At 49.2% G+C, this 144,179-nt stretch overlaps 2 protein-coding genes across 4 annotated transcripts in view; both read right to left on the bottom strand.

Annotated features, from left to right (window-relative positions):
• Nucleotides 1–55,719: 55,719 nt before the first annotated feature.
• FGF18 (fibroblast growth factor 18) lies at nt 55,720–103,240 on the bottom strand. The gene is made up of 4 exons (XM_086621831.1): nt 103,229–103,240; nt 98,119–98,299; nt 73,401–73,507; nt 55,720–55,986 (listed from the first exon to the last, which is right to left on the bottom strand). Exons 1-4 carry the CDS (start codon nt 103,238–103,240, stop codon nt 55,720–55,722), a joined length of 567 nt encoding a protein of 188 aa, XP_086477957.1.
• Nucleotides 103,241–138,683: 35,443 nt separating this feature from the next.
• Nucleotides 138,684–144,179, bottom strand: part of NPM1 (nucleophosmin 1) — a 13,717-nt gene continuing 8,221 nt past the window's right edge. For 2 of the 3 annotated variants that reach the window (XM_086621392.1, XM_086621394.1), the window contains 3 exons: nt 143,235–143,336; nt 139,950–140,024; nt 138,684–138,997 (listed from right to left, as the gene is read on the bottom strand). In XM_086621392.1, coding sequence (XP_086477518.1) covers nt 138,959–138,997; nt 139,950–140,024; nt 143,235–143,336 — 216 coding nt within the window. In that variant the 3' untranslated portion in view covers nt 138,684–138,958. The remainder of the gene's footprint in view (nt 138,998–139,949; nt 140,025–143,234; nt 143,337–144,179) is intronic. The other variant, XM_086621393.1, reaches the window with a different exon arrangement.

The raw sequence follows: 144,179 nt of genomic DNA, 5'->3' as shown, positions 1-144,179 counted from the left end.
TGGAAAAAGCTTGGCTTTTAGCTCGTGGGCTCTGTATGTCTGAAGAGGAGCGGAGAGATTTGAGGAGTTTGATCAAACATATAGAAATGTCAGATAGGAGTTTTCTGTCTCAGTTTAAATGCTTTGAAAACTGCACATGGAAGGCTTCGCGGGGGGGAAGCACCGTCCGAGTCCAGGCAGGACAGATGCTCCGTCCAGCCCTGGCACCGCACCGGCTCTGCCGGCGGAGAGTCAGCAGGACCAACCTGTGGCATTTCAGGCCTTTTTATAACACGGGGGGAGATTGTAACAAAACCAACTCAATAAAAGAGAACCTCAAAGCACCATTCATTGTGCCTGTGGTTGCAAGAGCCTGATGCTGCTGCCCCGGGGCCGCGTTGCCGGGTGCGGTGTGAGCAGGGAAGCGGCTGTGCCGGGTTGAGCCCGGCACCGCTGCACCCGTGGGAGCTGCACTCGGGAGCTAGGCAGCCTCTGAGTGCTAAAGGCTCATTATTCCAATTAATTTTCTTTTTTTTTTTCTATAAAAAAGCTGGTTAACAACTTTGTGCTGACCACCGCTGGCCTCAGCATCGTGTCTTCACGGGGCAGCAGGAGGAGGAAGGACTGGGGCAGTGGAGCTGGTACCCAGTGACACGCAGCGTGCTCCTGGCTGGCCAGTATTTGGGTTCATCCTTTTCTTCCCAAGCACTGGCATTGTGTTTGTGGGACCCAGGCCTGGGGGGCTGCCAGCACCAGGGGGGTCCTGGGACCTTGGGGCTGCTCCATGCCCAACTCGGAAGATGCTGGTTGTGCTCCAGGTACCTGCTCTCCACTGGTGTTTGCTGGCACAGAGGGCTTTCTGGTCCCTGCAGACCAGGCGTGTGGCCACATGTGTGCGCACACATGTGTCTTTCTCTCTCCCAACCCCCCATTGTGCCACACCAAGCCCGTCTGGCTGGGCAGGAGGTGCCTGGGCACTCGGGCTTCTCTTCTGCATCCGCAGGGAGTTTGGCTCGCGGAGTCAGGCATCCGACTGTGGCTCACAGCAGAGGAAGGGAGGAGGAGGAGGCAGCGGTGTTTTGAAGCAGGCACACACCGAGGCTGTGCTCAGTGCCCGAGTCCCAGCGATCCAGGCTGGTGAAGCCGCCGGCGCAACCACCAACCAACGCGTCCGACCCGGTGAGCGGTCGCGTTAGCACAGAGCCTCCCAGGACGGCTCTTCTGAAGACAGTGGGTGCAGCAGCCCACACCGCTGAGCCGAGCCCATCGCAGACAGGCTGTATTGCCATCCCGCATGGCAGTGGTTTTAGCAGTCATATTTCTAGAAAGGCACTTGTATTATTTGAGAATAGATCGATTGTTTGACATTATCTGTGCACATACGCTATTGCGAATCATATTTATATGATTCCGAGTACAGCCAGAAGCTGCTGTTAATTTCGAGCACCTCTGACCTGCTAACAATTATTTTTTCCTTTGTCTAAAAGTGATGATGCCTCCGGGCGTGTTTTTCTTGCTCTGCAACCTGAAGAAGCCCTTCGCCCGCGGAGCGCACAAGCAACAGGGCCGCCCTGGTGTGGCTGTTCGGCAATACAGCGAACGGTGAAGTACGAAACTGTGTTTTAATAAGCTTTGTAGAAAATATCTGGCATCTAAATGTCATAGAATGATAATGACATTTCAATCTTGAATTAATGAGTTGCATCAGAAAGCCGGCTCTGAGGCAGGCGCAGATGTGAATATAAAACAGCGTGTGTGTGTGTGTGTCTGTGTCTTACAAAGAACCTGATATCCTGTAAAATGCTGCAGCAGAAAGACGTTAATAAAAAGCACGTCTCATTTCAGATCAAATTAATAGTGAGTCTCAGGAATGCATCCAGAATTTCTTCTCTCTGTCGATAACCAGAATCGTTAAACGATGGGTTCTGAGGGGAGAGACTTGACGAGTGGCACCTACTATTAAAAATAATGTCCGGAAAATTATTAAAATATTAAAAATATCTGGAATCACTGTCAAGATCAATGAAGGAGAAGGTCCCACTCTTGCAGTGAGCTGCACACGTCCAGACTCTGCTCGAGGTCTGCTGACGGTGGGGCAGCACTTGCACGACAGATGCAGGTAGAATTGGGTGAGCTCTGTATACGGGGCCTGTTGTTTGAGCCCACTGGTTTCCCTTCTCTGGAAAAGCCAGTAGAGACCATGGTAGACTGGAAACAACAGTGGTTTATTCAACGTTTCTGGCAATACTTTCAGCTGTATTTCAATGACTTGTTATTTTGGTAAACAGCATACATGCCAAGAGCTTTCAAGGTGAAGAAGCGCATGCTCAGCATTTCCCAGAAGCTGCAGCATCACATTTGGATGCAGAATTCATGTGACTTCATCTTCAGAAGCTGCTTGGTTGCATTATAATGTTGCTTTGTGCTGGTTGTGTTTTGAAAAGTTGGCTACTGTGGTGGACCCAACCCATGACAGGGTTGAGAAAGGGTCAGTTGAGATACAAAACGTCCAGAAAAACCAGCTGCGGGGCTCAGAGCTCACTGTGTTGGCTTTTTCTAGCACAGGCATTGCAGCAGTGATGACACAGCACAGTCTTAGCAGAGGGAAATAGTACTTTCACCAGCAGTATGGGGTAAGGCAGTGGTGGTACTTGTGCAACCATGACCAACCAACCTGACCCAAGGAAGTCGCTGGTGGAGACTATCCCTAAATCAGGGGCATTCGTGTCTCCATCCAGCACCAGCAAGCTGTGGCCTGGCAGTATGGTCAAGGATGTTGGGTGAGGACATCGCTTACTGGCAGATGGTTTAGTTTGGTTGTGGTGGGTTGTGTCTCCTCTTCACCATCTTCCAGTGATTGCTTCCAAATAGTCAAAAATTGTAAACCACCCTAATAAAAAACAAGCAAAAATGGGAAAGCCAGGAAATAAAAAACATATACATGGTACTCGAGAGATGTCTACTTGTTGAACATGCCACAGAGGGCATTAATTTAAATATCAGGAGGCACACGAGTCACCTAAAGCCATTGACCTTCATCACTGAGATGGTACCTGCTGTGACCTCAGCCAGTAGAGCACCGAAATGTGCGCTTAGCTTTGAGCACAGAAGGAATTGTCTCGACTAAAAGTGGAGACTCCTGATTCAGATACAGAAAACCACAAGGTTTTCTGGTCTGGAGCTGATCCAAATGCTAAGCTGGGCACAACTGTTGCCCACCGTCCTCCCGCGGGAGCCAAGCCAGTGAGAGTGATGCTCTTCTCCCCGTTTGCCCTGCTGTCACGCCGCCACCCAGGCTGCACGTGACCAAATGAGAGAGGAGCTTTGAAAGTATGATTTCAAGCAGGTTAATTTGAGATTTCAACAAAGAATTTAGCCCCAATGTTCTGGGTCAGATGATACTCATTTTTTGTGTTTAACTTTGGGAAGCAGAGGAATTAATCAGGCTGTAAGTACACTGAAGCAAAAAAAAAAAAAAAGCTGAAAAAATTTAATAAGAGCTGCGGCGTTAACAAATACTGAACTAATGACCTTTGATATATGAAGCAAATGCTTCATCCACTAACCTATACAACGTTTCATTACCAGTCATGGGAATTTACAGGTGTTAAATTAGCTGCAAGATAGCTCCCATATTGTTGCCGGACTGTAATAGAACATATTGAAAAAGTTAATAAGGATTTGAGCGTAGGGGCTGCAGAGTTCAAACGAAACCTGCTTGCCAGTTCAGTCTGAGGTCTTCATCAAGCTAAATTCCAGTAAAGCCACGGTTTTACGTGCAATTCTGTTTGTTCCCTTTCCTAAGCCTGAAGGACAGCATCACCGAGACGTACCTACTGCTGGAGGAACGAAGCTGCGTGAGAGGTGACGCAGAAGGATGTTGCGCTGCTGTAGTCAGATATTGATATTGACATACCTCTGCTGATACATTTTTTAACCTTTTTACAGCAGATACAAAAATCTTTTTAAATAGGAAACCTGTCGTCCTTTTTCTACAACTGTTGCCGTTAAATAGACAACTGCAGAGATTGAAAATTCACCTAGATTTTCCAGTGTAACAACTGAAGTCAAAAAAATAGCTAATTGTCTACATCTGTAAATTTTACAATTATGCTTTGAAATCACATACAAAATATATTCCTTATTATTCACAAACCCTAATAGAGACAGCACGCCGTTGCTCGAAGTCTTTCGGTACAGTTGGCACCTTCCATAAATGCTCTCACGATTTCCATTTCTGTTAAAGCCACTGGTACCTGAAGGTGCACAGGTTTTCTTTGCCTCATGTCCTGTGTACTGTGTAGGTTTTGCTGGTGGGAACAGGCTCTGACCCACTGTTAAGAGTAAATACTGTTATCTCTCTTGGAGATAAAATTATTTGTGAAAAATACAGTGTATTATAACAGAGGGCAGGAAGGAGAGGTGAAGGATTTTACATAACTAGGACTCTCAAACTTCACTATCTTTTTTTAAAAAAAAAAACAGAAGATTTTGTGTATTCAGAAATCCCTTGAGATCACCAAACCCCCAGATTAAACACTCAATTTCATCCAGTGAGGTGAATAATTTAGCAGCACCAAGTCTTTAACATACATCTTCTATACATTGAAAAACTTGGACTGCTGGTACTGTCAGTGGCAGTACAAATTGTAACAAAAAGTGGGGGGGAAAAAGCAAAGAAAGTAGAGGAGGAGTTTCAGAAAGCCTTGTCAGAGCCCCAGTGTGTGCCCAGGCCTTTCTGCTACCCAGACCGTAGCATCACAGCCCAGTTTTTGTGGTGGGAGCAAGAAATGGGGGTGGCTCATGCTTCTAGGTAGACACTTGGTCTGAGAAAGACGAGTCAAACCAAGAGGCTTTGACTGAGTTGAACAGAAGTGAAGAAAGAAGAAAAGCAAGGCAGGGAGGGCAGATCTGCCCGGTTATTCCTCCATCCAATCTTTTCTGGTGAAATCAGTTCTTCTATGGCTTAGTTTGCACACAGAGCTTGAAGGGCCTCACCACCAGCGAACGCGGTGCGCCTCTCCGGTGGGCACGGAGCCCCCTCAGCCGGGCAGTGGGAATGCAGAGTGGGTGCCTAAATTAATGAGCAGTTACGGCTCTTAACTTAGGTAGACGAGAGCCCAGATCAAAGCAAAGGAGCTGGGGTAGGAGGGGAGGGGGCAGCCATGTCCATCTGCTGGCAGTGGTGTTTGCTGACTCCGTACGTTCTCCTCGGTGCTACAGAGAAGTCACGTGTTGTTCTGCAAATACAGCGTCCGTTTTCCATAAACAGTCACACGATAATTTTAAAGCTAAATTAGCCTATGTGCATCGTGCAACGTCCCCCTGTAAAGAGGCAAAAACCCAACAGATGGGAAAATATAATAAAGTAATTTTATGACAGTTGTAACAAGCCAAGAAACTATAAAATGGCAGCAGATAGACAATAAAATTATAAAATCTGCGCGATGTTAGCTTTTTTCACTGGCCTGTCGGTGAAATCAGAAGACAATAACCAAAAGTCCCAAACTCAGCAGCGTTTGATTCCCCACCCCCCATACACCCCTTGCACCCCCGGAGAGGCAGCGGGATGCCCCAGATTTGGGAGGGGTGCAGCGAAAGTAGATAATAATGAGCATCCGAGCGCTGTCTGCCCTCGGAGAGCTTCCAAGCATGGAGGAACTGTTCTGCATTTGCTGTTTCCTGCTGCTCGGGGCTGCCTTGCTGACCCCTCTCCTGGTAAATGAAACACCTCTGGCAGCGCAGTGAGTTTGATTAAAAACCAGGAAATAGAGGAGGTAAGACGTTTTCAATAATGCCTTCGAAACTGCGGCTCGATACGATGGCCCGTAGCTCACCAAAGTCAAAGAAGTGATCACGTAGGTAAGATGTGCGCTCTCGGCCTTGGTTTGCAACAAAATCAGTTTTGGAATGAATCGCAATTGTTTTTCTTAATCTTTCTCCCTTTTTTTTTTTTTTTTAGTGTGTTTTAAACAAAAACTCTATATGATTTTCTCTTCCCGTGTCTCCTGGGGGGTTGCGTTTTCTCTGCTCTTTAGCACTGAATCACCGTATCTTACATTTATATGGTACCCAGAGGATCCCGAAGCATGCAGAAATTATAAGCCAAATTTTGCTCTTGGAAGCATGAGCTCAGCTCATACCAAAGTTAATGGGAGGTGAGCACAAACATCTAACGGGAAGAATTTGCCCTTTCAGACAAAGAGGAACCGTTTCACCCACCGCCGAAGTGCAGCTGCCTGTGAGGCAAAACATGGCAAACGGTTAAAGGTTCAGACCCAGGAGGTGCTGATCTCTATCAGCTCTTGAAGACAAGGAGACCTGAGGGTAGCCAACACCGGCAGCGGGATGCTGAGCTGTGTTTCATTTGTCCAGAGGCGCTGCCTCATCGATACGCGACTTTCTTGGCTTTTGCAGGGTAAAAATGAAAGGGCTCTTAAAATTAACTTTCTTTGTTTCTATTTTGCATCCTCTTGGACTTCTCGACTTGAAATATGTCATTTAGGGGCTTTTTAAGGCCAGCGTTTGCAGACTGGGAAGCCTGAATAAAGCCCTTCGGTGCTTGTGCAGAAGCCATCATGTCCGAGAGCTGTGCGGGTTCCACTTGCACATCTGGTGGGAGATTTATTTGCACATTTAGGACTTACATATCAGTTTTTGGTGGTGGTGGTTTTTTACTCTAAAGGCCATCAGGCAGCACAGGCAGGTGATTAGAGAGGGAGTTTTAAGTTTCCTCCGCTGGCACTAGACAGGGTACCAGAGGAGATGATGGTGGCTCATGGCACACCGAGGCAGCTGATGCGCTCCCTGCCCTTCCTCCTCTGCCTGATGGCTCAAACAAGTACAGGGACAGATCGCAGGTGTAAATCCAGAGTCCAGCACACCAAGTAGCAATGTAGAAACTCCCTTCCCGTGCTCTCATTTTCCTTTACTTTTGCTAGCAATGGCTGAATTTCCGACTGTTCTGAGTTCTCTTTTGGATAACCCACCCCCAAGATGCAATCCAGATGTGTAGCCAAGATGTAAACCTCTGAACTGACTAAACCAAATTATGTAAAAACTTCTGAGTTTGCAAAATTGAGTTGGGAATCTCAAGAAAACAGGCGTGCTTAGGGGATTTCCAGCGTTTCCTCCTCCTCCTCCTCCTCCTCCTCACATTGGCAGTATCTCAGAGCAGCCTCTTCCCATGGTGTTCTGGCACTCCAGGGCTCCGTCCCAGCCAGCACAGTCATTTGCAAAGGTGCCCAAAGTTAAAAAATTATGGGTGGGGAAATGTTGTTTGGCCTCTTCAGAGCACAGAAAGCTTCTTTTAAGCATGGGACAAAATGATGAGTTACTATCCAGACAGGTCCTCCTTTCCCCAAATCTTTGTGTGATGGTTGCATAAGGAGACTAGTGCTGGAAAGCCAAGCACTGCAGGAAGCAAGACCTGAAGGCTTTTTTTTCTTCCCATTTCCCTGCTGGATGGGCTTTAACCAAAAGCTCAGAGCCACACTGAAGGAAAATTGAAATAAGGAGCCGGGACCGACCCCCACAAAAGGCCTCTTGCTCCTCATCAGCTTAATTAAAACCCTGAGGGCAAACCAGAGCACTAGGAGCACCTGAAGGCAGCACTGGGGTCTTGGTCCGTAGGCTTGGCTACACGGTGACGTTTGCTGGAGCAGTTTGGCTCTTTGCTAAGTTCAAACATAGCTCCACCTGCGTTTCCAGAGGAGCTCTGACTCTCTCCGAGCTCATTGCTTTCTTCCACCGCTTAGAACAAGCCAGGGCCAGGTCATCTTGCACATATATGAGCTGCACTCACTCTCTGTTCCCCCGGCCGAAATTCCTGGGAGCACAGAATACCCTGTCCGCGTCGAGCGGGGACGTTCCGACTCAAGTGCTCTAAACTCCACTGGTTGTGACTTCCCCGGGATCTGGCTCAGGATCGCTGCCAAACCAGCGCAAATCCACAGGAACTACTTCCGCTTAGATCCGACGGCTGAGATGAACAGGAGCGTGCGTGCGTGCGCACACACACGCGGAGGTGCTGCGGCTTGGCAGATGAGCGGCAGCTCGTTAAGCTGCAATAACTCAATCACCCGCTATCGTCCCGATCTCCAACGCGGCGGTTTGATTTTTTTCAAAGGCTGGGGAGCGCTCGCAGGTCCCACGGGCAGCGATGGGGCTCGCAGGTGCTCCAACCTTCTGAAGATCAAGGGGCTTTGTACAGATGGCTAAATATAGCCCTGTGCCTAGGTCGGGGTACGGGGGGTTCAAAGCCCTGGCACTAACCTCTTGCATCAGCAGCAGCCACGGTGCCCGTGTTAGAAGAGCTGACGGGATGAACACTTGTGAAGCACAAAGAAACAGGCTCAGTTTTGAGTTGGGAAATGCAATACTGGCCCAAATCATGGGGGATGGGGCGGGGGGAGTGAGGGGGGGACGCCTGACCTCGGTGTGACTCCACAAACCCTAATGCCTATTTATCGTTGTCATTCTGAGCTCGCTCTTTAGGCTTACAAATGCAATGAACCAGTTTCTCTGAGATCATGTTTTAAATATACTGCCCCGGGGCTACCTCTTTAAAATTCAAAACATTGGAGGACACACAGAGAGGGCGTTTCGAATCATTTTTTGACAAGCAGAAATTCTCCTTGACAACCCGAAAGGTGAGCGCCGGGAAGCCCTGAACCCCACACACGGCGCAGCGCAGCGCCGGGACACGACCACAAAAATGTGGTTTTCCCGTAAGACACCGACTTTTCGGCTGCGCAATTTGCCCACAAATCTGAACCACGTTGCCGAGGGTTTAGATGCTGGATAACCCTCAGGAAGGAGGGGAGATGGCAGGGGAGCCTCAGCTTGAAGCAACCTGCTTCAGCAAGCTGAAGAAGCAATGGTGCTGAGGTCCGGAAAGACCCCAAGCAAGCTAGGGAAGAACTCAGACGATGGACACGCTTCCCATCTTACGCACCGGCTATTCGGTCTATCCAGATTCAGAGCGTGGGCAAGGAAAACCCAAGCAGATAGTGGTCCATGCCTTCCCATCGGAGCACTGCGCCTCCATCCCTCTCGGCGCAGGGCTCAGGCAAACTGGCACGGGGAAGGCAATGATTTCAGAGGTCAATCAAAGCTCTGCGTTTCTGCCAGCAGCCATCCCAGTGGACAGACCATATACCTTTAAGTGCTGCTCACTTGCCCCCTAAAAGGGAGAAAATAACTTAAAAAAAAAAAAAAAAAAAAAAAGCTGTTAGGAGTTATATTACCTGCAACAGCTGAATGTAATTAGTACCGCAATCACAACAAATATTTAAAAGGTCTAAAAAGCCGTGAAGGGAAATTTGCTTTCCTAGGAGAGAGACCCGTGCCTCGCGCGCTCCGTGCACGCCAGAGCGCTGCCGTGAATGACTCACGTTGGAGACACTTCACACGACTGCGGGTTGTTGTAATCGTGGCGTGAGCTGGAGTATGGAGGCAGGAGGTGGAGACTTTGGTGCAAATCAGAATTTCCTTGTCCTGCTGCTGTGCCCTTTCCAACTGCTGGCCCATTTCTAGACATGTGATCTGTCGGTGCTCCGTGTACGCCAGACACTGCAATCTCTCCCTTAGCTCTGCCTCCAGATGGGAGGAAAGTTTTTTCTCCAGTAAGACAAATCCTGAAAAAACAACAGCAACAAGCAGAGGGTAGAGGTTTTGCTGCTCAAGACCCTAGAGCCATTCCAGCGCTGGACTTTGGATGAGGCGAGAGGGAGGTACCAGCCCCTCTCCCCAACACCCACATCGGATCAGGTAGAAACCAAAGACGTTTGGCCAATTGGGTAACACCAACACGTTTATTCTTACCAGGTTTCCATTGTGTGTGTGTGTCTATGTGTATTTACTAGACCTTGAAAGAGTATGGATAATGGATTTCTCCTAGGGCCTTGTGGACTAAGGGGATGTGGGTTGTGGCACTGTCCCAGGACGTGAACTTGGAGCATCCAAAGACTTACATTAGTGATGGCAGAGCAGTTTTGTAGCCCTGACTCCAAGGAGCCCAAACCCTTCTTTGTCACCAGTCCCACCAGGCTACACCTCCTTGTGCAAGCTCGCTCTCCGACACCCACGGCCATTGCAAACAATGGCCATGATCAATGATCAGTATCATTACTGCCCTGTGCTGGGTGCCAAGCCCTGTCCTGGCATGGTTACTGCATCCAGGGGTACTTTCTCCTTCCCTGAAGAGCCACAGGATGCCTTCTGCTAAATCATACCTAGGATCACGAATTACAGGGGACTGGGGAGAGGTGTCCCTGTGTGGGGAGCATCAGACAACAAGCCTCATTCACTGCTCGCTTCCTGCATCCTCCCACCTGTCCCACCTCCATGGAAACCCTTCTAGGAGTGCCCGTCGTAGCAGAGGGACTACAGTAGGATGAGATGTAGGTGCAGGCAGCAAGGACATGGTTCTAGCAGCAGCTGCTCGCTGGGCTGCCTCTCTCAGGGGTGGAAGACGAGCTCTCAATACCCTGCCAGAGCAGACATGGAAGCGCTCAGCAAACAAGCGAAAGGCCAATCAGAAAGGCTGGCTGCCCCTGCAATGAACAGGGATATTCACCAGCCTGGGATGATAAAAAAGAAAATAGCTCCACGTCTGGAGAAATAAACAGTGCGAGTGATGAAGGCAGCACAGGCAGCATGGGAGTATCTGGTGTTGCTCGTTGCGGCCTTTTCCAGCCACCACTGCGTCTGTGGAAGGTGTCTCCTCCATGGCAGCAAGTTCTGCCAGGTCCCTGCATGGGACCGAGGGAAACCCATGTCTCTGGGAAGGAGCAGGTGGGCTCCTGCATCACGTATCGTGCCAGGGCAAATTCCTGCCCGCGGTTGGGCTCCCACGACCTCGCTGGGCTCGGCAGGCGAGGAGGGTACGTGGATTTCACACCCGCGTAAGCACGCCACGTGGCCACGCACAGGCTCACCGCCTATCCAGACCTTAGATCTAGGCAAGAAGCAACTGCATATTATATCCTGGTTGACTTCTGAAGTCAGGTGGGTGAGTGGGAGTGGGGAATTTGAGGAGGTTTTGGTTTATCTCCTGCTCCCGTTTCCTGCTGCATCTAAGCACATCAGGCTTTGCTGTTGATCTAACCCAGCTACTCTCACCTCGGGGCAAGGAGGAGGAAGGAGGACTCCAGGCTGGTGCTGGAGCAGCATCTCCAGGCGGTCTCCTGAGGCTCTGCCTTGCCATCCTCCTTCCTCGGGGCACTGTGCCGGAGCCTGCCCAGGCAGCTTGGTTGGTCCTAACCCTGGCCAGGGAAAAATGAATATTCATTCTCTGCTCAACCAGGGAGTCCCTGGGTGTCTTCTCACCCAGTAGTTTTAGAGCTAACTTTTTAAACGTGTTTAGGCACCTATGCCATGACTTACATTTCCCTGAAGGACTTCCTTTTGGCTGACTCTAATCTTTCAGAGAAACCTTAACCAACGGCATGCACAGGGGCTTAGGCGGACCTTCGCCGTGCAGCTCTGGGCTCTTGCGCACTGAAGTGAGAAGGACCTCAATTCCTGCTCACCTTCAAAAACCATCAAACTAACCCTTAGCTTCTTCGGATCTCAGGTTTGTGAGGTGAAGGTACAGTCCTTCGCTGAACAGGAAGAGCAGACGCACAGCATTACCTGCTGCGAGGCGTTCAGATACTACATGTCAGACCTTCAGAAGAAGGTCATATCTTCTTCCCTCTTCCCAAAGCACTGCTACCTAGCTCAGCAGGAGAAATTGGCTTTATCTCCTTGGGGCGGGATGAGACTTCAAGCAACTGAGGTCCTGAGGAGAAAGGAGTATGCCTGCAGGTATGTTGTCAAGCCCAAAATTTGCCATTTGCACATTCTCAGTGCCTTTCCCTTCATGAATTTGAGTTTTTTGGATGCAGAGAACAGACAATACAGACTTTGAGTTCATCCAGCTTGAGTCAATCACTTCAGAGAAAAAGCAAATGCTCTGACACCCCAAAGCGTCACTATTCGGGCAAGGTGACCGTGTGCCACATGGGACATGCAGGGCTCCGGCTGGTGCCACATCACACGTGTAGAAAAAGGGACGTTTCTCTGCCATGTGGTTGGTGAGATGCTGGGACTTGCCTAATGGACAACTGGGTCAAGGATTCAAGTGGTCCAAATCCTGGCCAAGATGAGAGTCAGGGAGTCACTTGCAGAAATGGAAGAGAAAGGAGCTTTTTTTCCTGCCCTCTTGTTCTTTTTTAAGGAAAATATATGACACAGTATGTGATTTAACATGCTTTACATACCAAAAATGAAGTGAGTATAAAAGAGTCATCTGTTTGGGGAGAGAGTCTGCTAAAAAAGCAACCAGTGTGGGGCAAAGAGTCGTGTAAATAGTTAACTTAAGCCACAGTTTGGTGCATCTTGGCTCTGTTCATAACCAACACATGGGAACTCTGGGCAAAACCATATTGCACTAGTTATAGACTCATCTCGTAGACTTAGAGGTGGAAAAGACTTATTAGCTCATTGAGTCCATCCCACCTGCCAGTGAAGGATTGTTCCCTGCAGAATTTTCTCTATTGCTTTGTACGGTCCCAATTTTAAATGATCCAAGCGATGTGGTCTCAGCCACTTCCTCGGGGAGACTCTTGCACAGATATATTTTGTTTAACTGGGGCCTTTAAATGGTTAACCCTTTTCTTTCCCAGTTTGCCTCACGTCTTCATTTTATGTTTCAACTCTGAAACATGAAAAGTTTTCGTTTTATGTTTCCCATCTACTGTATTTACACAGTTATGGCCACGCAACTATCACTGCTGCCAGCTCTGAAGCAGAGCATCATATCCCATCACTAAAAAGACAATGATGTATTGCAGAAAACAGAACAAATTTGCTTTAACCATGTATGCAAATGAGCTCCTCAAAAGTCACAAAACATTCTGGACATTCCAGTATGGTGTGTCTATCAGCATTGCGTGGACGCTCATGTATGCTCCTGTTTGGTGGAAAATTAACTGGTTTCTAGTTCAAGATATTTCATCTGCACAGGTAGGATGTAAAGCCAGTGTAGTTCAGAGCTCGATAGGTTTTGAACACTGGCAGACTCATCTGAGATCATTCCCGTTACTTAAGTTTCAAGGGGAAAAATTTAACACAGGGATAAGCCTGGCTTGTATGTTCCCATCTCAATGGAAGTGATTTTTTTAAGAACAATAAAATTCTAGTTAACCACAGGCTTGTGCTAGGTACGAGGAACAAAAAATCCTGACCTGGCTCCTCGTTTTCCTCTCCCTTTCTCTAATTCCTTTCTGTTGGCATTCCACTGTGAAGTGCACCGTAAATACTCATCGTTCACTATTGGCGCACGAAACTGCTTCAGTTGCTGACACGACTCAGCTCCTGCAGAAACGTGTGAAAACCAACCCCTGACGTGAAGATGAAGGAAGGGACCGACGTGGGATTCTGGATTGAAGGCTTTGGGTTTTTTTAGTTCATACTGCCAAACGCAAAGACATCCAAGACATGCGGCGCTGTGACCTCAGGAGCTGCAAAGAAGGAATACGTGTAAGGAGGACGATGTGTAGGTTACACAGCAGTGTTCATCCCTGGAACTCCAGGAACGTAGCAAAGGATGTTGCAATGCCTTGCGGGTTTCCCACACACAAAAGGTCAGGGATTGCTCCCTTAATCTCATAATCTATAGGAATTATGGAAAACATGCAGTGCACCTTTCTGGAGAGGAAGTTTTGCAGAGATAAAGGCAGTATATTTTATCAGACAAAGTGATGGAGATGAAAACAACCTGCCAAGCTTTAAGGCCTCCAGGACAGGTATGTAAGATGTTACTTCTGCCTGAAAAGTTTGGGGGTTTATTCTCCCGGTCCGTTGGGGTGGGAACACAACTGTTAATGCTTTAGGTCAGGGAGATTTCATACTCTTTTCCCTTTCACAAAAAGCAAACAGATCCTTCCAGTTCAAATGCTTTTTCCTGTAAGTGAGTATCAAGAGGAGCAGAGGACAACCTGCGAGGGAGGCAGCCCAAAGCACGTGTTCTCTCTAAGGAGCTGCAGTCTGGTTTGTGTTCGAAATCTTTGTAATCCATGTGCAAAACTTGCCACGTGAGCAATTCTGGGCTGGTATTTGGGTCTATTGATACCAAGAGGCATGCAGGTTGGGCAAGGGATCGATCAGCGTTGGAAATGGCACAGGAGCACCAGTCTGACTGTGCAAGCGCTGAGCATCGCACCAGGATGGTTATTTCTGTACATAGTACGCACTGTTCATACCAATCAAATTTTCCAGAGTACTCTGGGCTGCAGATTCCTAAAGGAAAGCATCTGAGCAGAGTGTTGAATGGCTCCCTGCTTCAGGCAGCAATGTCTGTAGGACTTTGATGGCCCAACCAAGGGGGCACTGGCACAGCCATTACGTAGCTGAATCCATCCCTGCCAGACACTGACCTGTAGCAAAGAGCTAAAGGAAGGAGGAAATTAAAGTGCTGTGGAACATGCAAAGAAAAGCAAGAGATGGCAGAAGCAACCCATTAACTGGGGCAGCCAGACAGTGAATCATGGTCAGACAGTAACTTCAAAGCGATATATTCAGCCAGTTTTTTCTTCACTCAGGGCTGGTGAGCAAGATTTGGTCTGTTCAGTGAGGCTGTCACCGCTTGCCTCTTGTGTGAAAGCCTCCAAACACCCAGCATAGCCAGGATGGCACCTTGCCATGCCAGTAGAGCTCTTGAGACTCCCATGTTTGCCCACCTCTGGAAGCAGAAAGCCAGAAAGCTGTGGGGAGAGTCCCTGCCAGGATCTAGAATATGAGATTTTAATATTAGACTAGTTATATTCCTTAGATATAATATGTATATATTTATATACATACTAATATGTTTAGATATTGTTGTTGTTGTTGCTTCTGAGGCCTGCTCCCCAGTTGCCCAGCTGTCGGTCAAACAGCGGAGGTGTCACACCTAAAGACAATTTTAGTTCTGGGATATTTCAATGAACATTTTATCTGCTTTCCAATAGCGAATGCAACCCAGAGTGCTCGATTCATCCCATGTTGCCTAAGTTGGTGGAGAACAACCAACATCCTCACGTGATGAACAAGCTGCTCTAATGACCACCTCTGAGTTTTGTTTTCTTTACCGATAACACAGAACTCGTGTGTCGCTGTAGCTCAGAAGGGTGGGGACGGGAGAGGCATCACAAGGACTGTGCTTCCTCTTCTGCTCGGACCATCGCTGATGACGCACACCCGTGGCTGTGCCAAAGTACCATGCTTGCTCTGCTCTTCGCTGGCTTAGCTCTGCGCCATGCATGGCCGATGTCTTTGTGCAACAGGTGGTTTCTCACTCTAGGTAAGCGAAAGAAAAGCAGCGGAAACCACAACCTTCCGCTGGTTTTTGTTTGTTTGTTTGGAAACTCCCAAACCATAGAGCCTATTTTTAGAGGGAGGATCAGGAAGCGGTGGAGAGGGAAAGCTGGAAGGTAGGCGTAAGGTGAGAGGCGGTTAGGGGAGGGGACTCCTGGGCGGAGACCAAAAACCATGCAGGAGCCAAACTTTGCAAGAGCGAGCTCGGCCGCTGGCGATCGCCCGGCCCCCAGCTGCGAGGAGCTGCCGGTGGGACGGGGCGAGGAGGCCAGCACCGCGGGAGCGAGTGCCGGGTGGAGAAGGGAGAGGGGAGATGAGGTCAGGGAGGTACTGGTGGGTGGAGCGGGTCCCAGGAGGGAGGTCACATCCAAGAGTGCAATTTTATATAAGCCAGAGAGAGCGATGAATTATTCTGTTTAGTGCAACACAGATAACAGCGAAGGAGGCTGAGGCTGTCTCTGACTCAGGTTTCCTTATTCTGAGCTTTCTAAAAGATCACCTTTTATTGCCTGTCTACAGCCAAACAAACGGATAAATAACCCTATGCCTCTCCCCTGAGCCTTCTTATCATAAGGGTGTGAGTCAGCCTTGGTGCCTGGATCCAAATTCACACTCCCAGCCTCCTGGGATGTCCATCACGCTAATCCCATTCAGATCTACATGCATCCTCAGGACTTGAATGTACCCCCACCACGGGCTGTTCCATAAACCCCACACCACTTTCCATGGGAGACCTTTTAGGTGTACTCCAGTGAGTCCTCCTACAGTCACTGGTAACCTGGTGGGCTCCTGTGAGCTACATAGTCAGAGGAGCCATCTATCAGATAAAAAGAGATTCTCGAGTGTCGCAGGATCCTTCCAAACTTCAGATCTAGTTAGTGATTGATTATTAGTTCTATCACTATCACCAAGGAGCGGAGGTGACTCAGTCGTTGTCAGCTGTTGACCAGTTTGTTGGGCATTGAACAGAACAAAACTGCTGCAAAGAGCCAAACACTGTTGCATGAACTCCTCGCCATTTCATCTGTGAAGACAACAGCTCTCCCCATCTACCCAGACCCTTCTCAGTTTTACTTAAAGCAGAATATACGTTAGAGCACGGTCTCTTTATTCCCATGCCAAGGTGGAGGTGCATAACAGTTGGTGGCAAGACCCCAATCTCAATGTGCTAGATAAAGCATTTTGAGGCTTGTGAAGGAGTTGATGTAAATGAATGATAACCATCAAGACTAGACAACCACAACTGTGTAAACACACTGCTGCTGGTAGCTCACAGCTCCGCGTAGGTGACCCACTGGGCCAATAGGTCCCACTAGCTCCAGGATGTGTAAGCGTCACCATCCAGTGCTAAGTCAGGGAATCCAGCCTACGAGGCTTCATTACCATCCTCCGAAGCCAACCCACCTCCTTCCAATACAATCAAGTTTCAAGCCTTTGAAGGTATGTAGTGCAATCAGTGGGAACCAGGTTGCTAAACATCCTTGAAGAACCTGGCCTAAGGCCCCGGTGTTTAGAGAAACGTTTAAACACATCCTTCACCATCAGTATATTGGTAAGTGCTTTCCTATGTAGAGGGACTTAAGCAGTTAAGTGCTTTATTGCACGGCTTCTGGCCACGCTGTTGGACCAAGCCCTTGAGGGCTCAGCCATGGTCCCCTTACCACAGCTAACAAGTTCACCAAGCAATGGTAACCACCTGTGTGTGCCCTCAAGGGCAAACCCAAACTCATCAGGTCTAATCTCCTTCCCCAAGGCCTGAGCTGACCTGTTGTAACCACAGTAGTTCCATATGTCTCTGCCCCAAGGGATGCTCGTGTACTTGCTGCCGGGGTGCACGCTCCTGATCCTTGCAAAGTGACCCAGGAGCTCCCTGCGGGGCAGCCATGGGGCATGACTCGTCTGGGGGACAAAGTGCTTGCAGGACCCGTGTACACGATTGAGCAATCATGGAGCTGCAACCACGCTTACCCTGCTCACCTGGCTGAAGGAAGGCACTCCCAAAAGACGTTGCTGCCTGACAATTTCTGCTTGGCGAAATGAAATCTGCTAGTCCCTTTCCCACAACGAGAGCTGCCCATGGGGTCTCGGCCACCCCAGCAGCCTCCAGGCTGAGTCTTTTCCACCAAACACAGCATCAAAGGCCTCTCCTCTTCAGGAAGCAACAGGGCTTCCCGTGGGGCAATGTTCTGGGCATTATATTTGAGATTTTGAGAAACTTTATTTGAGAGAGCAAGAAGGTCTGATTATAATGAGTGTGCTTCCTTGCTGCACCAAACTCCAGCGATTTTAACGCGGCTCCTCAGATTTTAAGTATACAGAAGCCAATCCATTTGTGTAACATGGCGCAACAAATGGTGGTAACAAAACAGTGGATGAAAAGCACGTTGCTCCTACACTGCAAGCGATGAAGTTATGAACACATATATAAAATTCACTGCCCTTCAGCTAGAAGGTACCAACCTTCAGCTGAGACACAGTCACAGCAATTTGGATCCTCCTAGCAGGTAGGAACACGAAGCAAAACGGGATACTGCCTAGGCTCGGGATGCACATCACCAGTTGCCAGATCTCAGCCGAGAAGCAAGAAGTCAGGAGCTCCTGACCTGATGCAAAAACATGCCAAACGCTCTCAATCCCTTCCAAAGGAAACGGTGGAGTCAGCGCAATCCTACCTACACCCAGGCCCCAGCCAGTCAGCTCCAGATTGGAAAATCCCATTACCACCCATTGAGACACCGTTAAACAATTTCCCAGATCGTATGGGCTGTGTGGGAGCCCAGGCTGCAGGAGAGCTTCCATGCTTACGGTGTGGGCCTGCCTGGGTCACACAGAAGCTTTCCAAACCTGTTAAATCCACCCAATTCAGTAACATACCTTTTTGGCCCAGCCGGGCTGGGAAGTGAGAGCACAGCATCACCTACGACTGGGATTGCTCCTAACCTGGGATTTTCTGGCCAGCTACAGACTGGGCCATGAAAATACCAAACATACCATGCAAAGTGCTGTGCATCTCGGCGCTCGCTTGGCTAGAGGTAGAACTCTTCCCAAAGCAAGTATTCCAGGCTTGCATATAAATTAAAGCTCATAAATCAGGGGAGAAAAAATCTTCTCTATGGAAGCGGCCAACTTGTTAGAAGGGAGTTAAAGGCTACAGACGGTTTTCAATGGAGCCTTGCTGGCTGTCAAGAATGCACGAGGCAGCGGAGTTGTTTGGGTTGGGAGCACGAGTCAGATTTTTCTCCCCTCTTTTGAGGACAATGAAATGTAACAGCTTTCCTTCCCCTCCGAGCCACGCCGAGCGACCCGAGCCGGGAGACAACAGCACAGATACGATCTCTGGAAATCATGAAGTGACTGAAGAATGGCTGAGGGGTTCTGAATAACTAAATAAAGTCCTCTGTGTTTTCTTTAGCAAGTAAAGAAAATACTTTTAGCATTTTAGTGTGACTTTTGGGGTCAAGGGGGAATCTTGAGTCCAAATACAACAAACCGGTGTGGAAATTACTGCCAAGAGTCTGATAGTCAGGCTGGGAGCTTGCCTTGAGGCTCAGATGTGCGAATACCGCTCGCGGAAAGCAGGATGAATTTGAGGTTTTGCTCAGATCATGGGAATCTCAGACTTGCTGTATGTCCTCGCTTTTAAAAAGCTGCCTGTGCTGAGCATCCCTCAGCAGCCCATGGGGACAGCAGGTGATGATGCTCCGTCGCACTCCGGAGATGGAGTAACATCCACCAGTCTAGTGTTGGGTCTTCACGTCTCGCAGGGCCACGCTTTAACTGCAGCACACGTAGATGCACCAAGGACACCGAGCACAGAGTTACTATTTTGCCACCTACAAACACTTCCCTGCCACAAAATAAATTTCCCCCTTGGGATTTTCAGGTCTGCTTCAGCACGCCTGAAAATGAAGTGCTCCCAACCTGTTAACCATGGGGCAGCGAGGAGCAGCTCGACCCGCTGCCCAGTGCAGAGGATTGTATCACTAGCTGATTCATCACAGCATCGTTGATTTTTTGAATTCTTCTAGGAAATAGGTAATCAGCACAGAGTGATGGGATCAGGGTCACAAAGCGTGTTAAAGGAAGAGTCAGGAGCCAAATTCACACGTAGTGGCTGCGAAGATGTAGGTCCGTAGAGGCTGAGACTGAATATTTTTTAATTGCAGTTTCTGACTCTCATCTTGCTGTTTCTGAAAACCAAAGGCCCTTCTGCTTTCACCAGTCTCTTCCCCAAACAGAGTGTTTCAGGTTTCCTTCTGTGTCTGCCATGATGACACCAGCAACAACCGTGTCACAGAAATAATAGTGACCGTGGGAACACATCAGCACCGACACGATACAGATGTGAGCTGAGAGGTACTAAAGGACTCAATAAAGAAACAGGAAAAGAAGAATTACTGTTTCTCAGCTCCCTAATTTTAATGCATTTTACTATTGGAATTGCCATCTCTACTCATCCCCCTTAATATCTTAACCTTTGTTTGGCTTGCCCTGTTAAAACAGAGCAAAGGTTCCAGTGCCATATTTTGAATAAAGTACAAATTGATAACTCTAGCTTCAAATTGAAGAGATTTGTCAAGAGTTTTTTTGTTGTTGTTTGCTTAGGTAGTAAATGAATACTTGTATTAGCACATCCACCAGAGACACACCAGGCGTGGTTCCAATTTCATTTATCCCACCTGTCTTCATCGGCATGGGCAGAACAACCCTGATGCCATAAAGGCAGAAGCATGCATTTATTTCTCATGCTAGCAGTAGTATTGCTGCAGCCACCATGGGCTTTTGTTAGACTGGTATAGCTGGGAAAAAGAGACAACTCTTCAAGTGTAGAAAGTCTTCTTCTGTTCTTCTGATATCATCACGGTCAGCCTAATAAAAGATATTACCTCTCTCTTCGAGATGGTCTTTCTCATTCATGACATTCAGTCAAATGAAATCCAGATTACAAGAAATAACGTCTGCGTTTTGTCTTATTTTCTTCTGTTACGTTGCTGGGTGTGGAAACAGGGAGCACGGAGGGTTCCCACAGCATTGCCCGCACCTCTTAGACCATTATACAGCACAGCTTCATCACGAGGCCATCTGCTCTTGCAGAGAAAGCCAACATCTGCCATGTACCATGAAACAGCCTCAAAAGGACAGTAGTGGGCAAATGATACCCTGCATCTGCTCAGCTCACATTCATTTGTACCCACCTAAGGTTTGGCTGAAACCACTCTTCTAAACCCAGATACATGTGTTGGCTTAGAGGCACCATAGTAAAGTAGCCTAACAAACCAAAGCAATTGGTTTTAATAAGAATCTTGGCTTGTTTTGACAATGCACTGAATCTTCATGTTGGCACCACAAATGTTTTTTTAGGAAAATGTATGCATCTCTGCCGCACTCAGCAACTAAATCCTCTCTGCGCTTCGTGGAAAGGGTTTCCTGGCTATCCACTTTCTAATGGATTCCAAGTCCCTCGCAGCTGACTGTTGTCTGGGCTGGAAGTACTTTTAGATTAAGCTCAACAATTTGCCCCCGTCGCATACCGCGTGGCGGGCCGGCGAGCGGGGCGCGCGGGTCACGAACCGTGTCCTCCGTGTTTCCTAAGGCGCTCGCGAAAGCGTGGGAGGCTGTGGAGGCTTTTAGATGCTCCCTGCATCACGTTGTGCAGATGTGTTTGTAATAGCTACGGAAGCGGCTGTCTCCTGCTACCCAGCCTTATTACAGGCAGTAGCAATACTCCCAGAGTTCAAAGGCATTTCATGCTCACTGAGCGTTTTTCAGCAAGAAATCTGAGATTAAATAAACTTGAATCCTCTCTGAGGAGAAAGCAGAAGATGGAGGGAGAGGAGCCGGCTCTCCGCTGCGCAGCGTGCATCTCGGCAAACCTTGGAAACACCCAGGCGAGGTGCACCTCAAGCCCACCTCTGGCCAGGACATTTCGCTGCTGGGGCCAGATCTGTGCCCACTGCAACGTGGTGGATTTTAACGGGTTCGTGCCAAGGCTGCCAACCTGCTCAAAATCTGAAAGGCACCCAAGATGTTTTCAAGCCTCTGTCCTAACATTTCTGGGCTGACTCCCGAGGGGCTTGCTGAGGATAGGATTTATATTGGATTTACAGCTTTTCTCCCATTTTCATCCATAAAAGCAGATGAGTGAGTTTGTCATCAACAGAAATATTTAGCTTTTAGCGAGTACAGGTGCAAGACCCTTTCTCTCTAGAGAGAGCAACTGCTGACCTGCTCATTAGCAGAAGACCCCATTCTGCTCTTGTGCTAAAGAAACAGTGCCCAGGGCACACCAGCGGCCACGGACAAAAAGGTGACTCTGAGTGTCGCTCATCCAGGATCCGGAGAGCACAAGGAATTGAACTGTTTGATGTTTTTCCTCTCCCTAACAACTCTGCCTCTGTGGGGAAAAGAAAATACTTGAGTCATCCAACTGACCGAAGTGTCGTTCCCACTGACGAGGGATGTTTACACAGTCTCAGCTGGTGGAGCACTGCTCTTAGAGGCTGGAAATGCTGTTCCTGGGCACCCTCCACACTTCGAGCTGGGGTAAGCAGGGCTTCCTGCACCGCTACCAAACACAGGCAAGCTGGGAGAGTTCCTTTCAATACATCTACAAGACTGAGGTCTGGAGGTGACACCATTCCCCAGGAGCTTGAGAAAGCCACATACTCAGCTGCCCGGTTGGGGTTCACCATCACCATGCTTGCAAAGGTGTTTGAGGTCCTAAAGATGCAAATAGCTGTGCAGATGTGTCAAAAAGAAGGGGGCATGGAGACCTACACCCTCAGCATGCTTTGGTGCTTAACTCCCACTGACCTCACAGAGACGAAGACATATAATACCAGCGAGGATCTGGGCCCAACGCAGTTTGGAAAAATTCCATTAGATGCCATTCTCCATCTTCAGGTGACTAAATACTTCTGAAATCTCATCCCAAATACCCTCAGAGACTTTGGACGGTCTGCACGTAAATCTTTCCTGGGCTGCCCAGTCGAAGGTCACTATTACGATGCTGGAAAAACTTTCCAGGTTAGACTTGACCTTGAAACAGCCATCAAGCTCATAAGATGAGAATGATGCAGTGGCAACTAGCACATCTTCTCTGCTGTAGACAATACGCTGCTAGTCCAGCACAGATGTAAAAGCCTGAGAGGCAGACATACAAGAGTGTTGTGTCCTCTGTCTGAGAGCTGAATCCCAGGGAGGGTGGAAATAGCAATGTAGGACAGCTGTGAGTATGCTTAGTATTAATATCAAATATAATAGTAATTCAAAACAGAGTCTTTTGGTACAGATCTGAACTGCACAAGCCAAGTTATGAAATGATATTAGCATCTGGATTTGAGAAGCAGCTGAGACTAAGCCGGCCAGCGTTTGCCATATGCCTCATCTGCAGAGAATATTTAAATAAGTAAACACAATGAGTTAATAAATACGTGAAATAACTTTGCAAGATAAGCACCTCTCTGTGCTAGTGGCATGGCAGATTGTCAGAACGATCACATCCAGTGGGAAGTCTGAAAGGGGAAAATTTAGACGGCACAATACTGGGGTGGGGTTTTTTTCAATTTTTTCAATTGACTGAATAGCATAGCCCAGAATGGTGAACATTTACGATGATCCTTATCTGCTGGCAGGTGAGAGAATCCTGTTGCTGTTGCCAAAGCCTTAACTCATCAGAAAATCAGTGATTCTTCTTGGAAACATAAGCTGAAACCTTTCAAAGACCTTCTAGCTACATCCCTGCGTAGGCAAAAGGGACTATCATTTTAACAGCATCAAAGGTATAGAAAGTCATGATGCTTTCCAGTAATTCCCTGATAACACCTAGAGGGTGAAACCAACCTGCTGGTGGTCTAATCTGAACAGGAGGAAAAAAAAAATGCTAAGTGCTGATTCTGGGAAAGAAATTATTCCTTTAAAACAAGCCAGACAGATCCAGTGTCCTCATTTCATTTTTATTTGTGCATGTATCTAAACGTCTCCAGCGAGGACTTAACCTAGAGAGGATTTCAGGATTTGGCCCAAGAGAAACTCTTGAGGGACCACCAGAGTTCAGGCTTTTTATGAAGAAATCTCTCCCCTTTGAACAGCAGATCGAGGGCTTGAGCACAATGGCATCCAGTCGCTTGGCCATATCCACAGGCTTCTGAACACATCCAACCCCCTGAGCAGTTCGCTCCGACTCTAAATCACATTCCTTTATTGACGGAGAAGGGAGAAAACTATTAATTGCATACCAAGGACATTTTTACCCAGAAATTTTTTGTAAGCTCAGCATCTCCCTAGAAGATGTCAACAGTTTGATTCTAATAGGCTCTGGCAATACATCGTGCTATCGGTTTATCAGCCTCAGCTTTTTTGCTTTGGGTGGCACAAAATGTTCCTGAAAATTGACGTTGCTATTAACAATAGATGCTCAAAGTGATCACTTGCAGTAAGTTTTAGGAAAGTTCAAAGACTGAGTTTATTTTGGCTCTCCGAACTAGAACACGTAACATTATTTTAATTTAGAACAGGACCTCGCTTCAGTTCCCGCGTGGATGGATACAAACAGGACTGAACATCTTGCAAGCTGCACAAGCTGAGTCCTCCTGACTTTGTTCTTGTTCATCCCCCTCTTACAGAGGATGTGATAAACGCGGTCATTCAGTAGAACGAAACCACATACATTCGAGTTTCACAGGTTTTATCTCAAACAGGTGTAAAATCCCTGTTTTACATGTAAAGCAGTAGTGCCTCTCTCTGTTAAGGCTTCCACCACTGAGAAGTGTTTACCCCATGGCAAACAAGGCAGGAAGGCAAACAGATGCCTAAAGATCAGATACACAAAAATCAGTCGTATCTGCACAAAGTATCGACACAACTTTTTCCTTGCCTCTTGCATGTAATTAACGTCAAAGTTAAATTTTATACAGGCTGGTGGTGATGCTTAGTGGATTAAACAGTTATGTTGCTTAGAGGATAAACGCTTTAGGATCCAGTCTGAGCAGTGGAAGCTGCACAAATAAATCCAGCTGCCGTTCCAGCCTTCTTTCCTCGTTTTGCTCCTTCGTAGGGAGCTGCACATCTGCAGAAGGGCTCTGCACGACGGGATTGCACTGTGGTTCACTGCACCTTCCCACTTCTCCCGGCTCTTAAGCAGTAGCATGAAGGCTCCATCCCCCCAGCCGCTCACCTCAAAGGTAATTTGCACAACCTGATTTGAAGACGCAAAGCACAGCGAGTGGGATTTTGTAAGTGATACAGAGAGGTATAAAACATATTCTAGTGCATGAAACAGAGGAGTGAAACGGCTTGAACCAACTAGATGGAGCAATCAACCCAAGAGCACAAACACGCAGAAATATGATGGGTATGAAATCATTCGGAGCCAATCAGTAAGCTCCCAACTTCTAAAGCAATTTCATAATTGAGTAATGGGACACAGCAGGGTCTGAACTATTGTGCATTATAATCTGAATGGAATGCTGTGAGAAGGCTAGAGCAATCTGATCGCACCGAGCCCTCGCTCACCAGAAATGCCTTTGACATATTTCCTTAAAGCGCAGCAACGAGAGCGGAGTAACTGCTCGTTAATGACACCCTGATGGGTTGTCTGCAGCGCTGAAACTGAGATAGCAGAGATTGGAAAGCATGTGCCTCTCCTTGGCTGGAGTTAACACACCAGCCCCCACAGACTGCCCACCCACTTCAACCTTCATCGCCGGCGTGCCTGTGCAATCACCAGTTTCACTTCGCTACATATTTCCTCTCCCAGAACTTTGCTTATTAAACAAGAAGCACTAATAACCCGAGATGATACTACGCCAGCCTCCTGTCATGGCTTAGTGCTCTCGCTCCATGCTGGCTAACCCATGGCTATCGGCATGCTATGGAGGCTGGGCTCTTTCCCTTCCTGATTTTTCAGTCCCTCCTTGGATACACATGCATTAACTCCACCAAAAAATCTCACCTCTTTCTGTTTTTGAGGACATCATCTCTTTTCTTTCCTCTGCTTGCAGACAAGCCTGGAAGGAGACGAAAGCTGGACTCTGATAGTGATACTGCACGGATGATTTTGGGTCTGGACTCCAAGATCTGCTGTGGGAGGGGGTCAAACCCTCAGTCTGCTGTGAGGCGGAGGCTGGAACGCAGGTCTGTTTTATAGATGTGGGCCGCTGTGGGAAAGGCTGTTACTGGGCAGCAGACCTTGTCCTGGCTCCTGTGCTCCAGGCCTGCTGGAACCACTGTGGGGAGAGGGTGCAGCTTTCTGGAGAGCAAGGGCCAGGCTCTGCTGGAGGAGGCTGCCGTGACAAGGGGGGGGTGCAGCAGCAGCTGTGGCAGAGTTTGCATCATGAGAGCAAAGCGAGACATTCCTGCAGGAAGCAGGAATCCTGCTTGTGGTGGGGACCAGACTCACAACCAAACCTCAGAGGTGGTGGAAAGATTAAGAACCAGAAGGGACTTGTGCAACCCATTCAGAAGCCACTGAGCCTTCTTGGGTTGCAAGAGACCCCCTTTCCTTCCTCAGAGCTCAGTTTGGTTTTTCAGTGCTTGCACTGTTTCAAGAAGCAGCTTTGAACACTCTTGCTCTCGTTCAGCATTTCCGTGCCCTAAGAAGACATCAGTTTGGAAATCAGGAAACTCCTGATGTCCTCATGTAACAAGGTCCTGGCTGACTCAGGCTGGATAAAAGCAGTCTTAAGGCTGGCACTGAGAAATGGGTGCTCTTGTTTGTCAGAGTGATCTACTGTTGGAAGGAGAATGATGCCCATGACCTCACCGGGACAGTCCCCACTCCGCAACACACCACACACGTGAGCGTACGGAGCGCTAACCTCGGAGTAACCATGGCCAGGCTAGCTGACGTCAGCTGTAGCCCATGTGTGGTTACAGCTCCTCTCAGGACCTGCTGTAAAGTGTTACCACAGTTGGGTTGTGGGCTGCAAGGGGTCTGACATGCTCCAGCAGCCAGAGCCCCATCAGACAAAGCACTAGAAATGGGAATGAGGAAGATTTTCAAAAGTGCCTAAGTGCTCCTGGGGACAGTTGAAGGGATTCACGCTTGCAGAGCCAGACTTTTTAAGGTCCCTAAAGTTAGAAGAAAGCTCCAACTGGGAGTCCGTAAATGAGTTTCTAGCCCTTGAAACCAGTGATAGCACACACTGGATGGGATGTGCCAGGAGCTCCACTCCCAGCAAGTGTAACTCCCCTCACTGTAACGGGTGCCCACCTTCATCTCATTGCTCCGGGAGAGAGATGAGCAGCATGGCACTTCCAAGGGTTAGGAGTCAAGAATAAAGCCAACAATAAGAGCTGGAATGGGCAGAATTGATGTCAGAGAACAGAAAGAAAGTGGGAATTGTTCTTTGAGACTGGAAAACACTTTTGAAAAATTTATCCCACATAATTTTAGTCCTCTGAATACCAGGCTGCCTTCTCTCCTCTGCCCAAGAAGTCAATTTTACAAAACCTGTCAAAAAATCTCTTGCTAAATGCTGAGCTTACAAGGATGCTGCCCGTAGCTCACTGTGCTTATTGCCAGAGGACTTAGTGAATAGATTTGTTTCCTGAACTGACAAATTTTAAGCCAATATTGAAGAGTCTCAGCAAGCATGATGGATACCTACAGCCAAGTACAGACATGGGAGAAACCTATTTCTGAGTACTGCCTGGATCCTTCAAATCAGGAGGTCCACTGCACGGGCCATCCCCAGGCCCAGCAATGCCAGTGGGAAGGCTCCCTCCAACTTTAGATGGACTTTAATGAGGCCCATGTGAGCTGTGTGCATGCATGCAGGGCAGGCTGGATTTAGACTATCGAACACTCACAACAAACAACTCACTAATAAACTGCAGACCAAGATTTTCTTCTTTTTTTCAGAGATTATTCAAAACAACATTTCTAATCTCTGGGAAAATCCAGCCTTTTCATACAGAGAACTCACATACTGGAAAAAAGGCAGCATTACTCACATAAATTATTAATGACAAATTACTCACCCTGTTCTTGCAGCCAGTGGTGCTTTTCCTATACCTGGAGCTGTGGAAAAGCCAAGCGAGCATCACTTCAGAGAGAGGGGAAGGGTTGTTACAACCAGCCTTGTGATATCCAGTGGGACAGAGTTGATTCCAGGACCTCTTGACATGGCACATGTCACCGGGACCCAGTTTGCCACCAGGATGCCATGTTGCCACCCCCTTCCCCTCACCCGCTCAAGCACAGAGAGATGATAGTATCTTTGGGACCCAGTGTGGGAGCTTCCTCTCTGCCCCTCATGTGGATCTCACTTGTAGAGCAGCTTCCACAGGGAGCAGCTCATCTGCTGCCTTCGGAGAGGTTTATGGGGAAGGCACAGAGTGCTACTGAACTCACAGCAGACACTGGAACATAGCTGGTGTGTGCTTGTGTGCATGTTTGTACGTAGACGCCTTATTTTGTAGGTCTACAACCCATTGCTGTACACCAAAAAAATCTCCTTTTTTTGCCCAGCAGTAGTTTGCCTGCCCACCTCTAACCTTCAATCCACATCGAGAGGCAATCAGAAGCCATCCAACATGTTCCCAGCACATCACTGTAAAAAGAAAAAAAGAAAGAGCAAGTGGTACCAAACCGGGTGATGAAACACGTGTATGGAGAGCTTCCCAAGAGTCAGTGGAAGCAAAGCAATAGGACCCCATTGCAAAACAGAGCAAAGCTTTGTAGGTTTCCCCCTTGAAACGCAGGTTATCTGCACGAAGTATCGTCCGTGTTTACTAGAGTACCATTGTTCACTGTCAATGCCGAAGTCATAACAGAAAACCAACACAGCCCACAGAAGGAACTCTACGAGGGCTCCTTTGTCTCACCACAGTGAAGGCAGCAGCCAGGCTGCACACTGGGGTATAACAACTTCCATCTCCCAGCCCCGATTTGCCGAGCTCCTGTGTACCATCAATGCCATGAGGCATGCCAAAGCTTCTGTGTCAGTAGGGTCACACGTTACGGCGCATTAGGATTTCACAAAACAACAAGGCTTGCATAATTTAGAATTGTATTCTTCCTTCTTTATGCATCCAACAAAGGTCTTATCTGCTACCATCAACCTATCACAGACATCTTCCAGCTGCGAGACTCCTAAGACAGATCCTGCTGTCAAGTAATGGTCTGAATGCACGACAGTTGAGGAAACCGTAGAGTCAGGCTTTATTCTGCATCTGTTGTCTCCCTACATCTTTCCAGTGCAGCCGTGGTCAGATCATGCAGCGTATCTGGGTGTATGTGGCAGCTGCACCTCCTCAGGTGGAGCTGAGCCTGGGCTGAGTTTTGTGCATAAGACGAAGCAGCACATCGTTGTGTACTCAAAAACAGAGCCCGCATTTTTCTGACCGACAGCTCTTCTTAAGTGTTAGATGATTATTTTCTTTTAGCACTTCGAGTATACACTTTAACTAGTTAAAAAGGAATTACTGGAAGTGAGGCAGTTGTGGACTTCAGCGGTTTTGTTTCATCTTGCCCTGAAGCTGACAACAGAACAATGTGGACTTTCAGACTTACCAGACAGTTAAGATGCATGTGCCATGGGTGTACATGAAATGCCTTTTGAGGAGACGAAATGTCAGTTTGAACCAGCAGTTCCTCAGAACTGATGTTCTGCTTTGGCAGAGGCCCCTCCAGCAGAAGACCGGAATACGTGTTCCAGTACGTCTGTTCCAGCCAACAACTCTTGTTGCCATCTTCCTCCTACTTTTGCATCTTGCATCTGCTTGAAATTTAGAGGCTGATTTAGCAGGCCTGACTTTGGCTCCTGATGAAGGCATTCTGACTTGTCAATCTCTGCAATGGCCGCTGCGAGGAGCCTTGATAACAACTTGGGTCGTATCCACTCTTAGAAGCCAGCGCCTAATGCTAGGCCATCTGGACACCCACAAAGTGCCAAGCACTGTCGTTCTTATTTAGTCCGGCTTCCTGCTCAAGTCAAATGGTATTTGGATGAGTGACTGCTAAAATGCTCAGGGTTTGACCCTCTCATGTTTGCCTTGCTGTCTCCAGGCCCTTTCCAGCAGTGATGATGGTCTGCTCATCAGCTGTTGACTCAGTTTGCAATAGAGCCAGCTGAAAATTTTTCAACAGAGCAATTTCTCATCCAGTAAAGTCTATTCAAAAATCAAAATATTTCTCTGCAGTTTGTCAATTTCGATGAAATTTTACAACAGGAGAATGTCAAAACATGGTGTTTCATCACCGCCACTGTGGTCCTTTTCAATGGCATCGACGTGCTTCGTTTCATTATGGTCTTTTTGCTTCCACTGCTGCACACAGTCAAATATTGACACAAACTTTATACAGATTTTATATTTTGCACTGCCTAATGCCTTAGTTTTTCCATTTTTGTATAATAGGAAAGTAGAAACCAAACCAACGACATTTAATAAGGCTTTCTTTTCTGAATGGTTTCTAAATTTACATTTCATGGGAAATTTCCAAATTTCACCTTTTGATCTCGTTTCATAACAAAAAGAACTGGGGACTGTCAGAGCTTCTCCTGGAGTGGAAATTCCACCTTCTGACCAGCTCTCATTACCACTCAGCCCTCATCCAACTGAAACCCTTGGCTCTGTGGGATGGTCCAAGGTAGATCTGATTCACAAGCCTAGCAACAGCCGGAGAACACAACTGGCAAACCAGCCCTTTGTGAAACTCAGTGAATCATCACGGCTTTGATTCCTCCTTGCAAGGAAAATGTACCTCGGCAACAGAAATAAGATCTTAAATCAATTCAGATGCAGCTTGAAATATTTATCTACTGTTCTTCTGGGAAGAGGAATCGTAGTGGAATAAATGCTCAGAGTTATTTTACTCCTAAGATGGGAGAAAAAAACCCAAACCATTTCTGAATCTAGTTTGAACAAAAATTAGATGGTACAGGAATGTGAAGAAATTCAGGCCACTGAAGTAATAATACCATGTGACATTGGACAGGCAGCCTCCCACAGGCTTTGGATGAGGAGAAAGAACCCATACCAGATCCCACCACAAGCAGAGGAAACTCTTCCCAGAATGAGTCACATCACGAGTGCTTGTGAAACACAAGGCTGCTCAGTGCAAAGCGGTGTGTCTGGGTGAGATTCAGCCCGTCTCTCCTCTTCCAAAGGAGCACTCCTTTGGACAGATGTTCCTTTCTTTCTGAAGGTTCCTTCTTGACTATTGGAATTCATCTGCCTTTGCCTCGAGTTTACTGGTTTCAGATGATGTAGCTCCTTCTTGTGCATTTGGTGATCACCTGATGGTGCAGTGAAGGAGACGGTGGGTGGCCATATAGGCTGGTGCAACACAAAGTGAAAGTCACCTGCAGAAAGATAGAGGAAGCATGAGTTGGCAGGACAAGATCTGACCCAAAACAATGGTGGCAAATCAACCACCGTTTTCCCCTTTGCTTTCCTTTGTTCCCCTTGCAGGTTCAACACTTCTCTAGAGGATCCGTCCCAGAAATCCAGTAGTATCCAGGGGAGTGTTTACCTGTTCCAAGTGTTAGGGCTGTTTCTAAGATCACCTGTAAAATGACTTCACCTCTACAAGGCAAACCAAGGGTGGTGGTGTAGTCCTAGAAGGTGAAGAACCTTGCCCACCATTGATAAGAGAATTTAGAAGCTTGAGTAATTCCAGGTTGATCTTGACCAAATTGTTCCAATTCCCTCTGCCTTTTATCCTTTGCTCCTACTCCCATTAATATCCGGTTGTACCTAAGCTACACCCTTTGGATCACACTCAAGAAGAATGTGTCTGGTCTATGACCTGCTCTTCTGTCCACTTTACCAAGGGCCCTACAGCCTTTTCCACTTGCCGTCCAACTGGAGATGAGTCCGGTTGTGAAATGACGACCACGCTCCCATCACGAGAGCAGAGGCACTGAGCTTTTCAGCCCACAGATGCCCACCCCCAGCCAAAGGGTTACGAACTGCAAGGTTAGATCATAAGTAAAACAGGGTGGGAACTTCCTAGCAGAGCTAGGAAGCCTCTTCAGGCAATTTCAGTGCAAATCAACAAATACTAACGTATTTCCAACGTGGCTGATGTGGAGCCCCAAATATTCAAGGCTGGATACCTCAAGCAGAGCCCTGGGGACCAGAGGTTCCCCCCGAAGTGCTGTGATTAGAGTGCACTGACCATGCACAAGTAGGGAGTGATGAGATGGAGCCAGGTTATGGTTTCACAGCTGCACGGTGCTGGCCTGGGCGATGAAATAAGGCACAGACAGGAAGCAATTTTCCTCAACAGTAAACTGCTATTTTTACCCATCTCACTTCTCTAATCAAAGAGACACTTGAAGTCAGTGGGCTTTGCTCTGCTGCAAGTCACACCACCATCAACCTCCGGAGGTGTGCCCTTGCCTGCAGTGGAGCACTCCCGGGTCCTCGCTCCACCAACACCCCTCTGACCATCAGCGTTGCCTCCACAGGACAGACCACTCCAGCCCAAAATCCCAGTGGACATATGTGCCCTGTATAAGAGAAGTAAGACGCGTCATGAATGACCTCCCCCGGGTCAAGCAGCCCACGGGGAGCACAAGAGCCTGCGCCGTTGCCTCCCCAGCTGCTGACCTGCACCACCCAATGCACAGTGTTAGCCTCGAGGAATTACAGAGGAGGAGCTGCAGGGCATGGACGTGTCCAGTGCTTTACTATCGCAGCTGCTATGAGAATATCTCATGTTGCTATTTATACACATAGGTGATGGTTTCCTACAGCTTCCTGCACGCCCCTGCCCCTCAGTCCCCACCCCAGGAGCAGCAGAGGCAAGCTCCATCTCCCACTTTGTGCAAGGTGACAGCCCTGTTTATTCCCCATTCCTCCTTCTCCCCACCCCCTGGCAGCGGTGTGGGCTGAGGGAGTGGCGGCACTTCCCAAATCCCAGAGCAATAGATCTGGAGTGAAGTCACGGATAGCTGCAGCTTCACGGGAATGAGCTGGAAAAACGAGCTACCAGGGGGGAACATGGTGTTTATGCCAGAACCGCTTGACATCTAGTAACACTGAAAGCAAGATGGGGGAATATTATCGTTCCTTCCTCGAATGGTTTATTTTCCCCTTATTTCAGTGCCTGGATGTGGGAAATCTGAGCTCAGCTGGAATAAGATGGAGCGAGACGGGCAGGGAGTTGCATCTCCGGCTCAGAATCCGGCAGAGGGCTGGTTGGTGGAGGCTCCCGTGCACAGCCGAAGATCTGTGCCATCCCCCTCCTCGCCATTTGACATCACGAGCATCATTCCAGCTCTCTGCAGCCTCGCTCGTGCTGCACCCGTACACGCGTGAGCAGGACGTGCCGTCACACGCCGTGACACAGACGGTCACTGTCCCTCGCAAAGCTGGAGACGTTCAACACAAGAAAACGCTCAGATCTCAAAGGCTTTTGCCAAAGCATCAGTCCCACTGTGGTCTCCCCTGTTCACCCAGGACCCTGCAACGCTGCCCAGACAAATCAAGAAGCTGAAGACTGGACTTAATGAAAACACATAAATTAACATATGCCTCCTAGGGGGGTTGTTAGGCTTAGCTCATTAGTGGTTTAAAGCTCATCCAATGCTCTAAGTTATTTGTTTGTTTGTATTTTTGCAGCTGTCCTTGGTTCTCTTAGGTCAAGTAGAGGTGTGAGGTCCAAAATAGCATCAGGATGGCTGAGCTTATGTTTCCAGCCCTGAAAAAACAACGAAGTGCTAATAAAAAAAAAAAAAAAAAAAGCCTTGTGAGAAAGATTTCACTCCAAAGCCCTTCTCAAACAACGCACACAACAGCGTGGAAATGCAGGAGCCTTTGCTCCCTGGGGAGGGGAGCTGCTGCCAGCTACTTTGGGAGGAGAAGAGGAATCTCGGTGGCTTGGGGAGGAAATTTTGGACACGGATACCAGAGTAAGAGAAGTCACTGGATCTCTGCTCCTTATCTGCAGTGTTGCAGCTCGGCTGAGCAGCTGATGTGGGGTCAGAGGATGTTGTCCACCCAATCCGGCTGGTCCATTCTGCTGAGGAGCAGTTGTGCCTGCACTGGTTCCCCACAGGTCCATGGAGCATCAGCAGGTCCTGCAGCGTGTGTGCCTCTCTTGAGTGAAGGCACTTCAGCCCAGGCTCGTTCTCAGCACATTACCCAGAGAGGGGGTGCATGCTCTCAAAATACGGGGACTACATTCGGGCTACGGGGAGCAGCTCTTTCCCAAAGGGCTACTCTTCCCCATCACTCTGTCCTTAAAAACAAAGAAGTTATTGAAGAAGTTTCTATCCCGTTTTAAAGTGTTACACCTTTTTTGAGCTGAGCACACCAGTACAGGTCTGGAAGTGCATGAAGATTAGAAGCCTCAAAATCGATGTAGAAGTGCTGTCATACAACTCTGGAGGGCATTCAGTGCTCAAAGCACCTCTGAAAGTGAAAAGCTCTGATTTCTTCTCTAGCTGGCAATGTCGGAGTGGACCTGCACGTCTCTGCATCCCGAGATGGACAAACATCAAACTGGAGGAGAAGATCCACGTTTCTGGAGGAGGCAGGGCCAGTCCTCCAAGGGGTTTGCTCTAGTTTGGATGAGCCACTGCCTGCCACTGGTTTGAGATCCACTGGATAAGCAGCAGCACTGTAGGGAAGCAATGACTCAGAGCGGGCCAGGGTGGCACTTACATGGTGTGCTAATTGCAGGGCAGCACACGGCTCAGCACAGCACATTTATATAACTGTTAGGTGATATGAAGTCAGTGAGTGTTAGGGCAGAGCCTGCAAACCAACAGAAAGGTTACGGGAGGACCTCTCCTCTTGTTTCAGTCAACTCCGTCCTAGATGTGCCATCATTTTTTAGCGAAGAAACTCCACTAAAAATAAAGGACCCCTCAGTTCATGATGGACTCTCTATTCCCAGGCATAAACCTTGCTGGCACATGATGGAAGAACAAACTGTCAAGTAGCGCCCCGATGGAAACTTTATCCCTGAACAATACCCTGGCACAGCAGGAGTACTGCTCAGTATCCCACCTTTGAGAAGAGGTCAGGGAGAGTCTTTCCACCAGATCCTGCTCTTTCTATAGCAGTCACGAAACGCAACCATCTTTGCTGTAAAGAAAAAAACCCTGAATCTTTAAAGCCTCGGAGGTAAAAGCCATCCTTTCCAAAAAGGGTTGATTGCAGTATCTAGTGCTGGGGTGACTTTTTGAGCAGCAGAGAGGTACCTGGGCTCTCCTTTCAATTTAACAACAGCCTTTCAACAAGCAATCCCCTTCCCTCCGCAGGCAACCCCGTCCCCAGTTCCACCTAATGGGTTTCATCTTAAAAGTCACTAACGGTGGACTCACAGCCCAGGTAAAGCCACTGGGACTTTCATTTTCTTTGGTGGAGCCGGAACCCCACCAGGCAAATTTGGGATGGGGCAAGATGTCCAGTTCCAAGCACAGGAGATGCCATGTGGATGCAGGAGTTAAACAAAAGCCCAGTGAAGGGAAAGTGCCTCCGCTTCTGGCTGCTGGGTCCCGTTCCAGTGTCCAGGACAGAAGTTGGAGGCAGGCTTATCTCACACCGGTCAAACTCAAGCCCATGGCAGGAGAGTTTTGTTGTTTTGCTCCTTCTTCGAGGGAATGAGCTCAGATGAAACTGAAGCAGGTGCTAATTAAAACCAGGACTATTCTTCAAACCGGGCTTTTAATTACTGTAAAAATATGTCAAGGAAAGTTGCAAAGGGGAAGAAAAATAGTGATTTCTTGTGCTACCTGCCATTTTCACTTGATTACCATCGCACTTTTCTGTAGAGCAAAAACATCAGTCCTTCATAACAAACTCCTCTCTTGGGGGCTGGTGTGAATTGAGAGCTGTGAGGCCCTGCCATGGGTTCCAAAACTAGCAGCATAATGTCTGTAACAGACATGCTACCTAATTAAATTGTTAGGGAACAGGCTTTTATATCTTTAACACCTAATTTACTATTGTTTCTTTGAAAGTGTTTGGCTTCCCTGTGGTTTTTTGGGCCTCCCTTCTCAGTTTTACGATGGCTTTTAAGTTTTTCGTGTGTGTTTCAACTAAATAACCATTTTGGAGGTTTTGTTAGGATCCCGGCTCAAGTCAGACCAAGGGAAACAGGGGCCTGTTTTACTGTTGTTCATGCTGGGTGAGTTACCACTACCGTGCTAATTATGTAATTACCCTATTTTAATAGCTATTGTATACTGCTTTATTGCTAACAAATCTTATTTCCTCTTTCTTTGCTCATGGATCGAACGGTAAAAGCATAAAGACACACACAAATATTATAGTGCACTATAAACCACAATACAAGCCCTGCAAGAGTTAGCAGGGCTCTACCTGTAAGCAAACATCTTCAAGGCGGCAGCAGGTTTATCCAAATCTACTTGACAGCAACAATGCCGTAATTTGTGCTTACTAGGAAGATGCAAAATGGGAGTAATTTCTCCAACGCTAAGTAAGTGCTGCACTGCAATGGCCGTTACAGTCTCTTAATGTGAGTTTATACAGCACTCACCACAAAAAAGCATGGATTATACCTAAGATGTTTAGACTGTGCTCTACCAGAAGTGAGTAATGAACATGCTAATTGGTTGCTTCCTCCCCAATATGTGAAGCAAAAGGCAATATTTGGCCTTGGAAAAGTGGGGGAACATGTGTTCCAAAATATTCCTCAATTCTGCATAGTCATTGGAGTCCATGGCTGACAGGACACGGGAAGATATCGTCCAACACACTGACAATATCAAAATGCAGGGGGGCAGGATGGAAAGGAGAAACGTTCCCAAATTCCTAGGAGGCATCTGAGTGCCACTGAAATCAGAAGATGTGAAGAATTATGGTTGAGGTAGAAAAAGAGGAAAAGCTTTAACCAAGAGTATGGAGATGAGAGAAGAACAGAATCCAGCATTTATTGTCCATAAGAACATCTGTGCTTAGCAGGTCACACCAAACCCACTTCCAGACTTGGACAACTGAGACAAGAGCTGCTGAAATTATATCAGAAGCCAGCACAGCCCAGGGAAGAGTTAAATATCCTCAAAGAAGTTGCAAATATTAAAGGGAAGGAGCTTCAGGATGGAGGAAGGGGACATGGAGAGCTCCAGGGGTCACTTTCCCTCAGGGAGAGGAGGCTTTCATGGCAGTATCCAGCTGAGGCAGCAAACCCACATCCTGAGCGCATTTCCTGGAGTACGAGCAGGGAAACACATCTGGGGGGAGATAAAGGGTCCGGAGAGCGGAAATCTCAGGTAAAGGATGCGGCCGTGTTCCTGAGATGAAGGGAAAAGTGGGAGGCACCTGGCACGCACAGCGATGAGGGAGGACCTCTCCGGGGTGCAGCACCCAGGGCCAGTCGAGGGTTTTGGTTGGCAGGGATGGAGGGGATTCGCTGCACGTGGGAGACCCTGGCACGTAGGACTGAGGAGTAGAACTGAGAGAAGAGCATTGTCCAGGGAGGGAATTCTGACTGCTAAACTCTGCTGTTGTGTTCTGTATTTATAACTGCATATATGCACTGATGTAGCCATCTCTTAAAATTAAAGTCTATCCCACATGGAATCCCATCCTTATAGCAAAAGCTTCCTATTTTTCCCTGTCCTTGCTTTTCCCCACAGCCAGCTCCAGATCTCATCCCCCAGTTTATCTGAAGGGGCTCCAGTTCCCAGGCAGGTAAAACAGACAGTGAACTCAGCTGGGCGCTCACCCGCATGATGCCGGTATGGAGCACTGGGAACCATCATGCCTGCTCATTTCCACCCACCCCGATGGGCCCCGCTGCCCTCCTCCAGCCCACCTCCACCCCGGGAGGATCTCTGCAAACCTCAGCAAGCTCTGCAGCTCCGCATTCCTCCTTAAATCCACCCTTTGCCCGTATATTTACTGAAAAATTGACAGCAAAAAAAAAAAAAAACAACACGGAATTAGGCTGCTGGTGCGCTAAGACCACTGTCTGTCATACTGAGCAATATTGGCTCATCGTCTCCCTGCGCTCACTCTCTGTCTGCACCCATCTGCTGCCTTTCCGCTCCTGCTTGGGTTCGGAGCGCGGATACCACGCGCTGCCTAAGTCAAGGACAAAAGCTTCAGGATGCTGTGGTGGGAGTGGTGGAGATAGAGGCACACACTCACATGTGTATGTGTGTGTACATATATGTATGAAGTGTACAGTGTATGTGTACATATATGTATATGGTGTAAGTGCATATGCATGTGTATGCATATGTATCTATTTCTATTTCTATTTCTATTTCTATTTCTATTTCTATTTCTATTTCTATTTCTATTTCTATTTCTATATTTATATTTATATTTCTTTCTATCTCTCTATTTAATCTCTATATCTCCGTATCTGTCTCTGTCTCTCTATCTCTATCTCTCTGTATTCAGTGGGGTCTAGCCTTCGGCAGTCAGTGCCATGTTTCTCCTGGCTGGGTGGGAAATAAATCCCATGAGAACTCAGGACTTCACTGCAATCAAAACGTCTGCAGAGCCAGATCTGCTCGAGCAGCTTCTTCCAGCAGGAAAATCAAAGCGTTTCGTTTCGTGCTGGACCAAGAGACACTTCCAGCCATCACAGTGACTCTGGAGACACACTGGGTAATGCCAGCGTGCCCTGAGGAGCTCATGCTCAGGAAAAACCTTGTTAACCTGTGTTTTACCCAAGCAGGGGCTGACAACCAGACCTGTGGCGCTGGACACGGCTCCATGTGGTTTGGCAGAGACGCTGGTATGGCACCAGCTTTTCTGCCCAGAGTGGCTTTTTACTCACTTGGTAACTGTGTGGGTTAAGGACTACCCCGACTTCCCCCTCTGACCGGCACCAGCGCACATCAGGAACAACCCACTGTCATTCAATGACACTGTGAGCCAACAACCACAGTGACAGCCTGCTAATAAGTGGTCATTAACGATCAGGTTTTATTCTTGCTGGTACAAATCAGGACCACATGAATTTTAGAAAGTGCCAGGCTAGCAGAGCAGAAAGCAGAAGCTGATCCCCTCCATTTCTATCTCTGATACCCAGCTTGTGTCTCAGCCGCTCTCAATGCTTCTAGGACACACAGGTGAGTTTTCAACAGATCTGGAGTCTTTTGCTCATGGACTGCCTCTTTCATTCAGCCCAAACCAGGTCAGGAATTATTTGGAAGACTCAAAAGGCAAGAGCTGGTGCATAAAGCCCAAGATCACAATGTTTAAAGTCTTTGGCCAGAAGTGTCACCTCTGCTGCTCTGCTTAGCACTTTACTGCTCAGGAATCTCGTGCAACAGCCTCATCATCCCGTTTTGGTCTGCAGGGTGTCATTGGCATCACCACACTGAGAGCCATGCCATGAATGGGCAAAGCCCCAGCCAACATTGCACAACCCATGTCGCAATTCTTTATCCACAAGCATCTGTTCTGAACTGATGATCACATATTAATAGTTTAACACCGTTTAGCAGCTGCTGGCCCATACCCTGGGTGCTCCATCCAGGTCTGACTCCGTGGACTAGTCCAGAAGAGCAGCTTTCCACCAGCCACTGCTGTGACCACATCGACTGAGACCTGCCTGCCACCTCTCAGACCCCCCCCTTCATTTCCCAGCCAGGCTTTCGGGATGCCCCTCAGAAGGGTCAAAACCTGACCAATTTGTCACAGCCCGTATTCCCAAGAGCCATACGGATGTCAGGTGTCTGAGTTGAGATACCACCTGCAAAGCATCATTCCCCTTTCCCTGTTTCATAAGTGATTTCCACCAGCTTCTGCCTTCCACCCGCACATACTGCCCTGAAAGAGTTAAGAAGAGTTTACAATTTTTTTAACTTATATTACTCACTTGTATTGAATTATTCTTGGATCAGGTATTAAATGGAGATTTTCCATATAATATCTGTTACAGATGGAAAAAAACCCATGGTCTATGGATGAGTGTAATCCATTCATCGGTTTACGGATCCAGCCCTCTCCAGGGATTGTCAGAAATAAACACGATGTCCCTGTTTGCCGGATTTTTGCATTTGGATTGCTGAGCTAGCTGAAAAAATGTGTGAAATCGCATGTGAGCCGACAGCTCCCTATTGACTCGGCATACGAACAAGCTCCCATGTGTTATTTATTCCAGCGAGCCCACGGACTGTGCCGTGCACATGAAATGCTAGCCCGCTCTGAAATTCGAGGGGATAATAATCAATAACGCTCTGTTGGTAACGCAGCTTTCATCTGCAAAGCCCAGAGCGGTGGCGGGGGGCACGGATGCCCGGGGCTTGCAGGGGAGGGGGTTGTTGCACAGACCCTCGTTTAAAAGGTAGACCTGGAACCAGTCCCTCTGACCCAGCTAATGCCAGGGACAAGCCGTTGGCTCACAAGGCACCTTCAGCATCTCTCGGACATGCTGAATACATGGATTTTTGTTTGTTTGTTTGTTTTTTTGTTTGTTTGTTAAGGAAACAGTCTGCCAGAGCATTTCCCAGTTACCTGCTATGATGTACTGCAGCGGTTAAAAACTCCTCGTTCTTTTGGGAATTCCCAGGAGGAATTAAGGATATTGGCGTGCTCAAAGCAAGGGTACGGTGAGATGGAGAAGCTTATTTCCACCCTAGACCCACCAGCGCCTTGTTTTTGTCCCTCTTGACAGCAGCATCCTCTTCCCAGGCTGGTCACCTGGGTCCCTGCAGGTCACCCTGGATCGGCTCAGCCCACTCTCGCCGAAGCGACGCCTCCACGCGCCACGCTGCTGTGGCACCGCTCCAGGACAGCACGGCCCTTGCCGCACAGCTACCGGCTTGGGGGATAATTAGTATCTCCCCCATCTGCTAGATTAGCTTGGGGAGGGGAGGCAGGGGAGTGCTGCCAGGCTGCGCTTAACTCTTCCATCCTCAAGTTTAACTCTTCGCTTCAGGAGAGTGCCAGGCTGAGGAGGTCTGGGGAAGGTGGTCAATACTTAGGGATTCAGCCTGCGCTGCTGGAGGGGTGCGGGAATGGGAAGGGTCTGTCCTGCTCCTATGGGGGAACCACCACCAAATCCCTGTGGCAAAATACCCGCCGTTGTGTCCACCACTGGTACCCCCCGGACCAACAGGTTTGGGTTGATAGAATTGTAGAATCATAGAATGGTTTGGGTTGGAAGGGACCTCAAAGATCATCCAGTTCCAACCCCCCTGCCACGGGCAGGGACACCTTCCACTACACCAGGTTGCTCAAAGCCTCATCCAACCTGGCCTTGAACACTTCCAGGGATGGGGCAGCCACAGCTTCTCTGGGCAACCTGTTCCAGTGCCTCACCACCCTCACTGTAAAAAATTTCTTCCTTAGATCTAATCAAAATCTCCCCTCTTTCCGTTTAAAACCATTGCCCCTTGTCCTATCACCATATACCCTTTCTCCCCACCCTGACCCCCTCCAGCCACCCCCAGCCAGGGTGGGGGCCACCGAGCCCAGGCAGCACCCTCCGGCCACCGCTTTAAACAGGGCACTTATGTCTGGGGGACGAGGGAGGACGCTGACAACTGCAGCCCAAATACAGACGCGGGATTAATGCCGCTCTCGGCAGCAGACTCCTTTCCTGCATTAAAGTCAACACATCACCCAACACTTACTTCACACCCTCCCTGGGGTGGCCGGAGAGTTCCCTTTATAAGGTTAATACCTTCTCCTCCACCAGCCCCCCCTAAAGAAACAGGATATTTCCTACCTAATTTGTATGTGTCTAATTTTCATATCAACAAAACCAAAGTCGTGATTCGGGGCTTTTTTGGGGTTTGCCTTATTTCTTGCCACAGTGCTGCTCTCACCGAGTCCATTTCCATTCCTCTGCTCCTGTCCCAGATTCCAGTATCCACAGGTTTCTGGGTTAACAACAAAATAACACAGGCTGGAACCTGTTCAGATGATTTTTAAATTTTTGTTATTTTTTTTTCTCGCTTGGAAAACCTTTTCCCCTCTCTTTCACCCTCCCCGCCGGGGAGTTCAAAGGGCCATGTTGGCACACACGGGCCGCTCTCCGCACCCACACTTGCCACCTTGAGGGAGGGAGCGGCACAAAAACTCGCTGGTGAACATTTGTGCAAATATTCATTTGGCATCTGCTAATGTCAAGTCTGGCTGGATCCGGGCTCGGAGCTGCAGCAAAGCAGAAATGAGTCGGGCAGACAGCAGAAGCCGAGCTGCTTCGTTACGCAAACGGCAGCTCTCGCCGCGCGGAGAAGGGGCTGGCGCTCCGTGTCATTTCTTCCGCGCTTTGTCCTACCCTTTAGTCCTGATGACTTTCTCAGGCAAAGACCCTGGTGCGCTCAATGCTGTACAAACCTCCAGCCCCCAAAAAAAGCTCCATCTCAACCAGCCACAGCCCAAAGCAGAGAGCTTTGCGCCCACACACGAGTGGCAGTGGCACCTCAGTAGGGGCTGCCCTGGTCCCATCCTCAGGTCAGTCTGGTTTACGGCTGTTATCGCCACGTAACGCCACAAAGCGTTGCAGGACCGAGTTCCTATGAACTACACGGTGCTACACGAGCCTTTGGTCCTGCCAGCTCCCCGGCTACAGCAGACGATGCACACAGCCGCTCTCCTTTGCTTGCGGAGCTGGTAGCAACCGAGAGATCGCTGCCAACGTAAGCAAAACGTTCAAACAACTGCAACCAACCCCGCTGTCCCAACCGCCGGTGTTAATGTTAATAATGTTAATAAAATGTCCTCAAGTAATGGCAGAGCGAGGCTCAACCTAAAAGGTTGGAGTCTGTTCCTGCTCGCTTGCCCAGTGACAAACCTTCCCGGGGCATCAGCGGGACCTCGGTGACGTGGTCGGCCTCCCACAGCCACAGGAGGGTTTTCATTGCAGAAAATTTGTCCTTTTCATGTAAATTCAGGAGCACCAGCGCAGTGGCTAATGGACCACAGAATCTAAAACTTGGTAGTAGATTAAACACGACCAGTATTGCTTTTGGGAAGTGATGCCCGCAGCACCCAGCACATGGGGCCCTGAAAGGGGGTCACAGCCACCCCACTCGGGGGCTTCAGCTGGGGGGGTTCAGAAAGAGCCCAAAGGCAACGGCTGGATTGGCCCCTCGAACACAGTCCTGATGCATTCGAAAGCTGAACTCCTCCTTCATGCCCTGCTCTGGACATGTGCCAGCCCGCCACGGGGCTGCAGCGCTGGGGGCAGCAGGACGGGTCCTGGCACCGTGCTTCTGACCATGGGAAAATTCAGCCTTTCTATTTCAAAACTTATGAACTGAATAATCTGTGAAAGAGCTGGCTGGAAGTTTCCACACATTTACAGATAAGCAAAAACTTTGCATTAAAGGAAACCTTTGTTTTTGTCAAAAGTAGAAAAACTGGAACCTGAAATGCATTCTTTTCTCATTTCAAGATTTCTAGACTTTGTTTCTAGGCTGGAAAAATGCAAAGAACTTTCCAAGAAAAGAAAATCTGGTTAAAAAACACAAAACTTAATCCTCTAGCTGTACTTTTCAAGGCAAAAAGGAAAAAAAATCCCCAGTCCCATTTCACCAGACCTAAAGATAATTCCTGATTTAATGTTTAGTCCTTGTTTAACCACTCCAGGCCAATCCCCAGTTCAGCTCTGGCCATGGTGAAGGTGTTCCCCATGGTGGGTGCCAGCACCAGGCACCAAGCGAGGATGTCACCACGCACCCTGGGCTGATGGTGGCTGGGTGCATGGTGGAGCGGGAGGCTGCCGTCCCCTCTGTCCTCATCCTGGGTCACACCATGAGTGGCCAGCAGAAAGAGATGCAAACGGCAGCAACTCCCCTAGCAGTTCCCAGTAACTCCGGCTCCGTCCCTGTCCATAACTCCGGCTCTCTCCATCCCTTTCACACTGCGCAAATGGGGAGGGCAGTGGCAGAGCTCCGGGCCGGCGCAGGTTTGCTATGGGGGAAAAAAAGAGTTAATAAAGAAATCACTGCTCGTTTTCCAGCTTTGCAAAGCGGGGATGCTGAGGAGTTGATGCCATTAACGATATTCCAATTTGGGGGTTGGAGAAGCCCACCAGGCCCACTGCACTCATCATGGCGCTGCGGGGGACACCCGGAGTCAGCTCCTGCTCCATGTTTTGGATCCCCACCACATCCCAGGCACGAGGGTCTGCAGCACCAGGTGCGTGTCCGGAGTCTCCTGCCCCAGAGGAGCAGGACATAGCCCTGTTGGAGAAGCCCTGGTAGAAAACTCAAGGCTTTTGTAGGCACCAAGCTGAGAGCTGAGGCTGGTTGCTTAATGATGCAAACTGCTAATGAGCCTGTGGAGCAGGACAGGTGGATGAGCTGCGTCTCCTGCTCTCGATGGCCCGAGCGTCAATGCCCAGGCTCCATTTCGGCATCCCTCCCACCCCGAGAGCTTCCACCTAAAGCAGCAGGGTCTGGGATTCCTAGGTTTGACTGGAAACATCGGGTAGATGAATGTGAATTCCTTCCCATCAGCCTAAAGACTTCTTTATTATTTATGGCTGGGAACGATTCCCACCAGAAACGTGTAGCTGGTTATAATTTAAATGTTTCTTCTAACTCGGGAAATTTCCAGGAAGGTCTAATAGTAAACACAATAATGTGCCCACAAGTTACAAATCAGCGGTCCTGTTTGTTTAATTCATTTGCCCAGAAAAATAACTAATGCAAAACCGATGGCGGTTTTTGTTTGTTCCCTAAAACAATGTTATCAGTACATGCCCTCGGTGCATTTTTACTGCAATTATAGAGGTTTTTCCAGCTGGAAAGTGAGTCAGCGCAACTTTCTTCTTTTGAACTAATGACCATTTAATGTCAGATAAAACGTTCAGAGGAAAGGATTAAGTACCACTTTCAACAGAGTTGGTGGGAGATAATTGGCTCCGTTTACCCCCGACGTCGGTGCAGGACACCCGCGCGTGTGTGTTGACACAGGGCAGAATGAGGGACCCCGCCGGAGACCCAGCGCTCTCCCCACGCAGTGGGTGCTCACGTTTTCCCCTCTGTCATTCCAGCACATCCAACTCGACACCTCTAGCAGGTGTCCCTGTGCTCACCAGGACGACGTGGCTATTCCTGTTCTGGAAGCAGCAACTCCCTTCAAACAGCGGAGGAGGAGTTGCAGGGCAGATGTGATGCCAATAATAAACCCCCAAAAAGTAGATAATGAAACGAAATGCTCCATTTGGACATCTGCTAGCAGACGCAGGTGCAGCCCTCCCCTGATTCTCCAACCTCCGGCCACAGCCACGTTTTCCCTCACACCCACCACTTCTTCCCTGGAAACTTCCAGACCATACAACTTTTGCTAATCTTTCATCTCTGCATGCTCCTTTGGTCCATTTTTCTTTCCCCCATCGCTGCCATTTTCCAGGAGTTGGGGTGATTTCTCCCGAGGCGATGTTTTTTGCCGTTTGTCCACATGGACAACCCCTTTGGGCAGAACGGGCTCCTGCAGCGGGGCTGCTCCAGCTGCGGATGCTCCCATCCACTCGGTGCCAAGCCTTCCCTGGAGGTGTTTCCCCACGTCCCAGGGGTCAGCATGGCCCTTGTCCTCTGGCTATGAAGCTGCCAGGAAAGGCTTTGGTTGCTGTTCTGGTGTACAAACCACTTGGCTTGGGTGGAAAGGTGTTTAATGAAGCACGTACCTTAAAGGTGTGCACCCCATCACACGGTCCTGCTCCTGGCTCCCTTGCGAGGCAGCGCTACACAAAAGCCACCTACAAATTTAAATGTCTTGAATTCCACCTAAAGCCAGGGTTTTGGTTTATTCCCCAAGTCAGTCACTTTTTGAAGGCAATCTCTGCCTCCCAGGGTGGCCGTGAGCTGGTATCTGGCTGGTCCCATGCATTTGGAGAGCGATGCCCCAGGGAAGGAGAAGGGCTTCTCCAGGCTTGTGGTTGAGCTGGTGGTGGTTGGTCCCACCACCTGAGCAGAGTCACTGTCTGCTTGGAGAAGGCAGCTGGGAAGGGTGAGGGTCTGTTTTCGTTGCCTTCTTTTGAGAGCATGACGTGATCTCAGTTCACACCTTGAAGAGGTACGAAGCAAACATCCAGCCCAGAATCACTTGGCTGCTACAGCAGATGGTAGATTAGAGCACCTTGGGTCGGGTTCAGACCACCTACTGCGGCGTCTGACGGCAGCACCCCGCAGCTGGGCTGGCCTGGCCAAACCCGCTCGCCGTGCAGGCAATGGAGAGGACACCCAGTTGCTCTGCAGTGCCCTGGAGCCTTCGGAACCAGACTCGCCTCCCACCCGGCAGCTATTTTTGATTTTTCCCAGCAAATTGTGCCGTGCAGCCGTTTGGGTTCCTGTAGCAAAGGCCCAGCTGCCTGCATGGATCTCCTCCCGAAATCACAGGAGAAATCCGGCTGCAACATGCCAAACGGATGGGACTTGAACACCCAAATCCTCCGGGCGACGAAAGATCTCAGCCCCAATGTATGCAAGGAGCTTGTACAATCAGGCTCCGAAACGCTGAGCTCAAAACTTGCCATGTTCAAGATCAAACGAGTAATCTCAATTTCTCCACCCCCGGAACGGGATCGCTTGCACTCAGCTGCCTGGCATGGCTGCTGTGAAAGGCAGCGGGGGTGGGAGAAGACGGGGTGACCCTGTGAAGGCAGGGCTGATAGCTCCCCTCTCCAACTCCAACCCACTGGTGAGGGTGGTCATACCACATGCCAGCACCAGCGCTGTCCCAACGGTGAGTAAGTGGGATGATGCCTGTGCGACATGGAAAGGACATCGGGACCCAAAAAGCACCAAGAGAAAACACAAGCTCGGGTTTGCAAGCAGGGAGGCTGCCACTTGGGCAAAGGTGTCCTTGGGGAGAGGTGCCTGTGGAGGTCCTAGTGGGGCTGGAAGGGTAATGGGGAGAGGACAGACCCCACAAGAGCCCTACAAGGCTGTCGCAGAGCATCTCTGCCACTCCTCAGCCAGCACAGGAGTGTGAGAAAGGACAGGCCTATGTGGTAGGACTGAGGAAGGACCCAATGCACACCTGGAGGTGTCTTGTGTGTTCTCCAGAGATGTTTAACACAGCCAAAACAAGGACGAACCACCATGGCTTTTGCTGGGTGGAATGGCAGAAGCGCCCATGTGTATAGGGCACGCTGCCCGCTGCCCTGCCGAGGCCAGTCCTGGGCTCTCGCAGTCTGAACCCAAAGGTTAATCGCCAGGCCCTATGCTAATTTTCCCAAGTCAAGTCAAGAAACACTCTCTTTCACCAGTTTTGAAGTTTGTTGCCTTTCATTGAGTTTCCCCGCCTGCACTAGGAGAGCAGGTGAGCAGGAGATCCCAATTTACTTTCTCTGCAGTCTAGACTATTCATTACTTTCCTGTCTCTAAATGAAGCAGACACAGTCCTTTCAATACCCCCATAAAGCATTCCCTCACCAGGCCTCTAATCATTTTCATTGTCAGCCTCTGAACACTTGTTATTTCCACAATATCCCCCTTTGAGATCAGATATCCAGAGAGGAGCCCGGCATGTTTGCCAGGGTCTCCTTGGGATCTCTGCTGCAAGCAGGTAGGCTTTCAGGAATATTTTACATCCCTTCTTTAACTGTCCTCATATTTTGTTTTACTTTCCCGACAGCAAAAAGGAAAAAAGACCCCCGAGTTGCTGCGGATAGCTCAATAAAAGCGAAAACGATTACAATTAACTTGGAGCCTGACGACGTGCACGCACAGCTCGGATTATTCCTCGCCGTGCCTTGCCTTGCAGTCGTCAGGAGTGAATTTTATCTGCCATTGTGCTGCCCATTCACCTAGCTTTGTGTGGTCTGACAATATCTCAACCCAAGGTGGTATATGGTTGCAGGCACTGCCGCTCTCGTTATTTACAATGGCTAATTAAGATCCTGCTACAACCTTCATCCCACCCTTAATTCTTATGAAGCAGCCAACAAAAGGTTTTGATTTCCTTTTTGGCTGGAAGACCTTTTGGCTTCTGCAAAAAGGGGATTAAGAATGAAAGCACATAAAGGTATGTGCACAATCACAAAGTCATAACAGCTCTCCGAGTGCAGTCTCCCAGGAATGAAACGCAGCATTAGCAAGAAGGGCTAATTGGGACCGGTTTAAAGAGCGCACATTGTGTAGCCGAGTCCGGTAACACTTTTGATCAGGCAGACAACACAGCCACAAATTGCTTTCTTCCCCCTCCAAAATATCTGACCCCGCAGGAAACGGCGTTTTACCTTTCCCAAGCAACCCAGACAGACAGACGGGCAGACGGACGGGGCGCATGGGCCGCGTGTCGCACTGGCTGCTCTGCAGGGCACAGCCTGGACCAGCCCAGCTCCCTGCGGGCCCCACTCAGATGCAGGGTCCCTGTCCCCCACCCTCGGCGCAGGGTCCGCGGAGGCTGGTGCTGGCTCTGACAGCGATGGCCAATGTCACTGTCATGGCAACTTTAGGATCGGATGGAGCCGTACACGTGCCACTCGCCCAGACTTTCTCCCCAGGGAGTGTTCTGGGCACTGCTGTCGGCTGCGGGTTTCAGAGCGACGGCTCTCCATCACCTCTTTGCGTTCAAGCAGAGGTGGGTGCAAGTCCCCACCTGGGGTTGTCTCCAGAGAGCTGCCCTATTGCAAACTTTGCTCCGGAGGAAGCAGCCCTCCCGCGGCGGGCACCCCTCGAAGGCTCTGCCCAGGGTGCTCCCATCCCCGGAGCCCGTCCTCAGCCCAAAGGCCTCCTCTCTTGAAGCCAGCTCTGCGAGCCAAGCTTGGGAATCTGGTTCGTTAGCTCTTGGCAATGCCATCCCCCAAAATGTCATGGCATGCAGAAATCTATGAAAACCAGAGACCCGAGACATGTGTTTTTGTTTGTTTGCGTGTGCCAACATTTCCAATGGATCAGAAATGTGTGCCTGCGAAGGCTGCGTGTGTGTTATTCATTTAGGATCATTTTCAGCCCTTATAATAGGAGGCTCATTTCATCCTTTTGAAAGCTCTCGAGCAGAGATGATCACAGCCCCGAAGCCTGCCACGGCTGTAAACAACATTTAAGCTCCACATAGCTCCTTGGAAAATAGTCCCTCGAAGGAGCGGAAGGGTTTGCACTGCGTGCTCGTGTCAGATACATCGATAGATAGGCAGCCCGTTCCTCTAGGCTCCTTTGTAAAGCCCAGCCAAGATTTTTACATTCTGATTCATGCAAATACGATCATATGATCAAAGTAACATGTGCTACCTCCCAGGAACTAATGCACTAATCGTTGGCGTGCCGCGGGCCATGGCCTATCTCACACCATCGCTTTCCCTCCTCGTTCCTGACGCTGTTTCCTCCTGTCCTCGCACACAACATCCCTCAAGCAGACAGTTGGCCCTGGACCAGCCGGGACGGGGTCTGCTTCAAGGCGGCTCTCCACGCAGCCTCACAAAACCCTTGGAGAGCCTTCCCTGCTGTCCTTCCTCCTCCACCCACGGCAAAGTTTCTGATGGCCCATCTCTCCCGGCTGCTGACGGACAGGCAGTGTACCCCAAAACGGGTGCGTGTCTCCGCATCCCCTAGCTGGGAAGTTTTGGGATGATATGTCCCAGTTACAAATTTCTCCCATGATTTCCACAGCTCCTTTCATTTACTCAGGGTGGAAGCAAGTTCAGAATTGCCTCTTTTGGGGGAAAAAAAATGGCCCTTCCACGCGTGGGACTGCACAAGCCGGTGAAAACGCAACCCAAGGGAGGAGCAGGTCCTCGGCACCCGCCTGGGAAAGGGGAACTGTGGCACCAACCGCAGTGCTGCCCCAGCCAGGCCATGCTGTCCTTCATCCAGGACATCCCTCAAAACACGCCGGGAACCTCATGACACTCACGCTGCTTAACCGAGGAAGAAACTCCCGCTAGAGGCTTTGACGCGGTTACATCTTCTGTTATTCCTGGCCGCTGCGGTTGTTTTTTTCAAAACAAAGGCAGTGTTTTCTATCCTTTAGGCCCGAGCAGACCGATTCATCTCTCTTCAGATTGGTTTGATGTGGCTTGGGAAACTCAACCAGTCGTTTCCCAAGCCCAGTGTAACTCAGTTACATTTCCTGTGGCTCAGCCATGGGTCCCCCAGCCGGGCAGACACCAGGGAGGTGCAAACAGTTACCCTTTTGTCTGCTCCGAAACTGGAAATCAGCTCTTGCCCGGGGAGGTGTCGGCCACCTCCAGGCTGCCCTGGTCGGACTACAACTTTCCGTAACTTTCTGAGTAGAAACAAGTCCCACCCAAAACAAACATGGCCAGGTACTGCAGCGGTCGCCACCAGCCCGGAGCTCATGGCTTGGCTTGTCTCTGCAGGTAACCACTAAATCCATGGGTCTTGACTGCCAGGGAGACCCCGGTATGTGCCAGACCTTGCTGTGGGACAGAGACTCTGCAGGTGACGCACCGAAGGGGATGCTCACGGTCCACGTCTTCTTGGGTTGGCAACGTAACATGGGTACTGTGAGCTTAAAATGTCATGGGAGAAAGAGAACGATGTTATGAGCTTTTTTCCCCACCAGCCAGGATCCAGTCTCTGGAGAAAAGGGGGTGGCAGGAGTGGGGGTAGCAGCAACAGGTAAGACATGGCCAACCTGGAGAAGGTTTGGGCTCTAGACCCCTCAGTAGGCTCAGGGGAAAGGCAGTGGGAGTTATCATCCAGGGCCTTGGCCAGTGGAGAGAGGTGGCTTTAGCTAAAGAAAGAGTAAACTGCCACAGAAGTGGAGTTTTAGAGGGTGGCTCAAACCTACTCGGAGACTTTGCAAACAGTGCCAACTGAGAAACAGGCAGGTGAGATTTTTTTTACATATGAAATATTGCTCTTTGTATTTAAAGTGAAGCTTCTGATTTCTCTCTTTTTTTTTTTTCTTTTAAAATCACCTCTACTTGAAGAGTTGAAGTAAATTGTTAAATAGGGTGAACTAAATGCTTTTGGTAAACCCAAATCTCTCCACCCAGTACTTTGTCTCACTTAAAAAAAGAAAAGTTTCAGTTTGACCTGATTTTTCCTCCCTAATTTTTCAGCTCACACCGTTGGAAATAACAGAGTCTACGTAGGTTACATCATTCGTGAGGAATCTCCTCTCATCCGTCTCCAAATGAATAACAACAAACATTCAAAAAATAATTGAAGTTTTATATATATCCCTTGGCCATTCAGGTGGTATGGCTGGCACGAGACACAGGCACATTAAACAGCTGTTGTGAATCTTAAGAATAAACTTCCACCCTTTGGCCCTACACCAGGAAATTATGCACAGGAATATACCTGCTTCCCCTCGCAGCAGACCAAAATCACCATGTTTAATACCTTGAGAGTGGACGAGAGAGAAAAGCTCTTTTCCTGGGGACACCCATGCTTTGTCTGGCCCTTTCTGCTACGTCGGATGAGCGGGACTGAGCGGGGCTCTGGGCTGCACCGAGCCAGGCAAAGGGCTTTGCAGGGGTATTCACAGCTACACCAACACACATCCCTCCTCCTCCTCCTCCTTCATCGGCAGAGACCTGCGTTGCAGAGTAACTCAGTGCCCTGAAAAAGTGCACTCCACACACACTTTTTCACATATTACAACCTTATTTGTCAAAGGTAGCATGCTCTTAGAGCCAAATTCACGTGTGTTTTCTGTTACTAAGCCTATCCGCCTAGCGCCAACTCCGTTGACTCAGAGTCAGATCTCCCTTGGTGGACAAACTCTTCTAGACAAGACAAACTTCTCCAGACAAGACCATCTTCTCCAGCTGGAGGCCAAGGTCCTGGCTGAAATGTCGTTCCGCTGCTTTTGTGAAAGCACAAAGACACCAACATGCCCAGTGAATCCAGGAAAGCTGATGGGCAACCACTGGGCAAAACACTGTGTGTAACACAATGCATGTACCCATCAAGCCTTGCTCCGAGAGCTGGTGTAGGCTCTGGGCATTTGCTTAAACCAGACCTAACTTCCACCTTGCCGTGTTTCTGCCAGTCAAGGTAAATAAGCTATTGCAAAGACCGAGATGATTTGAGGCAGTGCAGCTGGCAGGGGCGAGTCAAGTTTGGGCCTCACAGTGTTTTCTGGGATCCTCCCCAAGCTCTGCTCCACTCCCATGTGAGTCTCCCTACAGACACACCGGGTTCACGGGCACTAGAGCATCCTATTCACTTAGGCTATGGCTTTAACTCCAGAAGTCAAGTAAAAACTTGGTCTTTTCTTCTCATCACTGAGCATAAGGGCAGCAACCCTCCGCCAGACTTCGTTATTTTTGTCCCAATTGCTTCTTCCTCACCTTGCCTCACCTTGTGACACTTATTGGAGGGGTGTTTCAGCTACGCTCCCAAAAGCTAATATTAATTGCACACATATCAAACACACTGGCATGTAAGAGGTGATGCAGCTGAAGGGATCAATTCCTCTGCATAGGTAGGTTGCACCTTTGGGCAGGTGCAATGTTCTCCTGCCCATAGAAGGTCACAGCTAAAACTGCAAATGTGCATCTGGAGGGGGCTTCTCCGCTGCTTCACATCTGCAAAAAGCTCATCTTTAACTGTGACCCTGTGAACCAGAACCATGGAAATGATCCTGAGCTAAACAAGACTGCAAGGACAGGCCAAGAAAACGAGCACCAAGTTTCATGTGCTCTTGCTCCCGAAAGAAATGTTGCCAAAAGCCAACCGTTGGCAAGAGAGGCAGATGAAGCTCAAATAGGGCAGACCAGGTGCAGCAACTGCCCAGCTTTGTGGTGTGGAGCCTGCAATGACACTTGCATTTGCATCAACAAGGCAGAGGCAGAAGAAAACTACCAGCTGTTGAGCAGGAAAGACCATGCCAGCTTCAGGGCTCCAGCTGCAGGGACATCAACTTGGTCAACCGCTTCCACTCACTGACAGCTCTTTGTGGTCCAGGAAAGGTCCCTGGTGAGCTGGAAGACACCTTGCACAGAGACCAAGACACACTGTCTTCTCAGCCAGCAGTAAGCCCCACACAGGTCACAGCAATGCCATGATGAAAGGTTTGTTCTACTTTGTCCAGACACAGAGCCCAACTGAGCTTTGACTGCCAACCCTTCACCGTCACAGGAACAGCATGCGAGACCCACCACCTGGAAGGTCTCACCAAACAGCAGCCTGGTTTGTGCAACACACTCAAAGTGTTGACAGGAAACTTTGCTGGACCTGCAAAGCTTCCCTACTGGGATGGACTCACATTGCGGCGTGCCCGGCAGCTTCATGACAAAGTCAACCATGGTGTTACCAGAGCACGCCACTCTCTGATCCCCGCTATGAAAACATTGCTACAAATCTAGCAGTATTCCTGAAACAGTAGCTACAATATGCTTTTATTAAGTCCAGTTAAGCAGTGTATTTGTTTAAAGGGTGCCCACCGGAGCTCCACACACATTAATGTTCCACACACAGTTGCTTCAATCAATCGCCTAGCGTTACATCTCTCGCTGTTGAGGTTATTTCCACAATAGTCATTAAATCCTCATTAACAGTTTTCAGTTATAAAGTAAACCAAATGCAATAGCCTACACGGGGAATCTCAGCTCATATTCAGGGACCCCGAAGACTTTCTGAAAGGAGGAAACGCTAAAGACTGCAGACAAGCTGCTGCTTCAGTCTAGAGGTCAGCAGAGAGACTTGTCCAACAGGGATGTTGACAACCATTTAACAACCTCTGGCCTTACCACCAAGCACAAACCCAGGCACAGAAACACCTGGTCCCTGGTGGGTGCAAGCACAAAGCCATCCCTCGCTGGGCACGTGATGGACATCCCCTCTCTCTGTTCATCTGTTCATGCCCAGAGCACCCTTTTGCCTAAACGTGAAGGTGCTCTGAAGGGAACCTGGTGTGAATGCTTCTCATCTTTGCCCCTGCTTTTGTTAATAAAGCCTGAAGAGCAGATGTTCAAACACGAATACTCAATGCACACCATTCTCAGCCAATACATCTCTCTGACGGCACCTAACCCAGGTGAGCACCGTATTTCCTCACTGTGCTGAGTTTTTACAGCCCAAGGAACCTGTCTCACTGCTGTTATAGAATCATAGAATGGTTTGGGTTGGAAGGGACCTTAAAGATCATCTAGTCCCAATCCTCCTGCCACAGGCAGGGACACCTTCCACTAGAACAGTAATCCACGTCCAGTAAATATTCTTGTAAACCACCGACACAAGTGCCAGAAGCCCCCAGTGACAATTGCATGGCCACTAGCCCCCACGTGCCAGCCTCCTAACCCAGTGGGCACTGCAGGACAGGCAGCAGATCCTCCCTGGTTGCTCTTGGCCTCACAGGAAATCCCTTCTGCCCGACCTTCTACAGCATTTACCGCCTCCACTCCTTTGAATTTCCCCAATGGCAAACAAGCCCTGTCGTTCTGATAGTGAAACTGTCAATGCCGTGGGCCATGGTGATATTTCAAGGAGAAAAAAAGGCACCCATAAATCCTTTCTCACTCTGGAAATCAACTGGGTTTCTCCTCTCGGAGACATTAACACAGCAAATCTCCAGACGCTCCCAATCCCCCACCCCCAGCACTCCTCTGAACTCTCCCCAAATCTCTCCCACATGAATCAATCTGAAGGCAAAGCTGGCAAAGCCTTCCAGCGCCCACCAACCGTGCCACCAGGTCCCACTTCCGTGCTGATCTCCAGGTGCGCCAGGAGAGCAGCTCCCAGCATATTCACTGGGAGAGGGGCTGCTCGAGTGCCCACCCGTGCTTAGCTGGGGTGAAGGCATCACCTGTAAGGCTGTCCAGCTTTTCGTGGAGCAGCACGAAGCAACCCTATTTAGAACTGTTCATTTTTCTCTAGGCTTGCGAGGTTTGGAGATCGGTTCAGATAAGCATCCTCAAGCTTGCATGCTTATCTGCGCCATCTCCCAAACGGCTTTGATCTGCCGGATTTGGCTGCAGCTCTCAAACTTATCTTGAGAAAGCTTGTTCTGGGGAGAGTCATTCTTCTGATTAACAAGAAAAAGCTTTCTTAGTGGCTTTGAGCATTTTCAGCCTTGGCTGGAACCAGGGAGCGTAGCAACGTCTGCACACAGAGGGGAGGAAAAAGTCAAGCCAGCTTCTCCTTGAAGCTTCACTTGGGCTCAGTTGTCCTTTCAGCTAAAATTTCAGGTCAGTTATTCCATTGTCTTTCTTTTCCGCTCCTCCTTGTTTAACGCCATCTCACCCGACCCACCATGTGGGTCAGTGCCTATAGACAGGTTCACACCTTGAGGCTTTACATCGTCCAAGTCCTACGCAGAAGACCTGGGAGGAAAGCTGGCTGGCCTGACGAGGACAGCAAGGCCCCGAAGGGCTGGGAGAGCTACGTGGGGCAAGGAGGAGGAATTTGGTCAGTCTAGGGCAAGTTTTAAAAGATACAATATTGAATTAAATAGCTGAAACAAATAGCCCCTCTTGAAACCTCCAGTGAGGGAAACACAAGCCACACGTAAGTACGTGTGAATTGAGCCAGATGTTCATTTTCCAGTTTACCTTCTGCTCGGCCAAAACTTTAGGAACTACTCATTGGACTGAAAAACATCAAATTTAACTCCTGCTCTTGAAAAACGTCAGCGTGGATTCCCTCACTCTCAGCCCACCATCACCCCACGCAGGATTTCTTCCCTATGGGAACAACGAGGGAGGAGGAGGAAGATGGAATTAAGGAAAAGGAGGAATTACAGAATTAGCAAAGACATTTACAGCGGGGAAACTACCCCGAACATATCCCCTGCCCTCACATAAAAGACAAATATGCATTAAAAAGCCACTACTCAGGGAGGGGAAAGAAGCGTGAACAGCAAAAATATGTACATGTGTTTTAAATAATTTTTTTAATTGTTGAGGCAGTAATACTTGGTTCATGGAACTGCAATATACAGAGAGGTGAAATAAATAGCTTATATATATATAATATATATAATATAGCTGGTTTTAAAATATTCCCTTATCATTGGTGTACTAGGTCATCTTGTAGTCACTTGAATGTATTTAGCAGCATTCTCCAGAACTGAGCATAATGCAGGATCACGGAGCCGTGACACCTTATGTCGTCAGAAAGGTTACAGAAGATCGATGCGTCGAGAACTCCACGGAAACTCAATCACTGCGGCACACACCATCTTGCCTCGGGCCGGCGTGCAGCAGACAATAAATAGATTACTGCAAAACCGGCACTTTTCGGGGCAGGGTCTCAGTAACTTTGGGAAAGAACTTTGGTTTTCTTTGGCTTTATTTATTTAGTTTTAATAATTACTTTTTTTTTTTCCTCTGGGGATATGCTTGAAAAGTTGTCCTTTCCAGAAAAGCGAAATAAGCACCTGTGTGTCATCAACAACAAGAAGTCAATTTAAATAGAGCAGTTCATTCTGTTTTTCAAGTCACAATAAATCCCTAACAGCTTTTCCCCAGCGTTTGCCATCTAGTCTTTTATTAATTTTTTTTATTTTTATTTTTTTTTTTAAACACAATGTACAAAAATAGAGCTTCTTCCTTTTTTTTTTTTAATGTAAAAATATTCCTCTGGTGCAGTTTTTTTTTTTTTTGTGGTTTATTATGGTGACACTGTTTTTTGTCTATTTTTAACTGGGGTTGGTGGGTCGTATTCTCTTAGTCCTCTTGGTGACTGTTGTGTACTTGAAAGGTTTCTGTATCTCCACTTGCCCCTTTGGGTACCTCTTCATAAAATGTACATCTTGTTGGTTTTCCCGGGTCTTGGGCCCTTTCCGTGGCCTCCCTTTTTTGGTGAATCCAACATACCAGCCGGAATATTTTGCTGACATCAGTGCCGTATAGTTGTTTTCTAGGACTTTTTCAATGAAGACACACTCCTTGCTGGTGCCATCGGGCTGAAAAAGGAGGAAAAAAAATAAAATTCATTATCCAAATGCAAGCTCAGTGACCAAAACCCAATTTGGCATAAATAAAATCATGACATCTGGACCTTGTTTTTTTGGTTCAAACACTGTTAATAGGAGCCATAACAAACATCAGCTGAAATAGAAATGAATTTTTAAAAAAGCACAAAAGTATGAGGTCATTATTTCATTTTTTTTAAAAACACTCCTATCCAAGGAGAGGAAGATTTTTCAAAGACAACCATTAAGTTTAGCCAGTCCAGCTCCTTCAACTGCAAGCAAAGCAAGACATTCAGCTCTGCTTTTTCCATGAGGAAAGGAGGATGAATTGAACTCGTGCTAGGGAAATACCATACTTAATCAGAAAAAAATAAAAAAATCAGAATCTCATACAGGCCAAGCAACAGCATTGCCACTTCTACCACTCACTTTCGATATGTTTTCCAAAATATCTTATGGGTTTGCACCCATAACTATGCAAATCCCACTGAAACCATTACAAGCCTTAGTCTAAGCCTTCTCAGGGCTTTGAAAACTCTGCCCCGCAGCATCCCGGGTGCGACACCCGGCAAATAAACCGCGCGTGGAGCTCCGGGGACAGGCTGGGAGTGCCGCGGGCATCGAGGGCCCCGACCCCGCTCCAGTCCCGGAATCCAGCCCTTTATTTCGGAACCGTGTTGCACACCCCAGGCTTGGCTCCAACTCGCATCGCTGAGTGACATCAGCAGCGGAAAGGGCCGTTCCTGTGCCGGAGTGGCATCCCATCGCCATCCCTCCGAAGCGCAGCCTAGTGCAAACCCACCTTCCCGTCACTGGCCTGGGCCACCAGCTCCCCAGCCACTCGCTGGTTCGAGATTTTGGCCAAACAGAGTGTACTGGGTTTGCGTGGCAAGGTTTTGGTAGCCGGAGGGTACAGGGGTGGGTCTGTGAGAAGCTGCTAGAAGCCACAGCTGACCAAGGCTGAGCCCATCAGCGATGGTGGTAGCGCCTCAGGGATAACACAGGTGAGAAGGGGGAAAAGTTGCTGTGCAGCACCAGCAGCCAGAGAGAGGAGTGAGAATATGGCAGAGAAACAACCCTGCAGACACCAAGGTTGGTGGGGAAGGAGGTGCTCCAGGCACCAGAGCAGAGATTCCCCTGCAGCCCATGGTGAAGACCACGGTGAGGCAGGCTGTGCCCCTGCAGCCTGTGGAGGTCCATGGTGGAGCAGAGATCCACCTGCAGCCCATGGAGGACCCCGGGCTGGAGTAGGTGGATGCCCACCTGGAGCAGTCTGTTCCTGAAGGACTGAATCCTGTGGGAGGACCCACACTGAAGCAGTTTGGGAAGAACTGCAGCCCGTGGGGAGGACTCGCATCAGAGAAATTTGCAGAAGACTGTCTCCTCTTCCCTGGAGCATGGGAAGAGTATGAGGAGTCCTCCCCCTGAGGAGGAAGGAGCAGCAGAAACTGTGTGATGAACTGACCGCAGCTCCCATTCCCCGTCCCCCTGCGCCGCTGGAGGGGAGGAGGTAGAGAATTCAGGAGTAAAGTTAAGCCCAGGAAGAAGGGAAGGGTCGGGGGAAGGTGATTTAAGATTTGAGTTTTATTTCTCATTATCCTACTCTGATTTGACTGATAATAAATTAAACTGATTTCCCCAGGTCAAGCCTGTTTTGCCCATGACAGTAACTGGTCAGCGATCCCTCCCTGTCCTTCTCTTGACCCTTGAGCCTTTCGTTGTATTTTCCCTCCCCTGTCCAGCTGAGGACAGGAGTGACAGAGCGGCTTTGGTGGGCACACGGCATCCAGCCAGGGTCAACCCACCAACACAGGGTTCATCTCAGCCTGGACATCTGGACTAACAGACCCGGGGCTGGACTTCGAACTGGGCAGCGCGTGAATCTTGGGGTGGATTCGGGACCCCGGTTGACCCAGCACACCCAGCACCGGAGGGAGTTGCAGCATCACACAACAGCATCTTTAAGTGGTTGGGCACAGAGGAAATCCTTCTCACCTCTAATCTTCTGTCAGAAAATACATTTTGTCCTTTAACTGGTGCTACATCTAGAACATCACACAACGTTGTGTGCACCGGCACTTTGTCTTATGAGTCAAAAGATACTAGGGAGTAGATATGGGCTCACGGCAGCCCTGGATGTTTTCTTGGCTCTGGGTGTTTTATGGATTCCGGACAGGGATAAGAGCAGTATGGAGCATCATACAGGACTTACTGTAATGCTCAGCAAAGCCAAAGGAAGGATTTCCATCGCAGTATTAGCCCGATCCACCTCCCCACTGAAGTCAAATCATGAGGTTTTCAGTACTGCAGGCCTGTGCTTACTGCCATGCTTACTAGTAAGCTCTGCCCGTGCAAATTAAACAGCGTCAGACCCTCTCAGCCTTTAGCCATTTCCCCCATCCCACCCCTGGGGACACAGGAAAGCCACAGCACTGCGACCAGCACAGCACCTGCAGTGATGGTCAGTCCCAGGCTGCAGCGGCTCTGCTTGGGGCTCCCCTGGGCATGACAGCCGGGGCGAGGAGCCCAGTGCCTCACACCTACCACCCCTTCCCCAAGACCAGGTCAGCCTCCTCTTCCCTAGAGAAGCCTTCCTGAAACGTTCTGAACAATCACAGTGGAGCTTGGAGTTTGTGGGAAGGGCAGGGATGGTGGGACAGGAGGGAAGCCCCCCGGGCTGAGCTGGCTCAGGCTTGCCCGCACCTCTGATCCCCAACTAAGGGCTACAAATGGAGTTGCAAGGTGGGAACCATCGGGCCTGACAATCCAAGCTGGAGTCACGCAGGCAACAACACAGGAAGAGCTTCGTCTTGGCCAGTCTCCAGGACCAGCCATCCCTCACTGGCTTAAGACCTTTAGCAGAGCTTCAATTCAATCGCTGCAAACAATAGGTGGCTTTTACCCTAAAATCATGAGTACACCATCCTGCCTAAAGGGTTTCATTACCCCGGGTAAGTCCCCAATGACTTCTGCATCAAACATGCTCATCCAGGGTCTGTGTTCCCTATACATGTGCCCTATACAGGGGCAAAGCCAGCTCTGCCATAGGACCGGCAATCCCCATGCCAGGCAAGGCACAAAGGTCCTAATTTTATCATTTGCAGTTGGAAGCTCACAAACGCTTTAATGAACAGCAGAACTGGGCAAAGCTCAGTGGTTCCAGTTCCTGGGGGGGGGGGTCGTTCTCTGAGCCCTGGGTTTGATCAAAGCCACATGAGCGGGGAAGGGGGAAATCAGCCGACACCACGGGGTTCCACCAGGTTTCAATGGGAAGCCATAAAACCAGCCCTGGGTTTCTCAGGGCTCAGCCCACTACAAACCCTTCCCCGATGAATGGAGAATTTTTAAACAATACCATGGCTGAGTTTCAAATCCACCCAAACCCAGGTGCCGACGAACCGACCGGATCCGTACCGCAGGGGGAGCAGGTAATTGGAAGGGCCGCTTCCCCCACGCTCGTGGAGAGGTCCTGGATTTGAGCCCTGACCTTGTTGCTAGGAGAATTAAGGCGTTTTCAGGCAATTTGGGAGGTTTCCGCTTGTACTGCAATGTCAGTTTCTCACGGAAAACGAAGAGCGGAGTGAAAAGAAAACGTGTGTGTAGGAGGGGGAAGTTATTCTATTAATAACAAAAAAGTATTTACTTATACCTCCAAATTTGCCAACAGAGCCTAAGACGGAGACAGGAGGTGGAGGAATAACAAGGTGCAACTTCAGGCCAACCTCAGGGCTAATTTGAAGTAAACAAGGCGCCTGAGATAAAATAACCTCGTTCTGGAAGAGGAAGAGCTAAATGATTTGATAACATGAAATTACAGTAACATTTACAAGTACCTGGAGATAAATGAGGATAAGGACCTCGCTTCCCCAAACAGAGCATTCCTGTACGTGCTAAGACACATCAGAGACAGACAAATGGTTTTCAAATACTTACAAGATGATTTTACAGCATCTCTTATAAACCCTGATAGAACAACTCACTCACACATTACCTACACCACAGAGAGCTGGACCCATGGTCATCTATTAGGGGAAAAAGCAATTTATAAGGGTTTTCAGTAATTTTTAAGTGTCACCTTTTTCTCACCAGGCATCCATCACTTCAGGTCTAATCACATCCCTATCTCAACGACAGCAAAACCCTCGTTGGGTCTGTCACCCATCCCCTCGTTCCTCCAAAGAGAGGAAGGATGGAAGAGAAAAGGGAGACAGCTTTGGCCGAGCAACGCTCTCTGTTCCAGCCACCAGCTCGACCTGCCCCAGCACCTCCGCCTGCAAACGCTGTCGATACGGGGCTGCACCCGCCGCCGCCGGCGTCAGTCGGGAGATGCTGCCAAGCCGTGTTTCATACCTACTGAGCTGCCAGGATGCACCTTGCAGAGCGCTCGCCCTTCAAACGTGGAGGTTTATGTTTTGAACCGATTCTTTTAAATAAAGAAGAGTTCTTGAAAGCCTCGGAGCTGTGTGGGAAGCGCCCGGCCCGCAGCAGTGGCCCTGCCATGGGATGGAGGAGGACCCACACCCAGCCCCGCATCCCACCAGCTGCACAGAGCAGGTGGGCACCAGGGCTTTGTGGCCCCGGGGTGTCCCACACGTGCTCAGGGACAAGCTGCTCCTGTGTCTTGCTCACCACCATCCCACAGGCAACATCTCCAGCCAAGCTTCGTGCTCAGAGCAGGGCGAGAGCCGTTGCGGAACCACAGGCACCTCCTCATGCCCGTGAGCAGCCACCTCCCAATCCCCGGTTGTGTGCCCGGGAGCTGCTGCCCGGCTGCGCAACGAGGCCGTGCCACTCCAGAGGTGACCACTTGCAGCTCAGTTCTTTGCATAGAAATAATTCGGGGCATTCTTTTGTTTAAACGTGTTCCTAACAGCCATGGGAAGACATGCCAGAGCCAGGGGCTCTCCGAGTGCTCCAAGCTCCCTGAGGAGCAGCACCGGCTTGTTTGCACAGAGCATTTGGCGATGGGCTCTCCAGTACTGCACGTGAAACACGTCGCACTGCCACTAAAGCAGAATGAAGTGCCAAAGCATTTGCTGCTTCTACAATTACAGTCCGGAGCGCTTTGGTGCTCCTGCTCCCCTTTTTATGACCCAACTTGGTCTTATTGTAGTTTGGCTTTCTCGTTTTAACTTCTCCAAATGGAAAGGATCAAAGGGCTCTTTGTTGTCGTAGCAGGAGCGGCTCCTCGGAGCGAGGCACCGCCGCCGCTCACAGCTTGCCGCTCCGGGGGAATTCGTGGCAGCCCCTGTGCCACCAGCCCGAGCCAAAGCACGAGCAGGTGCAGCCGCCGCCGCCTCCCTATTAGCTTGCCACGCTAAGCCACCTTTTTATGGGAAAGGGAGGCTGGGACAGGTTTTCTCATTTATGCTTCACAAATCTGGCTCAGTGGGCACCGGCAAATCCAAACTTCCCTCAGCTTTTACGGCGACAATGAGCTGGCGCAAGCGGCTCGGGTAATGGCGCGGCGCGGGGAGAGATGCCTCCAAGACTGAAAGGTTTCTCTGTTTGCAAAGCTCGGGGCTCAAATTAAGCCCTCCGAGCGAAGCTGTGTTAAGCTGCTGTTCGTTAAGCCGATGTTAAACACTTCCCCCCTCCTCGAAGGACGCTGCAATTAGAAGCTCTCCGGGTAAAGCGACCGAACACGCCGGTGATGCGCCGCGAATACGTAACAAACACCAAACCAGAGGAAACACATCAGTGCCGAGCCAGGGATGCCAGCCTGGCACAGGGCACAGAGAGACACAACCTTTCAAGCGAGGCGGGGATGACTCTCCTGTCTAATTATCACCTCGCTGCAAGGTCAGCCCCCCCGGCTCAAAGTCAAACTGGGGAGATCCAAGCTTTCCGTACAGGTGGGATCGCTTCCCTCTGCAAGGAAAGCAAAGTCCTCTTCCTAAAAATCCCGCAGCAGGGAAAACTACCACTCAAGCAAAAGTTTTCCAAGAGGTGTATGCACTCAGGTTTTTTGCAAGGAAAACCCCTGAAAATGGACCCTTTCTGCATCCCTCCCTTCCCCCCGCAGGCGGACAGACGGACGGACAGAGGGGTTCCCAAGCAGTGGTACCCCACCGTGCTGGGTGTCAGACCACCCCAGGCACAAGGTCACCCATGGAGCTCAGCAATTCTTTCAAAAGCTTCCCAAAAACTCCCCTGAAACGCTGGCACTGTCAGACTCACACATGGTGTTACACGGCAGAAATCCCACCCTGTATTTCCTAAATTTCAGAGCAGTGGCAGCGCGGCAGGCTTGGCTTTTCAGGTGGTTTATGGTTTGAACTCCTGAAGCATCCCCAGCTGAGGACCAAGGCTGGTGCCCCCAGCACCACTGATACCCCCTATAAAACCCCAGAGCTGTTTACACAGGACATACTTAGAGACATCAGATTTCCAGGACACATATTCCTTCTGTGGGGTTTTGTACAAGCTTGGCTCAAAGTCAGAGCTCAGACTCAGTCCGCAGGGCTTGGAAAATCCCGAGTGGACGAAGGTAAGGCAGGAGCTATGTTAATGTGGCAGCTTTTCGCACTGTCACCTCTCCCTGCTCACACATACGTATTTTAAAGGCAGGTCACGGAGCGTGACGGCGAGGTGGGTACAGCAGCCGCCGGATCCAGCACGGCTGCGGGAAACATCACCTCATCGCTGCATGACAAATCGGAGTGCTCCGGCTGCTGGGCCCAGCCACCCTCGTGCACTTTATAGGCATTATCAGGAGAGATCCATCGAAAGCATCCTGGCGTTCAGCATCCCGGATTTATGGCGAGGCTCCCTTGCCACAGAGGCACCTCTTGACCCGAATGCGCATTCTTGCTCCTAGAAAATGAGGGAAGCTGCATCCATAACTGCCAAGAGTTACTCAGCTTCGCGTGTGCTTCCTCCAGCTCTCTGGCCTCTGAACCTGCACAATCCTCCGAGGAAAATACTTAGGAGTCATGATGGGCAGTTCAATAAAAGCGTCTGCCAGCAGAGAGGTCCATTATGCATACAGGACATCTAAGTGCATTCACCAAGCAGGGGAAGCAATACAAAACCCGTGCAGACACGGCACGAGCTGCAAGAACCAAGGAAGGAAGAAAAGGGTTGGAATTTTTTGTTCAACATTTCATCCAAAAATCCCACTTTTCTAACTAATATCTGTCCAGTAACCCTCATGTTGCCCTGGAAGAGCGTTTTGTCATGGGATGAACAGGAGGATACAGAGATGAAGGGAGTGTTTGCAGGGATGAAGGCTGAGGCTACGCCAGGACATGCCTCCTGACCTGCTCCTTCCATCACAGACACATTTATTGGCAACAGTACGGCACGACGGCACAGCTGTAATCGGAGCGAACTAGGTCGGCTTCATCTGGAAAGATGTACATTTAACTAATGGAAATTCCTAACTGCATCTCCGATGAGAAAAGCCAATCACTTTTTAAAGGGGATTTATGAAACTAATAGAAAATTTAGAAAATTTTAATTTAAGTCAAAACTGCGGGTTTCCTGCAATAGGAAGGTACTGATGCTTGATCACAGGCAGGTTTCAGACGTGACATCTGAGCAGATCTGACATCTACCACTACCTGCACCAACCTGATCCACTTGCCCGTGTGCTTCTAGGTGCTAACTAACCACAGTTAGAGCTGGGAAGGCATTTTTACCCCCCTGTATAAAGCACAACCCGTTGGTTAAATGCACTGCAGGGCTCCGCTGTGTTTCCTTCTAGAACATCATTTTCAGCCTCCACTGAGACTCACAGGCTAGTCCTGAACTTCATATAAAAGCCAACTAAGAGCAGCAGCATATTTCATGTAGGCTTAAATTCATTATAGAGAGACTTGTGCCACTACAGGAAAACAAAAAAAAAAATAATAAAATTGTTTAAAACATCAGGTCTAGATGACGAATGGAGCAAGAACACAGGACTGTAGCAGTTGCTGGCCCCATAGCAGGTCTGGTAAACCCCAGGTTTATACACATTAAACAAACATACGCACTGACTTTCAAAGTTATCATTCAAACGAGTGCAATCTCATCCAGCTGGCATTCTGGTAGTGACACCAGTTTCCCTGGAGCAAGTTTAAATCAGTGGAATTTAGGACCAAGAAAGGTCATTGACTGTCTGCAGGATGGCATTAGTTCTCTTCATGTCAAACTATATTAATAAGGAAAAGCAGAAATCCATGATCAAATCAAGTGCCAGCCATAAAAAATTACCATCAAGAATTGTTCTAGCCTGTGAATGACAAACTTCCTTCTTTATACAAGGGCAAGGCTTTTGAGATTTGTCCTCCTTTAGGAAAACCCAATATCTTTAAGTCTCAAAAAAAAAGATGTAAGAAAACATCAAGAACAAAAATATATTTAAGTGAGATCTACTTTTCTTTGACCCTAAATGTATTGTAATGGCCATATCAAATGGCCTATCTTTTGCTGCTGTTGGAGCACAGGTTTTATTCTCCACTTCAAAATCAGCCTCTGTTCTCACTTCATCTCCAAAACCGAATTGAGAGTCAAGTAGAAACAGTTCTTGAAGAGCAGGATCCTCCTAAACAGGCATCTCAACTGCATCCAGCGAGGAAGACGAGGCTGCACTGCTTTGGTGCTTGCTGCAAGTTAAATACATTGGTGTATTCGCAAACTAGCATTTAGAAGAAACATCACCTTCATCTTCGAGATGCTCAAGAACAACAAAAATTGCACTCAGGAGATAAAATGCTCTGGGAAAACCAATTAAATCCAACTTGATACGAGACACCTACAGCACACCCCCTACCCAAACAAGGTGAGGCATGACCAGGGCTCAGGGATCCCCTCTCGATAATTTTAATCACCATTTAACCTTAGGGAACTGAAGTATTCCAACATGACACACAGCTGTCACCACCAAGAAACACAGTGGACAGGATGTTAGCAGCTTCACGGTGACACTTGCTCCTTGTACACAGAAAGGATTAAATTAAATTGACATGTAGCTTTCAAGAAGGTGACATTTTTTTCCTCGGAAGGGGATATACAGCTTCCAGCCACAGGATAAGAAAAGGCTTTAGAGGTCAAGCTTGGTCTGCAATGTGAACCTTGACTTTGCAAAACTCCAGTTTGAGAGAGAAAATCGGTGTTTTTTAAGAATTTCCAGTTGAAGTTTGCTAAAGAGGAATCACGAGAAATCTGTAAACCTGTTACACATCTCTCTGGTGACCAGACACAGCCCAGAGATCAAGTTCAACGCTCACATCCTCAGCTGAGCAACTGTGACTCCCTAGCGTAAAATCAGTATGAGGAAGAAATGCACTTTTTAAAACAAAAGGACCTTTTGCTTTATTTGAGAGCAAACACTTGAAGCATTGTGGCCGTGCTGAGAAGTTGAAGTTAACTGGAGATGTTCACATGGGGCTGAAATGAGACTTCAAGGACCTCTTGACCACCTCACGTGGCCCGTGAAATGATGTATTAAGCACCAGTCCCATCTCAGATGTTCCCGCTACCATCCAAGGAAGCCTTGCTCGCAGGATTCACAGCTCATGTCATGCACAGCTCCTCTACCCACAGTTTGGTTAAAGCTAAAACTCCTGTCCTTGCCCAGTCTGAGAGGATCAGTGTCCATCCGGGGCGCTTGGAAGATCACAAGAACTGACAGCAGCACAGAAGGAGTTAGCATAGACCTTAAATATTCGCATTGTTCTTACAAGATGTTAGGTGATGTTTGACAAAGACGGTGAATGTTCTGCCTGGCAAAGCAGCTAAATACGAATCCAACCCCAGCAGCACAGTGTGGGCTTAGATGTGCTTAATGATGGGCTCCATTTAGGAAACCTGTGACCGAAATCCATCAGACCACGCAGGTACAGTGCACGCACAGCACTAACGACCGATCGGCAAAGGGAAGACGTTGGTAAATCGCCCGTGCGGTGGCACAAGCCTCCCTCCCCATTCAGTACCATCAATACCACAAGCTTCCGGCTCAGCTGTCACAGCTTTGGCACCCAAGCTTACACACACCCCCCTCGAGGCCCTGATCTGGTGAGAACTGACGCAGCTTCTAACCATATGTGAAATCCTCACAAGTACAGCACCAGGACGAGGCCCGTTGCACACAGCAAACATTAACGCTGCGACGGTCTAGTGAGCTCATGCAAACTCCTGCCACGTTGAAGGAACCGCGGCAGCATGGGAGCCCGTCCACTTCTGTGCCAAGGCAGCCCCAGTGCAATGAACACCGGGAAGCTGTTTCACTGGGCTCAACCATAAATGGCTGCTTGGATCATTACACGGTCGTGCCATCCAGAGCCAGGACTCCTGGAAGAGCCGGGTAACGTTCGGCGTCTGACGGCTGCCCCTGCTCGAGGACGGGAGCTGTCTCAGCCAGGCTCCTGCATGCTGGGCATGCAAACCCAACACAAATGTCCCCACCTCCAGCCACGACGCCCCATCCCTGTGCCGCCTGCAGCTCCTCAGGGAAGGTCCACATCAGGGACATTACACCTACCAATACATAAACTGACAGATTATTGTGTCCACACACCCTGAGACTGTGTGATGACAACATCCCTGCCATAGCATCCAGCAACCCCTCCTTGGGGAGTTCTTCTGACCCGTTTCCAGCACTGTGAAGATTCAAAACTGCAATGAATGAACCAGATGATACAAATTCCACCAGCGACCACAACAGTTTGACTGTGATGCTCCAGGCAGCCCAGCAATGGGAAAGGAGCAGCTGTGGAAGGTTGCACTGCTAGCAAAAGCCTCATGATATCTGGGGGATGAGCAAGGAGAAGGGTGATTGCTGGTTTTAGCTTCCACTTCTGCTTTTCATTTCGTAAGAACCTCAGCTTCTAAGTTTTCAGAACAATAATTCAAAATTTTTTACACTGGTTGCAGGAAAAAAAAACATTAGGTGAATGCAGAAGATTCTAATGGCTCATCGGAAAGAAAACTGATTTTGTCACCTCATTGTTTTTAAGACCTTTGCAACCCTGCAGGCCCTGAGTCAAGAGTTTCGGATGCTTGAGACTGGTTTCGGATCAGGTCCCTGTTCAAAGAATGACAAGGTCCAAGGTTGCTTGGCTCCAGGTCCCATGGAAGGCAGTTATTTAGATGGCTTAAACTAAAACAAACTCAGAGGGTAGCAAAAGCCTGGGAACAATTCACTTTAAAAAATGACCCCAATCCCACCCGATATGAAGAACCAGACTACAGTCCAAAACAAGACCCGAGTGAGATCCAGCAAAAGCCACGTCAAGTTTTGCCTTGACATGAGATGCCAAGTCAGAAAAGTTTATGGCTGAACATGTCACAAAGAGATCAGCAAAATGCATGCTATTAAACCCGACGCCCCACAATCCTGGCTGTGTTTTTGTTGCAAATTCAGCATTCAGCCCCAAAATTGTTAGTTTTTACAAGCCCCTTTCAAGCAACCCAAATACCGTGCAACTCCGGGAAAAATTCTGGATAAGCATCAAAACCCTGTGAAACTCAGAGTTCTGCCTCGAATCCAAGATGCAGTTAGGTGTAGTTTTAAATATACAAGCTGAGGAGGCCAAACACCTCGTCTACTGCACTGACCTACCTGCAAACCTCCGAGTGCCCCTCTGCCCGTGCCACCTCCCGACATCTATGCAGCATGTTTGGCTGTTGGGACAGACCCCGGTGCAGGCAGGCACCAGGGAATACTCCTGGCCAAATGCCATGCAGGACTTGGGCACATGAAGGGCATCAGGCTCGGAGCTCATCCCTGAGTCTCCTTGTCTCAGGCTAACACCGACCTCTGGCTTCACAGCCTTGGCTTCACAGCAAGGCTCTTGTTTCCCACCATCAGTGCTTCAAAAGCAGCTTTTCAAGAAAGGTCAACCTCAGCCTTGACCAAAGTCAACTGATGACAAGGCTGGTCCAGATAAGGCTTTGGAGAACCCACCTGGTGGACCCACCTATGCAGGTAAGTCCCCTCGTCCTACAAAGGGTGGCTCCCACTGAACCACCTGGAGCTCCTGTAACACAACACGCTCCTTCTCCAGTAAGGCCAGGGTTATTATAGAGGGCCAAGACTGCATGCATGGGCCGTAGCAAGCGCCTTCGCTCTTTGATGTCGTCAGAGTTTTTTTCCGCCAACTTGCCTGACTAAACACACACATGCTTCAAGAAAACCCCTATTTTAAAGCTGCAATGTAAACAACCCCAAATTATTACTATCCCCTAAAGGCTACTGCTGGCAGGCATCAGTGATAAAGCTCTGCCAGAGCAGTCTGGCATCTAGCAACAATTTGTTTGTCGTCCTGCAAAAATACAGAGAGCCTTGCCATATGGTATGAGCAACTTTCTGGTAACGTTAAGAAATATATTGGCTTGGAAAGCAGTTATCACACCAGGAAACAATCTTATGTCTCGGAGGCAGGTCTATGCTGTAAGCGGTATCAGCACAGCCGGGCCAGTCAGGGCTGGGGGAGAGGTGACGGTGGCCACCTCCAGCCCCTGGTGCAGACGACGTGCCCCTGGCACAGCCACACTTCAGCTGGCAGAGTTTTTCTTCAGGAGCTGGACCCTGCTCCAGGGCACAAGCTCAGCACCGCTCATCCGCGCCCTGCGAGCGCCAGCAGGGCATCAGCGCTACGGACACGGCATCAGCAACGCTGGCCCCAGGAACCACCCGACTTCCCTGTCATCAAGCTGATGTGATGCCTCAGTCACCCCAAATGGCCAAGGGGTTCCTGCCTTTCAACCAACAGCTTTTTCCCACTGCTTCACATTAAGCATAAAGAAGAAATAGAACCAAGCTCATCAAAATGCTTTTTCAGAAATAATGCGCATATGTTATAATGATTTTCTGAGGGTGTGTGTACACCAGCTCACTGAGGATCTCTGAAATAAAACCCATGGAGAGTCAGTGCAAGTCAGCATGGGGATTTGGTGGGAAATCGCTTAACTTCTAGTATTGCATGCTCTCAGGCTTGAATTCTTAGAAGGACTTGAACTGCCGTAACGAGCAGGGACTTCTCGGGATACAATTTACTGCTCTCACTTTCTGTAGAGCTGGCAGGGGTGATACCTGTGACAGACTCCATTCTGTCTATCGCTTTTCTAACTCTGTTCCTACTTCTGTAGTTTTCTCCATAGCCACCCCCTACTTCCGTGGAAGGACTCATGCCATTTACAGTGGGGCAGGAGTTTCCTGCCAGCTCGCGGTGTCAAGATTATGGTCACGTTACGTGGAGCAGCGTCACACGGGAGCACAACACACCACCGACAGTCGCCACGCTGTCCCGACTCCACCTGCACTCAGAGTCTCATCCTGGCCTGAGGAGATGGCTTCAGCACCCATCACCTGCTTCTCCTTCCTGGAAAAGTTCAAGGGGTGACTTAATGCACTGAGAGATGGAGCTGTTCTCAAAATGAAACCATCAGAGAACAATCGAGAGAACCAACAGGGAACAATATTGCTGCTGGATCTGGAAAAGATGTAATCCACTTAACGCCTTAAGAGAACATTAGTGGGACTGCCTGGAGCATCTTCTGAAGAAATTTCTGGATCAAATTGAAGACGTGCTTAAATCTTTCTCCATTCTTCTCAAATCTTCTGGATTCCTTCCAGTCATTACCTCCCTCTCCTGCTTCTATAACTTGCTCTGAAAACCGATGTCTCCCTTGCTATGGTCTGCGGTGAGCAGCCTCTCCCCCCGCTTCGCAGCTTATCAGGAAGCCAAGGTCCATTCTCCTCTGCCCTTAGTCAGTCCAGAAAAACAAGCCTGTTCTCTCCTCTCCCTTTAGAGTTAGGAGTGCAAAACACTCCCGTTACAGACGCCTGCCATCACCCAAGCACTAGTGCTGACCAGCCTGGGTGATCTCATGGGTGGATGGTAGAGAACCACAGAAAATTCCCTGGCAAGAGTGTCTGGGCACTGGGAGACGCTCTGATCTCCACGTAGTAGCCACCAGCCCTGGCAGTGCCTAAAGGAAGGGGAAGGGCTTTGGTCATCTTGCAATGGTGTCAACAAATCCAGTATCAGCTTCACAGCTATCGCTGACCTCTTGAGAACATTCTCCTGACGAGGGGACAGGGACGGGAAAGGAAATCTCTGCAGCATCCTGCCATTCTAGATAGCACACTTTTGCTGTAAGGAGAGGCACAAGGAGAGCAGTTAGAGGTGGCCAAGCTAATTAACAGCCACCTGCTCACACCCCAGGCTGCTATTCCTTGCTCCAGAGACTTAAAAGCCTTATCTCTGACAGCCTTCTACAAACAGAAGTCCCCACTTTATTGACGTCCTTATCTCAATACACAAGATAAGAGAAGCTGAGGCAGAGCTAAAAACCACAGGAGGACTCACCAGGAGAACCAGAGTTGGAAAAGAGGCCATTAGTTCCTCTTCTCCCCTAACACTGAATTATTGCAAATATTCAGAGTTCTTGCGTTCTAGGTGGTCAGTCACACTGTGCCTTGTCACAAGCGGGCAAGTCACATTGCACCCCTCCTTGGCAGGACCTTTCAGAGTCCTCTTCTCCTCTCCGTTTGTAAGAAGCCTGAGACAAATAAACAGTAACGATAATATATATAAAAAAAAAAAAAAGACAAAGTTTTTAAAGAAAGCACCTAGGATTCCTGCTCTGAGTTTTCCTATTTTAATCGCTCTCCTTGTAATATAAATCTGCCATAAAGTTCAGTAGTCCATAGAAAACTTCAGCAAAATCAGAAAACTCAGGACCTACAATTTCTACATCTGTATACACAGAGGCACCAAAAACTCACTGGCAAAAAAAATACCTGGTCAGAAGGAAAAAAACAAAATGAAATCTTTCTTGGACCTTCTTCAACCTAACACCAAGAATCAATGAAGAAACACAATCCAGTTTGGTTTCCCCCGGTGCTGGTCGCCTCTAACAGAAAAGTCACTCCCTGTACAACACCTGCCCCGTCTGCGGTTTTCATAAGCCGCACGTAGAGCGTCAGTGACCTCAGCAGTTGCACGCTGTGACAATAAATAAAGTCAGAAGCCTGCCCAAAACACCTCTGAGCCCTTTGGCCAACGTTGGCCGGGAACACGCGTGTGGCAACAACCAAGCGAGGGAGAAAACACAAGGCTTGGGGCTCCGGAGCAAGCTCCGTCGGATGGCCTCTGCTCGGAAACGCGGGCGTAGGTGCCGTTCCTGATCAATAAATAAGAAGACACAGAGGCTGCTCTTCCCAGCCCCGCGGGTTGGTCTGTTGGCCTGCGACACAACTGGGGCAGCCGTGGCTCTGGAGCTCCCGCAGGTGCCACTGGTCCCGGCTGAGAACAACAACCACCTGCTCCGGTCTGTAATGCCCTTTGTAGGTGATGACGGGAAACAAAAAGGACTAAATTCGAAGCAGGTTTTCAACTCGGAGGGGGATCCAAAAGTGCTGACTGAGGAGGAGAACAAAGCCAGAGGGCAGATGCTGGTACCAGTAGGGACTGCGTAAGGCAATAGGAAGCGAGCAGAGGAAAAGCCCCGGGTTGGTCCCATGGCTCCTCTCTTGCCAAATGAACATACCGGGGCGACCATGAAACAATCAGTTTATGGGTTTCATGCTCCTCCACCCCCAGACTGAACTTAAATATTTGTATAAGCCCAGGCGTAACTTTTATCTAATGTTTTCCTTGGGGTTTACTAGCTGTTTAGAGCATTCGGGCTGAAAAGCATTCTCTCAAACTCTTGCCACAAAAAGAGCTGAAACTATGATACTAATTAAAACCACACTCTTTGGTATCAAGAAGACATGCTATTATTTTCTCTTTTTGCTCATGAGAAGCTGTTAATATGGGCAACGCGTCTGGAACATTTTCCTTCCAAACGCCACGCTCCGTACCCCCTCCTGCTCAGGTCGGCTGCTTTATGAACTTGTCAGCAGTCTGGGGTGGGAAGGCTCATATTTACAAGAATAGATTTTTTTTTTTTTTTTAGTAACAAACCGTTTGCCAACTTAACATTATGAAAAACACATCAAGGAAAAAAAAAAGAGGGGAAAAAAAAAAAGCTCGATGCTGCATGAAAGGTAACAAGCTAAGGAACAGTCCTGCTTTGGTGCCCAATGGGCCAAATCCAGGGATGAATCTTGCCAAAACATACTATAAGTTTTGAAAATCAGCCTCTGACTTTGCCAGGATGCTCCTGGACACTCAGCACAGACCAGGAAAGGACGTGGGTTGCACTGTACCACCACTGACCCACTCTGGGGTAAGGTCTAGTAAAGGAAAAGGTAAGATTTCATGCTCGTTTTACCCCTTCCAATTTGGATGCTTCTAAGGTCTTCGTTACTGTGGCATCAACACCTCATAAACATGAACAAAATTATCCTTCTAACATTTCAGGCAAAAATGCTATTATCACATTTAAAGGTCGGAAAATTAAGGAAAAAAAATTTAAAAAAAAAAAAAAAAGGCCAGGGTAGCCAAGGGTTCGGCCTTCGTCTCGACGGAAGCATCCGCACTGCTCGCGGGGAAAACAAAAGCGGCAGGAAGGATGCTCCGGGGAAGGCACTCGTCCCGCGAGTCTCACTCTCGGGACCACAGAAGTAAATAATGTTTCATCAGAGCGATTTGGTTTCTGGTTTCTGTTTGGGAGCGTGGCTTTCGCTGCGTTGACTCAAAACAAAACTCCGCTTCCCTTTTTCACAGCCACAAAGATGCCAGATTTTAATTCCCGGTGGTGCAAAGTGCGGGCGGTGGAGGAGGGGCCCTTTGAGGGCTGAGATTTTTTATTTTATATTTATTTCTTGGTGATATTTTAGCTTTGAGCAAGCTCCTGCCTGGTTAGCAAGCTTCTAGGCTCGCCAACAATACAGAAGAACTGCCTAAGTTACAAAAACAAGTTAAATCATAAAAAATATGACTTCAGCAAAGAAGTTAAGCTAGACGGGTGAACGCGCCATAATTTGTTACATGCTTCCACAGCGCAAGGATCCAAAGTAATAAAATATTCCTGTAATGCTAGAACCATGAGGCCCAGCCCCAGTACGACGTTGGGATTCCAGTATTAGCTCTGCCACGTCACCCCCCCAACTCACCACCGAAAGGAGCCTTCTGTCGCCCACCTCCCCAGCACCCACCTCCTTGGCACCGCGCTCCGTTCGCCCTTTCTTTTGGATTTCACTCCAAAGAAAGACCAAGTCACGAAGTTATCGCGAAGGTGGCCACGACGAGATGACATCTCACACCAATTTAATGCAACTGTCGAGGGCAAACCCATCCGCCTCCAAAGCATCATCCAAGAATCCCAAGGCTGGTTGCGGAGTTCAATTTTATGGACACCACGGAGGGCTCGGAAAGGCACGGGCTGCTGCGCAAACCCTGCATCCCTTCCGTCCTGCTTTTCATTGGAGGGTGACAGGTGAAGCTCGAACACATCAGTACAGCCTTGAGGAGGCTGCTGAAGGTAACACTCACGTCACAAACGAATTAAGAGGAACCACTTACCTTGCCCACTAGCTTGCCTTTCCTGTTCATGCAAAGGTAGAAGTCTGTCTCCTTCCCTTTGATCCGGACTTGACTGCCAAAAGTGTCTGTTTCCACTAGAAGCTGGGCTTGTAAAGGAAGAAGAAATAAAAAAAAAGCATTTACCAATATGGTCCCATTAAGTCAGAGCAAGTAAAGCTCATCAGCGTGTTGTCCCACTACCTCTGCCTGAACCCCGCCAGGCTGGGATGCTCTGCAAGGGAACAACCCAAGGAACCACCCAGGGCCTTGGTCATAGGTGCAGATCTGACATGTCTCCACCATGTCTATCAAATCTATGTGGATGCTCCAGATTTAATGTGTTTAACACAAAATACACATATGCATTTGTGTGCTCCATCAGCCCACACCAACCCCACCACCAGTACGAAGCCAGATGCTCTCCTTCACGCTGCAAGAGGGTTCGCAGAGGGCAAGAACATGGATTTTAGCCTCATGAAAATAAAAGATAAGCATGATGAGAATGAAAACCCTTTCCCCACAGCCAGTAGCCCTCAAATCTCTCACAGCAACAGTCTGGCCATGTGCTTGAGGTGCAAAACATCACAGCGATCTCCCAAAGATCACCACAACAGCTAGCGGGGAAGAAATCCAGTGCCGCTCGTCCTCTCTGACGAACGCCCACCCTGCAGATGTCCTCTGCGTGCCTGGCTATGATCCCAGGTCACCAATCACTTTCTGGCAGTCCGGCTCCCTGAATCCCGCTCTAGCTGGGAGAAACATGGCCAATCTCATCGTGCCTCACACATTTATCAAGGCCAGAGCTGGGTTGCAGCACTGCCAGCAGCTGTGGCAGAGGACAGATTTCTGCTGCATCTTCATAAACCACCTGCTCCGACCCAACTGTATTTGTAGAAGTGGCTGAGCTGTCAGTCAGACATGTAGCGTGCCACCATCATCTCAAAAACCTACACACGTCCAAGTTCAGCCTTTTATTCCGTCTCTGATGTAAACACGAATTCCAGTCATGCTCGAGGTTCGGATTCCAGGAATTTCCCTGGAGAGGCAGGAACAGGCAGACTGGACATTCTGGTTGAGATCCATCTCCGATACGGAGGGGGAGAAAGGAGACATGGTCGAAACACAATGCAAGAATGTGTAAGTGTCAGCAAGTGCAAATCCACGGTCCTGCTCTGGAAATACTCACACTTGTAAGAGCTGAGCCTTACCGTAGAAACACGGCTTTTCCCAAACTCTGGAGAATGTTTGATCTGTGCTGCAAAAAGTCACATTCTTTTTGGCATTCACATTTCAAACTTTAAAACCCTCTAAGAGCAAATATGTTCGCTGTAAGGATTTACCATGGGGATAGAAATAGGAGTTTGTTTCATTTAAACACGTTAATATTTTTCCCGCTTGTAAAGTCAGCTTTTGGCTTCTGCAGCAGTGCAAATATCACAAACCTTTAACTCACAAGGGCCCTAAACGGAGTTTTCCCTTCGCGGCTCAGTCACATACACAAGTTCAGGGTTTTCCAGTTACTAGCTGTTTACATTTCTTTAGATTTATTTGTTAAACCTGTTATCACAGGGGATATTTAAAGAATAACTTCTTTCTGACAGCAAGTGGGATAATGCTTGTATTATAGCAGAATATTACTTGCAATCGCGCGTTAATATGGATGTTTATCGAAGTCTTTCAGAAACGCACTGCGTTTTTGGGGATCTGTGATGGAGATCACTTGCCAGCGACAGCCAGGTGCTGAGGGCTTTCCCTCTAACCCGCCGAGGTGGTATCGGAGCAGTGACCACCCACGCGCCTCAGTGGGGAACGGCCACAAGAACCAGAAATATCCCATCGTAGAAATGATATAGGATGAGTAAAGCCAGGACGGGGAAGGATGGCACAGGGTCAAAGACGGGTCTTCACGGGACAGATGAGCAACACGGTATATAACTTGGCGAACGCCCACTGCTTCAATAAGTTCAGGGGGGCTGCTCAGATGCAACGCAGCGTTAACGAACCAGGGAACAGCCAGAGGTAGGACTGCCTTTAAAAGAGGTCACTGTGAAAGGTCTTCTCCTCACAGGAACAAAGGCATTAGAGAGGACTGATGGCCAACCTCAGATGGGGAGAGCAGCACACGAGGGAAGGTTATGGAGCCAGCACAAGAGGTCTCGAGGACTGGCCCAAGAGCCATGGCCAACAGCCAGAGCACCAAGGGGTTGCCCACAGATCCACAGTGTCAAAGCCACCAAGGCATGCAAATGGACCTGGGGCCACCCACCGAAGGGGTCAAGCGAGGGCTCCACAGTCTCAGCGGCTCAGAGTAACACTGAGTATCAGATATGGGTTTTGGCCAGCCAACGTAGTTGATAAAGCACCCCAAAGCAAGAGCCTTGATCCCAGTCCTTCCAGACAGTCGGTGATCCGCACCCCTCTGATGCAGGTCCTGCCCGGCAGTCCGTGCTCGGATGGACCAACACGGGGCACTCCGGCTCACATTCCCCACCCCCTTGCTCTCCTGCCAGTATGAGTAATATCCAAGCTGATTTTAATTTGAAAAATATCACCTTAAAAAGATGCCGGTTCCCTGCTGTGAAAATTAAAACCATCTGGATGGAGTGATTTCAAATAATTAATCCAGGTCTCCTTGGACACCACTACTAATTAAAATATGATACCTTCCTCCTCCTTTTTAAATAAAGAATTTAAATAAAGTTTAAAGATCTAATAAAATAATGTCATAATTTAGAACTAAATGGAAGTCACCTTTCCTGTGGGCTGCAAAGGTTACGTCGGCACTGAGAACCCTCCCGGGCTAGTGCACAGCACAGAGCCAACAGCAGCAGATGGGCAAGCACCCACTGTGACACCCACACCAGCAAATGCACCGGCATATGTACCTCAGCACCCCAAGGACACCTGTGAGCCCCAGAGATTGTCCTGCACCCAATGTCTCGGAGCAGGGAGCAGAGGGAAGGAGGTTCAGCAGATGCCACCTGCTGTGATCCAAGCTGCTGAGGTACAGGCTAAGGCCACCCAGAGGTACCCACTCCTGAAAAATCTGAGTCTTAAGATGTTGGAAACATGTTCTTATTTCTAGGGATCCTTGACCTCTTTTCCTACAAGAGAGATTGCTGCAGCTTTGGGGTTGGGTTCATAACCCAGCTGGCTTCCAGCCCAAGGCACCCCTTGCAGCAGATTCCCCTTTTTACAACAGGCATCTCCCTAAATTCTCTCAGGTGTCAAGAGAGGGACCTTGGACCACACATCTAGTCAGCTAAAATAAAATAAAACCTAGTCCCGAATGCTGCAACAAGAGTTTCTGGGAGACGAAGGGGCTGCTGAAGTCTCCCACCCCCCCACTCACACGCAGCAGGAGAAGCGCTCGGTCACCACCATTTAAATACATGTGAGGTGAGCTGGGCTGGTCACCTCGTTTGTCTCAATCCTAAAGATGCTACAGCCACAACCAGGGAAAATCCAAGGAAATTTCCCTGAGAGCTCAGGTAAAATAAGTCCCCCCGAAGCTTGGGCAGTGTCCCCACGGCAGTCTGCTGCTCGGGACACCTGACTTCCAGCTCCATTAGCCCCTGGATACAACATCCAGAGATTACAATCTTTATTTCCAAAAGCCCTGCACTCGAGCCTTCAGATCAGGTATTATTGTTTAAATTCTTTGACAGCTAGATATTCTGATATATTTTCCAGGGGGCGGAGGGAGAAGAAAGAGCTAAAGAGAAAAGACGTCTTTCGAGGGTGAGATCTTCTCCTACATGCTTTTGCCTTATTGGCCCATTTAACCTAAACCTTCCTGAAAACTCCCACTGGAAGAGATTGGAATTCCTCACATGTCTAGGTGAAAAGGATTACATATATATGTTGAAAAGCTATCTTCCAGCTAAGAAAACATGAAGTCAGGGAGATATGTGAAGGTGGCAGAAAATATGCCAAATTATCTTTTAAATATTTCCTGGGAGTGGGAGGACGGGAGCCAGAAGAGCACGGGGGAAGAAAGGAGAAAGAGGGCACCTGAGAAGCGAGAGGTTTACATGTACCTACCACCAAAGCCTGAGCACCAGCCAATGTCAGATAAATGACGAGATTATGGGGAAAACACCACGAAGGTGCAGACGGACGGGATACTTTGAGTCTATCCACCATTGTTGGTCGGGTTTTTTTTGGCAGGTGTAAAACCTGCAAAAGGAGTCGCATAGAAAAAGAGACTACAGTGGCTTATGCTGCCCATGGGCAGCTAAAGCAGATTTCCTGGGGAAAAGGCTCTCAGAGGGGACCGAGATTTTGTTGCTTTTATTGCACATTTTTTTCTGATGCCATTACAAAGTCAGGGAAACCATTCCCAGCACTTGGAACCATGTCCAGTTCACAAAAGGGAAGGATGTATGGATACGCTGAGGTTGGGACCACGGCGTCTGTGACAGAGAGTGGCTTTGCAGTTTAATTCTGACGCTATGAACGGAGACAAAGTGCATTCCCAAAGTTTCCAGCATGTATCGCATCTGACGGGAGAGTAAAATTTCCTCTCTGGTAAGACTGAATCTTCCAGTGTGAACCCCAGCATGGCCAAAGGTGCTTAAAATAGTTGAAACGTGTTCAAAGCCAGCCTGCCCCCCACCAAACCCACGTGCATCCTTTACATGACCACAACATAGGAGAGAATGACCCTGTCTCCACTTCACGTCCATGACGTAATGACGAGGGAATAACGCCAAAATTAGGTAAAGTCTGGAGGGTCTAATAAAGCCCACAGGCTATGAACAAGCAAGGGAATCCAGGCTGCATCTTCCAGTTTTGTTTGCGCGCTTGTATGTTCCTCCAAACCGAACCAATTTAAATAGTTACAACCCATACAACCCAATTCCCTTCTCAATTACTCAGGTGCAAATCAGGAGTAACTACCAAAATCAGTAAGGCTGGTGCTCAGGAGAGCAGAGCTCTGACCCACATACCACTGCAATTAGCTCATCGAGTCTGTCTTGAGCGAGCAGAGGATATATATATCTCTCAAATTATTAAAAGGGATGGTCGTGGGGGGGTGGAATAAGAGATCCAGGCTCCAGGTATTTTCTTTTCTAAGCCATCGGTTTGCACAAGCAAGAGAACTACTCGCGTTAGAGCAGGGGATGGCACAGGGAGCAGCGCACCCACTCTTAACCCAGGGTTTTAAAAATGCCATCTCTCTAACTGAGATTTTCTTTTAAACTTCACTTGAACATCCCATCTTTCACTCAGTCAGCCGATGCAGTCAGGGAAAAAGACACGATTTGGAGCACATAAGCCCCTCTGAGCATCAACACAGCGCTATACGCCAAGTGCCAGACACTCCGCGGCATGTCTCTGTGCCTGATTTTGGGGCGGGAACGGGAGCAGGACCAAGGGCTCTGCATGAACAAAGGAACCACTGCAGAGACAACCTGCCACCTGCCCAACAGCCTCAGGAGCTCTCGGGAACCAGACAGGTTAAATATTTGCATGGGAGACATCAGAAGAAAATCTATAACACGGCCAAGACCTCAAAGGCACTTACAGTGCAGCAACCTGATCCTGCAAATACTCTCACACAAAGGACTTCACACACATCGGAAGTCCCTCGAGTGCTGATAAAGACCCCTGCGTGGCTTCAGGGTCCTGCCACTGCCACCGGCTGCGTGGTTGGACACATGGGGAGCGTGGCTTTGGACAGGGAGGTGCGCGTCCCCCACCTCCCCAGCTGGGCTGTCTCCTCGCTCTGCCCACCTACAACTACCCCAAAGGCTTGATGAGATGGAAAAAAGTACAGGATCATGGCGCTTTTAACAGAGAAACAAGGGCTAAAGTCCCCCTTCCTGGCGCACTCTGGGACACCTTGCTCTGCATTTCACCTCCGCACTAGCTGATAAGAGCTTCAGTCACCGGGAGATGCTTTCAAGCACTCTCAATCAACAAACGACCATCTAACACCAAAAAGGTGTCCTGTCCCGTTTCCAGGATGCTGAGCTATTCCCTCGGCGCTCACTGGCACGTCAATATGACATGAGGCCAAGACATGCAGAAATATCCTCGCCGGTGCCAACCGCGCCAGCCTGAGTACCCAGCCCAGGACAGACGTGCCAGCATGACACACTGCCGCAGCCTTTAACCCCGCGGGGTGCACCCACTGAGATATTTGGGCAATAAAACATCACTCGCACACTAGCGAAACCTCCACTATTTAAGCTCATCACACCATGACAGTGGTCTCACCTGTAGGGACGCCCACCCAAAAAATTCTACTACCAGTGGCTAACAAAACACACCCAGGGAACAATGCCGAGCTGCTGGTGTTCCCCGAGCATCTCAGGGACCACCTTGGGGAGAGCCTGTCTCCCCACCCTGTAGGACATGTGCTGCTTATGTCAGAATGGCAATATCAAGGAAAAAAGGAGATTCTGAAACAAAGCAGCACTCTTCTCAGGACTTCCCAGGCTCTTAAAAGATGACAAAGCCTCCAGACACAGTCCCTATAAACTAACTCTACTCACCACATCTCGGGAGAAGCTTAAATGAAAACTCACTAATTTGAGGTCGTCCATCAGTCGGTGCGTATGAAAATCGTTGGATAGTTTAGCTGACATAAGACCAGAATAAATACCAAGGTAGGTCTTAAGAGATTTTGTCCAACTTGAATAAAAATTTAAGAAATCCCTGAATCTGTCATTCTGTGAAAAACAACAACAATAAAAAAAAAAAATATGAAGACAATGTGAAAATTATAAGTACTGGCCCAAACCTGCACTACCCAGAGTCTAGTCATCGTTCACCCACGTGAGAAACAAACGTAAAATACTGTCATTCTGCCACGGAGCCATTTGCACCCATTTGTAGATCTAAGAAAACAGGATTAAGCAGTGGGGAATCAGGCTTGGCCTCTTGCAGATGTTTTATCCATAATTCACCCTAAGAGACACTAAAAAATATTTTGGCAGTTGCTTCAGTGATGGCGAATAAGCTTATTTAGACAAGATTCAGTAAAACTGGAGGCGATAGGTTGCGTGTTTTAAAAACGCCCGGGCGGGGAGCGGGAGTGAACAAATTCTGCACTGAACTTTGCCACCTGCACGCTCGCAATGACTAAGGAGCCAGCCTGGAAAGAGAAACGTTAAAAATGTTAGCACAGAAATTCCTCTATCTCACCAGGGTGTCTTGCTGCCTCCAAACACAGCTCAAGTGGACAGTATTTCTACCGAGGCAGGAAAACTGCTTGACAAGCTGCCAGGCTCCGAGTCTGGAATTAGTGAAGGATGAGCCTCAAAAAAGTTCAGAAGCTCTGTTATGCTTGAAAAAGCACCTAAAATGAAAAGTAAAGGGCCAAACCCTGATGTCTTTGATCATTCTCATTTGAATAAACTCCTGCTGACACAGTCGAGCCCAACAGACAAGGACCTCAGGACCTGGCCCTGAGCACCTAGCTTGAAACCCACCCAAAGCACCGGAGTCTCTTGGGTCTGGAAATAGCGTGAACCTTTCCCATCCCGCAGAGGGTTAGAATTACCGCAAGAACAAACCCTGCCGAAGTTATTTTGACTCTCTTGTTCCCAGTCTCAGCTGAACCCAAAAAAAATACTGATGTACGCAAAAATAACAATAAGCGGAGAATGACAACTATGGGAACCCCATGTACTCTTGCTTCTCCAAAGCTGCTTTATCTGTGGCCAGAAGCGTAGGACAGACCACATCTACTCTGAAGCATTCGCCCAACTCTCTTGGGCAACCTGGCGGTTGGCTGCCCATCCTCAGCAATGAAGTAGGTGTGATGTTACCACCACCATATCCTCTTACTGAGGAGTCCCAAACACATAAATCTCTCCCGTATGCCAACACTGTGATGGTTTCACACACTCCAAAACTTAGTCCATCCAGGTTCCACTGTTGTACTTGTGAGTGCTCCAAAATGGGGCTAATAAGGAGAAATGAGTAAAGCACTTGCAGTGTTAGCTGCATAAAGATTATCAGCTGTGCCTGATATACACAGATGTTAAGTTCTACCAAGCAGGTTTCGTATTCTGTGCCAGTAGAGACTGAAATTACAACAATTAGTTTTATAGACAGGAATATAAGCACTCTCACACATTTTCTCAAAGGGGCTCATTGTAACTTTCCCTTCTTCCAGCAAGTAAAAAATATGCTGAAAATAAAGTTGCAGGATGCTCCGGTATTTTCAATGGGATTCTTGTGGCTCTGGAAGCCAGAGGAGCAGAGGCAGCGGCACAACCTACCAGAAAAAATGTTCTGGCACACGGGGAAAATTCCTCTGTGCTTTAAGATTTTAAACAGGGTTTGCTCTTACAAATAGACACAAACACAATTTCAAAGATATCTGAGTTTTTAATGCTTGTGCTGCTGAAGCTCACTTTTTCCATATAAAAGATAAGGCATAATTAAATGAAGTACAGAAAACGGTCGCTCTTTGATAAGACTATGAGAGTGTGACTATTTTGGGGTAAGGGTTGAAAGAAGTGGACAAGAACTGATGTTTGATAGCACCTGGGGACACACATCCTTTGGAACCCACTGCAGCCAAAGCGAGTCCCTTGGGCGAAGCACCTTGGAGGAAGGTCCTCTGCATTGGTCCCTTTGGAAAGGTCTCTCCCGACAGACATAGCACAATTCTTTCAACTATTCTCAGAGCAGCAACAGAAATAGCAACAAAAAATCAGATATCACCTTAACTCTGCCTTTAGCACATTTGGTTTCATATATTTATTTCTGGAAACACATTCATCACGGGGTTTTTCTTAAAATATTACCCCCAGTCCACAGCATAGGTAAGCCTATTTATTTGCCTTTTACTGCATTTTAATTGCATGAGAGGTTTTAAAAGTTTTTTGTTGGGGTTTTTTTTTTCCCCTAGAGTCATTTGGGACAAAAGGCATCTGGCACTGGGTATTTAAATAAAATCTTTCAGAACTGTAAAATTAGTTTTATGTTTTAATAAAAGTACTTTAAAAATCTCAAATATAATTCTGCATTCAAACCATAAGTGTTTGGATTAAGAAAAGGAGATCTCACGTTAAATCTTGTTATAAAAAGTAAATCAAGTACAGAACTAAGCCAGTCCTCACCCCTGGCGTTATAAACAAGAGCAGCAAAGAAAAGAGGCAGTATCTCTAGTAGCTTATTTTGGGGTATTCTGGGTTCAAAGAATCAGCAACGACGATGTAAAATCTGTATTATATTATTTGTTACCTATCCTAGTCTCAGTTTATCTAGAGACTCAGGCCACCTTTAAAGCTCAGACTCAGCTCCATGTTTCCATCCAACGTTTTCTCAGCCCTTTTCTCTCCTCCCTGCACCAGAGCATCCCTCCATCCTCTGCCCACCCTGGCAGGAGGGTCCCACGGACCTGCATAGGGGACAGTCCCTTGAGGCGGTGGGTGCCACGCTGGTGGGTGACACCGCTGCCATAGGTGTCCAGCCTGTACCTGTCCCAACACAGATAGACAGAGCTCATATAGCTTGGAGGGCTCTTTGGCCAGCTCTTCAATCACCACATAATTCACTTTAAAAAAACTTCAGACATACAGACAAAGGACAAAACCCAAAGGACAAACCCTCCTTCCAGCACTTCCAGCGCGTCCCTCCTCCCCACCGGGACACCTTGTTACTCTCCCATTTTATCTCCCTCCACAATCTTTGAAGAAGGAAGTTCCCCACCACTATCTATACATAACAGACTTGAAATACAGACGGGCACTCCTGATGGCCACAGCTCTGTCTGGGCTGCCCCTCACCTTTGCCATGGGAGGACAAAGCCACCTTAGACACCTGTCAAGGTGGCCAAGTCACCCCATGCTTGCTGCCACCACCCAAGCTCCCGCAGGAGGAGCTGCCAGTGCCCCCGACACCCCTCACCACCCAGGGCCATTCTCACCGCCGAGCAACCAACCATGTCGCCTAACAAAACCGCTTGCCGGGAAGCATCCCTCTCCTCGCTCCCAGCTCCTCACCAACACTTGGGTTTGCTTTTTTTTTTTTTTCCCCTCGCTTTTCTCCTGTGTTGTCCTTCCTGCTGGGGCATTTGCAGCTCCGGAAAAAAAAAAAAAAAAAAAAAGCAGCAAAGCAGGTCCAACATCCTCAAATGGCGTATTTAGTGTTTCCCCGCGGGTTTCCGCGGCTTCCCTGCCATTTTCCTCCCGGCCTTGGGAGCGCGGCAGTATTTATGGGGTAGGGAGCTGACCCCTTGGCTGCGGTGGGCGACAGCGCCTGACGTTAAGTGCTGCTAATGCGTTTCGCATTTGTGCTCGGGGGCAGGAAATCTCAACTTCCAGTGCCAAGGGGTTAATTATAATTTATATAGCAAGATCTCAGGCTGTGGGGTGTTTTTTTTTTTTCCTCTAGCTAATTAAGAGGTACAATTACCTTTGAGAATCAAAGGGATATTTCGGTACTCAGCTCTTAGAAACAGATTACAGGCACTTAAAACACAAGGACACATTTGCTTTTCTACACGTGCTTAGTTTTTGATTTAGATCATTAACAAGAAACTGTCATATTCCCCCGATCCACCATCACAATGTACTGAGACCACCTATGGAAGCCACTGCAACAGGGTAACATATAGCATTGCTGCTTTCCCAGGGATCACCTACACTTCCATCAACACATTTCACTGATACATCTTCTGCCGCTCAGGGCCCTACCAAAATTTTCTGCTTATTAATTAAAAAGAGCTTCATTATAACCTTGCGGTGGGTCACACATAAACAGACCAGTCTGTGCTCAGACCGCAAGCCCACGACTACCTACTCCAGACAGTAGCAGATTGATCAATGTTATTGCTGTATTAGTAATAATTATTACTAAATCATCCCAGACAGCATGGCAGCCCCTCCACACTGCCCTCTCCTGCCCAACGGCCCAGTGCCAACAGTGGGGACCACTCACCATGCCAGCCTTGGGACCTGGAGCCAAGGGATAATCGGCAGCACCAGTACCCAGGGTAGACATGAGCACCCAGCGTGGCTAGGCAGCCAGGGAGGCTGGTGCTCAGCACCCGTGGGACCCACCGCCAGCCGTGGGGACCCGCAGGGCGAATGGTGCTGGGCTCTGCTGGCCAGCGCCGGGCAGGACCATGCCCTGTCTGCGGCTGGGGGACCGCTGGGAGCGAGTCCATCACCTCCCACAATCCCTCTCTGTCAGCTCCTTGCTTTTGTGTTGGCGCAGAGGTTTAGCAGTTACAGGTCTCTCTTTCTCACCACTCTCGAAGGTGTTTGCTGAGCCATTTGCAAAGGGTTAACGTAATTGAATATTCAGATGTAGGGAGAGAGGGGTTTGGGCTAAAGACAGCCAGAAAAGGTTCTGGGGAACCATTAAAGTGCTGCTCCAAGGAGTCACTAGAGTCACACATGCAATGCAGGCTGCAACCTCAGCTTGACTTGGCCCAGGATGCACAAATACATCTTCCGCCACTGGTTATTTTTCAGGGATGCAGTGGGCTGTTACTCTCTCAGAAATTAAGCATTTAAGTTGGAAACTGATGCTGTGTAACTGTCAGCGGACCACATCCGTCACAGGCTCTCACGCATCTGTACCAGCAGCCTCCACCCCCACCCCAAACACAGCTAGAAGCAGACGAGGGGCTGGCAGTGGTCACAAAAACCAAGCCTTCCTCTAAAGAGGGGGTGAGTGTTAGGACCAAGAGGAACATCTGTCCGTGTGGGTTAGAAATGAAGCTCCCGCTGCCAAAGCCGACAGGGCAACTCAGCAACTTGTACCCAACACCAGCGACCCTCTGCTTACTGCCTGGCTGCATGGTGGTGCGTTTATGGGCCACCCTTTGAGAAGAGATCCCAACTGGTACTGCTCATCTCAAAGGAGCTCCAGGAAGTTCATTTAGAAACCTGACAACCAACACATCCTACAGGTATTTCCACCCCTTGAAGCCACTCTTTGACGGGTGATTGCCAGAGAAAGGGCGCATCAGTTGTCAAAAGCCATTTTACAAAAACATCGAGGAAACTACGCACACCTGTACCGCACCGAGCGTTTCCAGTACTGCGGGAGGCACCAAACAGAATGTTCTGTTTCACTGCAGGAGACTAAGTGCAAACCAGGAAGGCTTGCCCATGTCAAGGTTGAGAACAATTAGGGTAGAAGAGGGAATGGTGGTTTTTAGCAGGTTTATTACTGCGTACAGGAAGGCATCTCGCTCCTCAGGCCGGGTACAGCAACGGGTGCCGGTGTGGGCAAGAGGCTGGGAAAGGACCTGGCTCGGCACTGAAAAAATCCAAGACAGGGATTACAAAACTGGTGCTTGTAGTCCCGGCTTAAGCCACTAACCTGCATGACGTTCAGAGAAAAGGACTTGTAAATGCTTAATCAGCAACACGACCGAGTTATATAGGAAAGAAAAAGAAAGGGAGGGCAGATCCAGAGGGAAATATGTATATACCAGCACTACCTTTCCCTACAGCTTGCTATTTATTGAAGAAGCAGCAGAAGTTCCAGCGCACTTCAGAATACAAACGCTGACATGGAAATTCAGAGCCCTGAACCACTTCCAACGGGGAAAATATACTGACCGCAGTCTGTTTGGAGGTCAAACAAAATCAATAGCCTTTCTCTACAGTCTGTCTCTAAACTAAGCTTCTTTCAAAGACATCCAGAGAAAATGGATCATCTTTTGTTGGTGTGTGTGGTTTTGGGTTGGGCTTTTTTTGTTTTGCTTTTTTTAAGTGGTCAAACATTCATAGGAGCATAAGAAACTCTTTCCTCCCTCCACATACCGAAAGGATTGTATAGAGGTCAAAACTGCCCATCGGTTTTACTACACAATAGATGAGTTATCCAGTTCTTGGGGAGGAAACCAAGCTGGAAGCCGCTTAACACTCAGTAAGAGAGGAAAAAATAAATCAATGTCTTTGCTTGATCAGGGTACGCTTAAAGCGAGTTGTCAATTAGTTCAACACAGTTTGCTGTTACAGAGCACAACAATTTAGCCCCAGGAGCTCAAGTTTGCAGCGTTTCCTCCGATTCCTCCTGCTGAGAGACAGATATTGGCTGCAGCCAGGTCAGGCACCGAGGAGGAGGAGGACCAAGGCTGGAAGTCATAGCCACAGAGTGGGAGCTGGTGACCCAGAGCCTGATGTTGGATACAGCAGGACTGGGCACTCCATCCCTCTATTTCAAGTACACAGTAAACCAAATATGCGTCCAGAGAGGAGCAGAGATGGTAAGTGGTTCTTGCACTGGTACAAAGAGTGCCTCTCAGCCTGCAGCACGCACCTTTTAAGATAAAGTACAGTTTATATGCCCTTGTGCAGACCGTGTCATCTTTACAGATATAAGTGGGTCACCCCAAGCTGAGGAAAAGGGCAGAAGGACTAAAGTGGCAGAATGGAAAACTTTGCCTACATCCGATTGTTTAAATAATATAAATTCTTTAAAATCTCAATAGACAAATCACAAGGAGAAAAGGGAGGACAAACCACGAAGAGACACTTCCTAAGGGTCCCACTGAATGTACCCAAAGGAGAACCACTGCCTTCAAAGCAACAGAGCACTAATAACTTTATCTGCCAGTTCTGTTCTGCCAATCACCGTTGAAAGCCAAATCACAAAATAATTTAGGTTGGGAAGGCTCTCCAGAGGTCCCCCAGCTCAACCCTCTGCTCCGAGCAGGGCCATCAGGGCTAGAGAGCATCGCTCCCGAGCTGTGCTCCAGCTCCCCTGCAACAGGTTGCTCTTCCCGAGAAAGCTGCCATCCTTGTCTTGACTTAAGCATACCTAAGGGTGCATGGTCACTGCGTCAGAGACGTGGCTGGAGCAGCACAGACACATCTGCAGCTGACTCAGGCCCCAGCACCAACAAAAGTGAGAACAGACCTCTGCAGGAGTGAGCCACCCATGGCCATGACCGTGACCATGAGCCTCTGCCGTCCCTGCAGCCACACTGACTCACATTTACCTAATGGGCATCCCACACCGCTGATGTTTGCTGCTGTTGGTACCTATAATAGCTGTATTAAAGCTACTCTATGTCTCTAACTCTGGAGTGCAGCACACCCGCCGCACGCCAGCACCGGCAGCGATGCACACCCTGACTCATCCACCACCCTGCACTCACATATGTCGCAGGAAGAAGGGTTTGTTCCACCAGCCGCTGTAAAGGGCACCTCATTTCTGAGCGAACATATTTAGCATCTTCTAATTAGGATCTTCGCATCTTCTCGTGCTCACTCAGGTCTGATAGTGGCGCTAGTAGCGCTAGAAAAGCCCGGCGAAGCTCAAAACAGGTCACAGCAACCATGAGAGTCAAACGCTCACCCAAACCCATTATGGTTGCAAGAACAAAAGCACAGTTCCTTTGCAATGCTTTTTATCTCCCCTCCTCCAGTCCTCCCAGGTGGAACAATTCACCCGGTGCCCATACAGCTCTTACATCTGCTTGTTAGCACCCCCAAATTGGTAGGTGTAAAGTCAATATCCCTTTGCTGATTCGCTCCTAATGAGTCACCAGTCAGAAACCCAACTTGAAAAACACGGTTACAAATGCAGATGCAGAAGCAAATGAACTAAAGGCAAGAATCACCGCTGAGCAAACGCCGCACAAAGGCGAGGGGCTGGGCACACCACGCAGCACCCTACCATTGTCACCGGCTAAAACCTAACAGCTTTGATTTGCCTCCCACTGGCTAAAATGGTTTGAAATGCAAGGTCTTAACAAAGGTGCAAGACACAGGAGGAATGGGAGGCACTGCTGGGCGCTTAATCTCCTTTCAGTCACACAGGAGCTCCAGGAACGGCTCTGCCAAAGTCGTTGGAGTCTCATGAGTGTAGGAAAGAGGGTAATCAGGCCTCAGCTGCCACAGATCCAGCCCTGCGATCCCTCCATGCAACCAGCGGAAATGTTATTTGGGGTTTATACTGAAGATACCTTCAGGCAAGCTCCTTTGCTGCTGGAACCTGGGATGACATCGCTGTTGATGCCTTCAGCAGCTGCGGAGTTCACCTTCTGCCTCGCCACAATGTGTGACTTGAAATGAGGAACCTAAAGCACCCCTAAGCCTGCTTCAGCACCCACCCCTGCAAACTCTGCCAGAGCACTAACAGGGCTTTTGTGGTGAGGACACCCCTCACATGATATCACACAGCGGGCTGGACACACTGTGAGCCTCCTGACTCCCTGGCCAAGCATCGAGGCTATTCGGACACCCTTTTTTTATATTTATCTGGTGTTTACATGCCATCCTATTCTTAGCCCTTCCTGCTGCTTCTCCACTCTGAGGTCTCCACCACCTCCAGCAGCTGTGGGTGATGTCCCCTGCTGCTAGAGCTCCCCTCTCACATCCCACCACCCATTTCCTCTCCTGCTTGTCCTTCCCAAAGCCCTTGAGAACATCAGGTACTAACCAAACCATACCAGCTGCACCAACTCGAAGCCAGGATCTCAAGCATGTGTCAATGCTCAAACACCAATGGATTGCGTCACCATCGTGCCGCTCAGGCGCAACATCCGCTCCTTCTCCATCCCACCGGCCCAGCTCTTCAACAAGGAACAGAAGTGGCCGAGCAGCATCAGAGAATGAAGACTCCTCTTCATGGCACTACCAGGGGCTGGATCCTGCCAGCCAGCACAGCTGCCATCCAGTTGTGATCGCTGGGAAACTGCTTGTTGGAGAAGACCCAAAACTCGATACAACTAGAAAGAAGGGTCATGGCAAATGGCAGGAGTTTTTTCTTATTGCTTTGAGAAGGAAGGTGCCCTTTTTGGCAGCTGCAAATGCAGAGGAGGAAAAGGCCTTGTAGACGCTCATTTCAGCTGTCGGAGGAGAGGGCAAAATACATCTGAGCGCTACCCAGTGATTGATTCTTCAAGCTCAACCGCTCCAGGATGCATCAGCACAGGCACATCCCCAGGGCAACTGCAGCAGAAGTCAGGGATACAAAGCTCAGGAGACATTTAGAGGGTCTCAGCTCCTACATCACCATAAAAGCATGAATTGTCTGTTATGGGCATTCAGAAAATACTTAAAATCCATCAGGGACCAAAGCGTGCGCTATTTATCGCTGGCACAGCTCATTACAAGGGATGCTCACAGACTGCAGCCACGCGACCATCTCCCTCCAACCCCAACACCTCCTCTCTTCCCCACAATAAGGAAAAATAGGTAGTTTTTTTTCCACTGGGCCTTCTCACTCCCTTTACTTCCAGCTCGCCTTCCCCTTCTTGCGAGCGCTGAGACCGCAGACGCTCTACACGTGTTCTCCTCTGCATCCGACTGGCAGGCAGTCTGGAAAATGCCAGTATTGGAACAGCCTGAATTCAGCGGTTTCTGAATGCTGATCGGACACTATTTCGTTCAAGCCGCAGATAGTCATTTTTGGGGGGTATTTTCAGCTCCCTTTTCGGACTCGTCCAGATTTCCAAGCGTCATGCATCAGCAATTTCTCCTCTTTGGAGCTTCGTTATTTTTCACCTTTCTGCCGAGCCGGGGCTGCGGGCAGTTCTGTAGGGGACTGGACTCTTCCCTCCTCTTCCAGACGGCCACGCAATGCGACTGGCGTGGTTAATGTTTGCTGTGCTCCACCTCGCAGCTGCGGAAATTCCTGACTACCTGGTTTTCAAAAGAGCTGAGGCGAAATCTGAGCAATTAAAGCGCCTTATTTTTTTTTTTTTTTATAAAGTCTAACACCTTTCTTGAGGAAAACCCAACCTGAAAACAGGAATGGTCTCACAGCATCTAAAAACACCAAATAATTACTTCTAACCAGGCTACCGACGTGGTCTCCATTACCACTGTCTCTTTAGCACCTCTCCGTTTGCATTGCTTTTATCCCGCTGGCACACCTAGGAGATGAGGGAATGGTGCAGCCCTTGTTTTGGAGACGAGGGAGGGACACACGAGGAGATTGAGAGGATAAAATTCATGTCATCGTGTTATACGTGAGGACCAAAGGTTCTTCTGGCTCCACTGTCTAGAGGGTCCAGTCTGTGTCCCACCACCTAACTTGGACAAAGCAGAGCGTGGGAAATGCTCCAGCTGAGCGACTTGGCTACCACCACCAACATGAAGTCTCCAGCAAAGCAAGCTACTGACTTCAGGTCTCTCAAATGGCAACCTGGCGAGATCCCATGTTATCTGCAAGCAGAAGTGTGCTCTTTACACACCGAGTTTTCAATTTCCCACCCTGTCTCTAATTAGGCATTTTCTTGGTAGTGTTATTGACATTTTTCATTTCCCCCAATCATTTTGTATGAAGGACAAATCTCAGTGACCATCTGACAACACGCATGGTGATGTACACCACGGCTAAAATTCACGAGACAATTTGTTGACTGTGTTTTCCTTCCCCCCTCTCCAAAGTAAAAGCAATTTAAATACCCTTTCAGAAATGTAGACCAGCCTATTTGCAGGGCACCTTTAATTGCATCCCAAGAATCGACTTGGTTTCATGACTGGCCGAATGCTCGGATACGGGAAAACCTCAGATACCACAATACAAGGCTTGACAACAGACACTAACAAAAACCGTGATAAACTCGAAGGACTGTTCTCAGCATTTGTGCGCAGAAGCACTCAAGGCCTAGAAATGCATCTAAAATCATGTAAACTTCTTCCAGAATTTCATCATAGAATCACAGAACAGTTTGGGTTGGAAGGGACCTTCAAGATCCTCTCCCAGTATCCACCCAGCAGTCCCCAGGTACAAACTCAGATAAACGTACTCTTTGTACTAACATCCACAGGGCATTTGCAGAGTGGTGGAGGAGACTGGGAAGCCCTAACTTTGTTCCTGTGTTATTTCATCACAGCCAGGGAAGAACATTGAGCAAAGCAGCTGCCTGAGCTTCATGGGGAAAAAAAAAAAAACCACACAACACGTAATCACAGCAAGGCAGGAACAGATAATATCATATTGACCTGTCTTCAGGGTCTGACATTCACATTTTCATAAAGTGTCGCGGAAGATAAATCACTATACTAATAATATTTGTATTGATTATCTAAACCGAAGCAGCAATCGACTCCATTGTCTCACTTCCTCTTAAATTGCTCACAGATGGGATCCTATTTCCTATTCTGCATCTCTAATGGGAACACTTAAATCACTGCACACAATTACATACACACACAAACTGTTAACAAAAACCTTTTTATGACTTGCATGAAAATAAAGATTTTTCACCTTGTAGCTCGCCTTCCACTCCACACAGAAATTAAAAATGACAAATTATCAGCAGACCTCTAAATTACTTCTCCTCGTTATTTCTGGGTGCCTAACATTTACTGACAGCCAAGCCTATGTTTTCTGAACTCTGATTAGTGATTACAGAGATTTGAAGTTTAGACACAGAGCTAAAAGGTGATTTTATTTTTTTTTCCCATGGAAGTCAAGGCTCTGTTAGCTATCTCAGGGTCCAGAAGGAGGGAAATTAAAAATCACTGCAGTGTCAGAGGAAAAATAAACAGCTTCTGCTGTTACTGCAGGTACCAAACAGGGACCCGCTGCAGAAAGAGCTGAACTTCAGGTGTGAAACCGGCCGCGGTGGGAGTTTGGGGTAGCAGCTATCAAAAACAAAAGTAAAGCAAGTTGGCAACAACTACACCGTTTGAAATAGGTTTGTCAGCAATCAAAAAGCAAAAGGCTTGGATTTTTCTTCCTGAACTTCTCATCCTGCCTAAGCAGAGCTTTCCCCTACCCTGGCACAGGCACAGAATACAGCAGAATAAAAAATAAAAACGTAGAGATAGTTTGTATAAGATGCTTACAGCACATCTCAAACAGCTGCCGAACCTTTCAGAGTCTCCTGAAAGGTTCCTCGCTGCCTGACACAGCTCGGGAGCTCAGCTCCAGCTCAGCTCCAGCCACCCTGCACATGGTTCAACGCAGCCGTGAGCCAGCTTCGGTCCAGCCCCACACCTGCTTTCAAAGGAAAACTTCACCACTGCCCCACTGCAGATGAGAAGGGGAGATATTTTAAGGGAAAAAAAAAAAAATAAAAAAAAAGCAATTTGGAGATGTTGGGCAAGAAGGGGAAAAAAAACAGAGGCACAACACAGCAGCTGGATGGCGAAGGCTTCTCCGGCTCAGGCTGGTCCCCAGGACCCATATGACTGTACAGCTGCCATGGTGAATGATCATCCCTTACGCTGAGGTCAGCTCTGCCCTCGGGCTAAGTAAGTGAAAATAAATGGTTTAGAAGATAAAAGGTCTTTAAAAAAAATTATTTGTCTTGTTGTCATGTCAAAACTGTAATGGGAAGAGACTGGAGGCAGCGGTACAGCGTTTAAATAGGAAACAGCCATCCCGATGGCTCGGCGGAATAAATTACACAGCCAATCCCAGTTGTGGGGTACGGGGCCGCAGCGGGACCCACTGTCCCTTGGCACATACCTGCTTCTGGGAAGAAAAGCAGGTTTCTGCATGTCCAAGTTGGGGAAACACAGCTATATTTAACTCACTCCAATTGCTACTGGGGCTACATCTCCCATCTTTCTTGCAGGTTAATTCTGCGCCTTCCAGCCACAACGAGTTTAGCTTTTTCTTCCCAGGAGGGGGATCAAAATTGAATTAAACTATTCTAGGAAGGGAAAGGGTTAACCAGGTTTCCCAAGGCAGCTTGCTGTTAAGGTGCCAGAAATAGGGAGGGGAAGGAATGACTTGCTAAAGATGGGACAATGGCACTGGTATTTTGCATTTGTTTCCAGGCTTTGAGATAGAACAAATGGGAGTCATTAGTGAAATGAGTTTAGGGAGTTCGAAATTAGCTGTCAGGCTGCCAAACCCGAAGAAGTGCTATGTCAGCTCATTAATTCTGGAGCACACAGGATTACCCAAACCTAGGAAGGAATCCTGCAAAATTTCAACTCAATTAAAGGAGGCTATTTTGCTGTAATAATATTTTCCACACATATTACACCTCCTCATGGAACAGAGCCCACTTCTACCACAACTGAAATCTCTGGCGGGATGGAGCGTGGCGGATGTCTAGACAGCTGTAATGTGCTCTCCGTGGGCTTGTCCACTGGCATCTCTGGGAAGATTCAGCCAAGATAGAAGGCGGGGACCGCAAGCTGTGTAGCACATCAGCCGGCTGGAGCAGCCCCAGGAAGAAGGCACCCCTCTCCCCGAGCTCCTCACTGTCCCTGTACCACCCGAAAAAGTATATCTATATGGGGCGTGATGTTCTGGACTGGGAACACCCATGACACGTGGAGGTACTGCCCAGGCATCACACACCTACCCCACCTCGTGAATTTGCTTCCCCCCTTGGGCTGCCTGGGTTTGTCGACACCCTACCAGCAAACCCACGCTTTGGTAACCTCACCAAATCTCCTGTCTCAGGAGCATCTCTTGAGTCCTGAGCTAAAACCCACTGGACTCAGGGTGAGTCTTCGGGAGGACTTCACCAGCTCAGGGTCCATTCCCCAGGTGGCTGAAAATGCTGGCAGTGCTGGGATGCCAAGGAGAGATGCCATACCTGCACCCTGCCCCGTGCACAAGGTGTCATAGAATCACAGAATGGTTTGGGTTGGAAGGGACCTCAAAGATCATCTAGTTCCAACCCCCCTGCCATGGGCAGGGACACACTCCACTACACCAGGTTGCTCAAAGCCTTGTCCAACCTGGCCTTGAACACTTCCAGGGATGGGACGTCCACAAACATGGGTGTCCTTGAACATAACCTCCCGTGCCATAGACTAGAAGGTTTATAACCTTCTAGGAGCCTCAAGAGTTTTTATAAACTGTGATAGACCAGGGCAACAGACAAAATACCACTGGACAGCAACCTGGAACAGGCTGACTAATAACCTACCTACACATACCCCATCCCAGACTTCAGGACACCCAAGCACTCGCCACAAATAAAAGTCACCTCCACAGAGAGGGCAAGCCCGAAGGCCTCCCGCACCCCCCTCGCCTCGCTCCTGATGGCTATCGCTGCTCCTCGCCCCCCGGGACGGCAGTAGCCGGAGACAAATTAAACCAAAAATCACATGGCTGTGAAACACAAATGAGGGAAAAAAATGCCTTCACCCAACCAAGAGAGCTCTGTCTCCCCAACTGCGCCGGATACAAAGATCATGAACAAACAGGATAGAATGTCTTCTGCCTTTTGTGAAATGAAAATAAATGAAAGGATCTAAGGTTTCAGGTCACTGATCCCTCTCTTCCCTATCTGTACCATTTATCGGAGGTAGAATATAAAGGTTCCAGGTCCTTTTCTTTTTTTTTTTTGTCAGCACTTTAATGGTTGTTTTTTCTCCTTCCCCTTTTCAGTTTCTGAATGAAAGGACCACTTAGGAACCTGTAAAGTAATAATAAGCTTTTAATAAGAATATTGTTTTTCTGGGCCAGTGCAAACTCCTTCTGAATAGGTTGAAGAGATTAAAGTAAAAATGCAATCTGTAAATAGATCAGTCTTTTAATTAGTTTATAGTCTGTTAAGAGATAATATTTTGCTCACATAGATCATCTGTTATCTAAAGATCTCAGAGCACTTTAGGAACATCAATTAAGCCTTAAAAAAAAAAAACACAACCTTGGGAGATAGGTAAGTGTATTTAGATTAATTAGTGTTGCTGTGAGCAGCAGGCATTATTATTAGATTTAATTTAGACCAATAATTGACTTATCTGTTAATGGATTCTAATTCATCTGAGAAGGGATCAAATCCATCTGATTAAAAGGATTACATCGACTCAATTAATTCTATTAACTGACTTAATTTGCCATTTAATAATTTGACACATGGGGCCAGATCTTGGCCCCGAAGAACGCGTAAACCAAAAATCACATACCGGAATTATCGTGCCAGCAAAACTAGGCATGGCAGAGGACACGCTTGCCCTTACACGTGGCATTCACAGGCCCGGATAAAACATCCAAGGGGGCTTCCTCCGGCCAGACTCTCCCAGCTCTGTGGTACCTTCTCTCCCTGAACCAGGGCCAGCTGCTCGTTTTGCCGGACCCATGGTGGCCACATGGAAACGAGCAATTCCCTGCCTGAGACCCGCCACCTCCCCTCTCTTCTGGGCATCCTCTTCAACCAAGAGGTGAGAAGTTTTACAGAAGTCAATAAAACCTTGCAATAAAACTAACTTCCCTTCAAAGGCAGGACAGCCCTCCCATGCCAGCCATTTGGAAGCTGTATATGTGCAAAAAAAAAAAAAAAATAAATAAAAAGAGGGGAAAATAAATAAATAAAAGCATTTCTTCACTTGGATGCTGTTCTTTAAACAGCTGTGTGGGAGAAGAGGGGAAAGAGGTCCAAACATTAGTAGCTCCTCCATCCTTACAACTGGTAGTGCTAATTGTTGGTGATGAGCACTACAGACCTCAGCCACAGCCATGGCACTGCACAGAGCTTCCCACATTCCAACCGAGTCTGTGTTGCCCTTGCCCAACGTTACCTTCTCTTAATGGGATGGAGCTCACAGGCACCATTTCCCACATCTCTTGCCTATTCTCAGACATTGGCTCTTGCTCATCCTCCCAAAGCCTTTCCCGGGCTGCAACCCTTCGGGCATCAATCCACATCACCTCCACCATCATCTCCCCCGTCAGAGGGGACAGGGTTAGGACAGTGGAGAAGCTGTGGGAGACTGCACCGCCTGCGAGGGCGATGCGGCCAAGAAACGAGCTGGGCCCTCCCCAGGGCTAAGCCAGGCTCTGCCTCACGGTGCCAGCGCAGAGGCAGTAAAAGAGGGAAGAAGAGGAAAAGGGCAGGAGGAACAACAGCCACCTGGTGCCCTAGAGGAAAGGTGTCCTCCTTGGGAGGCGGATCTGGCCAGCAAGACGGAGACGTGGATGAAAAGTTTGCGACTGTCGAGATCCCCAGACCTGGTTTAAGCCTCGCTCGGGTCTTGATCAAAGGTTACTCCGTAATAATGCCTCGGGGGGAGGGGTTCGCCGCACATAATGAAACCTGTGTCATTGCCTTTGTATCCAGTTTTGGCTGTAACACAGATGGTTCTCACTTCAGTAACTCTGACATCTCCCCCCCCTTCATTATCACAGCCAGGAGCTCTGCCCGGTCACATCCTGGACCCCCATGCCTCACTTCACTGTCCCCCCGATTATCATGCCCTAAGCATTCCCGTGCCAAGCAGGACAACGAACAGATTTCCATAACCTTTCAGCATGGCTGGGGACGGGAGGGCTTCACAGCTCAACACGTCGAGGAGTTTTCTCGGGAGACGAGGGGGAGGGAGCAGGCAGGGCTGTCGGAGCAGGAGCGCTCCGGCTTCTTCGACGGACTCCAGCACCCAGGAGCGGCGAGGGTTGGGTGGCCAGAACCAAGGCAGGCAGCGGGGAGCTCCCCGGCGGGGAAACCTGGGGCTCCGCGGCATCGCCACCAGCCACGAGCACGCTCCTGCGCCAGGGTTTGTTGTTCAGACGCGATTGCATATGTATGAAGGGGACAAGATGGGCTTTGACACATAAATTAGCACTTGTCAGCTGCTGGCGGGCACGTTTCCCCGCCACGAGTGCCGCCTTCTTTCACCGAGCGCAGAACCGCGGCCGCTACCCGACAGTCACCACGGGCAGGAGCGTCCCCGGGAAGGCGGCAGCGAGCACCCAGCGCCTCGTTTGCATATCAAACCTTAAGAGGACGAATGCAAATAAAATGTCACCGTAATTAGCAGCCGAGCGGCACTTTCCGCTCCTGTTTTATCAGGAAATTTGGGAACGACACAGGACGAGGTCGACGAGACCTCAGGGCAAGGCTTTCTTGGAGAGATGCTGTGACTCTGCACAACTGTGGGGGTTCGTTTCACACCAGCCAGCTGCCTTCTAGCTGTTCCCTCCCATGGCACAGCTCACCCCACTCCTCCACCCATGCTGGCAGCAGCAGCCACTGCCCTCTGTGCCAGGCACCACCTGTGCCTCATCCTGCCCAGAGCTCCTCGAGGGAACAACCCTTCCCAGATTTGGACCCACCATCATCGTAGCCCACATGAAGTCACCCTCCCGTGAATGTTAGTGCTAGCCAGCGTGTACACACACCTCTGCGCACTGCAGGGACGCGCGGGGCTCTACATCTGTAACAGAACAAGGATCGGTTCTCTGAACAGCCTTAAAATCCTCCCAGCAACCAACTTGAGCAAAAGTATCTCTGCTGTGACCATCTCAACAGGTACCAGATTACAGATTTTCTGTAATTCAGCCTGCCAGCAGCATTTCTCACATGTTCCCTGTGTGCAGATCACAATGAGAACAGCGGAACATGCTGCTAGCCCGGGGGAAGCTCAATTACTTGCGTTCCTGCAGGACCCACACGCCCCAAGATTCCGCTTAAGCTCTGGGATACTCTCAAAGCTCCAAGTCCGCCTAATTTCAGCTCAAACCAAATATCCCCCACCACTTAGAAAGACGACAGCACTTCATTGGAGCGCTGGATCCAGCCAAACTCAAGCCCAGAGTTCATAGGGAAAGAACATCCCCAGTCACCAATGTGGATATCATTTACAAATTACAGTGGACACACTGTGAGCTCATCCGTTGGGCACAAAAAAATTTCTCTCTTCTCCCGCACGACACTACTGCGGGAACTGCCGGCAGCCGGGACTCGGGCTGACAGCCTGCTCCAACACAACAAATCCATGTTCTTACCCTGGAAAGGTTTTTTTCCCCCTTTCATCCTGTTTTTTATTGCTCTTCTTGTTTTTCTCCCAAGAGGTTCTCAGCCCAACACACAGGATTAAAGCCTTTGACCTGGAGTCTGGGGGATCCCCATAAATATTCTTACCATATTTATCTCCATCTTCTCCTTTGGCACTGATCCGCCTGCCGAGCACTTGGATGTGTTTCCCACTTGTCCTGCTGTAGAGCTGATAGAGCCGAAGCTGCTTCCTGCTCACGTCGTCCCTCGCTCGCGTCTGGTTCTCCACGTGTATCCGAAAATCTACATTCTCCTCGGCGGCGAACATCTGCGAGCGGATGGGGAGAGGGGGGAGAGAGAACAGACCAGACCATGAAACAAAGCAAGCACCTTTGTCAGAAAGACCGCACGTGGACCTGCCAACGGGCACGCGGCACAAGAGGACTCGGATTTGGCTGCCCTCCACTTGACGGCTGCGGCCGTGGTATCAGGCACTCAACGTGTAATTCTAGCCAGAGCTGGCTCTCGACAGTAACCCAAACCCGGGTTTTTACAACCAAACCGTGGGGGTTTTTTTGAGTAAAAACTTCTGGTCGGTCTTGCTTTGATTTAATCCTGGTCATAAATTAGGCTCTTCTTTGCACATGCAGAGCCTCTACCACGTTACACGGACACGTTTCGGGGAAAGGGGGTAGACAATTCCATTTCAGAGAACTTGTGCTTCACCTTCGGCAGATACATTGGTTCCCCAGATTAACTGCAGGGAAGAAGTCAAGGGATAAAACTATTTGTGCTGACATCAGCTTTGCACAGGCTCAAAATCTACTAGAATAAAAGTGTCATTTGTACACGGGCACTCTTCAGCCTAACTTTTTCATCAGCTCCTCTTTTCAGTGAAGCCAACTCATTGGTGACTCTCTATGGATGCATCTCTGTCCACCTCAACGGGGCCACGGCTTGGGGAGAGATCACAAGGACCAACGAGAGCCAAACCAGCACGTCCAGCCACGAGGCCGTTATCAGCAGGGTCTGATCACTTGAGTCACTTCACCTGTTTTTCCAGGACAAGAAATCATTCAGAATCCAAAAGCAAATGATTATCGAGTGGCACACACACACGAAGCCACCGCACAACGGGCAATTTTTAATTTGACCAAGACAAAGAGCTCTCAAAGCCTACTCGTTGCTGGTGAGCTCTAATGCTGTGTACCACTTGTGTGCAAGAGACAAAATCCGTCACAAAACAAGAAATTACTTGGGAATTTAATGACACCTAGCTCTGGGACTGGCAGAGGACGGACATTACTCCTAGCAGGGTTACTACTTCTCCTCTTAACATGTTCCTGCTGCGGCACGCTTGTCCTCCTAGCCTACAAGCAACAGTGTTCTGATATATCAGTGTGGGGATGAAGCTGGCAACCCAAATGAAAAAGGGTCAATAAATCCTCGTTCAGGTCCCTTCCAGGCTAAAACACATCAGAGCAAGTGGCCACAACACACAAAACAGCCCCACTTCAGCCTCCTACATACGTCATCTCATACCAGCAAATATTTTGAAGCCAAATACTCCCAGAAAGTCAAAGCCTCAAAAGAACTTTTTAGCATTTCCAATCATTAAGCAGACACAGAGATCAGCAGCAGGAGAACTTTGGGCAGGCTTAGCACTGGACCTTCCCTAAGCAACCCAAACAAAAACATCATATTCAACAGTAGCAGCAGTGATGAGGCTCCCAGGGATGTTGTGGGATTGCCTTTGCTGCCCTTACTAAATGCTGGGATGATGCTATTTGAGTCCCAAGTCCTAGGAGAGAAAGAGATTTCACCGTCATCTTTTACTGTCAGAAGTCAGGAGGAGACAGCAGGAGCTACACACACGGGCTGAGCAAAAGGAGATTCAGGGCGATGCCAGGTCTAAACAGACATTCAAGGCGACGACAGAGGCGACAGACAAGAGTGACACAATTAATCGTAGCAATATTTCCCACTCTCAGAAAACAGCGCAGCAAGAAGCCACGACCCAAAGATGAGGACGCAAGAGGAGAAGCAGCCGTGGCACCTGCCAGGAGGACACTGTGGGATGCTGACGGAGCTCGTGGCCATCACGGAGCCAGGATCTGCTCGTTCTCCTTGCTCCAGGCACCACAGCCATGGCTGAGCACAGCAGGCAGGACTTGGCTTTTGACACGAATAATAATCATTTGTTTTTTGCTTCCCACATCTCTTCTTGCTTTCTTTTCAAATGGTCTCGTTGCAAAGGATGCTAAACTACCAAAACCGGAGACGTTGGAGTAATGTTGACAGTCTGCCTCGTACCCACAAAAGCAAGGCTATTTGCAGTTAAGATTCTGGCTCCGTCATTTTAAGATTTAAAACAGATTTTAAATCAAGATGACGTCGTTGCATTGCTTTCACCACATGTTAATGAATTTCACATTTTTCTAGGAAAAAAAACCAACAAAACAGGTGGGATCTGAAGTGGGGGAAGGGCAGGTTGCCTCGCTTTCTTGGAAACTTCAAACAGAAAAGGCAATCTGTTTTCTAAAAACATGTTTAAATTCTCTCTTTTAATTGTCTCTCAAGCACTGACACCGCAGAGGCCCCAGCCCGTGGCCACAGTGTCCGGGTGGACTCTGGAGCACCCACGGAGCCATCCCGTGCTGTGGTCAGCTCTGAACATGCCACAAACCCGCCCATGCGTGTTTGTCACAGTTTCCCTGCCCAAAATCAGCTAATTTAGTGTCTCCTCCCTTCACAAGAAGGACACGCCGCAGCCGGAGGGATGACATCTCCTCCTCCCACAGCCATGGGCCTGGTTGGCATCACCCACCACCCCAACGCCTTGCCCAAGCCCAGGGGTAACCAGACACGGGGATCAGTTGGAGACACCAACCCCTGAAATAAAGCCAGCCCAAGCATGGATCACTCCATAACTTCTCCAGTAACAGGCCCAGCTCCAACCCACAGAAAGAAATCTTGGAGGAGGAACGTGCTACAGGTTCTCCTTGCAGCTGACCTGTCTCCTGGTCAACACGCCGTGGTCCAGAGCAGCCTGGAGATGCTTAAATATAAGGACACGCGCAACTGCTCCATTGGAACAGGATGCTCTGCTGGAGTGTGGCCAGGGTTAATGAGCCATGCCAACCTGGGCAGCAGCTGGCCTGCAGCAGAGGGTATCAGTACTCTCAAACAAAATTTCATGCAGTGTCGATTTCATGAGATAAAACTTATTTGACCATTGCCGAAATCCATTCTCAGTGTCCCTGCCCTAAAGGGTATAGTCCCTCAAGCAGCTAACTTTACTGAGATAAGAAAGTCCATTCATGTATAGCACAAGAGAGACTCTCTTTCATAAATCTCAAAAAAATTAGTAACATACGCCTCCTTCGGCAAGTGATCGCCAACGCTCACACAAGAAGGTCACCCAAAACCAAGTCCATCCACCCTCAAATACATTTCCATAACAATCACAACCACACAAAACCAAAGGCAGAAATGGCTTTAAGAGCCAATCCCACTTGAAAACTTAAGGCCTTTCACTTATGTTGACCAAAGCAAAAGGCAATTATTTTTTTCTCTTTTTTTTTTTTTTTTTACCGTTAATATTTTATTACTGGACATAAAAACATCATACCAAATAGTACCAACATCATACAAAATCACCATGGTTTTTTTTTAGCTTTTCAACCTGATCATCCCCACATCCATGCTGTAGGTAGCAAAACCTACAGACACTGGATCCAAAGCTTAGCAGAACAGGTCCCTAAACCTAATGGGGATGCTTGTACATTCCAGCTCCCAACCAGCGACATGCCCCGGGGGACACTGTCTAGGGACAAGAAAAGGATTTCTTGCATTACTTGATCTCCTCAAGGGTTTTGGTGGGATTCGGGGTTGTATTGTGGTCTGTTTTGCAAGTCTACCCAACTGGTATGGGCCACTGTTTCTGCAGGACAACTTCAGCATCTCAGGACAGCGGGTCTCATAACTCCATCTCCTTCTTTGCCAACGGTTTACAGTCTGCAAACTCTCAGTCTTTAAAACAGAGCATCAAATTTGGTTTCATTTTCTTTCTCTTTTCCATCAGTTCCTCATCCATTTATCATTTATTTATCACTACATCTTTCAGCAATAATATACAGCTGCAAGGACATCCTGAAAATGCAGCTGGCGATACGACGCTTGTGCAAGGGAATAAACAGCATTGCTTTTAAAAACAACCATCCGATGCACCAGAAACGCCTCACTCCTGGAGAGTGGCAGCTCTTCCTCTCTGCTGCACCTGCCCGATGGTCCAAGGTAGGTGCAGTTAGTGCTGCTCCTTGCTAAACAGCCACAGAAACCAGAAACCACATCGTCCTCGGACAGCCCACGCTGGGAGATTCTCAAGTGCTTTTTTTACCGAGCAATTCTCAAACAACGAGCAGATTTCATTTTCAATGGCTTTGCGACTCTCCTATTTGTTAAATCCCAGATGGAGGGTGAGGGAAAGACCACGGTGCTGATGCAGCCCAAGGTTTTGCCGTTAAGTAATCCAAGGAACGCTCCGCAACGGCAAAAGCAGCCCTGCGATGCTAGTCCTACGCAAGCTCGTGCCACAGCTGTGCCAACACCGCTGCCTTGCCGTCAACGGACAGCAATCGTGGCCCCGCCGAGGCTCATGCAACCCTGCGGTGCCACGTCGTGTTTATGGGATTTGGCTTTCCATCCAACCGACCTCTACGCACTTCGGCTTTTCTATTTTGAGCTTTCCAGTAAAAGAGGATGCTAATCTGTTATTGTTCATGTCATAAAGCGTTACAGCGTGAGATGTCCAAGGCACACAGCATGGCCAAGTTAGCTGGGAGCTGGACTTCAAAATTTTCTGATTTTTTTTTTTTTTTTTTATCCTACGGAGTCTGCAAGCCTCATCAGAGAGCAAACCATATGTCATTCCCCAAACTGAACTAGGAATACAAAATCCCTCTCGCTAAGGGCCGTACCGATTGCAAAAGATAAACAAATCAAGCTATTCAAAGTCCTTTCAAACCCCATCTGATAAGCAGGAAATACTTATTACCTTTCAGCCATCAAATCAACCTAATATTAATGATTTTCTCCATGACCTTCTAAACACATGAAAGTTAACTCGATAAGGTCAACAAGAGGATATCCAAGACAGATCTCTCCCAAGTCCGCAAAGGCAAGTAACAAACCACTTTGCTTCCATGACTTTGGCAAAATTCCTCTCTGCCAATTAGAGCAGGGTTTGCTAGCTCACCGTGACAGTCATCCTCGACGCACAGTGAAACACAATGCACTCCTTATTTGCTGGTTTTTCTTCCTCCTAACTGCAAAGTCAATCCATTGCCAGGATATTGTTATCTTCAGGTTGCAGAGCCTAGTCGGAAGGCAGGCAGAAGTGGATGCGCCCTGCTTTGACGTATTTGCTTCTTCGGGCTTAGAAGCACACTTGGAAATTCATCTAACACAAAGCGGTTCCGTACGCAGATGCACAGCAGGAACCCGGAGCAGAGGGAGAGGGCACTTCGGAGTCAATCTCTGTGCATCCGTCGGGAGAGTGCAGCATGACAGTGCCAGAAGCACAGAAACGTAACTAAGCCTTTCACAAGGACAGAACTCAGATCTTTGTTTTGGTGTTAGTCTCTTCCTGCTATCCACAGAAAAGTATTTTTTCCTTGAAAAAGAGATATCTAAAAAGCTAAGTTGCACTCTCAGTCTTGGGAGATGTCACCTTGGATGATGGGGTGTGTACCCTGCGGGATGCACTGGGAGAATGGACAACACGGTGCACGATGGAAGCGTTGTTCAAAACAACACTGACGTGAGACCCACCAATGGCATTTACAAAGTATTTCACTTGAAAACACTTTTTGGTAATTTTTTTTTAATGGGAAAAAAAATGTTCATCAGACAAGCATGAATGTTCTATTTAAACCCCAAACACCAAAAGATCTCACTCCACAGGAGCTGTACCACTCTACAGCCCGTTCATAAGCTGAGTCATGAACCATCTTTTGTCTTTGCTTCCTCAGAAGGCTGTTTCAGAAACACTTCCCTAATATTCTCTGCCTTAATTCTCTACCTCACATATTGACATCTGGTTTACCTCTGTTTATTCTTGCACCAACAGTGTCCTTCAGCTTGAATAATACTTTTTTCTCCCTTGTGCTTCTCCTTGCGATGCGTTCAGGCTATTCCCTTTCTCTACTCTCTTCCCAACCTCCATTTCACCATGCTGGGAAAGGAAGAAAGCCAAGCACCAGACCACCTCCACCTCCTATCCTGCACCCGCCCTCGTCGCAGAGGAGCTCCTGCCCGCGCTGGGGATGGGTGCTGAGCTGTCTGTTGGCATGGGCCCATGTAGGAGACATCGATCCATCATGGGGAGAAACCCAGAGCTCCCCCGGCTCCTGCACAGACACACTCTGAAATCAAGCCCCACGTTTCTTCGACTTGAGCGCTTTCAAGTTGCTGCCGTACGTGAAATTCAATGATGTTTGCTTAGTTTAATGCGCTCTGAGCGAAGCGCATGCGGGGATGGAGCTGGAAAGGAAAAGGAAACAGGGTGATGAGGGGGTCGAGCCTGCCCGTCCCTTTGGATTTCAGAAACGTTAAACAAGACCCAAAAAGAAGACGTTTCCAAGGCTTGGAAGAGGGGACATACAGCTCAGCGAGGTGACACATACTTGGATCCAAAAGCTGCTCTGCAAGCGGAGCCTCCTTTTCTCCGGAGAGCCGCCTGCCGCGTTCGGAGAGGCCATACATTAAACCTCCTCGGGCAGCGTCAGACCTTCGTTCTCAGAAACGCGGCTCCTGCTCAGCCAAACTCCCCGGCATCGCCCCGAGATCCCGCCAGCTTTCCAGGCCACGCACCGCTGCTATCCAGCTCCCCTAACGCAACGCGGCCGTCGGCCCTGGGACGGCAGACAGCGGTGTTACCGAGCCGGGTACGAAACCACGAGGAAGGCGGGAGGGAGTGCCAAAAAACTGGAACCTGAGAGAGTCTGAGGAAACGAATGTTTTATGGCCCATCAGTCAGTATTTGGCCATTTTCTAGAGAAAGATGATGCCGCCTTCGAGAAAACCAAACTTCTCCTTTTGATGGAGGAGTGAGCCTTGGCCAGAACTGTGAAAACACACCGTTTGTGAGACGGTGACATTTTAAACTTCTTCCACCCTGGGAAATGGTTCGGTCTGGGGAAGAGCAGGGTTTCAGCCTTGATTAATGACTTTGAAAACCCCACCCGGCCTCGCGCGCAAGCAGAGGAAGGGAAGGCGGCTCCGGCCAGCGCTGCCTGCCGGTGCGAAGCCCAGCACAAGCGCGTTGCTCTCCTAAACGAGCTCCAATACCCTCGTCCTCCACATCTCCACCCACATCTGCCCACGCTCATCGATTCAGTCTGAGGTCACTGGCTGCAGACCCCGGTTCACATTATTAATATAAATACCATGATATATAACTAGATGATCTTTAAGGTCCCTTCCAACCCAAACCAGTCTATCCCATGAGCAACAGCAGCTCAGCAGCCTTCAAGAGGGAGCCCACACCTCCAGCATCCACCTTCCCTCCGCTGGAGCCGGCGCTGTGCCATGGTGCCGCCGCGCCGAAGGGGCTGAGATGGAGCCAGCTCCCAGCACCAAAAGGCACCTCCTTCCCCGCGGGACCAGCTCCTGCTGCCTGCACTGAACAACGCAATCCAACCCCGTGCATGCCGACCGCAGGGGCATCTGCAGGACATCACCTCTTGCCACGAGCTCCTGACAGTTCTGATTCTCCGAAAACACAATTCAGACCTTAATTCTTTTTCTTATTTTTCTCCAGTTGTGATAGGTCTTTTTTTTTTTTTAAACTCGGGGCTGGTATTATTGTACCACAGCTATCAACCAGGCAACGAGCAAGCAGGGCTTTTTCTTTCTTCCTTTCTTTCTTTGTCTTTCTTTCTTTTTAATGCTTGTTACATCTCTGCTATACACTTCCTCTCCACACAGAAATACCCCTTCAAAGCTTGATATTATTGAGCAGCTTTCAACCATGCCCAGCAGAGCCATGTATTCTCTGCATTTGTCTGGCCTTTGTTTCTAGGAATGAAATACCAATGGCTGAACAGTGTGACTTCGTTTCACTCCTTCATTCCAACACTTGTTCTATTTCTATCCCACTGGGTCAAACTCACCTATTGTGAGACCTCACCGATTTCAATTACATCAGGGATTAATTTGTTCCATTGCGTTGAAGCTGTTAATACAACCCTGGCTGGCTCTAGATTAGAAAAGGCACGGTGGAGACCTCCCTCGCAGGCACTGTGTTTAACAGCAGTCTTGATCTTCATTTTTGTTCAGCGGTGGGGTTTGTGTTTTGTTTTGGTTTTTTTTCTTCCTTTTGTGCCCCTTTGCCCCTCTTTTCACAATCTTCCCCTTCCTTTCTAAATTGCCCTTATCAGAACTGGGTGGTCCTTCTGACTGGCAAAACGTTGCCTCCCAAAGCCACTGCCCAGGGCTTGCGAGGGAGGTCGGCACTAGAAGGAAGGTCCGACCCGAAGCCACCCGACACCACGCAGACATGACCGCTCCAGCTTTGGCACCTCCTCATCCCCAGGATGATTTCAAAGGGTCGCTGCAGGTCCCCGCGTACCCAAAGGGTTCTGCAGCTCCGACCGTTGGCCAATTGTCAGCTGACAGAGGTCTCCAGGGGAAAACCGAGATCCTCCACGTAGCCGATGGACACACCAAAACGCACATTTGTCAGATAACTTTGGTCATACTTTCTGGGGTTTCCAAGCTGGGACACAAGATCATGATGGAGCTTTAAAATGTCCAGCCCTGTGGTCTCGTGATACCAGCCTAAGGCGATCTCAGCAATGCTGACTCCAAATTGTCATTTATCCACGTGATTTTGTCTCAGGAAGATATACTGGTGCAGGGAGACTGGTACAAAGCAGCCAAGCTTTGCTCGAGTGCCACAACTCTGTCCCACAAGATCCACTGCTTCTCCATTTTAAAAAATCCAACCACATCTTAGCGAAACTATATTTTTAGGAAACAGCGTGATGATTCCAGGATAATAAGATTAGGAGTTTCAAAAAGTAGGGAAAAAAAATAGAGGATATTAAAATAAAACCAAACAAACAGCTCAACAGACAGACTCCTCCCTTGCTTACTGAAACACATTACATTTCCATGGTGGTCATGGGGCATCTCTCTGCAGCCTGGGCTGCAGGAAGATGCAAGGGTTAATGCTGTAGCTGTCAAACTCGATTGGCTGCGTTTCAGAGCTCCAAATTTGTCCCCATGTTCAGCAGCCGGTTTTCCAAAATGTACAACATTCCCATTTACTACTGCACTAATTATTTATTTTTTTTTTACTGGAAGATCGAAGAAACATAGGAGTAAGCTGGACTAGTGTCAACCAACTGTTTATTTAGTTCTGCCATGCACCTTAGACCTTGGTGGAGCCATCCAGGGATAGGACGAAGCCCCCACATCCCCTCCAGATGCTGCCCCACCTGTCCTTTCCCACTCCAGCCACCCACTCAGGTCTCATCTGCTTTGGTGACAATTATTGCCTGAACAGCACAGCCCGGACCTGGACAGTGTGTGATCACAGCAGCCAAACCTTGGTGCCAGCAGAAACTCTCGCACCTCCCCAGCACCGAGACCTCACTGCCCATACGTTGCTCTGGACACGTCCTGCCACGCAGATCAAACCCACCCTGAGACACACAACCCACGGAGAGAAGACAGGATGTGCTCCGGAGGGTGCGTGACACTGCAACAGTCCTGAGCTGCAAAAATCACTGCTTCCACGACCCCAAGCTTTCCAAAACATTCCCCTTTAGGGTTGAAATCTCCTACTGTGGTTTCTCCCCAGATGATTTCGCTGGGGAAGAGCTAAGCCTCCATCATTGCCACTCCACCACAGTTATTTCCTACGCTGTCAAGTTCAATGTGGGCAAAACAAAACCCAAAACAATTCCCCTTCCTGCCGTGCATCCCAAGGGGTGCACACTCTGCTTGGGTGGGAGTTTCGACATTCCTTAATTCCCCACATGCTCTGCTGACCAGTGGCAACGTCCTTCAGGCTTCTCAGGAGCCATGCATGGCCCAGGACCCCTGCACGGCTCTGTGCTCCGGCCACCGCTCCGCACCGCTACCACCACCACGTAAATACTTCTCAGAAGTAGTTTCATGCCCGTGTCCCTCCTCGCAGCACGGGTCTTGCCACGAAGAAAACCGCAACAAGGCTTTACACAACAGCCCCAACCTCCGTGAGACCACGGATCCACAAAGGCAGCAGTTGGATCCGGGGAGCCTGGCGTGCTACGGCTGCCTTCACTACCTTAACACCACCAGCACAAGTTTTTCTCCATGGAGAAAATAATCCTGCTGAAATAAACTGCCCCAATAAGCAGGAATTAAAACCATTCAGCAATTCAAACCACTGCAAGTAGTTGTCCACTCGGGTTTTTGGGCAGTTGAAAGAGGCGTTCAAGAAACAAAACCTCGGGAGGAAACTGTAAAGCCTCTCCAGCCCAAAACAGATGGAAGAGCAAACCAGGTCCCCGACGGGGCAGCAGCACAGTGACCCGTGTCTGAGGACACACTGCCCGCACAGCGAGCCGTGGAGAAGGTCCTTTCTGGAGCAGCCCCAGCAGCACCCACCATGCTCCCAAACAACTTAAAAGCCTTTGCAGAAAGCACTGGGAGCTCTGCAAAGGCGAGACCCAGGGTGAGGGGCTGCCCCTCCCCTATCCCCGCTCGCCCCTGGGGTGCTGCCAGCCGAGCACACAGTTGGTCCCCATCACCCTCGGCTCCTCGCCCCGTTTCCCAGGCAGTGGTGGAGGAGCCCAGCTTGGCCGCGCCAGCTGGGTTGCGGCAGAGACCGGGGCAGCTATCCCAGTGAGGAGCTCCTGGGACAAAAAGCTGCAGGCGCCCCACCAAAAATACTTCCCAGCAATTTGTTCGTCTCTTCAAACGAGACCTGAGCCCAGTTACTGCGACGCCTGCCAGGCTCGAAGCACTCCTGACCTTTTCTTTCCAGCGGCAGCAACTTGTCGCGGGGCGGATGCTCCGGCTGCGAACCCGCTTGGCCACGGCGGCCAGGCAGAGCGGCAACCCCAAGCCCACCCCCCTGAAACGGGTACGGGGTTTTCCAATCCCTGGTAAAAGGCAGAGTTATTCACCCCTACGACTTACAATGCCAGTTTAAAGCACAAGCTCATCAGGTCCAAGGTGGCATCTCTGGCTCTTCTGCTGGATACCAGCCCAGCTGGGACCTTCACGAAAACAGGAGCAAAAGCACGAGACATGGGGAACCCAAGCGATACCCGGGAAAACACCGCTGTCAGAAGGAGACAGAGATCACCAGAGATCAATCTCCCCATAAAATAAATAAACGTTGGCAGTGGCAGCACCACAGCAGATCCGATGTTTACGCTGGTAGCTCCTTTCATGCCGGTCCCCTGACATCGTCCAAGGAACACACAGATCCCTGCTCCCACTGCAGAAAAGCAACTCCCTCTAGGGTAGAACATGGCAACTGCCGAGCAGTGCACACGAGTTCAGGGCAGGACTTCCAAAACGCCTTTTTCCATTGCATTTGCAAAGTGAATAGAGCTGTGGCTCACACCTATCTCCCCGGCTGCTGATCTCACGGGAAAGGTGGCTTCTTCAAAAGCACGGAGCTGATTCAGCAGAGACGCCTGGAGACCCAACGGAATTATCCCGTGCCACTTTTCCTCTCTCAAGTTTCCTCTCCGGAAACCTTTTACTAAGCTCCAAGTGGTCCCACTCCTGCTTATTCTAGCAAGATAAGACCTGGTGACCCTACATGGGAATGGTGCCAAGGGGAAAGGAACCTGATCAGGTGTCTACTCATTCATCCCATGGTTTTGGCAGCCTCTACGCAGCACTGGGATATAAGAAAACGGTTGTGATCAAGGACGAGGAGGTTAATCCATCTGACAATAACTGGAGGCCAGTCGGGGGATTTACTGAGATTGCAGGAGTCATTCCGCCAGGAATCTTTGTGCTGCTGATACCCCACTTCTACCCTGCGTTCATTCCCACTAGCTTGCCTCCGTTTTTTTCATGTCTACTTTTAGGACTGGCTGACACAAACTGTTTGAGACCCAAAATTCCTCCCACGGTTTGCACCCTCCCCTCCTACACTTAAAGTTTGTCTTCTCCATCATTCAACCGAGCATCTTCTTTACTCCCACCATCTCCAACAGCACCACTCTGAAGGGAGATGTTTGCAGGTTCGGGGCAAGGATCAAATCCATGTTATGGAAGATACCAAAACATCACTGGAAACTGGTAATTGCACAGCAGCCTCAATGGTTACATGTCTCCTGAATACCACCCTGCTAATATTAGTTACTGGGGGGAACAGGCCTGTCTCTGAGCTGATCTCTCTTTCAGAACCTAATTACAACACCCGATGGAGATGTTCAACTTGGGGGAGAACCTCTCTGGGATCTTCATCCCGACCCAGTGAAATAAAGCCTGTGCCAGCAGGGCTGGTGCTGCCGACTGTGGCTGGCACACAGCAGCATTACAAGGGGTCACTGCAGACCTGCCCCTCCTCAGCTGTCAAGCTGATCCGAAGCTTTTAGCATCAAAACAGGACAAGGAGTTGTATGGGAAGATCTCTGCAAACATCAAGGTGGACTAAGCCAGCAAATTACCAAAAAATAAATGGCAATTAGTGAAATCACAGCATGACAGTGAGCACCCCCTTGTCCTCCAGACAGCTTTTCCCCATTTCAGTTGAGCGCTTTGCCAACATGCTGTAGACGACTTTCCTTTTCCTCCTCTCAAGTTCCCATGATTGAGCACCTGCAATATTAGAGTTGTTCCTGCATAGTTCTCTTCCCACGTATATGAGAAACATCTTTATTTACAAAAGGCTTGCAAGCTATTTCTGGAACAGGGCTTTCCAGAGATTATTTTGATCAGTAATTCTTATTTGAAACACAAGATGCAAAATTTCCTTTGTCTCTGCAAGGGAGATATTTTCTTTTGATTTTGCTTTATGCTCTGCTTGCCTTGCAAAACCTATTTCATGAATGATGCTCTCTGGACGCCCTCTGAATCCCAAATACATCACCATGGGAGCCCTGCCGACGTAGGAGGTGGACAAAACCCATTTCCATTTGAAAATGCGCTACTTGAAATAAATCTCTTCAAGCCAACTTACCTGAGAAGACCCACTTTTATTTAACAACAACCTATTCTGTTTCCTATCATTTCTCCAGGGTGGCCCTACCTGAAACCACAATCTGAGATGCAGCACAGTAACACCCTGCAGAGCTTCCAGGAGCAATCAGCAAAGCACCAGTTCACACCAAAAAACATCCCCTACGTTAAGGCCGAGATCTTCAAAAACAACTTAGAAGTTCACGTTCGGTGAACAAAACGTGTAGTCAGCTCCAAAAGCTTCAAGGGAGAGAAGAGATGGGAACCACCTCTGCTTCAGTGGCGGTCCAATCAGAACTTTCCACCTCTGCTTCAGAACATCACCCAAGATGTTCCCCAACGAGCCAACAGAGAAGCTGCCGACCTCTTCTCCCCATGCCCTGCCAGAGGTGGTCAAGGACTGAGAGAGAGCTAAGTACCAAAGTTGGGCAGCTCCCAGACCAGCCCAAAGGCGTGTTTGAGGAGATGTATCCCTGCACCTCCCAATTCACTAACGCCCTCCCCAAAGCGATGCTCCTGTACCACCACTGCAGCTCCCAGCCTGGCAGCGTCCCCTTGGCTACACATGCTGACATGCTGCAAGCCCCACCAGAGATGAGAAAAACGGCTTTGGAGCAGTAACTTGGGGCTGCCAGTCACACCAGCTCGGTATCTGCTAATGAAAGGGTTGAGCATCTATTTGGCGCTGACAGATTCCCCTTGGGAAAACCCTGCTGCCAGAGCCGCCTCCTTCTGAGGAAGCCGATAGGTGCTTCATCACCGCCAGCTCCTGCTTGCGGGCACAAGCAGCTGATCAATTCTGCTTAAACAAGAAGGGGGCCTACAGGAAAGCTGGAGAGGGGCTTTTGACAAGGGTGTGTAGTGACAGGACAAGGGGCAATGGCTTTAAACTGAAAGAGGGGAGATTTTGATTAGATCTAAGGAAGTAATTCTTCACTCTGACGGTGGTGAGGCACTGGAGCAGGTTGCCCAGAGAAGCTGTGGCTGCCCCATCCCTGGAAGTGTTCAAGGCCAGGTTGGATGAGGCTTTGAGCAACCTGGTGTAGTGGAAGGTGTCCCTGCCCATGGCAGGGGGGTTGGAACTGGATGATTTAGAAGGTCCCTTCCAACCCAAACCGTTCCATGATTCTACAATTCTAAGTCACCTGGTACAAACCCCAGCCTGTGGCCTCAACAAGCATTTCCACTCCGACTTTGCAGCTCTGCTCCATGGAGCACCCACAAAATCCATCAGTCATTAAGAGGGAGCAATTACAAAATATCCCCAGCTGGGTTGGTCTGTAAAGGCTCTTCCCCCACACCACAGCCAGCACCCCGTACCCATCAACAGCCACGAAACTTCTCCTTCCCCAAAAGCTCTTTGAAATACATTCTCAAGCCCCATTATCTCTCCTGTTTATACCACGCGCCCTCTGTTATCGAGAAATCTACCCGTAATTTATAAGCCCACAAGCTCCTGCGCTAACAGGGCAATAAATCACGTTTATACCCCCCGTCGCCTACCGTTGGGAGGGCCGTGGTGCCGAGGCTGCCGGGCGGGCGGCCGGGAGCAGCCGCTGCCTTCCCCAACCCGCGCCCTCGGCAGCTCACCATTTGCTCCGAGGAGAAGGCGGTTTTGTCCCGAAGCAGATGGACATTTGTTTTTTAAGTATCCGGAGAGGATTCCAGCCTGTGTCCTACTTGACTGCGTCTTCCCTTTCCAGCACCGATACAAGCACAGAAAATAGAAGGTTTCCTTTTTACAAAATCAAACCGGAGGAGGAGGAAGTTTTTGGCTATTTTCCTTGAGGAAAGAGGTTGCCCATCTCTAAACGGGCAGCGGGTTGTCGGGCTTTCCTGTGTGCCTCTGAGCCTCCCCTCGCCGTGCCAGCTCGCTGGTTTTCTTTTCCGCGGAGTTGCGAAACCCCTGAATAACAAGGTTTGTGCATGGAAGTGCTGACACAAACCTTAACTACAGCATCCTGAACATGATACCAGAATCGGGACGCTCCCTGTGTGGCCCAGCGTATGGATAAATAAAGCATTTCAGCAGCCAGCGCCGACAGATCATAAACCTCCACGAGCATAAATACCAACAACAACCCAAAAAGATTAGAGGGCTTAGGGGGAGGCGGGTGGGGATGATTTAGAGTTGGGGTGGAAGGGTCATTATTGCTGAATAGGGGGGGGCGAGCGGGCCAGAGAAATCAATAAACCACTCTGCTCCCAGGGAAGGAAGGGGCCACGCTAATTGCGCAAACACACGTTTCCCGTTCGAGGCTGGAGATCTCCAACTCACCCAACACGATGGCTATAGGGAACTTGGACCATCTTGCTGAGAAACGAGGACTTCACCCCGAGACACCCACATCACTCAGAGCTCACCCAAGCACCTCGCTGGGTGCGATGCTGCTGGATGCAGTGTCAAACAACTGCAGACCCAGGCAAAGGTCATCTCCAGCCCCATTAATTCCATTTTTTATGAAGTTAATACATAGCTGGGAGAAGGATCTCAGTTCAGCATCTCCAGAGCTTTTCCAGTGCCCAGTTCTAGCACCGGACAACCAATCGACAGGTCCTGCCAGCACCAGTTATCTTCAAGTACCGAATACAAGCTTTGGGACCAACTTCATCCCTGATAAAATAATCACATTTGCAAGTTGCCACACTTGCACGGGAGGTGCAGGTGGCCCCAAAATTAGCCCCAACAGATTGCTGCATCCTACAGCAAGGACGGACACAAAGCTTTGCAGTTGGGTCTCCAGGCACACAACTGCTAAGCCACAGAGCTCCGAGGAGACACGCAATTCCTGCTTCGCCTCTTCTCCTTCGGTCCTCCCTGTTCCCAATTCTTCTACTTTTTTTTCCCCGCTTTCTTTCTAGGGAACAGAGCAATGACAAAAGACATCAGCTTTGGAGAGCTAAGCCCATTTATAAACAGAATAAATATATACCATACAAATAACTAAATATTTGTGCCTAATAGGCCAATGTACCCAAAAGCCCATCTTTGGGACATACCACAGGAGGCCGTTCAGGGAACCAGCGGGCAGCGGCAATGCCCGCTATTCCCATGAAGAAACCCGAGCCCAGAGCATGCCCAGGTGCAAACGGTGACGATCTTCATTCCCGGCTAACCAGAACTGTGAGCTGATGGTGGTAAAACTACAGGAACCTGCTCTGGTCCCTCTGCGTGGGCCAGTCTCCTCTGCTGCCTTTCCAAAGATATTTAAAGAAAATGCTCTTTATATCAGTGAATAAAATAGCTTGAAACCTGCCCAGGTCATGTCAAGCTTACTGCCTGCAGTTAATGGATTTCAACTTTACTTGAGATCTTGAGAGTTTTTAAAATCAGTAATTTCATCTTCCCTCCAGAAGTAAATTTCTCAATGGTTTCACTGTAAAAATATTCCTAGGGATGGACAATTCTGCTGCTTGTGTACTAAAGACCGCATACACCAAAAAAAAAAAAAATCAGATTAATATTGAGCCTTATCAGAAGAATGACATAAACGACGTGTTGAATTTAATCCAAACCAAACTGTCAATCTGCCTTCAGGATCAGATACAACAAACATGCAAGCCTAGGGCCAGAAGCGAAAAGCAGGGTTTGTTTTCCAGTAAAAGATTTGTACTGATCTCTGTTCGCTGCGCTCCGGGGTGGAAATCTTTACACTGCAAACATGGGACAAATAGGATTTCTTATCTTTCTGCTTTGTTGAGTTCGGGAAAAGTTTCATTTGGTTTTAATTAATTCAGATTGCAGGCTTCCCATTTTCAGCGACCAATTCTCAACAGTTTTGGAAAATAAATCCTTTTTGAAACATTTTAAATAAGGCGGGGGGGGGGGAAGAGGCAGCACAATCATGAAGGCATCTTCTGAGGTTCGGGCTGCTGTGTCCCCGTGCAGCTCGTGGGCACTGGGGAAAATGCTGCTGGACAGAAATTCAGGCCAGCCACGGGCAAACACGGAAAGGCGACCTTGTGACATGAAGCTGAAGACTCCTCAATAGCCCCTTCTTTGAACCACCAGCAGTCATGCCCACAGCACTGGGATGCTGCAAGGCTCCGTGCCTCCATCCGGACATCCCTATCTCCCTGCCCTCCAAGAGTATAAATGAAAACTGCCCAAATAAACTTCATTTTCTTGTTTGCTAAATTCAAAAGGCAATTAAATTCATACTGCCTACTCTTCCAAACACAAACAGCACAAAAGCAAGCCCTCTGCCGGACTATTCCCTTTATTTGCTCCCTCTCCAAACCAGCGAACACAGCCCAGCCAACACGGGAGCTGGAGGCACCGCCACGATGCTCGCGCTGGCAGGGTCAGCAGGGACGATGAAGGTTTTGGGGTGTCTCGGGGGCAGCCCAGTCCTATCTCCCACCTTGCCAGTGCCTTGCTGGCCCAGCTGCACCTATACGGGTTGTGGGGGACAACTCCAGCAAAGCACCGGAGCAGGCACCTCGTTCACCGCATCCGCATCGGCACGCCTCTAGGAGTTCAGCCCTGCAATCCAGCCACCAGTTTTGCCACGAATCGGTCAGTTTGGTTGCAGGTCAGAACAGTTCTCTCGCAGACGCTGCCATAACGCTCTTTTGAACTCACAAAATAAATACACGATGTGACCAGGGCAGACCCCCTGCACCAACCCCGCAGACCGTGGCCGGAGCAGAGCTGCCCTCGCTCCTCCCTTCCGACCCGGGATGTACCAGCTTTGCAGACCACTGAAAACTCCAACAGAGGGATGCACACGCTCCCTTTTGCACTGCAAAGCTTTTCCATCCCTGACGGCCCCGCAGTGAGGCTGCCCTGTGGCACAACACAACACCCAACACGGAGCTTCACGTCTAATTTTAGGCAAAGTTTGTATAAGAACTGCCCATACCCCACCATAAAAACACCGCGTGTACACGGCCCCGAACGTTATTCCTGTAAAAGGCCCCAACCACCAGACCCGCAGGTTTTTCTATTGATTGCTGGGGGGCTGTTGGCTGTTCTGATCTCAGCTGGTCGGAAGTTTCCCCAATCACTGCAAGGTCGTGGCCACGGGGTCAGAAACCTGCGCTACATACATCCTCATTTATTTTACAGATAATCAATACTGCCCTGCGCCGTGCCATCTTACAGTACGGCCTCACGGTGAGGGGCTGCTGCGACTCGGGCAGGATTGGAACCTCAAGGGCCGGCAGCTTAAGGGGGTCAAAATCAGCTTTCATGTCATGGTCGGAAATCCCAGCTGGAAGGAGAGCACCCTGCTCCCTGTTGGTTCCTACATTCGTGTACCTGAGTCAAATTCCACCTACGGATTGAATCCAACTCGGGAAAATAAATCCTAGTATCTGTTCAGGTTCGTATCTGTGAACTCGACAGGAGAAGCCCAAGGAGCAGGAGGGTTCATGGATCACCCAGGGTTTGCAGGGATGGAGGTGGCCCCGTCCCACTGGCAGCTGTGGACCCCTGCGACGGCAGCTCCGCAGTGCCAGCCTCCCACCCTGTCCCTCTCCAAATGGATTAACAGTAACAGAGAAGCAGCAAAACGCCCTTCAAGCAATATTGTCCTTCATCCCACTTTCTCATTTAGATTCCCAGGGCTCTGTATCCCGCCAGCTGTGCTCACGGTCACCCAGCATGCACGCTGCAAGCCCAGGTATTTCCCAGCTCGCCACTGCTCCCTGCATTTTGCCATTAATTCTGGATTTCTGCAGAAGAGTAGGTCGGGGTATTCCAAAAGATACAACAGCTTTTTAACAAGCTGTCCTTAAAAACGATGCCAAAGATAGTATTTTAGCAGGGAAGAAAGGGATTCGAAATACGCAGCAGGAGAAAAAGCAACCGGGAGGAATAAGGAGCGCTGGAAATACCTTGTAGGAAGAGCAATCCATTATTAATTAATTGCTGCAGTCTGGAATTTGTATCCATGCAACACGCAGTGTCCTGGGACCTTCACCAAGGTTTAGCACCCATCAATCTCAGGGTGATTTGGATTACAAAAACACTAACAGAGGAACCGCAGGGCTCACCTGACCCCCGTTGCTTGCAGCACCCGGCCCCCCAGCCTGGCCACCACCTGGGGCTCTGCCCCGGCTTGGGGCGACCCCCCGGTCGGGCCCAAGGAACCCCAGAGAGCCCTGCCTCGCCTTCCACCTCAGGCTTTGCCTCATCTCCCATCGCTATCAGCCCATGGGGTGGTGAGCAGGATCCACCGCATTGCACCCCACTGCCCACTTTTAGCCTCTTCCAGCCGCCCCCCGAGACAGGGGCTGTGATTACCCATCACCGCAGCCTCACTTCCTCCCCCTTTCCACCCAGTCTGCCCCCAAAGCAAAGCTCCCCTCCACCAGCATCGCCAGCAGGCTCGAAGGGCACGAAGCAGGAGCAGCACCACACCGAGACAGGAGCTGCACGCAGGAGGACGCTGTCAGACGCTGTCATTGCGCTCCGAGGTCTGTTCGCTAAAGGCATTCCGGATTTCCCGGCAGCACGACGTCTTTTGCGCCAGCTGCAGCAGAACGCAGCAGATAACCCCCTGGCAAAGCAAAGGCACGCAGTGAGAGGGGTGTAAAAGTGGAGTTTGGCAACGGGCATGGTACTGTGCCAGGGCAGGACGCGCTGGCACTGCGTGGAAAACACTGCCCTGTGGTTTCGTGCAAAATCCAGCGGTTTGCACGGGCAGAACGGGCAGGGAGGTGCCGAAGCGCTGCCCGGGGAGCCCACCCCACATCAAAGCGAGCTGGCGAGCACGGCACAGGGGCACGAAGCCCACAGCCTGCCCCCAGCCGAGCGGGGAAGATGGGCACGTCGGCTCCCACCCACCGCAGCCCCCGGCACAGCGAGGAGCTCGCACAAAGGGAAACAGGCAGACCATGACAGGCTAAGCCTCCTCCTTCTTCTCGCGGTTCCCTTTTCTTTCTCTTCATGCTATGGCGAGGCTGCTGAATGCCAATTGGAAAATACTTCGGCAGAGCCAGACAGTCTTTTCTGTTTTGGATTGGTGGGGGTTTTTTTTCTTACTTTCCCTCCAGCTGCGTTGCCGGATGCTTAATCCTCCATGGACATCTGGAGAGGTCCTGGGATGCAGAAGGGACATACCAGGTAGGCAGCGTAACACAGCTCTGCACAATTTCTGCTTGTACCTGCTATTACGGCACAGCGGGTGATCAAAACACAAAAACCCAGGGAAGGGAAGGGGAAAAAAATAAGGTTCAGACCTAAGGCCGCAGATTCCCACATGGAAGCCCCCCTGGTCTCAGCAGCAGAGCACAGGGAGGTCACGCTTCGCAGCAGAGCATCTCTCTCCGAAGCACCTCGGGGCTCCTGCCTGCCAGCCCCGTGCCCCATGTTTAGGTGCCTCCCTGTGCCCATGGCCCCTGTGCCCCCAGCACACATGGCAGGACCTGCCCCAGCCCTCCCAGGGCCGCAGCAGTTCGCAGAGATCCCGAGCAAAGGCCTTGGCAGCAGGTACCCATCCTCACCTACTCCTGCTCAGGCACCAACCACAGCCACTCCTTTTGTTTTACCTTTTTAAATCCCCCGAACATGTTTTCCACCTGCTGTTATCACAACTGGTATCTAAAGTGTCCGTATCTGGAGAAAATCAAAGCGAAAGCAGCTATTGCTCAGCGAGGGTACAGGGAGGAGAGAGTCCGACTGGGGTTTTCCCAGTTCCTAAGGAAAGGAAGAGACCCATAAAAATACTCCCAAGGATCTGGGAAATAGCTTTATAGATCAAAAAAAAATTATTTTCAGACACAGGGGAGTCTTTCTCTCGAGCTCAGACTCCCACAGAGGAGGGAGATATCCACTCGCCTGGCTGACCGGATTGGTACCATCAGCTTACAGAAAAATCTAATATTCTAAGTGGCCACCTGTGTCCCCCTGGTGCTGCTCATCCCACCTGAGCCCCTAGAAGCCCTCGGCAATCACCCCCACCTCCCCCTCGCCGAAGAACCCTCCACTGGCCGCATCACCATGTCCCAAAAGCACCCGCGGAGCTCAGGACGCGTCACCCTCTGCCCGTTCCGCTCTGCTCCATCCCGCCTTGGCACACCACGGCCGAGCTGCCCTACGAGCAGCACACGAGCAGGATTTGGGCAGGCAGCTCTCTGGCAAAACCCGGCACTGCTCCAAACCCAGCACCGCTCGCCTCTGCCCGGTCTTGGACGCGCCAGGTGCAATGAGGAAAGCAAAACAGAAATTGAATATAACAACCACGATGCATCCAGCTATCTTGAACAGGGAAAATCTGAAGCCTGCACCCCCTATATGCTTCCACGCGCGCTCTCCTCAACACCACCCAAGTCCTTCTCTGTTTCTCCAAAGCACCTTGTGCATCTCTGGAGCTTTGAAAAGGCAAACTGTGACCCACATGGTGCGTGGACCAAAGGCTCCAGGCAGCAGCTCCGCTTCACTGCCCGCTGCCATGAGGCACCCAGAAAATGCCAAGCCCCCAAACGCTGAAGGAGTTCACATTTGCTTCTACCTCGCTGGGATGGGAACCTGGAAACAAGCTCTGTCCTTGCAAATCTTCCTGCTAAACATCGTGGGGGGTGTCTTCTGGCAGAGGACCTGTCCCCCAGCGCATTGAAGGGCCACGGGAAGCAAAGGCAGCAGGTACCAGGGCTAGCAGTGCCCGCCACTGTGGGGGACACGGACTGCGTACCCCGCTCTGTGCAGGAGCAGGAGCACATCTGCACTCACCCCGTGCTAACCTCAGTCTCGCTTCTCCCACGGGAGAAGCCGAGCATGCATCAGCCTGCTTCAGCCCTGGCAACTGCTCCAATGTGTCTCCTCTTCCTCGGCGAGTCCGAGGTCTCCAGAGGCGGACGCAGGGCACGAGGGGCAGCGTCAGGACACAACTGCACTGACCCACTGGCGCAATGGGTCAGCGGCAGGGAATAAAAATCCCTCGCGGGAAGTGGCACAGTCGTTTCCTGGAGAGCAAGGGGGTATTAATAGGGATAAATGATTTAATACGTGAGCAAACCCTGCCTCTGCGGGCAGCACACCAGCAGAGCATCCCCAGCACGAGTCCGGCAGCGGCACAGAGCCAGAGCCACGGACCATCCCAGCAACTCCAACCCGTGACGGGGTCACGCACTTCATCAGCATCGCCGAGCTCCTCCTCCACTAATTAAATCAGGGTTTGCTTACGCAGTTTCTCTCGGCTTCTCACTGCCTAACAACGAAGAGTTGGCTGCCATTGGAAAAATTGACAGAAAGCTTCCCAGCCCTGCCCAGCCCACCTCCGCCGGGTTTTGTTCTTCACGCCACCGCTCCTACAACCTGCGTGGTGGCACGAGTTCAGGGTGGACAAGCTCAGGCGGGCATTGCAGCGTGGCAGAATGCAGACCTGACCTCTGACGCTTTCACGGACAAGTGCTACCTTCATTTGAGGGGTTCAGAGACTCTCGCGGAGCAGGAGGCAGGTGCCAGCACAGGGATGCCACACCGAGGACTCAGCGGTCCCGGTCCAGGCTGAGTGGAGGTGATGAGCACGGGGTGTCCCAGCCCAGGAGCCGCGGGGTGCCAGGTCCCCACGGAGCCTTGGCATGTGGGGCTTTGCCATGAGTAGAGCAGAGCGGTACACTGCTTCGAAGGACCACCTGCCCTATCCCGCAGCACAGGCTTCAAATCCCAGAGCCTCCATCCCGAGCAGCACACGCAGCCTCGGCTGCCAGCTCAAGACAGATGCTTGTGCCAGCCGGGGAGGGCGAGGGCAGGTGGGTGCCCATCTGCAGAAAAGGTAGCCATGAGCATAACCCTGCTGGGGCCACCGGGGCCAGCACCCTGCCTTCGGTGCCAGCCACCAGCGCTGGCGCCGGGAGGGCGAGGGCAGGGCAAGTGGGGACCCTTGGCCCCAGCACCGCTTCACACCCACAGAAGGGGCAACCAGGAGCCCCGTGGCAAGGCAAGCCACACACTGCCTTGCCCAGGACGGCGTCCCCAGCACCGTCCAGTGGCACTCGCGTCCGACCGCCCCCGGGGAGGACGGCTGCGGAGGAGAGGAGCAGACAGGGAGAGGGGAGGGAGCGGCTCAGCGGGCTCCTGCCTCCGACATGTGCTGCGCACAGCTCCGCCAGACCACAGGATCTGGCTCACTGAACGTGTGGAAGCAACACTTCTCTGTGTCTCACTTTACAAAGCCCCAAACAATAACTGTCTGTCGCTGCACAGGAGCTTAGGAGAAACATAAGTTGCTGTTGGCATGGCGCGCGGCAGCCTTCCTCTTACACAACACCAGCAGATGTGAAAATAGCCCGGTGCTGCCTTGCGCGCTCCTCTGACCTCCTGTTTGCTTCTGGATCAGATTCCAAAGCTGAATCTTAACCTACAAGAGCCATAAAAGCAAAAGGATTTGGCCCTATCAGGGACCTCTTCCTAATCTAAGACAGCTGCACCTCATGTAGAAGAACACGTTGAGGTTTGTCAAGGCAGGGAAGAGGCTGAGGCAGCGCTAGCCTCCTCTCCACGGCACGGCCGGGGCAGCCCAGCCGGCATCACCCCATACTCCAGCTGACGATAAGCTGGAGGTGGCCCGGAGGTGGAAGGGCTGGAAGCTCTTTCTAACCAGGGCCAGCACCCAAAATTTCGCATCCTACAGCTCAGCCTACACTGAAGCTTCCTCCAGCTCCCACCTGCCCTGGCAAAGGGGAACCTCTGAGCACCTGAGGTCCCATGTCCCCGACTCCAGTGTCCCAAGGGCCACCGGGGCTGCCGGAGCCGGGACAGCATGGAAGATCACCTCCATCCACGCAAGGTGCTCCTGGGGTTTCTTGCCTACGTGAAACGCAGGGACTGACTCCAAAGCCAAACCCAAAACCCCTTTGGGGCATACAGAGGGAAAAAGCAGGTGGGTGACAAATTGCTCCTAGAAGTGTGAAAAGTCAGCAGGAGAATTAAATTGGAAGATGTTAAAGACAAGCGACAGAGGGAGAGTTTAGTAACCAGCAGTGAAAGGGCATCCCTAAGAACAACCTGCATAAATAAATTAATCTCTCTAGTCTCCCCAAGGATATCCCGCATCCCTGCTGCCTTGGGACCACAGCAACCCCAAGGAGCAGAGGAACTTCCCAAGATGCAAGAGAAGAAAACAAGACGAGGACATTGCTGCCACAGGGGAAGGGACCGGAGAACGAGTTGTCCTCGTGCCCCATGAGGTACAGGGCTGCTCTCGTGGCCGTGCCAGCGCAGAGCTGCCAGCACCCATTGCCTGTGCTCCGGCAGCGCTCCCCTCTCACCCGCCACACACTAGTCCCCGATGGAAACGTCACCCAATGGCAAAGCCCTGGAGGAGTCCCACTTGTCCAGGAGTCTAAACCCTGCTCCTGAAAACTCCTGTCCCTCCAACCTTCCCATGCTCCAGGCCAGGGAACACCTCTCCGGTGCTGCCACGACCCACCCACAGGTGATGCTGCACACACCAGGGTCACCCACAGGTTGCTGCAGAGGCAGCCTTGGGTCTACAGGAAAGCTTTTAGCCAGCAGCTGAGCTACCACGTCACCTCACCACGGCACATCGCACATCACCGCATCCCAGTCTTTGTACACGAGTAACTAATACCAGATACAAAACACCTGAACCATGGTATTTGGTCCCAGAACACCACACCCCTAAGGCACACTGGAGGGATTTTTAGCTTTGGGTGACAGTCGGCAGTGGAGGAGCAGATCCTAACACATGGGAGGACCTGCTGATCGCGGCTTGCACGGGAGGGCGAAAGGCGGCCTTAGAATATAATCCATTTCAGGCGCTCTTAAACCTCCCCAGTACAACGCAGAGCCCTTTAAGCAAAACTAAACAACTTCCTTTAGCCTAAATAAATATTAAACCTAAGTGATGCATTAATTTACTCCAGTTCACCAAAGGCTAACTCCTACCCAAACTGATCATTATAAAAGAAATCCTATAATCCCTCGCTCCCATTCAGGCTCAAAACATGTAATCCCGCGAATAAATCCAGAAAGAAAGTGTAACAAAATGGGCAATAAAAACTTACAGCGTTCACATCTTTTCATCTACCATTAATACTGTAAACACTCACTCGCAGGCCCTTGAGTATGACTAATCTAATGTTTTGGCTCCCAACGCTAATCGCCGAAAGAGCTCGCCTCGCGGTGTAACACCCGCCGAGATCCAGCCACGGCCCCGGACACCTCCGCAGCGCCCATCCGCAGCGAATCCCGGCCTCGAATCCCGCAAAACGCTGCCAAATCAGCCCGAAACGGAGCAAGTATGGTTCTAATAGCACCAGAGCGCAGAGCTTTTCTTTTTTTTTTTTTATTAATTTAATGCCTTGGAAGCCTGCAAGCTCCAACTGTATAAATGCCAATAACTTCCCAAGTTTTAAGGCTGCTGAAGTAAGAGATCAGATTTTAGCAAGTGCTTTCCAGGCAGCCAGCCAAACTTTTTTCTGATTCACTAAAAGCACCAAAGGGAGGGGGAGAGGGAGGGGGGCTGGAGGGCTGATTAACTTCAGTTACCGCACAAGCGCAAAAAAATGTCTCCCCGCTGCAAAGGGTGCCGGCGCTGCGAGCCCGGCACAGCCTGTTATTCCTTGGGCTTGAATTAAAAAAAAAAACAAAAAACACAAAAACACCAAAAACGCACCGGAGAAATACAGCAAACGCCTTCCAACCGCAGGGTAATTTACAGCTGTGGATCCTCTGCTGATGAGGAGGCTGCTCCGGCGAGGGGAGGCTCTGCTGGTGTTAGGTTCGAGCTGCAGTTTTCAGAGGGGATGACCAAAAAAACTGTGACCGGGGATTTGGGTGGGTTTTTTTTTGGAGGGGAGCAGAGGAAGGGGCTGGTTTGGGTTTTAGCTTGGCCGGTGGGATGGAGCCCCCTCCAAAGCTGCAGCTGTGCTCATCCAGGACCATCCCTTGCTGCCGTCCGGTATCTGCGAGAGGACGAGCAGGTGCAATCCCGGCCAAGGTGCTGAGGGGGTGGCACGAGTGGCCCCCAGCCCCAGTGGGACGGTGGGCTGGAGCCAGCAGGGCAGCAGCACCTGCTCTATCCGGCCCCGCAGGTGGGTCTGCTCCGGGATGCCCAGCCAAAATCCAAATCCCGGGAAGATGCGTGGCCCCGGGGTGTCAGGCAGCAGCAGTCACCCTGGCACCCCCAGCCACCGTCGCCGTCCCGCGGGCGCTGGGGCTGCAGAGCCTCGCCACTCGCTCAGGGTGTTCCTCCAACGGCTTCATTCCTGCTGAGGCAGGATCAAAGGCAGGATCTGACTTGGACAGCTTTCTACTGAATAATGGGGAGGGAGCACGCAGCCTCCTTCTCCTGGCTAGGAAAACGCGTGTTTTTCAAAGTATCAGTTTTTAGGAGTGAGTTCCCTAGGAGCAGAAAGGGGGAAGAAAAAAAAAAAATAAAAGGAAAAATAAAAGGAGGGTGAGCAGGAGAGCGCCTGCTCTTCCAAGGCAAGTGCATCAATCAACATTGTGCAAGGAGAGTCCAGCACTCCCTCTCACATCATTAGCCAGGCTAATGCACTCCAGAGGATCCCGCTACCGGCGCACCCGCCTGCGCCCCAACCCGCACCGGGCCACCGAGCACCCACGGCGGCTGCGCCCGGGGTGCCTCAGCACGAGCAGTCACCGAAAAGGAGCTTAAGGGAGAAGGGCAGCCCCTTTTCCAGGGCCAGTGACACTCCAGCATCTGGCGCGGGCATCGGTTTAATACGGCTATAAAAACTAGAGGGGGGGGGAAAGTGAAAGCCGTAGCCAAAACTGCCTGGCACTCCGAGGTCAGCGCGCCGCCTTTGTTTCTGTTTTACAACCAAAAGCGAAAGAGGACAGAAAGGACACGTACCTGTACCTGAAAGCACAGCAGCAGGAAATGTAAACATCTGGAGAGGAGAAAAAAAAAAGGCAACAAAAGATCAAATGATGCGGTAAAACGGTTAAAGTTGATTATATATATATTTTTTTTTTCTCGCTTTGTTTTTGTTCGCAATTTTTTAAAGGGCGCAAAGCGATGCTCTGCTTATAAAAAGGCTCGGGTGCCGATTCCCACCTGATTGCAAGGAAAATGCAACCGGAGCCTCCAGAATGAAAGTTTAAAAAAAAAAAAATAAAAACAACCAAAAAAAAAAAAAAATCTAAAAATATGCCATAATCCTTACAGGCAAGTGCAGGCTGAGAGCAGTGAATACATCGCTGGGCGAGGAGAGGGGGGAGGTCAGTGGCTTCAGGCTAGCGGAGTGCAGTCCCCCACCGCCGCCCTGACATGGGAGCGATCCGGCCGGCGAGCTCCGCTCCGCGCCGTTCCGCGCCGCTCCGCGCCGCCGAGAAGTTGTGGTACCGCCCGCTTTGCCTCCTCCGAGTGACTCGCTTAGGCATCAGCTCTCCTCTCCCCCCTGTCTCTCCTCCTCCTCCTCCTCTCCCTCTCTCTCTCCGCCTTTGGGGGGGATGAAGGTGCTTATTGTCAGTAACTTCCGATCATCAGCAAGTGCCCCCCCCGCCGCCCCCCTCCGGGCCAACCCTGCGAGGCGGATAAAGCCTCTCCGCGGCCCCGCGCCCGCACAGCGAAGCCGCCGCCTCCGCGCCCCGCTCCGCTCCGCGCCCCGCCGCTCCGCGGAGCGGCGGGGCGCGGAGCGGAGCGGGGCGCGGAGCGGGAGGCGGGACCCGCCCGCGCTGGCACCGCCTGCGCAGCGCGGCTACGGGAGGGCAGGGGCGGCGAGGAAAGTATTTTTTTTTTTTAAGGAAAAAAAAAAAAAAAAAGAAAGGGAAAAAAATAAAAACGGGATGGGGGGGGGCGGGAATAGAGCAGGGCTGCGGCTGGAGCCCTCCGCGCCCTCCCCGGCCCGACGGAGCGGGCAGTGCCGCCGCTTGCTCCAAACGCGAGGGGATGAAAAAAAAAACCAAAAAACACAAAAAAAAAGGTTGCTGCCGCTGCCCCCCCCCGCTCCGCGCCGCCGACACGTGTCAGCCGCCGCCGCTCCCACACCGCGCTCGGCCCCGGCCCGGGGCTCTCTTACCTCCGAGCGGGCAGGAGCGCGTCCCGTCCCCGGTGAGCCCCGGGCGGGCGGCAGCGCGGCCCCGCCACCCCCGGGCACCCGCCGGTCCCCGGCCCCGCCGCCGCTCGGGCAGGGCAGCGCCGCGCCCGCCCGGGTCCATGAGCCCGGCACCGCTCCCACGGCGGGATATTGACACCGGGTCAGGTTGTCGGGCTTCGCCCGGTGCTTCCCGGGCCGGCGGCCGCCGCTGCCCGCCGGTTCGGCACGGCTCGCCTGCCCTCCAGCGGCCGCTCCGCCGCTCCGCACCCGCCTCCCCGCTGAAACGCTCCCGGCAGCCCGGGGTAACACCGAACGAGCTTCCCCCTCCTTATTTTAATTTTTTTTTTTTTTTTTTCGGACGGTAAAGAAAAAAATTCACACGCTGAGAGCGTGCAGTAACTCCGTCCCCGTCTCTCAAAGGCCGTTTACAGCAGACAAAATACCAGGAATTGTTGACTTCCGCATGGAGTCCAGCTCTTCGGAGAGAGCCTAACACCAGTTAACACCTTATGAAGTGAGAACATAACCATAGCTCATAACTGGGAGCTTTCCAAATTCTCCACTCGAATAACAGCGCACATGGGTGCAGCGGCTTGGGCGCTGCTGCTCCCACACCCCCGGGGACTCCGTGTTCTCAGCCACAAACCGTGGCTGAGATGAACTCCAGCATCTTTAATCCCTGGAGTTCATCACCAGGGACCCTTCGGACACCAAATCACGGCGTTTTTCAGGCCCAAGAGGCACAGAAAACGTGAAGAAGTTTGAAAACAGTGACCAAAGCAAGTTCTTACCAAACCTGCAGCACTAAGACATGTATGTGATATATCTAATGGACTTCACGCTTCTGGTCTTATGGATCCACAAGTCAAAAAAAATAAATCCAAACCACTGTCAATTACTGATGCCACCAATATCGGTGGCATCACACATCCTCCTCACAGTGGTCCCACGGCACCTTGCCATGGCCGAAGGCTGTTTCCAAGGATGGCCAAGACCATCAGAGCCACTTTGCTGAGCTCACCAAGATTCCCGTGCAGAAACAGTACAACCAGAATTTGGGGACTCACAGGATGAGAGCATTCAGCTTAGATGTGAAAATATTCAGTATATTCCTAATCATCACCAATGTCTCTTTTCCTTGAAGCAGTTTGGGTGAGGAGGAACCCAGCCTACATCACCTTGTGCCATTGGGCTCTGCTTGGTCACACACAGGAAGGGCACCCCACAGCACGGAGTTAAGCCCAGCGTTTCCACCTGCACCAGCCCATCACCTCACCAAGCCCAGTACCTGCTGCCCAAGGAGACCCTACACAATGCACACAGCAGGCTTGCAAAGCCAGAAGGCCACAATTCCTACCTAACACTCGCAGCCACCCGCAGTCATCTCCGAGCATGAGCTTTGATTGCTCCTTCTCAGTTCTCCTGACCACAGAAACTCAGAGCAATCAGAAAATTAATCTGAACTGCCTCAGAAAGAGCCCCCAGGCAGGAGACGGGCCCCAATAGGTCTCTCTGACTCTGTTGTTTTTTTTTTTCCCCTTTAACTCTTCTTTAGGCACAAATGCAAGGCTGTGACATCAGTCTGCTGTAAATCATGTGCCAATGGGCACGATGCTAGAGGAAACTGCATCGCCTCTCTGCCCAACAGAGCTCCTGAAAAGGCTACCAAGTCTCCCACAGATGGCCAGTGCACCACAGACCACACCAGCCCAAGGACATCATCCTCAGCTGAAACCAGATTTCTCCTGCTCCACCAACAGCCCATGTCACCTTCCTCTCCTCCCAACACCAGAGTTATCCTTGAGGAACCAGGATCCATGCAGAAAATGGGTACCTGAAACTCGATCCCCATCCTTGCCGCGATGGTGGCAAGCTGCTGCACTGGTACCATGTTCATCTTGCCAAGCCTCGAAGCTCAACCTTTCACAGAGGTGACATTTTGGTCCAGTTGGAAGCATCACGTTTTCCTCCTTCTGCGAGAACAGAAAACACTCAGCAACCATCCTACGGAAGTCAGGATTTCTTGGTGAGGTTTTCAAATCCAAAGCATCCCACGCATGACCTGCCCCTCTCCCAAGTGAGCAGAGCCTTCGACACACCAAGCACAGCAGCTGCTTTACGTTACCAACACGTGGGCTGGCCTGGAGGACCACAAGGTCTTTAAGTAGGACGATGTTTTACACCTGTACCCCTCTGTGACGCAAACCGTATCTAAAGGGAAGCTCATGCGTTTCTACCGTGTGCCTACTTTTGACCAGTCCGATGCAGAAACGTCGTGGGGATGGGATGGAAGTCCCTACAGCGGCCACCAGCACCCGTCCCACCACTTCAGGGCTTTGCATCGTGGCGGCCCCATCACCAACCTCCAAGAAAAGGCTCCTTAGACAGCAACTGACGGCTTTGCCCAATTCCTGAGATGGCCCAGGGCTGCTGCTGTGCCCGGATGGAAGTGGCACAGCTCGAAAAGCAATTTGTGAAGCTGCCACTGACGTTTATAATTTCCATTTCCCCAACAGCAGGGAAAACTACAGCAGAGCATGGAAAAACTCATCACAGGCGATGCTGGCCCAGGCTGCTCCGATGTGCCGTGTGCTGGCAGCACGGTGCCTGCCACCACCGCATCCCGACTGGGGCTTCCGCTCCCAAAGGGACTGGATCCACCCCCGAGCAAAAGGCACTTGGACACCTCAGACAGCGAGAACTGCCGGGGCAGCACCTGGGGGGCTGCTTTAAAGACAGCATATTGGAGTTTTCTTTCTTCAGTTATGAAAACATTACATTTGCAATCACACACGAGTTCTTTGTTTAAACTAGATCCATGTTTTGTGCCTCAGTAGTCTGATAAAACCCTTTAAAATCCCAATAGTTACCTGGAGAACAATATTCAATAGTCAATATTCAGAATTCAGTATCAGGAGAACCTCGGGCTACCAGCCCTGAAGGACACAGCTGAGCACAGAACATAGATGAGGCAGCTCGGATGTAGAAAAACATGGAAAAATAGAGGTATCACTTAGCTGCATGCTGGTATGAACATATGTACATATCCAGCACGGACAGCTCTGCGCCCAGTCCTATCGCCTCACCGCTGATGGCTGCTGTTTGATCCGACTCCCAGCACAAACCCAGCCAGCACAGCCAATGCCCACTGGAAAACAAACCCCTTCATTTTAAGCTGTTTGTTTTTCATAGGGCACGCTCGGGGTGCCAAGGCGGGCAGGGTCTGCACAGCAGGGCGCTCCCTGGGATCTCCCGGGGTTACTGCCTTTCACTCGCCCGTGCGAACGCTTGAATTAAGACTATGTCCTACAGGACCTCAGTGGCTTATTGGATTAGCGACTGCTCTTCAGCAGCTCGAATCAAAGTCTGAGAAGCGTGACCTTTCACTTGGAGGGCTGTGAAGGTGCCCCCGGTGAAATGAGTTTCCCTCTCCCTGCTCCAGTGGTCCATATCACCCCGAGCAGACGTTTCACAGAGTGGGAAACTCGATCAATGGGGCCGAGGACTTAGCAGCATGCTTGAGTGGGAAACCTTCCCACCCACTGGACGCCCCTTTGGAATGTGAATGAGAAGCCAGCAGCAAAGGCCGGCGCAGGATCCGGCCCTGCTGCACCTGGCGCGCCGTGCCACCGGGGCCCCTTCTCCTTTAGAGCCGAGATTTAAAAGGAAAAAGAAAAAACCCAGGCTGATGTTTTACAAAGACCAAGTTCAGCTCTGCCTCTCAGCCCTGCCGCCAGCCAGCGAACCCATCTGCTGTTTGCTCCCAGCATCATCCGCATCTCCAGCTCCGGGTCCTTTCAATAAGCAGTTCTTACTGAAAAGCAGCTTGAGGAGGATTTCTACATTTTAAACCCTCAATAAAAGGAAAGACAACTTTTAGAAGGGTTGTGGTGCATACTCTGTCTTTATCCAGTTTGCACACAAAAAAGGCAACTTCATCGCAAGGTAAGAAGGGATTTTACAAACACCTCTGCCCCATAGCCTGGGCAGGCAGGGAGGGAAGGGATGCTTTGCAGTGACTGGACAGAAGAGTCACCTCGAAACAACCCTGAACCGGTACCCAGGAGGACAGGACTTCAGCCTCAGCACCACATTAGCCACGACCTTGCGGAAGGGACATGGTGAAGAGCAAGAGAGTCAGGACTCGCGTTCAGTTGGCCACTGGAACCACGAAGGGCAGAGCCATATAGATTAAAATAGAGATAGATAGATCGATAGATCAATAGATAGATAGATCTGCAAGCAATCTGCAAGCCACCAGCACCGCCAGCAGCCCTGCCGATACTCGCACACGGGAGGAGAGAGGGCAAGGCTGTACAAAAGGTTAACGAGCAAAGCTGGGATTTCTAAATGAAAACACATCCCCTGAGACAGAGCCCTGCAAGTGGCAGCACAGGAAAGGTTCTGGGAGCCGGGCAGGTCGGGGCAGGCAGAAGTGGCAGACGGGCAGCCTTGTTGGCTTTTGGTAGCCCCCTCCAGCCCCGACGCTGCTGACGCAGCCCCGCATTGCACAGGTAGCAGAAAGCAGCAGCTCCGCACTCCTGCGTCAGCACGGGTTGAACACGGGAAGAGCAAGATCTGGTGTTTAGCAGTTTGGGTGCTTTGCACCCATGGGTGGCCCCCAGCACCTTGGCTGTCACAGAGCAGCTGCGGGGCCGGAAGGGTGCTGGCGCTTGGCCCCCGAAGCTCCCAGATTTCCCTGCATACCAAAAGGCACGGGGAAGGCTCACTTATCAGTTCCCTCCAGATGGAATTTCGGTTTCAGCACGCCGAAGTTTCTCCCTGGACATAAACAAACTGCGCATGGAGGAACAAAAGCAACTCAAACTGGAGGATGTTAGCTTTTACACTGGGATTTCTCCAAGCCCCAAAACAGACAAAGAGCCCAGGAGATGAGCACAGCCCCAACACGCATCTGCAATCGCTCTGCTGGTCGCCTGGACTTCGAGAGGAAACGAACTGAAACACCAAACAGAGGAGTGAATACAGTGAGAGCAGAAACGCTGAATTCCCACACCAAGAATTTGAAGCACTACATCAGAACGTGCCTTCCTTCACTATGCTAAAAAAAGAACCCAAACTGGTGCTTTTGCTGGTGAGTGCCTCACGCTCGCTGAGTTTTCAGGTGTGACCTTCGAGCTGTGCTTTATAACTCCCACAAACCCAATGCCACCCCAGAACGCACGCACTGCACCATGCCGGCCAGCAGGGATGGCACCAGGAATTCCAGACATCCATCCTGTAACTACAGAGGCATGGATCCCAGGTGGTGACCCCGGAAAAAATAAGGAATACAAATAATAAGATACCAAACATGGCAGCTCACGTTCTGTAGCATTAATAAGAGGGACAACAAATGGGACAGCTTCTTGGGGGCTGGAAGGGGAGGGAGGTGGGGCAGGGCAGGGCACAGAGTCTCAGGAGGACAGAGGTGGCCAGAAATCCCAAAAGCTGCCACCAGCCAGCCCAGCGCTGCAGACCCACCACCCCAGCTCCAGAGGGAGCAGGGATGCTCCCAAGAGCTTCTGCAGCCAACAGCCCTTCTTGGACTTCTTGGGAATGGAGACAAGAGCAGCATCTCTTGCAGCTCTAGACCACGGGCACGTCTCAGCCCCATGCGAAGGGAGAACCCAGCACGCTACAACCCCTACCCCGACGTGTACCATTACGAAGTAAGGAAAAAAAAAGGAGAAAACCTAACAAAGCCTCTTATTCAGCAGCCAGTTTCAGGGTTTGCAAAGGTTTTTCTCCACCGAAAACCCCTCCTGGATTTCAATGGGATTTGGGAACTGAAACCTCAGATTCCTCTGAAAGCTCCAGCGCGCTCATTAAATAAATCTCAGCGTTTTATCAGTAGAGGAATGAGGAAAACCGAGAGTGCTGAAAGTGACGGACATCTCCAGCTAAAGGAGAGACAAACAGACAAGTGCCTTTCCCCGGGCAGCCCACTGCTGGTGCCCAGGCCCCTCCATGCCCCCCGACGAGGGACCCCCACCCCGGTGTCCTGCCCAGGGACTTTCCTTGGTCCCACCACCCAGGAGCATGGCAGGTCTCCTCTGAAAGCACACAGCAGCTGCTTAAACGCTTCTAAAGGGGGGCAAGAGGAGACAAATCTCTGCGGACAGCCCTACAGAAACCAGTGGGAAATTCCACTTTCCAGCCTTTGCGCTGCATTAAATTCTAGGGCTTGGCTCCTTGGATTTATATTCCTCCACGGTTTCATTTTTCCCTAAAAAAAAAAAAAGGAAAAAAAAATCACAAGCTGTTAAGCTTCAAAACTTAATATTTCCTTAACTCAGAGCTTTTCAGCTCGACAGCTCTTAAACATAAACCTCTTTGACTGAAGCCTCCTGAATTAAGCCGTCTCCAGCAAGTCACCATCTCAACCTCCATCTGGGACAGCTGACTCCTCCCTGCACCACCACCATGGGCTCCTGCCCACTGTCCCCACAGGCAGGACCTCACATGGAGGCTGTGTCTCCACAAGCGTCCCTACAACTGGCACGTGCCATCCCGGGGGCAGCTCGGGGCTGGCACACACCCAGCCGCAGGCACCATCAACTGGTGATGTCCTGGGCTCCTCTGTGCCCCTTGTCACTGTCCTCAGCCGTGGCACAACTGAACAAGGAGCCTGGAGCAACTCAAGGTTGGCCTTGAGACAGACACAAAACAGCTCTTTCTGAAAACAACGCTGAAAAAACACCCAAACATTTCTGCTGCTCGGAAGAGGAGCCATAGACCACACCCACAGATGAGTGGGTCTTTTTCTTTGTTGATCCCACAAAAATACACCCAAACACAGCCTCTTTCTGGATAAATCAGTGTCACAGGTCAGCAAAGAGACATCTCTGGAGGTTCCCTTCTGTTGGGCACACACGAGCATCTCGCAGCCCTACGAGCGGGTACGGCCGAACGCTCCATCCGCTCCGAGGTGCAGCAGCAGGGCAGGGCTGGGCTTTGGTCATCATCGTCCTTCACCACCACTGAAGTGAGGGCACCAGTCCCTGCTCTGCTCATAGGGACACTTTGCCACCCTACAGCCAGGCAACACAGAAAGGGGAATGGATTCAGGCGGGAGCACCGGGTTTGCAATAGTGTTGGAGCTTTTTCTAGCGACAGAGAGCAAGACTGACCTGGGAGAGAGAGTCAGAATAGATCAGAAGAGGAACCATCAGGGATCAAAAGAAGAAAGACTGAGAGGAGAAGCCTGAGGAGCAGTGATGGATCAAGTTAGCAAGGAGAAGGCTGTGGCAAGGTGTAGAAGTAGGTATGAGTTGGAAGAGACTATCCAGAACCATCAAGCTAAAGGGAACAAGGAGATGCATCTCTCCCAGTTTCAGACTCTGAAAAAGATGGCAAGATCTCCCATTCTCCCTGTCTGTGGAGATCACAAGGGCTGGGTCCCCTTCTTCCCTATGGCGATCCCATGACATGTTACTGCCCTTAGTGAGAAGAGGCAAGATAGTTAGAAGGGATTTCCATGTGGAAAATTGGAAGGAAAATGTTCTAAATACAGGAAAGAGAGTTAAGGGACAAGGAAGTGTCCTAAAAGTCAGAGGTGGCCTTATTACTAAATGGAAAGCTTTATCTTAGCTGTGTTGTCCACCGTCTCAGTGTCCACAGGCACACATTGACACAGGGAACTGCTAAAGCAGCAGGTACTATGGGAAGCGACTCTGGGAAGATACATCATTGCCTCACTATAGCGTGGTTTGTCCCTAGAAGTCTCTCAGCAAGGGCACTCTTGGGAGAAGAGAACATCATCATGACAAACTTCAGGACAAGTGTGAAGAGTAATGGGGAAGAAGTTACATGAATCAAGTGCGGATGAAGGCAGCTACAGCAGTGAGAGGCCAAGTGCCTCAACAAGCTGCAACACGCTTTCAACTCTCCCTGCAGTTATTTTTCATGAAAAAAAAAAAATCAAAACCCTTGTGCTTAATTTGAAAACGGCTCTGAAAATTTATATCCTTATTCAAGAGGAACTAATTTTCTCTTAAATACCAGATAAGTCAGAATTGGATCGGGCTCAGCAGGCTAACAGCCCCAGCAATTAGTGAAGGGATCTTGAGTAAGAGTGTAGGACCCTTCTAAGAACATTGTCTTCAGTTTAAAACAAAGACTGTTTCTAGTACCAGCATAAACCAAACACCAAGTCTACGATGAACCAGGCGCACCAATTCTAGTTTGAGCAGCCCCAGTATGTTCCCTCCTGTTGCCATCTACTGTTGAAGTATGGCCACTTCCAGCCCTTGGCTGGACATGTCTGCAGGCAGCAGCGCATCGCTGCCCACCCGGACATGCTGGAACAGGCAGACACTGTTGGAGGTGCCCTGCTGAGCACCCCACTGAGGGTGCCCTTTTCCTGTTCTTACTTTTGACCCTTAACCACCTTTTTCTCTTTAATTTATTGCCTTTTCTCATTTTTTGTTTTCTCCCAGACTCCTTTTTCCTATAAAGGCTCTTCTGGCTTGGTTAAGGAGAGTTGACAGACACGGTGGAAGGGGAGACGAAAGTTTCTGAAGACAGTAAGGAGCAGAGCAGAAGTCATCCCCATACAACTGACCACAGGCCATCCATGCATACAATTAGAAGAGCCCAGTGGTCTTCACGGCACACTTACATTAAATATTAATTAAGATTATGTATTTGATTTATTTGGCCCAAATAAGGCATGGTTTTAAATCCACTCTTAAAATCCACTTCCATAACAGACAACCCAACAGCCAGCCCCTGAAGAGCTGATTCAACACAGCACTCAGAATTGCTCCCAAAAGTGTAAAAGTAGGTAAAAACCAACCACCGAGTAGAGAGCAAGGGATCCCTTGGCTGCCTGCAAGAGGAAGGACTAGTCGCACCCTTTCCGACACACCTCGGAGCCCCGCACCGCTTCTCCTGCGCCCATCAGCTCAGCTCTCCTCCTTCAGCTTACGAGAGCCAGGACCCAGACAAAGCAACCCTTAATAAATACCACATCCCAAAACCTCCAAACCTCACTCGACACAACCGATTGCGCTCGCTGCCGCTTGCCAGGACCTACTGCCCGTCGGACAAGGCCAGGCAATAAAGGCGCTCCGCTCCATCGGACACTCAGCTCCAAACCACCCCCTTCATTTGCAGCTCTTTCTATGACATTTTGTGAAGTAGGATCCAGCCTTTGATCCCCCTTTGGGAAAACAGTAAAGAGGAATAGGGATCCATATGCTTGTTCCACAAAGAGGGAAGGAAAAGTTGGGAGAGTTTGGCTGCCAGTCAGTAATGGCATGTGGGAAGGAGACAGGACGTAGCTTGGGGTATCTGGGTAAGATTTCTAGAGAAGGAGAGGACAGAGAGCATGTTCCAGCATGAACTTAGCCCCTGAGGGACCGTCTGGGTGGCAAGAAGCCCAGAACCACCACCCATCCTGGCCCTGTTTTCCATTACCTCAGCCCACACACACTCCCTTCCACCCTCCTGCCAGCCGGGCTCGAGTTGATCCTCTCCAAAGGCTGCAACAATTGCTGAGCACAAGCAAAATAAGAGCCCCATACTCATCACGGTGCTTGGGGTCCACGACAGCGTTTGGGCAAGGCAGATGCACCTAAGGTGGCCACAGCCCTTTTTCTTGAACACCCCAAGTAACAAGACACAGGCCAAGACCTTCTGAAGCTAGAAAAGGCTGTTCTACTGCACAACAGTATCATTCTGTTATCACCTCCTCTGATGCCCAATGTCCAGAAGCACTGGAGACTTGGAGACAAAATAGATATCCAGATGGAGCAGCTGTATCTGCAGCCAACAGTGCAGCAGAGGACAGTGCTGCTGCCCCACTGCATGGTCCCTTCCCCTTGTCCTGTGCAGGGCAACACCACCGGCTACCTGCTCATTGCAAGGGACAGAACACTTACAGAAGGAAACAAAGCATGGGAAAAGCCAGGAACAGAAGGGTCTTGCAACAGAAAATCGTGGAGAAATTCCTGGAGAAAGGTGAGGTCAAGGGACAGCGCCCCGGAGAGGTGTTTTACCATCTTGCCAAGGAGAGTCAAGTTCTTTTCCCATGGTAGAGTGAGAAAGTCTGTATCTGCATCGATGCACTTGATTTTGTACCTCCATGCTGTCAAACAAGTCATCCTCAAGGACCAGGATCACACAGGCTTGTAACCCTCAACGCAGCTATCCAAACACTACAGCTTGGTTGCAATCACATCATTACTATCATGGTAAAAACATGTTTTCACTCTACAGACCACGAAGCCAAGGACAGCACTTGAATAACCCACAGCTGGTATTTGGTATCTTCTCTTCAACAGGTATTTTCACATCTGAACTTAAAACCAAGATGAATTTTTTTTTCATTTCAAGCTTTGAGGCTGTGCTCAAAGCAGTGGGAAGAACTGACAGCTGAACATGAAGATCCTAGAGGATCCAGCCGCTGAGCCCAGCAGTCCATCATCAGATGGCCAGTCCCAACAGGAGCAAAGCGTTTGGAGCCGTGACTGGCAGGAGCAGACGAGGTCGGCTCATGGGAGGGACAGGGCTGACAGCCTCAGAGGCAGAAGCAGGGCAGCAGGCAGCCACACCAACCACCCCACACAGCCAGAGATGTAAGAGCGTAAACTGGCAGAAAATGGAACAAGTGAGCCAACTGGGGCCACATAAAGTCATCTTTTTTATGCCACGAGGCAGATGCCTCATGATGCTTAACAGCAGCCTGACAATTTGACTTGCATTACACCTTCCCCACACAGCACAGGAATACATTTTCCTTCAGGACTGCCCATATAGGTGCCATCTTCCCCCTCCGTCCTTGTGCCGAGTGTGGCTGTGCCCCAGACCTGCTCTGGTCGGTGACCCACAGCCAGAAGCACCCTGGCTTTTCTGAGAAGTTTAGTTCTCAGAATGTTTTATTGGCTGGATAGCCTCTTACTGAAATTACTGTACAATTTTCACTTGTTTCAGCCAAAATTGAGGGCAATTTTGCTTAAATAAGCCTGTCCGTGCCATTAGCTCTATTTCACCAGGGAAATTTGCTCTCACTTGTGCATATGACATCACCTGTTGACATAACCTCACCGAAACAGGCATTTCAGACCCTTACACTCTGCCATTTCGCATACTGCAATTACACTCAAGCTTAAATCAATCTTTGACCATGTTGCACCGTGTTTCTCTTCTCTACCATGCACTTCTTTCTGCTTTGTTTTTCCAAAAAGTAGTATTTGCTTCTGGAGACCTGCATTGGTTCCCATCATGCCCAGAATCTCAACTATAGAAACAAGTTTTAAGAATAGCAGATCTTTTCTAGTGACAATTTTACATATCAAATCATACATTCCACTTCTAAAACAACTTGGGAAAAAAAACATCTAGTTAAAAAAAGACCCCTCTGCCCAGTTAGCACAACCCAGCAGAGGTTTTTACCATGTCTTGTGAAGGTAACCGCTGTAGGACCCCAACTGCACAAGTCCTTCAGGTGGAAAAAAACCTCAACCTGTTAAATAAAGCCTGCTTTAATGCCCTTCTGTTCTCAAATAAGGTTTTTCTGCTGTGAAAAGTAGAAGCCAGTCGCATTAATTCTCACACATAGCAGGGATTAAATCAGTTTAATAGTTACCATACAACCGCTTAAATGTTTCAAGTATTCTTTCTGTCTTCATACCATTACTGCAGTTACTACACATAGAACATTCAAGCATTTGAAGTGATACAGCATTTAGACAAGAGCCATGAAGAGGAGTTCAGTGCCAGACATGACATCCATGTTTTCCTTCTCCTCCATCTGAAAGAGCCCTTCTACCTTGGCATTTCCACTTCGTATGGCAACCACCAACAGTCCAAAAATTTGTTTTAACTCGATCTCTTAGTCTCATTGGTAGGCAATAACCAGAAAAGACCCAAGGAACTGTGATAAGATTACCTGCCCATCTGAGCTTTTGGGATTTGCTGCAGATTAGCTCCTCATCATTCCCAGGAATTTATCCACTGGCATTGATCTCCCTCTTTAGGCACACCCTACCGCGTTTCGAGCTAATTCTCTTCTCCACAAAACCCTCACAGGAGTCATTACACAAGAAAACCTCAGAGACCGCAGCCCCTCAGATAAACAGCACAGCTAGCAATTCCCAAATCAAAAGTATTACATTTTACAAGTGGAGTCACAAGCCCTACAAACTCAGTTGTTAAAGAGAAACCATAAACCAAAGAGCAATGAAGCAGGTCAGAAATTGAGATGCAGGAAAAGCTGGTTTAGGCAATTATATGATTAGAGGTCACTTCCAGACTAGAATAAAGTCCCACTTACCACTTAAGACCTCTGACCAATCATCTGCTCCATAGCTGTAAAGCTCATGGAATTGGAGTACAGCTCTTTTTGAAGTTGACAAGATAAATGAGACTATCTGGGACTTGGTAAAGAGAAGTAGCTAAAACACTTAGCGGTAGTTCCTATGAGAAGTTTAAAGCCCTGTTACCTTCCAGGTTCAGTATGCAGACTACCCCCAGCCCATAAAAAAAGAAACGATAGTACTTTATTAAAATACTAAATTTTATTTTTTTTCCACGTACATTTAGTCTCCCCACCATTTCCATTTGTCTGACCACCACCATGCCTTATCAAAACATTCCATACATACTTAAAATGAAGCTGAGGGTGGAGTCCCATCTTTAAAAACTAAACAGGCATTTTGGACAACACATTCTTGGCAAGGTAATCTGGATGACATTTATCAGACACGGTAAGGAAAGCTCTTTCAGCATTTGTAAAAAGGACAGCCAAATAATGGTTACAGAAATAAGACTGCAGATTTTAATGAACTGTTTAAACTGTTTTCTTTTCTTACAGAGTCTGTCTCCACTGCCAGAGAGCTTGAATGACCTGGAAGTGTACACAAAAAGTTAGAAATTGAAATCCATTTTTCTCATTTTCAGTTTACTATCTCCACTTACTCCACAAAATATTGACATTAAATTACAACCAAAAAAATATGCATTTCTCTCAGAGAAAATCAAGTAGAAAGCAAGGCATTAGGTCCTTCTAGAGTCACAATAGTAAGAATTCAGTGAAGGTAAGTGAGAGGATGGGTGTGGACCAGCTAGGCAAATATTGGCTGAACTCTGCCTACCCTGTCTAATGTCAGACCAACTCCAGTAGCTGAGGCTAACTGCTTTTAAACATTCCTTTAAGAACCTATCAATTTGTCTATCAGACAAGTTTACTCTGAACCACTGAGGGAAGCAGAAAAGCATAAGGAATTCTGTCACTGGAAGAAAGTTTTAGCTTACAAGAATTTTCATAGGGAAATCTAAGACACATTTTAGCCCAGTATATGTTGAGTAATACCTAATTCAGAAACTTGTTTCCTGATACCACCTTTTGGCTTGCCCTCTTACAAGAGTTCAGTTGACTTTGGGAGAAAACATAGCAAGAAAGCCATAATCTCAATCACAAAACAGTTCCCCCTCCCAGACACCCTCCCCAACAAAAGGCTGAACAGACTGGCCTAGGTGGCCAAATTCAGCAGCAAGGAAAACCACAGCTCATTTCCTTAGCCAATATGGTGCCAAAAGGAAAATTCTGCGGGTTTAGTAAGCAAGAGATAATTTACCAACCATATAAAAGCTGGAAAAATGTAATAAAATATTAGCTTTCCCATCTTAGCCAACTAAACCCTTAAAACCATTCCCATTTATTTAATTTGAAGTATTGTTTGTGGTTTGTAACCCTTTGAAACAGTCCAAAGCTTGTAAAGATTAAGAAGTGGAAAAGAATCCCTAACTCAGGTTATAAAAGTTTTTGGACTTTATCAAGTCCCAGTAAATTCACTTACCTTCTGGTCCTCCGTCCTGAAGCAATTCTTAACATAGTTGGCAAATTTGGGTTCCAGCTTAGGAAGGGAAGAACCCTAATTTAAAAAAAGCAAGCTTTAGTGTATGCAGGTCACTTAAAGATTCCAATAAATAACTTATGAAGCTTAAACCCTTTGCAATACACATGGAATTTTACTGAACTCACCTTGCAACATTCCAAACTAATCTGCTTTTGAAGCATTTTTAGAAGTTTGCTTCTCTACAGTACCCAAGTATTTCTCACAGGAGCGAGTGCCTACACACCAAAATGGCTGTAACAAGCATCTTTGCTCACGCTCAGAAGCAGAACAGCAAGCGTTCACCACTTAAGATAACCTTGTTCGTAGTCAACACCCTCATGCTATTCAGATAAACTGGAACTAATTCCTTATTTATGGATTCTTACTAGAGCAAACAACTCGAGATATTACGGTCTTTCACAGGTAGGTTTTTGACTTCAGCTCTCTAAAGCAAAAAATTAACTGGTCTCTCACCTAGTCTTTTAAGACTCATTCTAATACATCAGTTCTATGAATTTAAAGAATTGTTCTAGAAACTTTTGCTTGAAATTGTCTTTGTGCATACTCAATGTACAAAGCAGATTCAGTAATTCACAGATCTAGGTTTACCTTCATGTCTTCTGTCTCTAGGCAAAATAATATAGCACACCATTTTAAGAGACACTGCTTTCCTTTCATATGCCCTATGAGTAATATTTTTCCTATTTTTCAGGTACATCAGTTCAAATATACCTAGCCAATTATGACAGTACACTTCACTGCTAGTCAGCACATTGTTTCCTTTGAACATAAAATGGCTGTCTTCTGCAAAGCTACATTAGGATTATTTGAAATGTCAATATTGCAACCAAAAAGCTTGGATATGGACAGTGTCTTACCCCTGGATTCTGTCAAGTACCAATGCTACTCTATTAGCCAGTTGACACTGACTTACTATATAATACAGCAGTTCCACTCCAATTAAGTTAATTTTTTTTAAGCTACTAACTTGCTGGCTGTCAGCTAAAAGCATTATTGTATATGGCAACACACAAACCTTTCGCCTTGCTAAGGACCACAATAGCACCACCTTGGAAAACACTAAATTAAGCTGTCTGCTGTTGCACCTACATATTTGTGCTTACCCAGCACTTCCCAGTAACAACTCTTCAGTAGCAGAAAGCCTATTCTAACGCTACTTGCCAGCTATCCAGTCTGTATGCCTCCCTCCATAGGGACACATCTGTCTACTGTGAGCAACTCAGCCACTTCTGCTTACACTGCAGAAACACCACTCAGCTCCTCTGAGTCATGCAAAAACCACCCCACAATCCACTACGTCCACGAGGTCACTCTGACCCAGCAGAATGATACCATCCGTCACTGTCAGGTTCACAGTTTAGGGATATGCATTTCCATCCTGATCACAAGCTGTCATTGCTCACTCTGTATCCACTCTATACGGCAACGCTTTTTGTCCTATCTTGCATTCCTGAGACAAAACTGTCTCAAAATGTCAAGCATCCAAGCAGAGGACAATCCCAATCCTTTAGAAGACTTGATAGTCCATTTAAGGAGGAAAAAGTTTATCATCTCAGACCAAACTAAAAAACCTAGAATTCTTCATACCACCACCACCAGTGTAGGCTTTAGCCCAAAATAAGTCTCCGATTGCCATGGTTTAACCCACCTGGCAACTAAACATCTCACAGCCACTCACTCGTCCTTCCCCACCCCCAGGAAACAGGGAAGAGAATTAAAAGAGAAGAGGGAAAGAGACTCATGGGTTGAGGTAAGAACAATTTTAAAATAATAACAATAAAAATAATAAATTTAAATAATGATAAAGTAATAGTAATATATTAATATATATAATAATAATATATACAAACAAGTGATGCACTGTGTAATTGTCACCAACCTGTGACAAACACCTGTCCTGCCCCAGCAAGTGGACATCCTGAAACAGTTAAGTCCCAAAACCACAATCCCAGACAAGTGACAGGCCCAAAAAGAGCATGAGAGAGTCACACAGAATAGAATTCCCCAACTTCCCTGCCGGCCCTCATCTATATACTGGGCATGACGTTGCACGATATGGAATACTCTACTGGCCAATTTGGCCCTCAATCCCAAGTCTAAATTCAGATCGTAAGGGAAGCTGTGGGCCCTTGGTCCCAGCCGTGCTCCCTCGCAGCCTCTTGTGCTCCTGCACACTGGCAAAAGCATGCGAAGCTGAAAGGTCCTTGATGTCTCAGCACCAACTATAAACATCAGTGCGCTATCAACGTTCCTTCTGTAACAAATCCCTTACTAAATCCAAAACACCGATAAAGAATCCAGTTCAGTCACAAACGAGCAGATGATCTATAAGCATGCTCCTGAGCTACTGAAGTAAAACCACAACTTGTATCATCTAGATGTGGTCCTCACTACCACCCATCCTGCAGTATGGGTGTGTACTGAACTGCACCCCTAGCTAGCACACAGATTTCCAAATTTGACTAAGGGGGAAAGAATTGCTATTACCTGCTACTCTTACCTGATCAGCCTATAACTAAACCACTATTTCATTTTTATACTTAAATAGCAGCTAAGAAAATTACTCATACACATAACTGAAGTGCTAGTCAAAGCTGATGGCAACCAAAAGTGAAGTGTCTGCTCTGTGACCTTCAGAAGACGAAAAAACTCATTGACAGGAGACTCAATTAACCCTAGATGTCCAGTCCAGAAAGCAAATTCTTTCAGGTCTTCACTGATTCACTAATGCATATCACAAGCACCTATCTCCCCCTTCTGGAATTATAAAGTCTTACAAGCATCTGGATTAGCTACACTGGACACTGCTGTAAGACCAAGCAATTCCAAGCACGTGAAGAACTCTGCTTTACTCTAGTTGCCTATAACAAAACATGCACACTAGTTAAGACAACTTTAGAATAAATATCACCCAAAGTCTGTTGCTTTGGTTTTTGTTTTGTTGTTTGGGTTTTTTTTTAAGTATTAACTGAGACAGCTGGCTAAGAAATACCCAATTACTAACCACCACTACTGGAGGAATACAAAAACAAAGTAGGTGATTCTGTTTCTCATGAGTATAGATGCTTCTTTTTGTCTCAAATGAGTTTTAATTTCTAAGCTTCAACACCAACATACTCTAGTAACAGCACAGCAATCAGTGACACATAACCATTTCTTAAAAGCATCCAATTCTTCTGATAAGTATAAAAATAAGGCTGACAAACCTGAAGTTTCCAAACTCACCTTATCTATGGACGCTTGCATTTTTGCTTTGATCTCCTCTAACGACAGAGGGACTTTTGGTGTTTTTGGAGTTAGAGACTTATCCTTCTTGGAATCTGGAGTCTGAAAATTATTCATTTCATTAGGAACTTGCACATCCATAAAGCTGCTTAGTATACAAGATAAAGTTTTCTAAAACCAAGAATGCTAAACCTATTGCAGAACTTAAAACAGAATAAAAGAACTAGTTATCCCAGATACTTCAGACAGTTTTCAAAAAGTCACAGTTAAATTTGTGCTGCTAACACATTCCTCAGACAAGGAAAAGAACATTTAAGTTTGGACTTACTAGTTAGCATAGCTGGTATTTTATGCTTCTGGGCAGATGCCTGCACAGCTCCTTCTCCCAACAAAAATGAAACTGAAAGTGGCCCCATCATTACAGGATTTAGAGTCTACTCCACAACTGCAGCCAGATTAGGTCATGCTTTAAAAAGCACACATCAGCACTGCTTTTCAGATACTATCCTGCCATCCATCCCTCCCACACTAACTTCTGTATCAACCTTCCTTGCATGCATGTTCTGAGTGCATGCAGCAAGGAAAATCTGCGTTAAGGAAGCTTGAAAACTACCAACTGACTGACCAAGAAAATCGCTAGTTCTCAAATGGATCAGGTTAAGCGAGAATTCCTCAGCAGCAGCAGCCTCCTGTTGTACTGCAGAGGCAACACAGTCAGCACTTAACCCCTCGGTACGAGCAGCTGCACAAAAAAATACACACTTGTATTTTAAACCATGTGATCACCAGTCCTCACAAGGGACAGCATGTCCGATTTCAAATCTTGGCTGTTGTAGTTGTACGTTATCACTGAAGAGTTTCACAGGGGAACATGAAGCAATGAACAGTATCCACAGCATGCTTCGTATTAAGATTCAAAAACCTAACTTAATGGGTACTACATTG

Source organism: Tauraco erythrolophus, chromosome 16, assembly GCF_009769465.1.
Source record: "Tauraco erythrolophus isolate bTauEry1 chromosome 16, bTauEry1.pri, whole genome shotgun sequence".
NCBI lineage: Eukaryota > Metazoa > Chordata > Aves > Musophagiformes > Musophagidae > Tauraco > Tauraco erythrolophus.
Note: the sequence above shows the minus strand (reverse complement) of the source record. Positions and strands in the feature narration are given on the sequence as shown.

Coding starts and splice junctions, on each gene's coding strand:
- FGF18 (XM_086621831.1), bottom strand. Junction 73,508..98,118: donor AGAAGATGGAGATAAATATG/GTAAGAATATTT, acceptor TTCCTTTACAAG/CCCAGCTTCTAGTGGAAACA. Junction 55,987..73,400: donor AAGGCAAGCTAGTGGGCAAG/GTAAGTGGTTCC, acceptor CTCCTTTTTCAG/CCCGATGGCACCAGCAAGGA.